We start from the raw sequence: 121,896 nt of genomic DNA, 5'->3' as shown, positions 1-121,896 counted from the left end.
GAACTTGTCCCAAAGTTTTTTAAAGGGCTGGGGACAGCAGCAGAGCAGTTTCGTACACAAGGCTAGACTCACTCCCCAGGACTAAAAAACAAACAAACAAACAGGTACATATATGTACATAGACATGTATGTACACAGACATATACATAAAAACACAGACATGTCCACTGTGCCTGCAGAGATAATCTGTAGAATTGTGGCACACACAGCTATGCACATACGCCCAGATGTATATGCAGCTATGCCGACACATTCATATGCAGTCGGCCCCAGAAAGCCCCACACATGAGCAAGTAGGGTATCCCATGGGACTGGGCTCGGTGCCCTCACCCCAGATGGCATCGCCACGAGGTAATCAATGCTGCTAATCGCCACCAGCTGCCCTGGAGCCTGCTTGCCGCTGCCGGGTGGGGCTACCGCAGCCTCCTGGGCCTAGGGTAATGTGCGCAGATGTTGGTAAAGCTCAAGGGCCTTTCTATTACCCCGGCTTGCTACTGGGGCTCCCCACCTGGCAGGGGCTCCCCACCTGGCAGGGGCAACCCTTGGGGCTAGGGGAGGGTTAAGGGCCAAGATAGAGCTTGCTCCCAGGACGGACGGACCCAGGAGCCCCCAGACATCTAAGCAGAAGTGACCCAGATGTCTTAGGCTCGCTCAGGGGTCCTGACCACACACGCACACCTAGATTTTGGCGTAGACGAGCACAGATGTATGCTCACCCTGAGACACATCACACCTGATGGATTGCTCATCGGAGATCCGCTTCTGCTTCTTCCTCCCAGTAAATGCCACCATAATTCATGTGGAGGCTCAGGCTGCAGTCTACGCTTGGCTCCTGCCTCCCATCCCTATCCCCTCCTCCTCCCCCACGTCCACCTGTCACCTCCACCCCCACAGTACAGGTCACATTCAAGGCTTGCACTGTTACCACCCTTGCCCAAGCCACCAGCACTTTTTACCAGAATCGATGCAAAGGCTCCCGAGTGCTCCAGCCCGCTACTCTCAGCCCACTAACCCCACCCGGGCCCCTAGCCCAGCAAACAGGTAGCCCCCTCTATCAGCTGCTGCTCAGCTCTCATCAGACCTAGAATAAAACCCCAGTCCTGGGGCTGGGAAGAGGACGGCTCAGCAGTTCAGCGCACTGGCCGCCCTCCCAGAGGACCTGGGTTTAATTCCTGGCACCCACGTGGTGGTTTACAACCATCAGTAACTATAGTTCCAGGGGATCAGATGTCCTTTTCTGACCTCCATGGGAACCAGGCAAACAGACACATATGCAGGCAGGACACTCACACACATAAAATAATAATAGTTTTTAGAAAATTAAAGGCCCTTTCCAAATGCTTCATGATCTGGCCTCTACTTCTGGCCTTTCACCTTACCCCACAAGCTGACTCCCACTTTCTTTCCCAACCATGAACCCCTATGTTGGCTTGGCTCAGGGATTTTTTGCACTAGTCCTCTTTCTTTTTTTTTTTTTTTTTTTTTTTTTTTTTTGGTTCTTTTTTTCGGAGCTGGGGACCGAACCCAGGGCCTTGCGCTTCCTAGGCAAGCGCTCTACCACTGAGCTAAATCCCCAACCCCACTAGTCCTCTTTCTTCTTGGAGGGGTCTGCCCTAGACTTTGCAGACTGGCCCTTTGATGCTTAGGTCTCTGCTGAGTGCCCTCCTTGACTTCCCAGTGTGGAAGCGTCCCAGTGGGCCTTTGTCACATGGCCCCTGTGGAGAGCTCTGCAAGGCTTCAGTTTGTGTCTACATATTATCTTTCTGACCGTGTCTGCCATTTCTAGCACACCGTGGCTGAACCTGATGCCTCATAGATACACATGGGCAATTGAGTGGGTTATACTTGTACCGTGTCCACCCTGCGCCTAGGCAGACTGCATTTTCATGAGGTACCACACACACACATACACGGGGCGGGGGCATGTACTGACACATGCATACACATGTGGACACACACACATGCACACGTGGGGAGTGCTCACGTGCTCACACATGCACACATCCGCAGGGATGCCATGTGCTGATACATGCATATGAACACACACATGGTGGGTGGTGCCCATGTGCACACACATGCACATATACACACATGGGAGATGTCATGTGATGAAACGAGCACACACCCACACAGCGGGGAGTGCCATGCAATGACACATGCATACAAACATACATACATACATACAGTGGGGGTACCATGTGCTAACACATGCATACACATGCACACACACACACACAGAGCATACCATTGCAGACACATGCACACATACATGTGGGGTTGCCATGGCTGACACACGCGCACGCACACACGCACGCACACACATACACACACGGTGGGAGGTCCCTATGTGCATACACATGCACACACACATACTCGTGCGTGCACACAGCTTCTGAATCAGGGAGAGGAGACTGTGAACTGACAAGCCTCTTCGTCCTCCCATGTCTCTGGTGTCTCTGCCCTGTCTTACGGTGCCTTTCATCTCTTCCCTCCTTCACAGTGACTTGGTCCCCGTCTCTCTTCACTGTCACCTCTTCTTCAAACTCTCCCATGTGCCTCTGCCTCGAGATCTGACTCTCTAAACCTGCATCTCTCTCTTATGTCTCTGTTTTTCTGTCTTTCTCGTGTTCCTGGTGTTTGTATCCCCGCCTCCTGTCCCTGTTGCTGACACCCATACTAGTGTTTCTCTGCCTCTCTCTCTCTCTCTCTCTCTCTCTCTCTCTCAGTCCTGTCTCTCTTACTTTTCATCTCCCTCTAGCTCTAATATACCTACCTGCAGCGTTCTCCCCGACCCCACCTTCACCAGGGTCTTCCTCTGTAGTCAATCCAATCCTTGAACTCACCATCCTCCTGCCTAAGTCTGCCTACTACCCCACTACCACGTACAGCCATGACTGTTTCTAGGTCTGGCTTTCTATCTTTGACTGTTTCTGTCTTTCATTCTCCATGCTCCTCCCTGTCCTAAGTCAGCAGCAGCACCGTGTCCCCACAGCGGCCTGCATTCCTGTGGCAGGGAGACCTATCTTTCACCACTGGCTGTCAGCTTCATTATGGTCCTGGTGGGAGAGCCAGAGCTCCATGCTGCTGATGCCCACCCGCCCTACAGCACCACAGCAAACTAAGGTCTCCCACCGCCCAGGCCGGGCCAGAGCATTCGGGGCATGACTATCCTTTTGCTCGATCGTCTGGAAAAGAGAGTCCAGATCCCAGGAGGCTAAGCTGTAGACGTGTCTACAGCTCGAGCGAATGAATGATTGAAAAGGGAGACCCTGGCAGTTTCCTGGGCTCCAGCCCTGCCAGCTCTTTGGGTTCTTCCTCCTTCTTCTGAATGAATCATGGAGCACTGGCAGGTGCAAAAATCTCACCTCTATCTTTTCTCCAACACTAGTCCTCGGTTCCCATTGTAACATAAGGTAAACTGTCAGTCACACCTTGGCTGGTGTGAAAGCAGCTACGAGAACTTTACCTGACTGCTCTAAGCCTGTGGGCCTCAGCAGAGGAGCAATTTCACACAGCCCCTCCAGACACACATGGACAACGTATGAGACATCGTCACAGTAGAAGAAAACATGCCACTGGCATCTAGAGTAGAAGCCAGGGTTGTTACTAAACACCCTCTGGTGTCCAGGACATTCCTCCCAATAAAGAAGCGTCTGGCCCCAAGGTCAAGAGTAGAAAACTAAGAAATCCTCCCTGCCTCCCAAGGCCAGTGCGGCTCTGCAGAATCCCATGACCTCCTTTAAACTCTGACCAGGGATGGGAGTCTTTAGTAGACCCAAGACTCTAGAAGAGTTTGACCCTTCTCCTGCCTTTAATAAACTCCGCTAACATTTATTGAGCCCGTATCAAGCACCGGCTGGTACTATCTATGGAAAACTCAATTTAGTCTCACAACACCACGGGAGGTCCCAGCGCTCCGTTCTAAGGGTGAGGAAGCAGGCGGAGAGAGGAGAGTAATCAGCACCAGGTCTCGCAAAGGACACAGATGGAACGTGGATTTGAACTGGTCATTGGGGACAAGTCCAAAGGACAGAGAGCTATCCAAGGAAGAGCCCACATGACAGGAGTCCCAGCAAATCCTTTCTTCCTTTTACTCCTTTGTCAAAAAGGACGTGGTACATCATTGAAAGCTGCAGTAGTTCTAGGCAATATGGCTTTACCACCGTTGCTGCCTAAGGACAGCAGGGATTCAGATTTAACTCTCAGAGTGAGGGCTGATCGCTCAGCTCTGCTCATGACTCCCGTGTGTCAGGCCGTCACAGCCCCTGTGAAGGAGGTGCAGTTGTCCCATGGGAAAGGCGGGGTACACAGAGATAGGCTTCTAACTCCATAAAGTCCTCCAAGTTCCCAGGTGTCATGACCCAGAGAACCACGCTGAGAAGCCGCTGAGAACCCCGGGCGGGCGTGATGTCAGAGTCTGGGCCTGGGCTTCCACTCAGCTCTGCCTCTTACTGACTGTAACTTGGGGCTATCAATGGACTCTTCTCAAAGCACGGCCTCATCTGTCACTCATGGTTACTGTTAGAGGACCTGGACTCCCAGACACTTGGGAGGTGAAGTGGGTCACAAGTTCAAGGTTAGCTTAGGCTACACAGTGAGACTGTGTTTAAAAGGAAAAAAAAGTTTATTTACTTATAAAAATCAAGTAAGACTTGACCCTGGGATAAATGGATTCCACCCCTACCATCTATTTAGCAATGAGTTTTGACAAGCTGCTCCCCCACCCCATGGTGTGGGTATCCCTTTTTTGTTGGCAAAATAGAATCGTCCACACTTCACAAGGAGGGTTGCTAAGAGGGTGCCTGTAAAATACTGAGCATAGTTCCCGGAACCCAATAAACATTAGTCATTCCAGACATACAACGAGTGTTTGCAACCTCAGTACCACAGCACACATGTGCTCCTGGCGGCCCTCCCCCTCCCCCCTTCTGCTTCCCTCTCAGCATTAACTTGAGATTTGTTTTTCTTCCTTCTCACTTGGGGATAGGGAAAGCAATTGGGACTAGTGTCCCAGGTGGGTATATCCGAGCAAATGCTTAGAGGAGAGAGGACAGAGAGGAGGTCCAGGAGAGATGCTTGGTAACCAGTAAGCAGCCATCACTGATTGGCCTAGATACCAGGCCTTGAAGGACCTGGTTTGGATACCATTTCCCCAAAGCCAGTGGCAGAGCCCAAGTGTTTTTTTGTTTGTTTTTGTGTAAAGGAGGCACCCCACCTCTTGCTGAGAACCAGAGCAAACCAGTCAATATCTTGACGAGGCAAGAGAGGGTGGGAGTAGCCAGAGACTTCCCCCACATTCTTCCTTCGCATGCAATGGTCTCAGAGAGTTGGGCTCATAGAGCCACACATTCGTAAGATCCTGGCATTTCTGGGTAGAGAGAAGCTCTGACTGATGTTGGCCTCACTTCCTTCCAATGGTGCCCATGGCGAGGCTGTGGAGGCTTGACAGCTTGGCTCGCAAGAGAAGCCGCAGCAGAGAGGCAGGCAGGCATCCAACTTCTCCATCAAGAAAGAGAATAAAAGATCAGTAAGGCTCTGCCCCTGGTTCTGCTGTTTCCGGGCATTGTTCTGTAGGTCAGGGGTTCTCACCCTTCCTGACGCAGCGACCCTTTCATACAGTGCCTCATGTTGTGGTGATTTCCAACCATAAAGTTATTTCATTGCTGCTTCATAACTGCCATCTCGCTACCGTTCTGAGTCATAATGTAAATATCTGACGAGCAGGATACCTGACAGGTGACCCCCAAGGGCTCATGACCCACAGGTTTAGAACTGCTGTCTTAGGCTAAATCTTTCGGTTCTCTGAGGCACAACCTCCATCTCTGTTGAACGGGATGATCTATTGAGAGGATTAAATGAGACCACTTGTGAGATCGAGCCAAGTCCACAGGAAAACACTCACATAGGTTAATTATCACAGTCATTACTGAGGGCGCTGGGAATGTACCCAGGACTCCGGTCCCAAACCTCACAGTCGGGTTCATCTGACATTTCCCCAAGCTCCTCTCTGTCTTACTTTATTACTTACCTGGCTGCCTTTATTAAGAGGCCGATGATATTTCTGACCAATACGATAGCTTTTTCTGTGAAAAGATCTAAATAACATGTAAAGAAATAAAAACTGACTTAGGGATTTATTGGCCTTGGCCTTCAGTCAAGGAGGCTTGACCCTGGAATTTGGGAACAGAGAGGACAGTGGTTGGAGTGGTAGTATGTGTTTGGGTTCAAGGCCAGGACTTTTGGGTACATTTAGCTTTAGGTGGCTCCGTGACCTTTGGCCCAGAGGGAAGGCTGAACTTGGGGACTCAGAGCCTATCCATCCCCTGAGTCTGGAATCTTTTTTTTATTCCAATCATGTTACTATTCAGATTTACTTATTTACTTTATATGTGTGAGTACACTGTCACTGTCTTCAGACACACCAGAAGAGGGCATCAGATCTCATTACAGATGCTTGCGAGCCACCATGTGGTTGCTGGGACTTGAACTCAGGACCTCTGGAAGAGCAGTCAGTGTTCTTAACCACCAAGCCATCTCTCCAGTCCTCCCACCCTCACCCCCAAGTCTGGAATCTTTTTTTATTATTATTATTATTGGTTATTTTATTTATTCACATTTCAAATACTATCCCTCTCCCCAGTTTCCCCTTCACAAGCCCACTATCACCTTCTCCCCATCCCCAAGTCTGGAATTTTTTTTTGTTGGAATTTTTTTTTAATTGGATATGTTTTATTTACATTTCAAATGTTATTCCCTTTCCTGGTTTCCCATCCATGAACCCCCACCCTCTCCCTTTCCCCTTCTTTTCCCCCTCCCCAATCACCCCCCTTCCCACCTCCCCACCCTGATATTTCCCTACACTGGGGGGGGTCCAGCCTTGGCAGGACCAAGGGCTTCTCCTCCCATTGGTGCCCAACAAGGCCATCCTCTGCTACATATGCAGCTGGAGCCATGGGTCTGTCCATGTGTAGTCTAGAATCTTAAGGGCCCAAATATGCTCTCTACTCAGGACAGAGAACGGGCTGAAGATTCAGACCTGTGTGAGTCCCCGTGTCCCTCTGCTTGCATTTAGACCCAGGACATGCCCCAGTGTAGCAGCTGCTCCATATCCATCCAAGGGCCCCACGCCACTCTAGCCCGTGCCACACAGAGGAGGAAAGAGACACAAATGACAGACAGGGCAGCTAACTGGCTGAGCTGGGATCACACCAAGCTCTGCTCCCAATCTGTCACTGCTACTTAACAATTTTCATTTATTCCTGTGTGTGACAGAGGGGCAGATGCTCATAGCCCAGCACTCATACGAGGTCACAGGACATCGTTGTGGAGATGGTTCTCCCACTTTGACAGGGGCCTGGGATTCGAACTGGGGTCGTCAGTCTTGTGCAGCAAGAGCTTGTCCAGCTGAGCCATCTTGCCAGCCCCTACTACTGCTTTTTAAAAATTACTCTCAGGAGCAGCATATACTGAGGAAGTCTCCTTGTTCTCTTACAGGTGAACAAGCCACCAGACTGTGGTCATCCTAGGTGAGAATGATTTACTGAACAGACCCCACAAGAAGCCGGGCAACTCATCAGCTAAGAGTAGAACAAAGACCAGGCTCTCACTCACTGGTGCTGGCCCCCTCTTGCACTTGTAACTCAGTTTTCTCATCTGTAGAATGGGCAGTGCCTCTACTGCCCCAAATAGGCCATTTGTCTAGACCAGGTCCACACCCAGAATACCAGAACAGCCTAATGAACTTGGGTGGTGAGGGGCAGGTGCAGACGTGACTGTCCAGCCAGGGATGGGCGCAACAGACAGATGCACAAAAACAACCAAATAAATCAGGCCAAGGAACTCCTAATCCTTCCCGGCTGTGGCTGCTACTGCTCACAGGGCCTGGAAGCAGGGCACGGATTGGCCAAGAGCACAGTCTGGCCAAGAGACTCCGAGTGATGCCTAGCCATCAAGACTGACTCTGCTCCCTCAGGGGATGCAAGGAGAGGCCCTCAGGACTGGTGACTCAGACCTCCCTGACCCCCTCCTGGGTGGGCACTTTCCAGTGCCTATGTCTATTTTTAGACCTGGCTCCAGGTCTGAGCATAGAATAGCAGGAAGGTGGGGGAAGCTTGAGACGCCCGCGCCTGAGTAGCTCCTCCTCTGGGGCTCAAGCCTTGAGGCCCTCCAGCTGTCCACCTAGAAATGAATAGAAGCACGAGGGTGCAAGCGTCATCACCTACGTAGGGGGTGCATTGCAGGCACAGGGCCTGGCAGCTCTAGAGAGCTGGGTGTGGCCTCTGTTAAGTGAGGCCAGGAGCCTCCGGTTGCTGAAGTGTTTGTTTATTGGACTGAAGGCCAGGGCTGGAGGGGCCCTGGCTACTGAGCGGGAGAGATTGGGAGCTGAGATTGCTTCCAGGTTCAGGAACCCAGATCCCACCTAGTTCTCTGCCCCGCCCCCAAGACTACTGTAGCCAGGCCCTTACCGACCACGCCCTGAATTGCTTTTGTCCTCCTTTATAGAAGGCGAGTCTTCCTTTCCACAACCCCACGCAAGCTCCCCACCCCACGCCCCACCACACCCCGGCTTCCAACTTGGCCTGTCCACCCCTGAGTAGCTATCCACACTGTCTTAAGGCTTAGAGGGCCTGGGTACCGGGACATGGGGCAGATGTGAGAGAAATGAGCCCCTACCTTTAGCCCCTGCCCCAACCCCTCCTCTCTGGCATTAGATCAGAGAGCAAAGGCGTTGGGGCTGGGGGATAGGAAGTCAGCGGTGGTGAGGTTGGAGCCCCTGCCCCAACCCCTCCTCTCTGGCATTAGATCAGAGAGCAAAGGCGTTGGGGCTGGGGGATAGGAAGTCAGCGGTGGTGAGGTTGGAGCCCCTGCCCCAACCCCTCCTCTCTGGCATTAGATCAGAGAGCAAAGGCGTTGGGGCTGGGGGATAGGAAGTCAGCGGTGGTGAGGCCTTTGGATGCCTAAGGACACATCTGCTTGAGCTAGATAGACAGAGAAGCTAGAAGGGCTGAGATGGCTCTGAGTACCGGAAGAAGCTTGTAGAGACAGAGCCGGGGCTGCACGATGTCTCTTAGGCAGAGAGCGGTCCTTAGGCCAATGCCCCACCACTAAGCCCCAGAGGGATGAAGAAAGCTGAACACATGTGGGACCTGTGTTTTTGGGAGGTCCAAGTCGAGGGCCATCCTCCTGGGGTGAGGGGCGGATGATGGGAGGTGGAGCCCGTTCTCCCGGCACCATCTAGTGGGAAGCTGAGGAATCGCAAAGAACAGAGGGGGTGGGGGAGAACTAAGGCTCCTCCCTCCCTATCCATGTTCCTCCAAGACCTGTACACCACCATTCTGGGGGATATCCACAAGGTTTCCCTCACTGGAAACAGGAGCCGTTCTTATGGCTGTCTTCCAGCTCCAGGCCCTGCCTGTCTCTTGTTACTCAGGATCACTTCCAAGCTGGGTTCTGTCTCAGTCACTGGTCCCTGAAGCACCTGCCAGCTGCTGCCTCCTGTCTTTCTCTTGGCCCATCTATCCCTGATAGACAGGCGACGTCTCTACAACAGATATCCAGCAGTATAACTCTCATGATTAAAATATCCCCATAGCTTCTCAGGGTCCAGAGAAACTTCACACTCGGTCTCTTTCCCGTGAGCCTCCCTTTCTGTGGACTTCATCCCATCTGAACCCTCACTGACAGTGACCAAATGCTTACCATTTGTGTGTGTGTGGTGGGGGAGCTCTCATGGCCCCCAGAACACCTCTACTGCTTACAGACCAGCCTAGGACTCTAGCTGTCGGTCATTCTCCAGGACAGCTTATGGAGTCATTAACCGCTTTCCTCTTCCTGCCTCTCTCCTCCCACTTCCAAGCTGGTAGCCAAGGCCTTTGATTTTCCTAGCCTGGAGGAACTGTACTGGGTAGCACACGAGAGCTGCTTGAAGTCTGATGGCTCCTGTCTACTTTTGAAAAAGGAACCTTCTGGAAGCCGCTGTGCCAGGTGCTCTCAAGGGAGGAGCGGAATAGGACAAAGGGGGAAGAGATTGGCAACTGGTTGTTTGGGGAGCAGCAGTGGGGGGTGCTGAGAGTGGAGATGTCCTTAATAGATGACCGGATCTATGGGGCGTGTGGTAGTGCACCCGGGAAACCGGAACCTGGGTATTGAGGGACCGGCCTCGCTTTCCCCATGCGAGGACAGGAAGAGCTGGGTCAGTGAATCTCAAGAATTCCACAGGGACCAGCAAAGCAGGCCTCTCCATGGGGGTAAGGTGGACCAGGACAGGAGGCAGCTCTTCTATGATCTAAGAAGGCACCTCAGATCCTTGCACCAGTCTATGGAAGAAGGAGGGAGTCCAGGAACGGCTGAGATGTAATTCTCTGCAAACTCACAGGAAAGAGCTTAGAGTGGATCAGGAGGTTTTTAGACACTACGGACACAGGGTAGTGTCTTGGGCCAAGATCCCTACCTGCTACACCTGCCTATGTGCATCTCAGACACAGAGCCGAGAGCTCCCGTTTCCTCAGAATTGCCGCCTCGGGGTCCAGCGTGGGGTCTGACTCAAAATACGCATTCAAAAAAACTGTTTTTTGTTGAATTCACTTTTCCTCAATGGAGTCAAAAAGTCGAGTCTGTTTCAGTGCTGTACACAAGGGCGTCCCTATAACCCTGCAAATAAACTAATACTTAATCCCCTCTCAGAGCCCACAAAGGCTTCTCACCCTCACAGCCTTGTCTCTGCAACCCACCCTCCACGCAGGCTCCTCTCCAGCCAAACGGCACTGTTTGTAATTCTCCAAACCTGCCAGGTTTGTTTCATGCCTCCCCGCCTTTGCTTACTCGGCACCTCCGATTCCGGTGCCCTTTCCCCTCTCTCTGCCCGCTGAGCTTTCAATTAGTATAAGTTCAGCGCAAGTCTTCCCTTCCTGGTCTTCTCTGACGGCTCGCCTCTTCCCTGCAAGGCAGAACACCCCCCCCCCCGCCTCTGGAACTGATTGCTCACATCTGTGTTTGTCCTCCCCCTAGGCTGTACCCCGGAATTCTCTGGTGTAACAAGCCACCTATGCCCAGCAGTGTAAAAATGGCTTTCTGCCCCCCTTGGGTTAGCGGTGCAACCTCGGTAACCCTTCCGGCCTCGGTTTCCCTCTCTCACAAAATGGAGGGAACGGAACTCAATGGTCCCTGGGTTCCCTCCTTCCACCGTTGGAGCTTGTCGGGCAATGGCAGGTAAAACACAATTCACCTGTGTCCCTACCGACCAACAGAAAGCAGTGCTTGCTCAGACACGTAGATGCCCGTAGCAAGGCACACAGCCACCAGGTGCAAGCCCCTGCTAAGCGCTTGCGTGTGACCCACACATAAAAGGATGGAGCCTTCTGGATGCAGATGCTTGGCCCTCCCAACCCCCCATCCCCAGTCAGCCACTGGCCTTGACAGTGAAAAATTCAGAAGCAGTCAGGGCTGCCGGTCCAGCATCGAGTTAATATTCAAGGAACGAACCTTCTGCAATATGCATGCCCCGAGGCTGGTGTCCTGTGGGGCTCCCCCTTTCTCAGGCCTGCACAGGCTTCAGCCTCCTATCCCACCCACCCCAGCTGTAGGCACAGACACAGCCTGCCTGCAGCAGACCAGCAGCCACCAAGCTCAGACCCTCAGTACCGTTTGTTCTCTGGGCACTTCCCTCCCAGTGTCTTCACTCAGGTTTATCTCTGAAGTTCTTATGGTGTGCCTGCCGGGCGGCCAGCATTCATGGCGGTGTCGATGACCCTGTTCTGGACTCAGTGCTCACAGGCCAGAGCGGGAGGCATATTTGATATACCTTCACATAAAAATAAATAGCACTAGGGAAAGATTAATATGATGTGATTTGGGGAAAAAAAATGATTCCGGGCTAGTGAAATGGCTCAGTTGGTGAGGGCATTCATTGCAAAACCCAAATACCTAGTCCAATCCTGGAAACCATATGTGGAAAGAGAGAACTGGTTCCCACGATTGCTCTCTGACCTCCACATACACATAAATGATATGCACATGTCCATAAACGGGTGTATGCTTACACACACATAATATGTTATATATACATACGTGTACATTGTTGTTTAATGATTCAAAGATGATAAGATATAACCATAGCCCTTCTGGGGTTCACTGTAGCAGGCATTAAGAGTCAGTTAGGGGGCTTGAGAAATGGCTTAGTAGTTAAGAAAAAAATTTTGTTTTGTTTTTGTTTTTTTGAGGCAGGGTCTTTCTGTGTAACCCTGGCTGTCCTAGAACTCCCTCTGCAGACCAGGCTGGTCTCAAATTCAGAGATCCACTTGCCTCTGCCTCTGCCTCTGCCTCTGCCTCTGCCTCTGCCTCTGCCTCTGCCTCTGCCTCTGCCTCTGCCTCTGCCTCTGCCTCTGCCTCTGCCTCTCTGCCTCTCTGCCTCTCTGCCTCTCTGCCTCTCTGCCTCTCTGCCTCTCTGCCTCTCTGCCTCTCTGCCTCTTGATTAAAGGCCTGTGCCACTAGCCATGGCAATAACGCTTATTCTTATAGAGGACCCTGGTTTGGTTCCCAGTACCCACATGGTGTTTCACAACCACCTGTAACTCCGGTTCCAGGGTATCCAGAGCCCTCTTCTGACCTCCATGGGCACCAGGCATACACATAACACACACATACACACACACACACACACACACACACACACACACACACACACACACACCCCACATACATAACCAAAAGCAATCACGTTTTTCCTCCCCCAGTTCCTTCCAGATCCTCCCTACCTCTCTACCCACCTGACTTTGTTCTGTTCTCTTTAAAAGCAAACAAAAACAAAACAACAACAAAACAAAAACAGGAAACACAAAAATCCTACAGAAATAAAGATAAACACAAACAAACAAGGGGAAGGGCCCAAAGTAAAATAAAACAAACAAAAAAGTCTGTAAAAATACCACTGAGTTTGTTTTGTGCTTGCCAGCTTCTCTGCGCATGAAGACTGACCTGACGTGTGGTGAATGTACCCAGTGAACCTCCTCTGGGTTTATAGGCATCAATGGAAGAGCCACCCATCACCTCTGGCTTTTACAAGCTTCCCACCTCCTCTTCCACACAGATCCCAGAGCCTTGAGGGAAGGGCTTTAATGACAACATCCCATTTAGGATTGAGTGCTTCAAAGTCTGTCCCTCTCTGCCCAGTGCCCAGTGACAGGTCTCTGTGTTAGTCCCCATCTACCACAGAAGAAGCTTCCCCGATGAGGGCTGAGTGAGGCACTGATTTGTGGGCGCAGCAAAATGTCCCCAGGAATCATTTCATTGTTATGTTCCTTTAGTAGAATAACAGTATTCAGTTTTACCTTAGGCCTATGACTTAACCTAGTTTCAGGTTCTCAGCCACTTTAGCAGTGTTAGGTGTGGTTCCTTCTCAGATCGGGCCCTAAAAACCAATCAAAAAGTGGTTGGTTACTCCAGCCACACGTGTGCCACTACTGCGCCAAGGCGTCTTATAGGCAGGTCAGTTATAGACTAGAGGAATTGAGGAGAGAGATAATGATGATGACATTTCTCCTCTCAGAGTACGCTGAGTACCCCCCCCCAGTACTGTGAATGCTGGTCAGTAGGGGTGATGCTTCTAGTTAGACACCAGATTGACTTCTCTGCGTTCAGTGGCCTATATCCATGTTGTCTTCAGTCGCAGGTCTTTATCATCAGGTTATGGAGAGTAACCAATAGTCTTGGCAATCACCTGTGATGTTCGGGGTTTTCATGGAGCCCCTTTGATCAATGACTCGACAAGAAATAATTCATCCCTGGCATTGGAAGTTTTACTTGATGGTAAAAGATGTCGAGTTGGGACATTTCCCCTCTGTTATATGGTGACTTCATTTAGATTCTTTTCATAGATGCATGTATTCTAGGAACCTTCCACAGTAGTGGGTTTCTCTACTGTTTTTTCAGATGCCCTTTAGTGTTAGCTGCCCCCCACCCCCATACTCTCTCATTTAGCCTTCTCCACCACCCCCTTCCCCGCGTAACTCTCCTACTCTAGTCTGCCCGTTGCCTCTCCATGACAATGTATTCTATCTCCCCCTACTTGGGAGACCCTCTCCTCTCCTACAGTCCCTTACCAGGTAACTAACCTCTGTGGCTATTCAAATTATAGCGCACAAATGGGAGGCTTGAAAGCTAGCATCCACATATGAGAGAAAACACTTAAGATTTCTTTTTTAGGGTCTGGGTTACCTCACTCAGGATGTTTTTTTTTTCCCTAGCTCGATCCACTTACCTGAAATTTTCATAATTTCATTTTTCTTCACAGTTGGATAATATTCCATTGTGTGAGTGTATCACATTTTCATCACCATTCATCAGTTGATGAACAGTTAGGCTGTTTCCAATTTCTGGTTATTATGAATAGAGCAGCAGTGAACAGGATTTGGGCAAGTGTCTCTGTGGTAGAATGTAGAATCCTTTGGGTTTATGCCCAAGAGTGGTATGTCGTGATAATTTCTTACCCCAATAAGCCCATATTAAAAAACACACACAACCCGGTGATTATATTTATAAGCTATATGCCTAGATTGGGCAGATCTATCATTACACTAATTTATTCCCCAGCTACGAGACCCCTTGAGACTTGCAGCTTCTCCAGGCCACGTGGTTCTCCTCCATGTTGGCTGCCACCTCCTCTTCCTCTGTCCTCTCTCTTCCTCCTTCCTCTCCCCTCTGAGACCTCCAGCCCCAACTTTCCCTTCCATTGCCCAATCATAGGCTCTAGTCTATTCAGCCAGTTAGAATGGGGCGAAGGTTCAGTGAGATCAACTGAATCCGTGACCTACTCTTCGGTGGAAGCAGCCCCTCTTGAGGAAGCAGAACTAACATCAAAATACAAACAGCACCAGGGCAACCCACAGCGGTGATAAGGCTGGATCTTGAGTTCCATCAATTCCCAGCTCCTAAAAAACCTGACAGACTGATTCCCATCATGGTTGCACCAGTTTGCACTCCCATCAGCAATAAAAAGTGCCCCGTCTCTGCCTCCTTGCCACCATGAACTGTCATTTATTATAAATATTTTTTATTCGTGGTTTTTACTGGATATTTTATTATAAACATTTTTTTAAAGTGGCTTGAGCATGGTGACACCCACCTATAGTTACAGAATTTGGGAGGCTGAGGCAGGAGACTCGCGATGAGTTCAAGTCCAGCCAGGGCTATATAGTCTGACCTGTCTCTAAAGCAACGAAAACTATCGGGTACCTGGGGAAAGGAGGAAGGGGAAGTCTTTGGAGGAGAGCACAGAGCAAATTCAAAGGCCCTAGCAGGAGACAAACCATGAAACTAGTTCCAGAAGCAGCCAAGGTAGCCACAGCTGAGTCTGAGAGGAGCAATAGCAACAATGGCGACCCGGTGGGGACCATAATGTGCTGTGTCTTAGACTGTGAGAGAAGATTTACATTCACTCAAAGAGCAATCAGAGGCCCCCGGGCAGAATATCTATGGCTCTCCCCAGCTTCCCCACCTTGGTATCTTAGAGACTATATCTTCCTCATTGCCATGGTACCATTGCCCCACTTGCGGCCCAGCACAATGTTTATTGAATGGCCAAATCCTATTCTCCTAGGCCCAGACTTGACGCCAAGGCCCAGAGTAGATCATCTGGGTTATCAAGGAGTCCTTGGATAGCTCAGGATAGGAGTCATCTGGACCAGGTGAGCACATGTAAGTGTCCTTTAGAAGAGTCTGACCTTTCTGTCCAGATCCACAATGGAAGCCACACTAGTCCATGAAGTGTAGCAATTTGCCTGTCTAAAATAAAAATAACGTCTTTTGGATCTTCAAGGTCAACGTTCTGGGCATGTTCATCAAAGCAGAATTTTATGCACAATGTGGCTGCTTGGATGATGTATTTCAAGTTGGACATAGACTGCCTACCAAGTCACTCAGGGCTAGGTGTCAGGGCTTGCCCAACAATGCCATCAGTAATATGGCATCGATCTGAGAGACACAGTGCATTCTCTGATCCACAGAATGGACGAAAACAAAGTAGAGAGGCTCAGAATGTAGCTCAGTAACATCCAAGAAGCTCTGGGTTCGGGGCTGGAGAGATGGCTCAGCGGTTAAGAGCACTGACTGCTCTTCCCGAGGTCCTGAGTTCAATTCCCAGCAGCCACATGGTGGCTCACACCTATAGTCTTGCTATCTAGAGGCAAAGGCAGGAGATCAGAAGTTCAAGATCATCTTCTGCTGCCAAGGAACAGACAGACAGTCATGGGTATGGGGAGTTAGTCCCAAAGCAGGAAGGGCCTCTGTAATAAGATCAAAGCCTGTCTGGACTACATAAAAGCCGGTGTTAGTAGGAGGTGGGGGGGGACTAGCCCAGCCTTGAAGGGAGCCCTGCCCTTGCTCCAGCATACTTTTTTAAAAAAAGATTTATTTATTTATTATACATAAGTACACTGTAGCTGTCTTCAGACACACCGGAAGAGGCCATCAGATCCCATTACAGATGGTTGTGAGCCACCATGTGTTTGCTGGGAATTGAACTCAGGACCTCTGGAAGAGCAGTCAGTGCTCTTAACCACTGAGCCATCTCTCTAGCAGGCTCCAGCATTATTCTTATTTTTTCTTCTTCCTCCTCTTCCTCTTCTTCCTCCTTCCCTTCCTCTTCTTCCTTCTCCTCTTCCCCCCTCCTCCCCTTCCTTCTTCTCCTCTTTCTCCTCCCCCTCCTCCTCTCCTCTCCTCCCCTTTTTCCTTTTTCCTTTTTTCTTTTTTGCTGCTGGGCTGAGTACTGAGCCTCTGCGTTCAATGCTCCCCGCAATCTGCCATCTAGCAGAGAGAGACTCATCACAGGATCCTCAAGTGGGTTCCACAGCATCTTGTACTCTGTACATAGACTCTAAGGGAATTAGACCCAGTCCCCAGCTAGGAGAAAAGTTGACCTACCCACAATCTTCACACACACACCCCCAAACTCATTGTCCTCTCGGGAAACTTAGAGCCGAGCTCTTTCTCAGTGGGGATAAAAGCAGGTTGTCTCTGAATAGCACTCCTATACAGGCCAGCCTCTCAGAGCCACTCCAAGCTAAACTGCCTCCACTGGGTTCGAGCATCCCACCCCAGAGCATGCAGTGAGTAGGAAGAGACAAACAAGCCTGAGGAAGCGGGGGTGGAAGGGGGCCTCCGATCGATGGCATTAACATGGTGCCCAAATTAAATATTGACTTTCCTGGTTGACTCTAGGGACGCCTGGATTGATGGCTGGAGCTGTGCAGTGCCACCATAGCAGAAGGGGACATGCCAGCCTGGAGCAGGCACTAAGAGAATCAGAGACCTGTGGTAGGAGAGGATTTCCCCTGCTCTTGCCTGTTTAGGAGGAGCAGAAACTGGGGCTGCAGGGTGTTGGACCTGTTTCTTCTCCTCATGCCTGAGAGCTTCCACATGGAGCTCAGCATCCTCTTCCCAGAGGCCTTAGACCCAGATGTTATCAACTGTCCACCCCCAGAACTCCCTTCCTCCCCTCTCCAGGGACTGTTGCTGGCCTACAGCCCAACCAATGAGCTTAAATCGATCTCTGTGATGAGCCCCAATTACTGGTCTCAGGACCCTGCCTCAGCATGGTAGGGCTGGTTATTTCTCATTATTTAGGAACTTGGCAGGGAGGAGGGGGGTAACTCTCTCCAGAGAATTCACCTTCAGCGTCTACAGCAGGCCCTGCGTTTTCTTTTCAAAGCTTTGTGTCAGAAACTGTCTAAACCGCTTTCATTTCTTCCCCTCCCACTTGCTCAACAGCCCGCTCCAGCCCAGCTCCCTGCCATGTCACCGACTCTAGCCAGTTCCCTCCCGAGTTCCAGCCCTGTGTCCAACCGCCTACCTTCTCCCAATGTCTTCCCCTTAAATATCTGAAAGTTAACATGCCCAAGGCCAAATTCATAACTGTCTTTCCCGAAGCAGTTCTTCTTGTGCTAAGCCAATGGCATGGTCACCTCTACAGGTGGGCAAGACAGAGGCTCGAGGGCCACTGCTCCTTTCCTCACTCCAGCCGCAAGAAGGGGCAGAGTTCTGCCTGTGCACGCACACAGACCACCGTTCTCCTCAATGGTGGTCCCCACAAAGTCTCCTTCCTGTGGACGGCTTCCTTGTTAGTCTCATCATAGCCACCCTCACTCTTTAGTGTCCCCCAATTTGTTTCTCACCCATCCATTCACCCTGCGAACACCCAGATGTCTCCATGCTGGGCCTCTGCTCAAAACCCCCTTGACTAATGACCCAAACCTCCAGCAGAGTTCCTCTAGCCCTACACACTGTGTATGTATCTTTGGGGATTAAGAGGTTAGTCGTCTTACCGGAGCAGGTGGCCTTAAGTGAGAGAAATGAGGGATACAGAGGCACTGGAGATTGACTTCAGAACGCCCTAACATGGCCCCCATGAAGTAGAGTGTGGGCTTGAGGAAGCCCAGAGAAAAGGGAGTCCTGAGGCAGAAGTCAGCAGCAACTGCCATGGGTCTTCCCTCAGGCCACCTAATTCCCTTTTAATTGGTACCTAATGAAAGAAAATTAGCCCAATTGAGTTTTAATGTGTGCATTCAAAACACCAGCCCCAACCTGATTTCTTTCTTTCAGGGTCTGAGGTTCCAAGAGAAAGAAGATCGGACGAGGGTGACTGGGAGAAAGGGTGTCCTTCCCTGCGCCCAAGGCAACCAGCCCTTCCCCTCCGGTGTCCTCGGGGTTTTTTCCTACTTTCCCACACCATCTCTGTCCCTGTCAGGATCCCCAAGACACCAGATGCCATGAGAAACTTGGGATGTTCTCCACACTGGCCCTGTGTTAGGAACTTATCCCACACCACCTCCAGGGACCCTGCCTGGCCCCAGTGGGACATGTCACAGTGAGGTTCCTCCTTTTCAAAGGATACTGGATGGATTTGCCAAAAGATGCTGTCCCTGACCTGCTTAAGCCATGCTGTGTCACACAAGCAACAGCCATGGGCACTGAGCTGTGTAATGTTTACACACGAGAATTCAAGTATGAAAAATAATACACGAGGCAGAGGATCGTGAGTTCAAGGTCAGTCTGAGCGACTTGCAAGACCCTGCTGTGATTGACAGATTAATTAATCAATTAATTAATTAATTTTAAAAAACTTACTTGATAATTTTTATGTTGATCTTATATTTTAAAAATGATCATGCTTAAGCAAGTTATAGAGGCATGTACTTGTAGGTCTAGCACTTGGAAGGCGAAGACAGAAGGATTAGGAGTTCAAAGCCAGCCTCAGCCTTCCAGCAATTTTAAGACTAGCCTAGATTACCCAAGGCCATGCCTCAAAAAATTATAATTTTACTATATTGTGTTAAACATATAGTTACAGTTAATCTCAACTTTTTAAACTTTGTCTTTTCAGACAGAGTTTCACTTTTTAGCCCAGGCTGGCCTGGAACTATGTAGCCTAGGTTGCCCTCAAACTCATAGTCATCTTGTCTCAGCCTCCCCTGTGAGCCACCATGCCTGATTTAACTTTATACAACATTTTTTTAAAAAAATAGCTATCTGAAAATTGTCAACAGGATGTGTCATATCCAGGCGCTTCCCTCAGTGGAGGGAAGCATGGTGTGTCCATCCTAGGAGCACCACACCTGCAAGGCAAGGGGAGTTTGGGTGAGCTCAATGGGCATGGAGTCCTGCTTGCTGTGTCTTGCCATGGGAAATCCTTTCAGCACCATGGGCAGCACCTGACTTGGGGAGCTTCTTTTGAGGTCCCTGGAGCACTTGCAGCCTACAAGACACTCCCCACCTACCTCCCTTCTTCACTGTCACCTCCCACCACTCAACACTCTACCACTGAGCCCCAGCCCCAGCTGGTTAGAACGCTTGCCTACTATACACAGGTTTGGGGTGTAATCCCTTTCAAAAGCTGTAGGGATTGTTGTTACCTGCCCCACGCTGCTGTCTTAGAACTTGCTCTATAGATGAGGAAGTCGGCTCCCCGCACATGCCTGAACCAGGTGGATGCACACAATAGCCATTCTGTACGATTGACCATGCAACTGTAACAATGTGGACCGTGCAACTGTAACAATGCACTCCAGCCAGCTGTAGAAGCCCAGCTAGCACTGTTTGCTGAACCAGAGGCTCCATCACAGCATCACAAACCTGGCTGCCTAAGTGGGAAGAACGCAATTTGCCAATTCAACAGGCAAGAGCATAGGTGGAAGGAAAAGCATGGAGGCGAGAGAAAGGCATGGAGAGACAGGCAGCAGGCATGTCCCCAGGGCCTTGCCTTCTAGACTGATCCTCAGACCACACGTGGCATGTGACCTGGGCAGTGGACTGCCAGGTCTGTGTTTTAGAAAGATCATAGATGGGCCATGTATGTGAAGAGCTGGGGACCAGAGACAAAGAATATGGGGATAATGAAGGGACATTCAAGCCTAGGAAAGAAATGCAGGGTGTTAGACATCGGTGCGCATAGAGTGGCTACCAGGCCCAGGATGGGAGCCCAAGTCTGGCTGAGCAATTGGTTGGGTGGCACCCTGCTTAAAAGCTCTGGGTTCAATCTCCAAGCTCTCCCTTCAAAACAAATGAAATTCAGGTCAGACCATGTCCAGCAACCTGCCCAAGATCATGAGGCAGGTGAGTGCCTGTGGAAGTAGGGACTGGGGGCCAGGCAGGGGCGCAAACCTACCCTAGCAAAGCCCAGCCCCTGACTGTGGACCTGATAGCTCTCAAAACTGTCAGGAGCCTCTGCTGAAGCAATGGTTGCTGAGGGAGAAGAGTCAGCAAGGTGGACCCAATTTCCAAGAGAAGAAAGTGGGGGTGGAGTGGGGTGGGAAGAACTCCACCTCACAGCTCAGCCCCAGAGAGCTCAAGGGAGGTGACAGCTGGTGCAGCCCAGGGCTGGGAAGGAAGGGACAGGAGTAGAGGGAAAGGTAGTAAATCCATTAGAGATGCGGGGGGCAGCTCTGAGGAAGTCCTGGGAAAGATGTCACTTGGGGCCTGCTGGCCCTGAAGCGGGAATTTGTTTGTGCAACCCTATCACCCCCACCTAGGAATAAGCACCCCCTCCCAGCCACTCTGAGACTGGTTTCCCTCCCTCACTAAAGAGGCTGTCAATCACAGTGCTTGGGACCAATCAGAGTTCTTCCTTCCTTGGACATTTTCTAGTTGGAATTCAAGAGAAAAATGTCTTCTCCTTTGGGGCCAAGGCAGAGTGACGGCAGGGGAGCCTGGTTTGGCCCAGGAGATGAGGAAGGCTGCCTAGCAGAATGCAGCAAGCAGGGAGGGAATGAGACACTTTGGGACTCAGCCCATCACCCACGGACAGCCGCATACACCCACGTCTGTCCTTGCCCTGGGTGTGTATTCCTGAGTGAGCGAAGTTCCCCTGTGCCTCGCCGGCTGGTACCAGGTTCTGCCTCCTCTCCGAACATGGCCCAATTAGTCACTCACAAGCTGTGAGAGATTGGTTTCTTCCTCCTCCTCCTCCTCCTCCTCTTCCCTTCCTCCCTTCCTCCCATGGTGGCCAGGGGTCAGACCCTCTGCCCCTCATACACTGGGGGCGTTGGGAAAAGGCACATCCTTACTCTGAGTCTCAACTTCTTCATCTGTAAAACAAGGAACTTAAATACCTGTCTGGAACGCAGATAAATCAGAGTCCCCGTGAACACTGTCTAACTGAACACTGGGGAGTGAGTGGAGTACATAGGCTGGGAGCACAGTCCTGGGAGGACTCTGATCTACTTTAACCAAGACCCACCTCAGGAAGGATTCCATGGGACTGAGGAGCCAGTGCCAAAGCCTGCAGAATTAAAAAAAAAAAAAAAAAGGCCTGGCCCACACCCTTCCTCCAATCAGTCTTAGGCTGTCATCAGCTGTGACAACCCACCCTAGTGGTCTGTTCCTTCTTTTTGGTTCTTTTTTTTTTTCCTTTCGGAACTGGGGACCGAAGGTCTGTTCCTTCTTATATTCCCATCCTAATTCCCATAGCAGCTCCCTCAAGGGCCTGGATTTATGACTCAAGAGTCCCTACGGACCCAGAGATGGTCGTTACTAAATGGCCAGACTAGCAAGCGATGCCTGTAGCTGCTGCTGAATCCTTAGCTCCTGCCTGCTTGGAAGGACAACAGCGCACACCACGAGGCCTTCCACATGCTGATCCCGTGCCCCCTTGTACTGGTGCCCAGAACTCAGACGTGGGAAGAATACAATCCAGCAAAGGGCCCCGCCCTCCGACACTGAACCAGCTTGGCTTCCCCACCCTCAACCCCACACCACACCAGAGGCTCCACCACAACCCAGCTCCCCATAGCTCCCCTGCAGTGATGAAGGTCAAGTCCCAGAAGGCAGGGCTGAAATGCTACCTCCACCAAGCCTGGGTACGTGAACCGGCGAGACTCTGCCTTTGACCATGGCCCCAGACATCATTTTCAAACTCTTCATGCTGTAACCATAGAGTGTGTGACTTCTCAACATGGATGCTGTGAAGAATCAGAGATATGGGTAGAGTCCCTAACACTCACCTGAGATCCTGGCCCCTGACAGCAACTCAGTGTGAGCAGCTTGGGCCCATGCCCTGGTGAAAGGTAGCCATGACCAGGGGAAGTCAATCAGTTACAGTGTCCTACCTCACACTTCCAGTTTCTCATCCCAGCCCAGATCAGGTAAGGGGTATGTACTAAGGGAGTCAGGGCCAAAGACAGGGTCAGCATGCAGCTAACCCCTTTGAGTCAGGCTTGGCCTGACCCAGTATACAACTAAGGAGTTGGAGGAACAAAGTTCGGATCCCAGGGCTGGGCTCTGCCTAGGGGAAGCAATTCAGCAGGCAAATCCACAGAGTGAAGTTTATTCCCAACAAAGTTTCCCTCCCCCCTCCCCAGCCCAGGACAGGGACAGACAGGCTGGGGCAAAGATGAGGCTCTGGTGAGTGGCTAAGGGACCTCTGAGAACCAGGAGGGGCCCTGGCCCCCAGGCCCTGCCAGTCTGGCTGCCCCCAGCCAGGCTGAGTCCTCTGCACCTCCTGCCCAGCCTCGGGAGGGGGAGGGGCGCTGGCTCCTGGTAGTTCCAAAGTGGAGTGTGAAAATAGATATATATTTCTGTGCAGTGGGCAGTCCGGCGTGGCACTCACACCTCTGTCTGGAAGTCGCCGTCTGGCGGTTCTGTGGGCTCCCAGGCTGCTGTCCGGTGCAGAGCCAGCCGTTCTCGAGGTTTGGGGGGCAGTGAGCCCAGTGTCATAGATTTGAAAGTGCTCCAGCTTTGATGCCTCCTGTGCTGGGACAAGCCAGGGCGTCCCCCAGGGGGGCTGGGTTTCTCCTGTGAAAGGAGCAGGGCGAGCCTGTGGCACCCTGTCATCCATCGTACAGAGCAAACCAAGGATGTCCCAGGAGGGTCAAGACTGCCCAATGTCGCTGAATGATCCAGGTATGAGGCACGGTCAAACACAATTAATTGTCAGCCCCTTACTGACTGCTACTGCAGTGGTGTTTCCCTGAGGTCATGTCTCCTGTCTGCCCACCCTCCTTTCTAGTCGTGGGAGACCCTGTTCCTGTCTGCTCTGCGGTACCTTCCCACCCCCTTGCAACCCTGAAGCTGCTGCTCATGCAGGCAGGCCCTTGGCGAGGCAACCCGAAGTTATCCAGGTAAGCAAGTCAAGCAAGAGGACAGGAGGTCCTCGGAGCCTCACCCAGGAGAACTTGGCCAATGTATGTACCACTCTACCCCAATACACACTCTGTCACATCTCCTACCAACAGGGTCCAAGTGAGAGGGCCACCCCTCAGGGACCATGCACTCTATAGGGTGGGCAGGGGCAGCAACAGAAGAGCCCTCACCTTGGCTGAGGACTGGCTACGGTAGCGGTCGAAAGTGTGGAACTTCTGGTTGAGTTCGTGGTAGAGTTCCGAGTGCCGTTTCCGGGTATGCATCACCTTCTGGGGGCCACTTGGGTGTCAGAGGCGTGCTCCCCACCCTCCACCCTGTGCCTGTTGGCCCCACTGGGGCAAGGCTAGGACTTCCCTTGCTCTCCTGTGCTAGCTTCCCCCTCCCTTCCCTCTCTCTCTCTCTGTCTCTGTCTGTCTACCTCATCCCCTGCCTCTATGTCTGCCTCAGAGTAATGGGTGTGGGCAAGATAGTGGGGGAGATCCCAGGGAATCCAGAGGCCTGGTGGCCCAGGAGTGGGCTCTGTAGTGGGGCTTGGGATGATTTTAGGAATCAACCTTCTAGGACACACTCCCCCTCCCGGCACCAGCACTCACCTCAAAGTCCAAGTCAGAATACCGAAGCTTCTTTCGCTACGGGGCAACAAGCAGGCCATGAGAGAGGAGCTTTTCGCAGGCAACCTTGGGCCCCAGGACTCTATGGTACATCCCCCACCCAGACCCTGGAGTTGAGAATCCTCGTCTTAAGGGCTAGCCTTATCTTGGGGTCACAGCACAGTAGCTGAGGTCTGCAGCACACATGTATACATGTGGTAAGATGTGCTCCTGGGAGCACACATGGACATGGACACAGGTCAGTTGTGAAGAAGCAGGGTTACCACCATAGCCCATGCATATTCCATGCTCTGGGTTCTAGCGTTCTCTCCTGCCCCATGCTTCCCCCATCCCATCTCCCTGGAATCCTGCACTTTGCCCTGCAAAGAGAACTTTGGGCTTTTCACGCCCAGCCTATGTGCCCCCCCACCTTGCCTCTTTGACTCCCTGCTTCCTTGTGCTCCTCTGATCCTTGCCTGGCCAAGGTCGCCTTCAAGGCCCCAACCAGCTCGGTGACATCCAGTGCCACTCAAGAAGACTTCGATCTTAGAATGCTGGCATTGAGAAGACTCACAAGACCAAGCCAACTGTTCCGGTTAGGTGGGGAAACTGAGACCCAGGGAGGGAAGGAAAAGGGACGCGCCATTTGGCCCCGGCCCTCAGAGGTAGGTTTGTAAGACTCAGCCTGACTCCACTGTCTTGGTTTTCCTCCTGTCTTCCAGCCCTACTCTGCCTCCTCCTGCTTCTCCATCACTAAGCTTGGCCCGTGCCTACCTTTATCTCGATTTCTATAGGCAACAGCACTGCTGTCCTTACCCATAGTGCTCCAGGGCCTCCACTGGACCCATACTATTCTAGACATTATCCTTGACCCTTCAGGCTTCCGCCATTTATTACTACCTCCCCCACAAGAAGCCAAGCACTGGCCCCTCCCCAGCGATCCAACCACCGACAGGTGCCACAGAACAAAGCCTACCCTGATGCTAAGCACACTGCCTCCCATCACTGATGTCATCTTCCCTGTCTTTTCTGTCTTCGTGAACGCCTTCCTGTCTTGTTGCCATCTGTGGCAGGAGCAGGCACCAAATGTTCGAGGAACATTTTAGGCACAAGGCTAAACTCTGTGACCTCCCTAGCTGGTAACTTAATTGTCTTTGCGCAGAGGACAGAGAGCAACTTTTCGAGGCTAGACACAGCAGTTAATTGTGTAGAAGCTGGGACTCCAACCTCTTTCCTTATCCACACCCCCCCATCCCTCCAATTAGATTTCTAGAATCCCCTTGAGTTCTACTTAGGGCTTCGACTAATCTCTGTGTCCCCAGGGATGATCTGCCAAGGGCAGGGCAGAGGAAACGGAGGAGCTTCCATTTTCCCATCAGAGGCCATAGGCAGCACCCTGAGCCAGTTTCTGTGATACCAGAATCTTCCAATTTTCTAGTACTTTCTACTGCCTCTACACAGGAACCAAAGGCTTATATCATCCGGTGCTCTAAGCTATCCCCACTTACACACAAGGAAGCTGAGGCTCAGAGAGACGGTGCAGTGGTCAGCATCTCACTGCTGGTCAGCAAGTCCAGACCTGACTCAGACCCCCATGCTGCGGAGGCCAAGGCTCAGCTTCTTCCTTACCAAGTGGGCACCTGAGCCATGGCTGCAGGAATGGAGGACCCACCCTGACCAGTCACCCCAGGGTGGGCACCAGAGCTCTAAGTGAATGGATTCATGAAGCTTCATCCATTCAGACAATCCAGTTTCCTGGGAGCTGAGCTCTGTGAGCCCCGGTAGAAGGAAGAGTACACGGTGGTATGAGCCCCCAGCACTGTTCTGGGGGAGGCTGATAGCTGTCCCTTCCTGACCGCAGCCCACTTAGACATGATCTCAGGCACACGGGAGGTAGATTCCCCTCCCTACTTTCTGTAGCCCCTCACCTCAAGGGAGCCCAGCTTCATGGTGGAACCAGGCACTGTACGGGGCATGGTCCGGCTACGTTCTCCTGGCTCTGGTACTTGGCGGGCGCTGGGTGTTGGTGGTGGTGGTTGGAAGGTCATCCCATATGGGTTCTGGAGAGACCCATAGGCAGGGCCCAGCCCTAGACCCGAGTGCTCCACAGACAAGAAGCTGGGGTAGCCTTCAGTGTGGGCCACTGTCTTGGCAGCCCGCCGGGGGGTCCCCTCAGGCCGGGCCCTTGGTGCCTCCTCACCCCCTGTACCCCCACCGCCAGGCTGCAGGCTCAAAGTCCGCCGGGGCAGCACCATGTAGTCCCCCTCAGAGCCTGGTTCACTTGGCCGTAGCCATGTAAGGTCCAATTGCCGCAGGCCACCCTCCCCACACATGTACACAGGGTTGGTCTCCTGTGGTGGTGGTGGCTCCCCCAGACCTGGCGAGGCTGCCATGGGTACTAGGATGTTCCCAGGCAGTGGTGAGAAGCTGAGGCCACCCTCAGGACCCACGAGACAGGACTTGGGCTCCTCATCCTCATCCAGAGACAGGCGGGACAAAGTGCCGGTGATGGTGGACGGGTTGCAAGTGTTGACCTCCTTGAACAGAACTGGGGACAGAAGCGGGAGGAAGAGGTAAGCCCTAAGGAAGGGAGGCCCTGCGATGAGACCCTCTTGCTCAGGTCTGAGCTTGGGCAGTGAGGGAAACTGAGTTCTGGAGAGGTGGTTGGTACTCTCCCCTATACCAGAGGGACCAGAAAGGAAACTGGCTCATGGTCCCAAGGGATGCAGAGTAGGAAAGCCTCGAGTTCCCATGAGTGCCCTGGTACACGTGCTAACTTCTTCCTGACAGTCCCGAGGCTGTGGAAAAGGTGCTGCTCTGCTCTGTTCCCTAGGGAAGCATACACCTTAGAGAAAAGGTGGCAGGTGACACCAGTGAAAGCCACTGGCCTGACAGAAGAACCCAGCAGCCAACATTTGCCGAGGCCCCTACAGTAAACTCAATGCCCCCTGATTCATGTAGACCCTGGGCCTTCCTCCTGACCCAAGAGATGCCATTTTCTCCTTTAGAGGTGGGTAGATGAGGCTTAGAGAGGGGATTTTTGCCTAGAGGCAAGGGGTAATTGGCCTTCCCATTTGTAAATCTACGCTGTTCCTGTCTAATGTCAAAACGGGACACTAGCAGCAGTCCGGTCCCCATCAGGGTTGCCATGACAGGGTATGGGACGCCTGTCTTGCCCACGCCTATGGCTTCTTAACTCTGTCCAACAGACTCACCTGTCTGACAAGCCAGATCCACGTCCTTTTCAAAGTCTGACTATAGGTCGAGAGGGAGAAAGCAGTTGGCAGAGGGAGGAGAGATGTATCAGGGTGGGAAAGGCTCATGTTCTCCCTCCCCAGCCCCTCAGTCCTCCCACCCAAGGTTCTACCCAACATAACCTCCAACTGTAGGGAGGAGACTGAACGGGGCGAGCCTTTGCCCATCGTCTCCCTGCAGTCAGGAGCTGAGTGTGACTTAAACCTGGTCCCGGATGGGATGGGGAAGGTAAGGGACTTATGACGGGGTGGGGGGAGGGATCTGCTCAGGCCTCCACACTCACCAGGATCTGCAGCTGTCCGTTCTTGCACGAGTCTGGGGAGTCTTCACTCTCATCAGTCCGACACACACCCATCTGGCACTTTACCACATCCTGGACCTGGGGGGCAGGAAGCACCTGGTGGGCCTGAAGCCTCCATGACACCCCACAATAGTGGGCAGGGTTTCCCACCCCAGGTGCCCAGACTAGAGATAGAAGGAGACACAGGGATTGAGGGATGTCAGGGACAAGGAGCTGAAGGCAGCTCAGGTCTTCAGGCTGCCTGAGCTGTAAGTGCCCTTGCCAAGGGCCTGAAGCACCCTGGTCACCCTGTACCACACAGTGGGGAGAAGCCAGAGCCCAGCATTGGGGGTGGGGAGGGCAAGAAGAGGCTAGCCACCTCTCGGCGCAGGAAGCAGTGCACGGCGGTGATGACAAAGCCTTGTGCAGAGTTGAAAACAGCAAAGAGCGCCTGGAAGAGGACGGAGCGGCGATCTGTCATGGCCAGGACAGCGGACATCCAGGTAAGCGCCAGGAGAGGCAGTACCACGCAGGAACTCCAGAGGGAAGCCCTGAGAGGGATGGCAGCAGAAAGTCTGTCAGCGGGATGCTCTACAGGACAGGATGGTGGGAGCCTGGGCCTCCACTCAGCTTGGGGGACTGGCAGGGCCCCAAACTCCAGGACCTCAGGAGTGTTTCCAAACAGAGAGGGGCCAAGGAACTGGAAGAGAAACAGAGGGACGAAGATGGAGCTACAGGGCCAGAGCAGGGACCATGAGAGGTAGGAGGGATGGACACACAGACACAGTGGGACTCGGCAAGCACAGAGTTGATACTGGAAAGCAGATGAGGAAGGCCAAAACAGGAGGGAAGCGAGGGCAGACAGCAAACATGGGGAACGTCAGGCCCAACGTGCACCTTGGAAGCTTTGGAAAGAGACATAGTTCAGAGCCAGATCCCCAGAGATTCCAAGACAGTAGGCTGGGGAGAGAAGGGGCAGAAGACCAAAGAAAGATGGCCGCCACAGTAAGAGGAGTATGAGACAGACAGACACCCCAGACGGGAAGACTGAACAGGCAGAGCATGTGGAGAACACCACAGCACAAATCCTTGCAGAGAAGATGGAGCCAAGCCCAGCCAGGTAGAGGCGCAGAGGAGCCTCTGGCTCCTGGTGTTTGCTCAGAACCCAGGACAAGGGTCATAGCTGGAGTTAGAACCAAGCCCATGTATCCCCTTGCGGATAAAAAAGGCAGACAGGCAGTAGCCAACAGACTGGTCTCCATCCCCAGCAACTACTACAGCCCACAAGGAACAAGAGATAGAAGGAGCTGCCTTGCCCTACCAGGCAAGGAGCCACACCCAGCCCAATCTACCCCACCCACAGCATCCCCAGTGGAAAGTCAGGCACAGCTCCAGACAGGGCAGGGTGGCACCAGTCTGCAGAGACAGCCAGAGGCTGAGGCAGAAAGATGGGCGGGCAGGGGGCCAAGACCTGTCCTGTGAAGAGAGGCTCAGGGCTGTTGAGCCAGGCAAGGTTGGGGTGGAGGAGGCATAGTGTCTGTCAAGCCTAGGAGGCGGAGCCAAGAACCGGAGATGCTCTAATCACAGTAATAAGAGCTGTCATTGATTAACCAGCAATTCTCTGCCAGGCCCTCCACTGAACACTTTACATAGATTAGTTCAAATTGTGATCAAAACAACTCCCACAAACAGGCCTGGGGACCAGTATCCCAATTGATAGATGAGGAGACTGGAGTGTGCCCAGCTGGACCGGGAGAGGAGAGCTGGGACAGAAACCCAGCTTGGCTGCGGACTCTCTGGCCCATCCTTTGATCTGCTGGTTCAGCAGGCTGGGCATAGGGATGTGGTAGCCCAAAGCAGAGGAAGCTCACAGCTCCTTGAGCACCGTGGAGCTGCACAGTGATGGCACCAGACGCCTCCACAGGCCCCGAGGAGTGTGACAAAGCTGTGCCCTCACTGGTAGGGGTGACTCAGGTAGACTCCCAGCCCTGGTAGGAGGGTTGGGCCCAAGGCCTTTGTACTCTTGCATAGCTGAGGTTTTAAGATTCTTAGCTGCTAGGCTGGGGTGACTCGATGAAATGACTGTCTCCCTCCGTGAGTCTGTCTGTAACTGTGAGGTCCAAGGCCTCTGAAACTCAAGTCAGACTCTATGACAGACAAGTATGTTCCAGTCATTCTAACATTCTTAAGTGTCTGATTGTCTCAGTCTAAGATTCTTCCTTTCTAACTCGAAGGTTTCAATAGCTCAAAAATTCTAAGAGCCTACGATTCTCAGGGCCTTGAGGGCTGGTGGTGAGAGGAGGGGTCTGCAGCTGTGCCTGTGTAGAAAATTAAGCCAGAGCAGGGGCAGGGATCAGAGGGCAGGGTGAGCAGGGCACCACAGCGCCCTATGCAGGGGGTCCCATTGTCCTCAGCCACCTCATCCCTGAGCTCCAGGGAGCATATAGCAGTTAGGGGGGCAGGGGCAGGGCAAACTGTCCAAGGCACTGGGCTGATATCCCTCCCAATCCCCACCATGGGCACTGCCCTCCCATTCCTTAGCCCCTGCCCGCCCCCACCGCCCCCCAGGGGGCATAACTAACATGGCATTCCTGGCCGAGGCTGAGCTGAGCAGGGGGCTGGGGACCGCTCCACACGCTGAGCAGGGGAGGAGCAGGCTGGCCCAGGGGCACCGCTCCGACCTCGGGGGGCGGCACAGACACGGGAGAAGGGGGAAACACATGGGAAGCCGGGAGATGGGGCAGAATGAGCCCCGAGAAGGGTAGGAGGGGAGGGCAGACGAGAGAGAGAGAGCTGGGTTAGGGTGGGTGAGGGTCTGCAGCAGAGCACTCCGGGTGCCCTGCCTTGCCTGCACCCTTGATGTCCCAAGGTTGGGGAGCCTGGGATGGCATCAGCAAGCCCTGAGTCTCCGAGGTGTACTCGGCCCCCCTCCCTGCAAGCTGCCCAGGAAGGCTGAGTTGCACAGACCCTCCCCTTACCCGGCCCTCTGCTTCTTAGACTTGTCTGAGACGCCATCTCGAGCCATGAGCTTGTTGAAGACGATGATTCCGATGAGCATGTTCACCTGGGGGCCCAGTGGAGCCGAACGGAAAGACAGGGTCACCAGGTGCCCTCGGGGCAGGGACACCCCCCAGGTGGGAGCTGGAGGTCAGGGAGAAGGCAAAAGGAAATGATGACCTTCTGGGGCCACATCCCTCCCTGGATGCTGCAAAGGGGCACGCACATACCAGGACGATGACTGCTGCTGGACCCACAAAGGCGTAGAGCAGGCCACCCTCTAGGGACAGCCAGCAGCTGGGGTAGGGGAGAAAAGGGGAAATCAGATTCCCAGCAAGCCCTTCCTCCCTGCATCCTCAGACCCCGGGCAGTCATGCCCGCATCACTAGTAGATACTAAGCCTCCAGGTGGGGAGAACCGCAGCCATGTCTTGCTAAGTCTGTTTCCTCTCCCACAGAGACCCGCATCGGCCCCCCATAGAAATACAAGTAGGCTGATCCCTACATGCACTGGTGCTTGGAAATGACCCAACCCTAACATGTTCTTTTACAGCTAGGCAAACTGAGGCTCAAAAAAGATCTGCAAAAGTATTGGTGAAGACCTCAGCCTGAGAAGACCTAATGCCCAGTTCAATTCTCTCAACAGACCCACAAACCTCTCCAGCCCCACCCTCACCAACAGAGGCGCCACGTACTAGCTGGATGTGCCGTATCCTTTGGTGCGAGTAAAGCCAACAGACACAGCCACCACCAGGGCAGGCAGACCTGGAGACAGGGTTACAGGTGAGAAGGCTGCAGATACTCAGGCGACCCTCCCTATCAGCCTCAACCCAACTGACTCCCATCCCCGGAGAGCTGGGCCAGAGTCCAGGCAGCATGTCCGTCCTTCCCTGGCTTTCCCTGCCACTCCAGGCCCAACAGCAGAGTCCAGCACCGGCCTTGCTCACCCCAGCCCAGGCAGAGGAAGCGCTTGCGAACCAGGCGGGTGCGCATCCGCCCGATGACAGCCAGATAGGATTGCCAGGCCTCTGTAAGCACCCAGCAAAAGGAGGACAGAAAGAAGAAGTGTAGGAAGGCAGCTGTCATGGTGCATACGCCCTGCAGGGAGAGGTAACAGGAGGGAGTGACCCTGAGCAGTGACCAGGGTAGGAGCTGCCAGCTTCCCACACTGACTGCTAGGCCTAGGCACTGGCTGCATGGCCGGCTGCCTACCTGAGCCCCCCCTCCCCCACCAGAGCCCTGCCAGGCACCCCCGCCTTCCTGCACCCACACACGGCACGACACAGGCCTGGTGACATGCACACAGCACTAGGCATCCGGGGAGGCGGGCAGGCAGGCCACCCACACACAGACAGGAGGAGCACATCATGGCCGAGCAGAACCCCACACCTGGCTCTCACAGTGCTCGAACTGTGCAGAGAAGGCCAAGTGGGGCAGGGGGGACGGTGAGCAGGGAGCATCCACAGGCAGATGGAGGACTCACAGACAAGAGGTTGGGGTCCAATGCCTCCCACCCAACGCACATGCCCCTGGGCACTCATGCACACATTAACTGGTGTACACGAACACTCACTACTCTGTATGTACACACACGCACACACACACACACACACACACACAAAGCCTTTAAGTACGCCTGCACATGACTTCACGCACTCCTTCTCCACCACAGGGTCTGAGCCAACGTCCAAACAAACATCCACTCTCAGGACTGCTCTTCTAGAGGATCCAGGTTTAATTCCTAGCACCCATGGCGGCTCACAACTGTCGGCAACTCCAGTTCCAGGGGATTGGGGATCTGATTCCCTCACACAGACATGCATGCAGACAAAACACCAGTGCACGTGAAATGAAATCATTGACAATAATAACCGCCTCCCCTCACTTGCGGGCACCCTCCCCTCCCCCTCCCTCCTGCGCCCTCCCCTTCCTCCCTTTATGCCCTTTCCCACACACCCCCAGGAACCTGCACCTGCCTTGCTCAGCACCCGGGACTGGCCCACGAGGATCAGGATGTTGGAAGCCAGGATGGACAGGCAGAAGTTCAGCAAGATGATGGAGCGTTCTGACTTTATAAACCTGACAGGGCACAGTGGGCAGAGGCAGAGGCGTTGGCTGCCTGCCTGCCTAACCCCAGAGAGCTGGCCACCTCCCATCCTGCTCAGCATCCGACTTTACCTCCAGAAGGCTGCATAGATGGCCAGCAACGTGAGCAGGGCCATGCAGGACACCGCACAGCCGATCACCAGGGGGACAGAGGGAGCACCCGCCAGCTCCAGAGTCTGTGGGAGATGGGTTGCTGGGAGAGGGTAAAGGTAGAGCACCCGGTCTCCCCGTCTGACACAAGCAGGCATGCTCCTCACGTGCAGAAGGGCACACGTGCACAGATGTATTTACACCCACTCACCCACACTCTTCCGGACACAACCAGATGCACACGTGTGCACACATGCTCACACTCACCTACTGCCGCCACATACTCCTGAGCAGCTGTCATGACTATGAACAACAGCCCCCTTTCCATGTACGGGCCCACAGGTACGTCTGTTCAGGGCCGCGTTTGGGGTCACCCGGATGCCTTGAGCAGTCCAGGCGCCTCTCTCCCACTCACCAGGTCCTTGGGTGGCTGGGCCAGGACGGCAAAGGTGGACAGGTGCTGGCACTGGCAGCGGGTGTGAGCTGCTTGGGTCTCCAAGGTCTGGCAGCTCTCAGTGTTCCAGTCCCCCAAGCTGGCATCTCTTGGATAAGGGAGAGGTGGCATGAACCCAGGGCCCCCTCTGTAGCCCCAAACCCAGTGCCCACTACTGCCCAGTCAAGTGAAACTCCAGGACAAGGCTACGTCCACAAGATGACAGCAGGAGCTGTGCTCTTGACCCCTCAGGCCAAGGAACCCTTTGACCTTCTAGATGGGAGGTCACTTCTGCTGAGAGGGTCTAAGGGTTGCCCCAACTCACGCTCTCGAGTAGTCCCAGCTGGCACAGTGGGGATCAGTGGTGCCCTGGAGAATAAAAAAGAAGTGTACAGTTTCGGGTGAGTAGCCTATTGTCCCTGCGTGGGCAGATAGCTAGTGTCCCCATCTGGGCCCTCACTCACATTGATGATGTACGAGAGCTCTACTGTAATGAGGGGCTCCGCTGGAGGCTGGGTGGGGGGACGCACAGTCACTGTCATCACCCGGGAGGTGACAGCAAGTGGAGGCCTGGGTGGGGGGAAATTCTGAGGTCAGCTCCTGCCAGCAGGTGCCCAGACTTAGAAACTTTAATCTGTCATGGCCGGGGACCGCTAGGTCCAAGGGTGGACACAGAGTTCTTTGGGGCCCAGCACAGCCTTTGGGAACTGCCTAGGTGTTTTGGCTTTGTGTCTCTGTGTATGCAAGCAAGTGTGTGTACGTGTGTGTTCATGAAGACTACCTCAGCAGTCGTTCCTTACACACTGTTCACATTTCTACAGCAGGCTCTCTTAGACGCCCACAACTTTCAAAGCCGGCTAGGCTGGCTAGCCCGTGAGCCCCAAAAAGTCACTCATTCACTTTCTCAGCAACAAAATGCAAACACATTGCTAACATGCCAGGCTGGTTTGTATGGGTCCATGGTCCTCAACCTGCGGGTCGTGACCCCACCAAGGCCATAGGAAAACACAGATGTTTACATTGCAATTCATAACCATAGCAAGATTACAGTTCCGAAGTAGCAATGAAAATGATTTGGTGGGGGGATTGCTGGGGGAAGGGGGGAGTCAGTGCAACATAAACTATTAAAGGGTCGCAGCATTAGGAAGGTTGAGAACCGCTAACATTGGTCCTGGGGTCCTCATGCTTGTCTTTCACGTTTCTAGGAAGTGACCGTGTCCACAGTCAGACAAAAGGCCTTCAGGGACATGGCTGCAGGAGGAGACACTCTCTGTGGACTCACCTGGGGGGCGGCAGGATGAGGCCAAGGGTGCGGTAGAGCACAGCACCGATCACAAAGTAGGAGGAGGACTCTTCGGGGTCAGCTGGGAGAAGGCGCTGGTGGGCGGGGCCTGGGCCAGGGGGCACCGTTCCTGGGCCCCTCCCCCTGCCCGGGCTGCCCGCTGTGGCTGCCCCAGGTGTGGCTGGCTTCCCTGGGGAGGACAGGCTGAGCACCTCCTTGGGTAGGAAGAGGCGATCCTCTGAATGTCGTACCCAGTCCTTCATGCCCCTGCGGCCCCGCATGGGAAATGTGATGTCACTGGACACCGCTGAGATAGGCTCTCTCTGAATGCTGATCACTGCAGTAGAGGGAGGGTGGGCAGGGCACACCAAAGACAGATGCAGGGGGGTGCGCACCAGGGAAGACACACGGAAGTCGGAACCAACACAGAATGGAGGTGCATGAACACAGACAGTGGAGGAAGACACAGAGAAAGACAGAAGCATGGGGTTAAGGGGAGGGAAGGACAATGCTCGCAAATGAGAGCACAACAGAAGCCTCCCTCAGCACCATCCCTCACCCGGGGAAGTAGGGTGCAAAGGTTCTAACCGCATCCAGCACCCCCTCCCCCGCCTGCATTCTTGTACCCAGGTTGTCCGTGACAATCAGAGAGCTCTGGAAGGCCTTGAGAGCGTCGCCCACGAGGTGAATGAAATCTTCCACAACACGCAGCAAGTGCACAGAGCCAGGCGACACCTTGGAGCAGAGAGGGTTGTGAGGGTCTGAGGGTCTGAGGCAGGGTGGCAGGTCCTGAGAGGAGAGCGCTGGAGACTGAGCCCCTCACCTGCTGAGCGTCGTCCCACTTATCCTTGTTTTCTGAGTCCACCATAAAGCTCACCACCTGGAAGAAACGCTGGGGACAGGGGGATGATGGGTCAGGAGGTGCGAGCCACCACGCTGCCCCAGCAGACCCCGGCACTGTGGAGTAGTACCTGCACGTCATCAGCGGAAGGGACATAGGTGGCCCTCTTGAAGGTGTCAGTGACGTTCCTTAGAATGTCCACAGAGAAGAGCAGGTCCCCGCTGTAGTAAGTACGCCGAGCCAGGAGCTCCTGTAGGCTCCGCACCACCTGCGACATGCCCTCACCTGCCAGCATGCGCTGGCCCTTAGCCAGGTGCTCCCGAAGCTGCGGGTGACACGTGTGCCCTGTCACTGTACTGTCAGAAACTGGGAGCAGCCCTTGGCCTGTCCTCCCTTCTACCCGCCAGGTGCATCCAGGAAGAGAGAGGGCATACAAGCTCAAAGAGAGGCTCCCAGGAGACACAATCCGAGAAGGAGGCAGAAGGGACTCAGATGTCCAAACGCAGAATAATATGCTGTCCCTGTCCCCAGGGGGCCTTAAACATTCTGGAGCACCACACACAGGATCTCCCAAATACAAGCTTTTGGTGCAAACACAACATCAACACCCAATTTGGTCAAAAGCATGTACACACAGGCCACATTTGTTGACGCCATCTTTCCCCCCACGCAAGCCCTGGGCTGGGAACTAGGGACTCAAAGATAACTTCAACGTTGTCCCCTGCCTTCAAAGAGCTCCCAGTGTAGCAAAGCACACTTAAATGCATTCTTTGTTCATGTTTTGGTTTCTTGAGACAGGGTCTCTCTATGTAGCCCTTGACAGCCCCGAAGCTTGCCAGGTAGACCAGGCTGGTCTCGAACTCAGAGGCTGCCTCTGCCTCTCCAGTGCTGGGTTAAAGGTGTGTGCCCATGCCCAGCTTCAATGCATTCTTCACTCTTCGTGTCTGAGAAGCTCAGGGTGGGGGGTTGTGGGTAGGAACACAGAGGTATGCACCAGACATAGAGGAAAATACTCTAAGAGGCCCTGACATAGAGTAGGAGTTTGCCAGAGAAAGAAACACGGCTTACACCAAGGCATGGGGAATGGATGAGTCTAAAGCTCCTGCCAGGGCTTGGGACACATTGTACACGCCCCCCCCCCAGTCCAGCCATGCACACTCACTGACAGGTACAGGTATCGGTATTCATGAGATATACAACGAGCGAAACTGGGCAGTCCCCAGTATGCCACGCCCTGGGCACTGAGGAGACAGCGGCGGCTAGCAGAACCTGCAGAGATAAAAGTGACAGGCATGAGGGCTGAGCTCTAGCCTACTCCCCCTCCACATCTTTTTTTTTTTTTTTTTTTTTTTGGAGCTGGGGACCGAACCCAGGGCCTTGGGCTTGCTAGGCAAACGCTCTACCACTGAGCTAAATCCCCAACCCCCAACCCCCCCGACCCCCCTCTCCACATCTTGAGATGCAGACCCAGGGCTTTGGCCCAGAGGCGGGCAGCAGGGACAGCAGGGCAAGGGTTTTCAGGGACAGCCACCTGCCCTTACCCGAGGCATTAGGGGGACATTTGTTGTAAATGATCTCGCCAGCCGCTGCCCTCTTCCACGTCATGAGCATGACGTACTCGTCTCTGCACATCTCATGGAAGGCTGTGGGGACAGGGCAGGGGGTGGGGCTCAGCTGGGCTCGCACACGGAGCCCCCAGCCCTGGGGTTGTCTAAGCCATACCTGGACACCTCTTCTCACTGCAGGGTTTCACCTCCTCTCCCGTGCCCTCGCAAGGGTAGCCCTGCGTGCCGGAAGCCTGGCACATGCGGAAGCGGCGTTGCCAGCCCGTGTCACACGTCTTGGAGCACAGGCTCCATGCGTTCCATGGCCCCCACTTGCCATCAGTGGCTATGAGAGAAGGAAAGTGTGAGAGGCCACACGTGTCTCCAAAGCCAGGGCTTCCTACCTACCACCTGCTACCCTCACACCAAGCACTCACCTGGACAGTCGAAGTTGCTGCACTCACGGGTATCGGTGAGGGCACCTGCGCACGTGGCCCAGGCTGGACCGGCCACACTGCACTTCCGGCTGCGCTGCTGGGTCCCATTGGCACAAGATGAGGAGCATGGGCCCCAGGGACCCCATTCTAGCCACTGGCCTTCCACTGCATTGGGAGACACAAACAGGGGCGGCCGTTGAGCAGACCGTGGGTGGGCTAGTGGGGGGGAAAGCTCCACAGGGAGATGGCAGAGCTGTTGGCCACTCAGACCTGCACCAGGCCAGACCGTGTGAGCTGGGCATATGAAAGGGTCTGGAGAGAGTGGGTGGTGACTGGGCCTCTTTCTGCCTGCCCCTCACCAGTTCCAGGAATACATGATACCTCTCCACACAGCACCAAGGGCAAGCCCCAGCGGTGAGGGTTTTTGTGTGAGGATGTAGGTTGTAATGGCACCTTTTGATCTGTGCCTACACGTAAGCCCAGCTTTGCGTCCGTGGTGCCATGGACACCAAAGTGCTATTTACAGCAAGGGCAGCTGAGGGCCTGGAGGGATGGACACCGGGAAGCAGGTCCCTTCTGATGGGGTCACAGTGAACCAACTCCAAGTCAGGGCTGGGTTTCACCTCCCATTGGTTGCTGGCAGCTATACTTCTCCAGTCTCCCCATGCGTGGTCAAAGCTATAGGAACCCACCCCTCCAAGGACGGGGCACTGAACCTCACTGCCTCCCCTAGGTCTTCCGATCCCCCCACCCGGCTGGGCAGCGCCTGCCTAGAAGTCCCTTGGCGCTACTGACCCGGGCAGGCGGCCATACTGCAGAGTTTAGTCTGCAGCTCGGGACCCTCGCAGGCCTTGCCGCCGTGCTGGGGGGGCACGCAGGTCCGCATCCGACTCCGGGACCCCCGCCCGCAGCTGCGGGAGCACAGGCTCCAGGACCCCCACTCCTCCCACACGCCGTGCACTGCAAGGAAGCACGTGGCCGGTGGCTGGGCGGCACCTTGGCTCCGCCCACAGCCAGCGCCTACCCATCCGCCCACCAATCAGGAGTTCCGCAGTTTTACGACCACTCCTTATTGGTTCCGCCCTGGGTTCCATTGCCAGAGCAAGAAGATTTAGGGTCCCAGGATAACCACCCTTTGTGGGGAATATGGTCCCAAATCACACAGGACAGGTTCTGTGGACACCCAGATAGGGTGAGCAGGACCAGCCTGAGGAGCCAATGGTCTTCCTTTCCTGAGGGGCACAGGAAAACCCAGGAAAGGATCCAAGATCCAGCCCTCTCTTCCCTTCCCACCCCCAGGCCCAGGGCCTGAATTCAACGGGGCAAGCCTGGGGCAACAGAGGTGCCCCCTCCCAACCCCAATCGCATAAACACGCAGACAGACACAAACCTCTACATAGACGCTGACAAACACAATGAACTCACAAGAGGGAACACAGCTTTCTCCCTGTGCTCCTCCACAAGCTCCTGCTATATCCCCAAGCTCCCAAGCTCCGAGAGCCTCCCCCAGTCGGCCCTACTCTAAATCCACTGCCAGCACTTCACCCCAGGGAAGAAAGAACAGAACAGGTTGACATTGGCCTGTCTCTCAGTCACCAAATGACCCAGGCAGACACATGCATTTCCTCAGTACCTGCGTGCAACACATGCCTGTTCAACTGACTTAAGCATAATGGTCCATCAGAGGCTCCCAAGGGAGTCGAGGGGGAGCCCAGAGCAAAGTGGAAACCATAAGGGAGGGTGCCATTTTAAAATAGAGTGGTATACGTCTTAGGTCTAAGGGCGGGCTGAATACTTTAGCCAGGGTGGGGGAGGGGGAGGGGCAAGAGTAAGCAAATGCAGAGAGCTGGGATGCTGCAAGAGGTGCTGGCGAGGTCAGGACTAAGGGAAAGGGAGGAGATGATGTGCAGAGAATGGCTTTGACTACCAAGATGGAGGAGGCATCAAAGGGTGTGAAGCACCCAAAGTGGGCGGCAGATGTATGTTTGGATTCTAACGTAACCCCAAGTGATTCATGCCAGGTTGGCATAGTGCCTGGGTAAGGTATAATATGGAGGACAGATAAGTTTGTTGATGGCAAGGAATGAGGTAACCAATCATTTGGGGGAGTAGCTGTGTTATGTTCTGTCACAGACAGGACCTGACTCTGCTGGCAGATGGGGCAGGAAGGAGGACGCCTACCTGGGCAGGTGGCTGAATTGTTGCAAGGCCGGGTCTCCCGAAGGGGCCCGCTGCACAGGGTCCCATAGGGGGAGGACACGCAGGAGCGGGTCCGCACCTGCAGACCCTGCCCACACGTCAGGGAACACACGCTCCACGGGGACCACTCCTCAGCTGCTGGGTCGCCTACGAGAGAGGGACAGCGTCGCAGCAAGGGACACCTCCCAGAGAGTTGCATGGGAGCATGGAAGGACCGGAAAGATGGGGGGGTAGGCATCAAAGGGACCCTCCTACCCTGACCCCAAGTGGCAGCAGGCTCTTTCAAAGGCAACCCGTCCCTGCCCACGGGCCTCACGTGGTAACATAACTGAGCTTCAGGACATAGACACAGACAGGCACACGCCAGCACACATGCCACCAGACGCCACAGTCGGGCCCCCGCCACAGAGGAAGAGGCGGGCCCGAGTTACCTGTCTGCGCCATGTATAGCCCAGGCTCATCTGCAGACCTTGGCCACTGGGTTTTCACCTTCGGTTCCTCTTCCGGCTCCTCACCTGGAACACGGAGGTGGTGGCAAGGGGCTTAGCAAAAGCCAGCTCAGTGCTGCCGCAGAGGTACAGAGGGCAGCCTCCGGTCCTCGGCCTAAGGGCCTGGGACCAACAGTAGGTGATGCAGAGAAAGCCTCACATTCTGCCCCCTGCCCCACCACCACCATTTTACAGATAAGGAAACTGAGGCTAGGAAGGCCATCCGGGACTCATAGCCACCTCGTCTGCCTCTTGCCTCAGCCGGATGGGATTGGAGGGCAACGGTCAACATCTTGAGTTCTGGAGAGGTGTCCGTACTATCCCAAACCAAGCCTGACACCTATCACCTTTAACCCCCTCACTGGGACTATGTGGCTGTCATCTCTGTCGAGGCAGGAAGCTAAGGACTAGGGAAATGACTTATCCAGAAGCACACAACCCATTGAGCCTGCAGCTTGGCTGTTTCTCCTCCTAAGCGATACACAAAGAAGCCTGACTACCCCAGACCTGCTCTTGGGTCATGATTTGCACTGGGGTGAACCACGGTCTTGAGGTTCACCGTAAAACAGTAATGGACCGTGATGCAAGGGCTCTAGCTGGTCTCAGCCCCAGAGGAGGAGTGCTCAGACCCAGCTCTACCCAGCAGACCCTCCTCCCACTGGGCCTGGAAGTTTGAACCCACCCTGCAGCAGACAGCACTTCCTACAGCTGCAGTGTCCTCCTGAAGGCCTGTGTGTTTACAGTTTTGTCCTTGGTTTGTCCCTGCTGGGAGGTGGCACTATTGGGTGGAGCTTAAGAAGGTCTTGTGGTTACTGGAGACAGGAAGGGGATGAGCAGACCTTGTCCCTTCTTTGTCTCCTTAGCCTTCCTAGATGAGACAGTTTCCTGACACATATTCCATACTGCTGTGCTCTTCCACAGGATCAACGGGAAAGCAGACTGACACCTCCGAGCTGTGAGCCGAAATAACCTTTCCCACATAGTAAGTGCATAACCTCTTTTCTTCATAAGCTGATCTCTCAGGCCTTTGTTATAGTGCAGGCAAAGCTCAGAGCCTCGAACTGGGTGATCAGGTGAGGGCAAGCAGGAATGCACAAGGGGAGGCCACACCCCTAGTGGAGTCACGGGCAGATGCATGGAAGAGTATTTAGCGGAGGAACTCTTTTTTTCCCCTAGATCTCTCTCCTGTGGTTCAAAAAGCTGGGTCAGCACCAACCTGAGGCCACAGAAGGCTGTGTTCCTTCACCCCCTGCTACTCAGTCAAGCCTCTGCACCTGAGGAAAGCCGCCAACCAGGCCAGTAGCCAACTCCAGGAAACCTACTGCCTGGATTTGAGCTGCCCTCCCCTAACCACCCCCCCCCCAACATGGTATCCAATCAGCCTCAGGGCCTGCGCCACTTCCTGTAATTTCCATACGGTGCCAGGAGTCTGGACACCACAAGGCATCCCTGGGCCTCCCCTAGAACGTGGGCACTGGGGGCCAACACTAGCTGGCTATGTAGTCCTGGCAGCCCCTTCCTATCTCCGATCCCGGCTTCTCTGGAGGACAGCACTCAGAGCATCCCACCTTCAGGACTGTTAACCTTAAGATTCCCAAGGGACAGCAACAGGAGTTATGTGACGTGTGGCCCTGTCTTCTCTCCTACCACCCTTCAGCCACCATGCTTCCTTGAGCTCTCGTACAGTCTCCGTCTCTACTGATTGTTTTTGGTCAACTCAACATACACCTCCCAGATATGAAAGAGGGAATCTTAATTGAGACAATGCCTCCATCAGACGGACCGGTGGGCAAGTCTGCAGTGCATTTTTTATTAATAATTGATGTGGGAGGGCCCTGCCCACTGTAGGTGACCCGGTTGTGTAAGAAAGCAGGCTGAGCTGGGCATGGCGATGCTGGCCTTTAATCCCAGCTCTTGGGAGACAGAGCAGGAGGATCTCTGTGAGTTCTAGGACAGTCTGGTCTACATAGTGAGCTCGAGGACAGCCAGGGATGTGTAGAGAGACCCCGTCTCAAGAAGGAAGGAAGGAAGGAAGGAAGGAAGGAAGGAAGGAAGGAAGGAAGGGAGGGAGGGAGGGAGGGAGGGAGGGAGGGAGGGAGGGAAGGAAGGAAGGAAGAAACAAATGAAGGAAGGAAGCACGATGAGCAAACCATGAGCAGGCGCACACCAGTAAGCAATGCTTCTCCATGGCCTGTGCATCGGTTCCTGCCTTGAGTTTCTGACTTCCATGGTTGATAGACAAACTGTAAGGTGAAATAACCTCTTTCCTCCTCCAGTTGATTTTAGCCATGGGGTTTTACCACAGCAATAGGAACCCTAAGACTCGGTTTCCAGCAGTCTTCAGAGATGTTGGAGCCAGGCCAGCAGCTCTTCAGTCCCCTTTACCCAGCTCTTCTGTCATGCCTGCTCAGTCATCCCAACCTAGAGCCGTGTGACAGCCACTTTCTCCACACCCACTCCCAGGCTGCTGAAGGCCCTAGAGCGAAGCCAGCTGGCCCTGTGACAGGCTTGGGGCTCTGTGTCTGCTCGGCATCCATGTTGCTCAGAGGCCCCCGTGAGCTTCATTGCCCTTCCTTGTCCCTCTGTGGTCCTACTGGCCCTTACCTGCTCCCCTCAAGCCTCTCTCACCGACTCCTTTAGCCTCAGCCTCCTTTCCAGGGAAGGGAGAAGCTAGGGCCTCCTTCTCTCAAGGCCTGACTTGTGGCCACTCCTGGTCCATTTTCCCAGAAGGCCCCATACATCCTGTCACCTTTCTGAGAGCATTCCCTCAGCGGCCTCTCCTTGTAACACGTGACTGAACCAGGTTTCCTCTGTTCTAGGGTGGTCCCCACCTCCCGCACACTTCCACTGTTCAAGGGTGTTCCCTTGCCCCCCCCACTTCCTTGTTCTAAAGTGTTCCTCCTGCCCCCCCACTTCTTCTGTTCTAGGGTGCTGTCCCTATTCCTGCCCCCCCCACTTCCTCTGTTCTAGGCTGCTCCCCCGTCCCCATCCTGAACACTTCTTTTCTAGGGTGCTCTCCCTGTCCTGCCACTGCCCCCCACATCCTTTGTTCTAGGGTGTTCCCCTGTCCCCCCAACATGTCCTCTGTTCTAGGGTGCTACCCCAAGCCCCCTCCTGAACATTTCCTCTGTTCTAGGATGTTCCCCTTCCTCCACACTTCCTCTGTTCTAGGGTGCTCCCCATGTCCCTCCCACACTTCCTCGGTTCAAGGGTGCTCCCCCTGCCCCACACTTCCTCTGCTTAGGTTGCTCCCCCTGCCCCACACTTCCTCTGCTTAGGGTGCTCCCCCTGCCCCACACTTCCTCTGCTTAGGGTGCTCCCCCTGCCCCACACTTCCTCTGCTTAGGGTGCTCTCCCTGCACCCCCCGCACCGCCCTCCCCGCACACTTCCTCCTAGAGCTGCTGCCCTTGGCTTCCATCCAATACCTCTGAGAGGTCCCCAGCTGGCACTCCACTTTCTCACCCGCCACTCACTTCCTGGCTGGAATGTCACCTCCTCCGTTGATCCACTGCAGTCTCACCGCTGCCCACATCGTCCTCCTGAAACTGGTCCTGACAAAGCTGTCAACTCTCTCTCTGCTGCTAAATCCTGGGGACACTTTGCAGGGCTCATCTCGTTGGCCCCATGGACCTTTCCTGACTGCTGCCTCCTTCCTGCCTTTCTAAAGGGGTTCCTCAGGCGCCTCCCCAACAGTCTACCTACCTGTCACTTCTACAGCTTACTTAATAAATCCCTTGAGCCAGCCCTCCCATCATCCTGCCCAGACCCTGCCTGTCCCATGTTTCACAGCTAGGTGACCTCCTGAACAGCTTCACGTCAGACCCTATGTGACACAGCATCTCAAACCCCTCCTCTTAGGGTCCTCCCCTCCATTACCTAGAAAACTCCTACTCAACCTTAAAGGCCCATCTCCAATATCCTCTCATCTCATTGGCCATTCACAGGCAGAAGCTGCCCCCTCTCCTATGTCCTTTTCATTATAGAGGGATCCATTTCCTTCATTTTAATTACTTATTTTATGTATACGGGTATCTTGCTTGTATATATGTCTGTACACTGTGTGCATGCAGTGCCCCTGGAGATCAGACAAGGCTGACAGGTCCCCTGATAGTGGAGTTTGAGACAACTGTGAGTGGCCACCTGGGTGCTGGGAAGCAAACCCGGGTCTTCTGGAAGAGTAGCCAGTGCTCTTAGACACTATGATATGTCTCAAGCCCCTGGTTCTACCTACTAGCTGCAATGCTGGTCTCTCCAATTGAGTGCTTTGAAGCTGTATATAGCGCGCGCGCACGTGCACGCGCACACACACACACACACACACACACACACACACACTCACACACACACACACTGAGCCTCCGGAACACCAGCCCCACCCTTAAGGCCACCATCAATCGGAGCCCACATTCTGGAGACACTGTGAAGATTCTGCTCTGGGTGCTGCTCTAATTAGACTGTGTGCACAACCCTCAGTCTGGAGGGCATCCTCCTCCCAGCCCGGCATAAACCAAAACTCAGAACATGTCAGAGAGCATCTGACCTGTGTGCATATTGTGGGCTTGCCCTGCTCCCTGTAGACCTCACATCCTCTAACCAAGCCATATACGGGGCGGCCCTTTAGTATATAACTAATTAGAAGATTTCCCAAGCCTGGCTTTGGCGGGTCCCCCGTCAGTCCCCTGAGCTGGGCCAGATTGGTAGAGCAACAAGCCTGTAGCTGCACAGCTGGGACCCATTCCATAGCTTCCCCATCTACGCACCATCCCACCTCCCTCAGGAGTAACCAGCAATTCATCTCCCCATTCAGGAAAGCCAGTTGTCCCTGAAGGGGACAAGACAGATAAGACCACCTGGCATTTACTGCCAGGACCATTTATTCAGTGTACATGTACTGCCCCGAACAAGGCAGGCCTATGGTGAGGCTGAGGCAGGCGGCTTGTAAGAGGACAGAGAGGACCCAGGAAGGGAGTGAGTGTCCTGCCTATGTAAATGGCCATATGTATGCGTGTGTGTGTGCATGTTGGCATGTTGTGAGTGCAGGTCTGTGCATGCCACAGTACACGCATCAAGGTCAGAAGACAACCACAAGTGTGAGTCCTCACCTTGTTTGAGACAGGATCTCTCATTGGTCACCGCCGGAAATGCCTGACTAGCTGGCCAGCAAGCTTCCGGAGTCTTCTAGTCCTCATTCCCACTTTGTTGCAAGATCACGGGGATTACAAATGTGTACTTCCGCGTCTGGCGTTTACACAGGTTCTGGGGATCCGGACTCAGGTGGCAAATACTTTACCCACTGGGCCATCTCTCCAGCCCTAAAATGTCATTTATTAAATAGCTCCATGTGTCCTGAATCATGAACTCTCCAGTACCTTAGTCCCCTTGGGATCAGTTCACCCTGCCTGACTCTGATTTCCTCTACAGAACCGCACTGCTCTGACAGGATGCCGCTTAGCCAGAACCTTCTTGGTTGTCTCTTACTAACGCCTATGGGGCCTCGCACAAACCACGGTTCTTACCTGTTACTCGGAACATGCTAATTGTTCCATCGGACCTCTGCTTCCCCTCCCAACACTACCCCTCGCCGCCATTCGGGCCTAGCTCTCCTCTGGGGCCTCCAGTGACCCTTTGGGAGCCCAGCTCTAGCCACACGAGCCCCCTCCCGAGGGGGCCTTCGCAAACCCCCGACTATTATAACTGTACTATAAACCTCTGGCTCCCGTTGTCCACTCCTGCTCTCACCTTCCCATCAGACAGTCAGACATACAGCAAGACTGCCCGGGTGGTTCTAAAGCTGAACCAGTAATGGGTGTGACTTCCAGCTCTGCCGCCGTCTTGCTGTGTGCTCTCACCCAAGGAACCTGAACTGCTCCGAGCTTCAAAGTCTTTAACTGGAAGTTAAGGATATAACGCCTACCGCATGTCTCAATGGTGGGAATTAGAGCTATGGACTGTCTGGAGCACAATCCAAAGGGGGTGCTGTACCCCTCCTCATCGCTCAATCACGCAGATATTTTATTCTCACCATGCTTTCTGTTCCCTCCTCACAGAACGCCCTTCCTCCTGCCTAGGTCTGTCAAGTACACAGTAAATGTGCCCTCTTCCAAGAAGCCCTCCTAGACTGACCGCACAGAAATCTGAGTGTGATGACCACATCTACGTGGCCTCATTCTTAGATCAAATCTTACACTAGCCGTCAGTCTCCTGTTCCCAGAGCTCTTGTGACACCATCAGTCCTCCATGTCCTGTGGCATACAGAAGGTCTAGATTGAGTAGCCAGGCACAAGGAAACCATCCAGTAATGGGGAAATAGGAAATAAGCTAAATCACCCTAGGGTCCCTCAACCCCAGCCTTTTGGGGCTACCCTCGGCTCACCTTGGCTCTAGAATCCACAGGCCCTCTGCGTCTGCTTCACGACTACAGATACCCACCATACTGTGCTCCTCAAACTCCGCATGGTTCAGCACCCAAGACCTCTACGTCATGAATGTGTTGTGGACACCCACAACAACCACCACGTCCTATGACTCCCAAAGCAACTGTCCTCCCCAAGGCCCTCAGAGCCCTTCCTCACACTGGCCCCAGAGCCTGGTGGCACCAGCTAGCCCCCCACTGTGTTCTCCCACACCTTCCTGGCTCCAGCAGTGTGTGCAAATCCCAGGGATTCAGAGAGAGAAGCCACTCTCCCCTGCAGTCCAAGGGAACCGGTCCCTATAAAACCAGGTACCTGTCAGGATGCCGGGTTCCCTTGGGGATCCTCTTCCTATTAACCTACCAACCTGGCCTTCTGCCTGAGTTGAATCCCTGTTGCCTCCCCCATGTGACCTCCTCCTGAAAAGTCAGGACCACAGCTGACTGCCCACCTCCTCCACAGTGTCCCACTTCTTGCTCTCTCCAATTCACCGACTAACAGGATGAAGTCTCCAAGCAAGGCGTGTATCTTGCTTGGGACAGCAGTCAGAGCCCTAGCCCCGTCTCCCTTCACAGCCAGCAGTTCTGCTCCTTTTAGCTCCTTCCTCCACATGATGTTTCACACTTCCCGCCCTTGCGCAGGCTGTTCCCTCGGCTAACAAGACCCTTCCATGGGCTTCCACCAAGTGCCAGCAGATGACTGCGGTGGACGGCTCAGAAAGAGCCTTGGTCCTTTTACAAGTCTCCTCTAGGACTGTTTGTTGGAAGCAATCCTGTTGGTGCCTGATGTCCTGTTGAAACGAGACACAACTTCTCCCAGTACCGTCAAATGCCCTTCCAACCTCGAGAAGGCAAACATCACGTGAGCCCCAGACTTTCCCACAAACCCACCTGGCGCTAGCTTCTCTTTCTAACAAATGGCGAAGCCTGAGAGCAGCAGGCTGAAATGTAATACCACCGCTTTGTTTTCTCAGAGCTTGTTCCCTTTGTTATCTTCTATTTCAGATAAGTGATAACTCTTTCCATTTATGATACAAAGTCTCTTTTTAATATATTAAATTTAAAAGGCAATTCAATTTAAGGAGAAATTTCACAGGCTAGTGAATTCCTATTCATTCCTCAAAACCCACCTCACAGTCACCTCCTTTAACCGCCTTCCCGCTCTTTCACAGTTCAATCCTCCACTCTCCCACCTCGCCCTCTCTGACATGCTGAACACCGCACTGTGATAACACACCAAGTGTTTACTGTCCAGCACTGTGCTATAGGCATGGCTTCAAGGTGGGTCCCAAAGGTTCCTGTATTGGAATTTAATCCCCATGGTGAGCTATGAAGAGAGTGGAAACTTAGGGTCAGGCAGGTCGACACAAGCCTTTAATCCTGGGGAGATAACAGCAGGAGGGTCAGAAGTTCAAAGTCATCCCCAGCTGCATTGTGAATCTGAGGCCAACCTGGGCTACATGAGACCTATTTCAAAAAAAAAAAAGGAAAAAAAGGTGTTTAGGAATGTAACTCAGGGGGCTGAAGAGATGGCTCAGTGGTCAAGAGCACTGACTGCTCTTCCAAAGGTCCTGAGTTCAAATCCCAGCAACCACATGGTAACTCACAACCATCTGTAATGGGATTTGATGCCCTCTTCTGGTATGTCTGGAAAGAGCTACAGTGTGCCCATATAAATAAAATAAACAAATCTTTTGTTTTTTTAAGGGGATGTAACTCAGTTGGTAGAATGCATGCCAACTTTCCCAGCATGCACAAAGCCCTGACTTCAATCCCAAGCAGTGCCTAACACTGGACATGGTAAGCCCAAAGCTGAGGGATAGAGGCAGGAAGACTGGAGGTTCAAGGTCATGATCAGCTACATGGCAAGTCTGAGGCCAGCCTGGGATATTAGAGAGGGGTAAGAGAGAGAAGGAGGAGGAGGAAGAGAAGAGGAAGAAGAGTAGGAGGAACAAGAAGAGTAGGAGGAACAAGAAGAAGAAGAGGAAGAGGAAGAAGAAGAGGAAGAAGAAGAAGAAGAAGAAGAGGAGGAGGAGGAGGAGGAGGAGGAGGAAGAAGAAGAAGAAGAAGAAGAAGAAGAAGAAGAAGAAGAAGAAGAAGAAGAAGAAGAAGAAGAAGAGGAAGAAGAAGAAGAAGAAGAAGAAGAAACAACAACTTAAATATAGTATTAATAGGAAGAAACTGGGTGGGCATGGTCACATGAGTTTAGTCCCAGCAGAGGCACATGGATCTCTGAGTTTGAGGACAGCCTGGTCTACAGAGCAAGTTTTAGGCCAGTCACAGATACATACTGAGAAATGAAGGAAGGAAAGAAAGAAAAGAGAAGACACACATACACATGGTCCCTCTGTTGCCGTGTGATAGAACTATATACCACCTGGGAATTTCGCCAGCAAAAAGGTCATCACCAGACACAGGCCCTTGACTTTGGAACAGAATCATGAGCCAAAGTAAACTTCTTTTCTTCAGAACACACTGAGGATATGGTATTGTGACGTTGGTAACAAGAAAGAAACTTAACGTAGTTAGGTACCACACTGAGCTCTCACGGTACTGCAGGGCCCAGCTCTCCTGGCCTCTCGTCAGGGATGACAGAAATAGTTGTGAAGTCGCTTGTCTGGGGTCACACGGCTCAGGACTGGGCCACTTCAGTGTGTGGCCCTGACTATCACTGTATACCAGTGGCCACTATGTGACTTGAGAGTACATAAAGTTTCCCTCACTCTATCCTGGTCTCACTCAGAGCTTGGTCAAGGTTTGGGAGAAACTCCACAGCTAAAGACACAGTAATGTGGGGCTGGAGAGATGGCTCAGTGGTTAAGGGCACTGACTGCTCTTCCAGAGGTCCTGAGTTCAATTCCCAGCAACCACATGGTGGCTCACAACCATCTGTGATGAGATCCGATGCCCTCTTCTGGTGTGTCTGAAGACAGCTACAGTGTGCTCATATAAATATAATAAATAAATAAATAAATAAATAAATAAATAAATAAATAAATAAATAAATGACACAGTAATATGTCTGACTGGCAGGCCATGCTGAAAGCCCTGAAAATTCTGCACTGACAGGACCCCAGGACACGTTGTGGGCTAGGTCTCTCCCACTTTGCAGAGAGAGAGGAACTGCTTCCTACCACGGGAGCCTCAGAGCAGCAGGTGAGACGCCATTTCCTGCCATCAGAGAGCAGCTGACCCAACACAGAAGACGTTGGCTTGAGTCGGAGGGAGAAAACCTACTCTCAAGCCCCGATGGCACAGTCCTTCCTAGCAACTACAGGGTGGTAACACATGTGTATATAAGGCTTAGCAGGATGGGAGAGTTCTGGTCACCAAGGGTGAAAGGGAAGGAAAAAGCAAGCAGAGGCAGAAAGCAGGGGCTGTAAGGTCAACGAGGGGTTCAGTGGGCGGGCAGGAGGGACATGGAGGGGAGGTTGTAGAGCAGACAGCTGTGTCCAGGAAAGGGCTCCGAGCACAGCAGGCCGGGGTGCTCTGGTAGAGCTATGGACTCAGGCACTGGGTTGGGAGAGTGACACATAGAGATCTTGGGTCCCTGAGGCATTCCAGGAGAGACAGCAACTTGTCCAAATGACACAGTGGCAGAGGCAGGATAGGGATCTGAAGCCTTTCATGCCTCCCAGGAGTCCACAGCCTGCCCTGGTGGCTCTGCCTCAGGAATGGAGTGTGGATGAAGGGGAGAGGAAGCTGAGAACATGCGGCCCAGGAGAAAAAGGGTCCTGAGGGGAAGAGAGTTGTGAAGCAGAGAAGAGAGGAAGTCGTACTGGGAAGGGGTGCTCTCCAGGTTTCACCGGGCACAGCCATCTCTCTGCACAAATGCTCCCTAGTCCAGGGGGATTCGTGGGCAAGAGCTGGACCCATCCTCAGCTCAGCAGTGGGCACCACTCCTGTGACTCACCTCCCAGCTCTGGCCTCAGCCAGCCTCTCTGCCAGTCTTCTGAGAGCTCCTTCCTGCCTGCCTTCTCTTTCTTCCTCTCCCCACACTTAACAGATTGCGGCAGCAAGATGGCACAAATTTATGGCTCAACTCACCAAAAATAACAAGAGATCTATCAAAGGCAGTTTGCGTGAAATTAACAGGCGCCTGTACCCTCTTGTCAAACGCACTCAGCTCCGAGGCGGGCCAAGGCACCCCACTGCCCCTGGCCTCCTTATTGTCTCGTCTGGTGTCACCCTGCGTCCATCCTGCTTTGTCTCCCAAGGATGCCCCAAAGAGGGTGAGCCTCGCTCCCTTCCCTGCCCCAGTTCCTGGCAGAGGATCCCTTCTTGTTCACCACCCCACAAACCTTCCTCTCTGTCTGGCAGCTCCGTGCCAGCCTATTCTTCATTCTAGGGTGTGGCACAGAGAATGGTGTGGAGGAAGTCCAAGGTCTTGGTGAGGATAGCAGTGTGTTCTGGGCTCTGACAATGCCTCTGGCCAAGAGAAACACCTTACCCTGGCACATGAAACGAACTGAGTCAGGTACCCGCTGCCTCTCACATCAGAAAGGCAGGGGAGAGAAAGTGACAGAGCAAAAGAGCCTCCTGCCTGCTTGGGGGAGAAGAAGGGGTTGTGCCAGCAATCTCCGGGTACCAGTATGCTGGGTAAATTCAGCTCGCATATGTCAGCTGATGCCACATCCCCCATACCAGCTCCCCACAGGCACTCTCCCTACAGAGCAACCACCTGAAGAGGTGCCAGACGGAAAGGGGGCAGAGTAAAGGTCATGCCTGAGGATGACCAGGCCCTCCAGCTCAGCAATCTTTGCTCCGAGAGCCTCAAGAACAACCAGCCATCCGACCACCATCTGTCTCACACTCAAGGATCCTCCCGCAGGGTCCGATAATAGAACTCTTCCGGTCACTGGCCCTCTCTGACTCCTGAAGATGCCCTAGCTACCAACCAGATCCTGCTTCCGGCTTCAACCAAACCCAGCTGGCTGCTCCTGGCTCTGTGCTACCCATGGCAACCTGCCCAGCCAGTGCCCATCCAGGAGGGCAAAGCCTTGCTCCGTCCACTCCAAACCACTAGGGCCAGTGGACCTTAGGGAAAGCCAAACAAAAGAACTAGCCCTTAGCTAAGCAGCGTAGGGGAGGTGACAGTAGTAGTGGCCACGCAGGAGGAGCCATAAACCTCCTGATATATGCCGGGTGCTCTCCGCTGATGTTCAACAAAGAAGCAAAATTCAATTTCTTCCTGCAGGCACTAAATCCCAGGCCAGCCTCCAGGGCCTGTAACCTGCCCACGGCCTGGCTGTCACACGGATGGCTTCATCGACCGCTGTTAGAGGCCAAGCTGGTCTGGGAGAGAGGCCACCGCAAGGCCACTGGGTCCTCACTGTGCCCATGTGGGCATGATGCCAGATGTTTCATGGGGGAGGCCCGAAAGGTCCCCGCTGCACTGGGAGAAGCTATTGTCATGACTCCCCTTCTAACTAATTCGGGGATGCCTCCCAGTTTCAGAGAAACCATGCCTTTGTTAGTGATGCAAACCCTTACAGATAGAGCGCAGTTCCTGGGCTCTAGTCTCCAAAACACGGATAGGGACAGGTTCCACCCTCTTCTAGTCCCTCCAGTGCTCTCATGGGAGCCTCCTTGACCCTTTTTAAATACTCAGTGAGATCTAAATGCCTCCTTCCTCCTCTCCAGGGTAGGCAGCATTTAGGGAAACTGAGGCACAGAGAGGCAAAGGGCCTCCCAATATGTGGACCAGCCTCCCAGACCTACTCTTACCCATCTATCTATCTATCTATCTATCTATCTATCTATCTATCTATCTATCTATCTCCGATGGCCCCTAAGTCACTTCTTGGCACAGCACGGTCACCAGGCATGGAGGGTCCAGCTGGTGGGTGGGAGCTGGGACTGGAAGCTACAGGAAGCGGGTCAGTGGAAGGTGGCCGTGACTGTGAAGCTGGGGTGGGTGTGGGAGCAGGCAGGCGCAAGGACTCCAAGAGCTTTTGCCCAGTCAGCAGGAAGTGCCAGCAGCTGGCAGCCTAGGTCCCAGAAGACATGGGCCCAGAGTGGGAGATGGGACCCTGGGAGCTGAGCCAGTCCAGCCCTCAGAGGTATCCTCAGAGCTCTGGCCTCTTCACCCAAGCACTCTTCCTCACCTCCTTCTGCCCTGACCCTGGGGTACTGCCAAAAACCACTGACCTGTGTGGGCAGGAACACATCTCGGCTCCCTGTCTACTCCAGCCTCCAGGCAAATTTGTCAACTCACAGTGCCAGGGTCTGCCACAGCCATGCGCTCCAGCTTTGGGCCTCAGTGCTCCATCTGCCTGAGATGGCCTCACCACTCCTGTGGTCTGTCTCCTCCCCACCTGTTCTGCGGGTCTGTGATCCCACACCCTTCTCTTCTGGAGGCTCCACTGGCCATCTAAAGGTCCCCTGCCCAGGCATCTGCCTCACTCGGAACTCCCTCATCTGCATCTCGCTCAAGTGAGATCTCATTTTGATGACCTTTCCATCCGGACAAGGCTGAGAACAGAGGCGACATCCGTGAATGACTCTGCAAATGGCTGGGACCGGCCAGGATGGACACCAGCAGACACCGTCAGTCATTCCCCTCGATGCCCCGCCCCCATGAGGCTTTACTCAGACTCACCGTATCTCATCTCGGTGGTGAACAGGTCATTGCTGCTCCCCGAGTGCAAGTCGGCCTCAGCAGGAGGGGCTGGGCCCCCAGGCACCAAGGCATTGGACAGGGTGTGGGCAGCTGGAGGCCCCGGAGGTGTGGTGGTGGCAGGGCTGGCCCCAGCCTCCCCAGGGCAGCTACACCCTGGCTGAGCAAAGCCACAAGCCCTGCCTGCAGCCCGACCACACTCCTCACTCCAGCGGCAGAGCACGCCGCAGGTGAACTGGCTGGAGTTGTTGTTGTTGATAAGCAAAACCTCCACAAAGCGGAAGGCCAGGGCAGCAGGCGCTAGCAGACGTGGGGCCTCCGAGGGCTCAGCCGACAGGCACAGCTGCACGAAGTTCTTGTCGAAGTGCAGAAAGGTGAAAGGGCCTGAGCCACCACACAGCTCCAAGCCCGTGGCTGCTGCCTCGGCCTCCGCTTCCTCCTCTGGCCGCCCCACTTCTGATTCCGCCCGGGCTGTGGCTTCCTCCGGACCAGGCCGCAGACACGTAAAGTTGACCAGGTAGTGGTCCAGGGGCAGCAGGCGCGGGGCAAAGTGTGTGCACACCTGCTCCTGTCGGTTGAAGCGCAGGTAGAGCGAGTACTTGGTGGGGTCTGGGTTCTCCAGGGTCCAGGAGCAGCCCGAGGCGATGGTGGGAAAGAGGTCCTGCAGTGAGAAGGCCCCGTAGAGCACGCCCGAGGCCAGGGCAGAGCAGGCACTGGGGGCAGGGTCGAAGGCCGTGGCCAGGCGCAGGGACAGAATCACAGACAGTAAGAGGGGACAGGCTGGGGTCATCCTATGTCCCTTGCCCTGTGGGAAAAAACAGAAGTCAGCAGGGCCCCAGGTCAGTCAGCAAGTGCTGTGGGGCTCCAGTGACCAGTTACAGGTAGTGGACCCGTGGTTCTGACCGTTCTCTTTTAAGTCACTTGGGCCTGTCTGTGACCTTAGACCAGGCAGATGACCTCTCTCTGCCTTGGATTTTCCTCCTGTAAAATGGCTGGACTATCTCCTGGTATCCTATAAATTCTCCTTGCTCATCTCTCCTACAAGGGCAAAATGAGATGACTTGGGGGAAGGTTCCAGAATGAGGCTTGGATGCTGATGGTTTCTAAGAGCTTTAGTCATCAAGATCGCGTGCAGCCCCTCCTATTCAGCATGCCGACCAGAGGTGTCGGCCTGACGTATGCATCCAGTGCCATCCCTACACCCCCTGGATCCTCCAGAGCCACTGCTCTCAGTCACAGCGTGTCGTGATCAGCTGCGAGGAGTGCCGTGTGTAATCCAGCAGCCAAAGTGGTGGGGTTTGACAACCATTTGCTTTTTTATAAATCAGCGAGATTCAAGGTTATTCCCGGAACAATGTTCTCACTCTCTCCCTTCACTGAGCGAGAGAGGAAGGGGCGGAGTCACTGCCAGGTGCCAGGAACTATGCCCAACCCAGCCGTTGCCCAAGGAAGACAAGATATCGCCAGTGTGAATGCCATGGGCACCGCTGCTGTGGGAACGGGGAGGGAAGTGCCAGGCTTCCGCCCAGCTCAGCTAGTCACTTGCTGAGGTGGGTGAGCCTCATGAACCTTGATTTTCTGATCTACAAAATGGGCACAGTAATTCCCACCATAGCCCCTCTTCCTGTCTTCTCCACAGGATTAGCGTCCAAGGCCTGGCAAAGGGCCCACGGCTCTCAGTGTATTCTCTCAGTGTCTGAAGAGTGAAGACCAGTCTCTTGACTTCCTTCCCTCAAAGTACTATGCTCAGCTGGTCAGTCAGCAAGAGCAAATTCACTCCAGGCCAGACACATAAGGCCCAAGACCCACCCTGCAAGGCAGTCAGGCCAGAAGGCTGCAACTACCTTCCCACCCATCAGACCCACAGAGAACCAGTGACCACCCCCGCCCAGCTTCTACCCTGCTGCCTCAAAATAGCCTGGTACAAATCTAGATCTGCCTCAATTCCAGTCCAATTCTAACATGGCCACACAGTCTCTGTCCTCTCTGCCACCACACAGCCCACGGGACTGCACGGACTCATATGATTCAGAGCTTCATGTTAGAGGAAAATACAAGGCCACCTGTTCAAGATCACGTGAATCTGTTAGAACTGGAATTCGGGACCTCAGGCTAGGCCCACAATCTGCCCCACCCCACCCCTTCCCCACCTCCACCCCCTTCCCACCCCCACCCCAGGACTTCTTGCTTGTGCTCTCCCTTAGCTTGTTGCTTGGGATTCAGGCCAAGTGGACAAGTGACACAACCACAGAACAGCCTACAGGTGTGGCTAGGCTTTTCTAAGACACAGCTGTCCCCTAGGGACAAATTTCCCCAGGATTGTTCTAAATAGTTCCAGGAGCAGGAGATAGAAATTAGAGCTCCGGTAATTCAATCCTCCTGCAGCATGCACAGAGTTCCAAAGGCTACTTTCTCACATGGGGCACCTCTGAGCCAGGCCGAGCCCCATAGACATGCACTGTCCTTCCCCAACCATCCGGGAAAGGAAGGAGGCCGTGCAGCACCAGGCTCACTCACTGAAGAGAAGCTACCCCACTCTCCTCCAAAGGCCGGCAGAAGCCAGGACAGGCTGTCTCTGCCCTACTCTCTGCAAGGCTGAAAAAGGGGCTGGAGCCCTGGCCTTCCCTCCCTCCTGCAATCTTGCCCGTCCCAAAGTGTTCAGTCCGCCCAGGCTGCTGCGGCAACCAGAGAAGCTGGCAGAGGGTGATGAGTGACATCCAATCCCCCCTGCTGCCCCCAATTATTTTTAAGCAGGCTGCAAAATTCAGGCCATGGCTGCAGCTCAGCAGAGGGGAGGTGGGGGCTCATTATAACTGGCCTCCCCTCCCCCACCTAGAGCAAGGCAGGCAACCTGGTCCCTGAGGTATATACACCTCAACAGACCTGGGCTTCAACAGACTTGGGGCCAGAGACATACATACTCAAAAGCACGCACACACGGGTTATATATGTGCACTTACAGTGTTCTCCATATGATCAGGCACATATGCATGCAGATCTGTGACAAGCGCCGCATCATTGCCGAATATATGTGGACACGGGAATGCACACACCACACACACAGTGACACCAGACCGCTGCATACATGCAGAGATTCACCTCTTCCCATGTGTGGACACACACAGGTGCTTGGCCCTGCGACCCTGTTTTACGACAGCTAATTGGGTGGGACTGCCTTTGTGTGAGACTGCCCAACGCTCCCTCCTTGTGTTTTTTAGAGCTGGGGCACCACAGAGCCCTGGTCCCATCTCCGCTGCTCCCAGTTCATCAAGAAACACTAAGTCCGAACTGGTCCTTGCCAAGGTCTGGCTTCTCCAGAAGGGAATCACCGGTACACACTGGCCCATTCCCATGCCCACGTAGTCTCCTCCAGACATGTCATACCCAGTCCAGGATCTGACCCCACCCTCAGGGTATGGTCCTCCATAGCCCCTGCTTCATAAAGAGACTGAAGCTGAGGGAAGGTATTTCACCTTCCTACCCTTCACATTAACGTAAACACTCAACTGGAGCTGGGTCACAGCCATGGCCTTATTTGACATCTTCCTGAAGTGTGCGGTGGTGGCCTGTCCTCCTAGAGATATTGACCCAGAGCCCATACCCAGGAAAAAGACTTGGAAGGATCCTCCCAGGTGGCCAAGTGATTATTAGCCATGCATAACTACCTGGGCCTCAGTTTCCCTCTCTGGGGAGTGCAGTGTCATCACTACCTCAGAATGGCACATGCATTCCTTCTCCATCAGTCTCCCTAACATGTAGCCTGACCCACCACAAACGGATGAGCTCTGTTCCTGGTCTCTTAGAACTGTGCTGATACTGATACTCCTCTTGCCTGAGCCCCCCACCCCACCCCCGTTCCTGCACCAGGGAATGCTCTTTGGGTTAATCCAAGAGTACCATTGTCACTTCAAAGTCGAGGAAGACCACAGACGCCTCCCAAGGTACAACTGCTAGAAAGTAGAGAGGTCAAGGTCAGCTCCAAGGCCTGGGTCAAACAAGGTGGTGGAGATGGTCAAAAAGGTTTCAGGACTTCCCTTAACTGAGATAGAAGAGCTGCCTGGAGTAGTCTTTCTCGGGGACCCAGTCCCCGGCTAAGCACCCTCAGAACTCCCAGGAGTTCCTCTCTGTCTAGATTCAGAGAGAATGGGGATCCTGGAAGACCCCTCAGATCTTCCCAGCCTCGGGCTTCCATTTTTCACCAAAGAAGGACCCTAAGGTAGCTGGAGTGGAAGGTGAGGAGCAGAGGGGGTGGGGCACCTCCGGGCCGGCTATCCAGGGTGTCCCCTGGATCAGATCGACTCTTGTCTACAGGGAGAGCATGGACACTGGGCAGGGAGTCCAGAGCCCTGGCCTTGGGCAGAGGAGGGGCACCTAGCGGGGAAGAGGGCGCGGCGACGCGCACATCCGTCGCGTTTATCCACCTGACAGCTCCAATTCACGCGCCCGTCACTCATCCTCAGCAGCATCGGTGCCTGCCAGGGGGCCTCCGGGTCTCCCGCCCTTGCTTCGAGCTGGGGGCAGGGCGCTCGTGGACCCCTCTCCAAGAGCTCTGGCACCCAGAGAGGCGCACACCCTCCATCCAGCCTCTCGAGCTAGGGGGGCGGGACCGAAGGAGCGGGCAACCCGGGTGAGGCCTTTCAGGGCCGATGACAGAGAGGGTCGCTCCGGAGGCCTGCGGCAGACGCGGAGAGAAAGGCTGGCCAAGCTGACTTGGATGAGGGGCGGCCCCCGGGGGCGGGGGCGGGGGCGTGCGGGTGGCAGGGGAGGGGGCGGTGACTCAGCCGCCCTCCGCCCGCCTCCCCGGAACTTTGCAGCAGCTGGAGCGGTTGCTACAGGAACCGAAAGCTTTTGTTCCCCAGTGTCAGGACTGCCCCGGCGGCGGCGGGAGGATAGCTCAGAAGCTACCACTCCCCGCTAGAACCCAGGTCCAGCCCCACTGCCAGAAGACAAAATAACCGACCAGAGAACACTACGGGTTCGTTTCTCTTCCCTCCTGCTACCAGTCCTTCGCTGAAGCAATCACGTCAGTCACTGAATGCTAGGCTTCTCTAAACACCCCAGCTCTCAGACCAGGTTGCCCCTAACTCTGACCTGCAGCGCTAAGAAACCTGGAAAGTTCCTGACGATGTCTAATCACCAAGGGGTGGGAAGAGGGAAAGGGCTGGTTTTCTATGTGGGCCACCTCTAACGGACTGCCTGCCTTTGGGCGCCTAGGCTAGAGTCTCTCTATACTGATTCCACTGCCTCTATACTTTAATCTAGACCTCAAAGCCCTGGGCTTGGCCTTCACTGGTGCCCCTGTGGCCAAGGAGGATCCGGATGTTGCAGAACCAGGGAAGAAGAGGCAGAAACTAACAGTCGCAGGCTTCCTGGGCCCTTTTGGGGTTGGAGGGGTGAAGACACTTTCTGTCTTTATTATTCTGAAGGTTAGAGTGAAGAAAATAGAACTCCTTTTATCTTCCTCCCTGGGATTAGCAGGCGGGAGGGACCTGACCTTGGCTTTGATAGGAAACAGCAGAAAGCATCATCATGAGTATTGACGAATGTCAGACACTTCATAGTACAATCCGATTCCATTTGCCACCAACAATACATGGCAGTGGTCACTGACCCATTTCATAGGAGGTCAACTGAGGCTTGGAAAGGTTAAGTAGTGTGGCCAGCTCACACAGGTTTTGAACCCAGGCCACCAGATCAAAAGCTGAGTCTCAGCTACTTACCTTCAAAAGCTGAGGGGTGGGAGGGAAGAAGGGAGGGAGGAGAACAGAGACTAACTAGAACCTCCCTTTGTGTTAAGAAATCCCCACCACTGACACACACCCTAAATGAGACCTGTCTGTCCCTTTCTGAAGAGAGGGGAGGGGACAGAATGAGGTAGTGAGGAGGGAGGCAGAAGGGAAACCGAGAGGAAGATCACCTCTGTTAGTCTTGGTCCCTGCCCTCCTCAAAACATCACCAGGGTGTCATTGCTGACCCCAACTCTCCAGGTGTCTGCTCTGTCCCTGGGTCAGGTGGGTTTGTTCACAGCCTTCAAAGCTAGATAGAGTGTGCCTTTGCCCCTCTCTTGTGAGGAATGTAATGGAGGGTAGACAGACAGAAGCTCCCTAGGGACACCTACTCAAACCCAAGAAGCAGCCAGCCCATTCTGAAAAGCAGGTTCAGTTGAGCTGCGCCTGGTCCTCAAAGGGTTCCTGACTTGCTGTTGGGATGAGCCTTCCATCGCACACCACCCCTCTCCCCCCCAAAGCACACAGTCTTACAACCAGGAGTGTTTGGGCACCTGGCCTCGCCCACCAACCTCATCTCCCCAGGGACTTCCCAGCGTCAGTCCCGCAGACACCTAACGAACGCTTGGGTTGCGGAAACCCGGGGCTGTCCGCGAGAGAGGGGGCGGTGGGTCTCGGGATGCGGGCAGGGGGCGCCAGAGGACGCCCAGGGGCCGGGCAGGCAGCTGGCAAGGCGGGCAGGCGGGCGGCATCTCTCGGTCTGGGCGCCCCTCCCCCGCGCGGGCAACAGACTGGTCGCCCGTTCTGCACTAGCCGTGGCGCGGAGGATTTCCCGCGGCTGTGCCCTCGGACCAAGCCGACTGCAGGAGTGGCCGCCAACTTCACAGCCTACAGCCCCCCAAATCATGCCAACCCCCAGGGTTGCAGGGGAGTGCGTCTGGTGCCTGGCTCTGAGGCCGGTGGTGGGAGGATAGGGATGGGGGGGCGGGTGTCCGGCCAAAGACGAACGCGGGAGTCGGATGCGGGTCCGATGGAGATCTCGGCCTGGGGAAAGGGGCTTGGAGGAGCAAGGGGGACACGGCCCCAATTCCAGGCTGAGGGGGAGGGGACTTGCAGCAGAGATTGGAAAGGGAAGGCGGGACTCTGGGCAGATATGGGGGAAGGGGCACTCGGGGCAGAAATAGAGGGGAAGCATGGTCGCCGTACAGGCGCGGGGGAGGGCAGTAGCAGACACGGTTGGGGACCGGAACGACTCCGGGCAGAGTCGAGGAGAGGTCCAGAGTCCCGCGGCCAGACTAGGAGGGGAGATGGGGGAGGGGGACAGTCGAGCTGCAGGTTGGAGAGGGGGTTCAAATCAAGACCGGGGGCGCACTGCTGGGATCTTGGCCGAGACAGGGCAAGACTCGCGACAGCAGTGTGGCAGTCTGGGTCAGAATTCTAAAGGTGGGGGACTTCGATATAGACGGCAAGGGGTCGGTCCAGGCTGGGGGAGGGGGTAGCAAAGGGGTTCGCGGGAGACTAAGGGGCTTCGGACCGGGGCTTGGGAGTCCCTCCTAAGCCGGGGGCTGGGTGAGCACTGGACAGACTCTGTTCGGGCCGGAGGAGAATTAAGCAAGACGGGCTAACGGAGCACCCCGAGTGCGGGCACTCGGGACCGCGCGCGGGGGTTCGGTGCGGGGCCGGCTGGGGTCTGGGGCCGAGCACTCACCTGGGCGCCGTCAGCAGCAGGAGCGGGGGCCGGCGCTGGTGGAGGCGGCCGCGGGGCGCAAGTTTGCCATCCCTAAGGCGGGGGCCGGGCCGGGCGCAGGGCAGCTCGCCGCAGCCGCGCCGAGGCCCGAGGCTCCCGCTCCGCCGAGCGGCGGGTGCAGAGCAAGCGCCGCGGAGCTGCACGGGGCGGGCGGGCGGGCGCCGGGCCGGGCGCGGGCTCCTGCCGCCGCCGCCGCCTCCTCGCCGCGCCGCCCCCCGCTCCCCGCCCCGAGCACCGCCCGCGCCGCGCGCCGCCTCCTATTCGCGGGCGGCGGCCGCAGCCCCAGCCTCTAATCGCCGGTGCCGCATCCTCCTCTCTGCCTCCCAGCGCCGCCGCTGCCACCGAACCGGATTCCTCCGGCCGCTCCGGCCGCTGCCCGCAGCGCGCGCCGGGCCGAGTGACGGCCGAGGCGGGACGCGGCGCCTGCGCGGGCCGGGCCCGGGAGGGGGCGCGCGCCGGGCCGGGCGCGAGGAGCCGCGGGAGAAGGGGCGGGGGGGCGGGGGCGACGCGCGCCGCCTCCTGTTAAAGGGGGAGCAGCGCCAGGCGAGCCAAGCGCGCCCTCCCCCCTCCCCACCCTGGGCCCCAGGCGCCGGCGCGGGAGAAACCCGGGGTAAGCCCCCACCCTGCCTGTGACCGCCTGTGACCGCCTGGACTGCAGAGTGAGCCTATCCGTGATACCCCTCCAGCGATACCCCAGGCCAGTGGCGTCTAGCGCAGCCAGGGTCTCCCGAGCTGTGAAGGCTAAAGCGTATCCTCCCCTCCCCAATATGCAGTGCATATTGCGTGTCCCCGTGCATGCAGGTGCCACTCGTGCACTGAACTTTACATATGCATACAGGTGCCCTGCGTGTGCACTGCAATATTGCCTGGCTGGGTGCATGCAAATGCTGCACATATGCATCGACATGCGCTCAGGTCCTGAATGCATGCTGCTTTTTCCGTGTGCCTTAAGAATACTGTATGTGTAGAAGCTCACAGGTGCCACATGTGTGTAGACTGCTATGGGTAACTAGTATGTAGAAGCAACACACATACCCCCGCAGCGTGGCATGTTTACTGCATATTCTGGTGTTAATCGCTGCGATATTGTATGTCCCTAGGCACGGGGATGCTACACGTGTGCAGTATGTTACATGTTTTCCCGAGTCTCTTCTCCCACAAGTGCCTTTCTCTGTGCCAGGGGCGCCCCCATGTTGCATCTGTTTGTGTAGAAGCCACAGAGATGCACAGACCCACCCCATCCTGGCACTGTGCCCAGGAACAGTTGGGTGGGGCCTAAGCCCACATGGCTCAGGCGGTACCCGGAGAGATGTTCATGGCTCAGGACTCTGGTCAGGCTGTTTGTGGCCTGGGCATGTTGCCACCAGGAAGGTGGGCCGACTGGGGACACACCACAGCAGCCAAAACAAGTAGGTTAATCCGATGACTCTGGGCAGAGAAGCCAGCAGGGGGCAGCTTTGCAATGAGGGTGGAATGACTTCTTTGGAGCATACTTGGGAAGGTTCACACATGTGCAGGAGCCGGAGCTGTAACGACAGGGTGGTCCACTGCCCATTCATTGCTAACTCCACCTTCCCTGATAACTCGAATTTTGTCACCTACTGACTAGTAAGATGAGAAAAGCCCACCTCTTCCCAGAAGAGGCAAAGAGAACTCCTGTCCCTTCCCTCTGTCCCTCCCTCTAAAGCAGTCCTGGTGACATTTGTTGTGAGTGATTGGGAGAGATTATCCTTTAATGGAAGGAGGTAATAAGGGGTGAGGAAGGAATTTCGTCTGTCACCTTAGGGGAATTTATGAGGCCTTGTGAAGCAGGAGGGCGGTCTGGGCTTACACCTTCCCTTTTCCTGTGGGAGCCCTGAGAAGGCCAGTGCCTTGGGCCTCGCACTGGCAGGCAGAGCTCCTAGGTTCTTGGTAGGCATCTTCAAATATACCCTGGCATGGTTAGAAGGCTCAGCTACCATTGTGAGCGTTGAGCCAGGCAGGCCTTGCCATCTGCAAGGCATTGGCAGCCACCAGACACAGTGGGAAATCCTGGGCTCCTTCCTCACTTGCCTGCTGTGAGAAGCAACAGAGTTGCTGGAGTTGGGAGCCCTGAGGAGGTAGACAAGACTGGGGAGTGTGATCAGGACATGGACTGCTCACAAGGATGCAGGGACCAATCCTTGGAAGTCCCTACAAGGTTGTCCTTCAGAGCTCTGGCCCCTTCCTCTCCTATAGGGAGCCTGGCTCCCTCTTTAGGAATAGTCAGGATCATTTGCATGCTGGAGACCCAGCACCAAGAGAAACACAGGCAGGTCTCTTACAGATGTGATGCAGCTGGATCTCTAAAGCTACCCTCTTCCTCTGCTCTGAGAGATCCAGCTGGGTAAGGGGTGCCAGGAGGGGCGGCCTCCAGAGAGACAGGGAAGTTATTTATCTGTTTCTCTGTTCCTTGGTAGTCTCCTGACTTCTTGACCTCCTGCCCTATAGAAATGGTGGGATGTGATGAGGGACTCACAGGGGCAGCCTTGGAAAGAGAAGCTAGGTAAACTGGGTAGAGACAGCGGGAGTTGTCAGGGGTGTACAGAAGCTGTCTGGACTAGGGCAGATGTTGGGAAGGCCCTCCCTATATGAGGGCTTCCCCCACCTGCTTTCCCAGGAGCCCCTGCCCTTCCAGACTCACTCTGGTGATAATGCCACCCGCCTGCCTGCCTGCCTGCTTGCTTGCCCGCCCAGGAGGACTTGGAGTAATTACAAATTGTTTCCATATTCAAATCCAGCTGGTTGAAGAGAAATTACTTCTCTGAACAGCCCAGGCAGGGGTGAGAAAAATGCATCTTAGTCCCGGGAGGGACCCCCACACACCCAGGGAGCCTGAGGCTGAGACAACCTGGGAAGAGACACCATCCAGAGCTCAAGCCCAGAAGGCTTGAGCAGAGTGAAGGGCCACCCCCTGCATCCTTACTCTCCAGGCAAAGGACAGTGACCTCGGCTCTTGTGTCCTGTGTGGGTCTGCTCTGGAGCCTGAGATGAAGGAGACCAAATACATACATGGAGGCAGTAAGGGGGCTCCTACCCTGACCTACTGCTATGCTGGGTGACCTTGAGAAAAGCCTTCCTGCTTCCTGGGCCTCTGCTTTCTCATGTACGGAATGGCGAAGAGCATAAACAGTCTCTCTGCCTGGGGTCTAGGAAGGCCTGAGGTATGGATTAGCAAGTGCTAGGCCCTGAGGAGGGGCCTTTTACAATAATGATCTTATTTGCAACTAATTAGTATTTTTGTTAAGAATAACTACCACCAATATCCCGGCTGGGAGGCAGCACACTGTCAAAGACAAGGCCAGAGGGGCAGCTCATGAGAGGATGGGGGTCAAGCAGGGGAACTTCCTGGCCTCACCCGCCTGGCCTCAGCCTCGCCTCCCGCTGGGCCAGAGCTGCTATGCTTGGTTGCCCTTTAAACAGATGAGAAAATGTTCTTCTTCCCTTCCCAATGATTTATTTGGCCCAGAGCCTAGGCAGGTTTCCTTTCAGCTGATGAGACCTAGAGCGACCCTCACTCAGTTCCCTCAGTTCCTGCTCACCAGGGCCATCCAGGGCCACCTGTGACCAGGGTACCAAAGTCTTTCCAACCCCATAACCACCTGGGACACCGAAAGGAGCTCACACCACATTCCCCAAAATATCCAAACCCATTCAACAATCTCCTCCCAGCCGGCCGTCGTCAGTCGTCAGTCGTAGTCGTCTTCCTCAGCGCTCACATGCTCACATTCGTAACACCCCCATGATGGGGGCGGGGGGGAGGGTCATAGGTCCCAGAGGGCTCTGTCGTAAAAGGCACCTGCAGGAAGTCCTGTGTGTCTAACTAAATGGGTTGAGGGGCCTTGGGTAATATGGGTTGGGTGTTTTCTATTTTCTTGGTGTTGACTGGGGAAAGGGGGAGGGGGTAGATATTCCCTCACAAAACCCTCCCAGAGGATCGATTCCTGGTTATATACAGTCCATTTGAGCAGTGTGTACCTTCTCTGGTCCCAAGGGTAGAGAGTCCTTTAGGGTGCTGGGTGGTCACCGTGCATGCATACGAGACAGTGCATGGGAGTAATCGCAAGGCCTCATACCAAGAAGGCTTCCTTTCAAAGTGTTCACCCAGCAAGTATGTTTTGAGCCTCTGCTCTCTTCTAGACACGGGGACCCAGTGTATCCGCAAGTTCATGGCTTCCTCTTCCTCCAAAAGTAGCCCCAGTGTACTCACTCTTCCCAGCATCTCTGCCAGCAACAAGGTCCCAGTGTGCAGACTCTCAGACCTGACCTCTGGCTTCCTACTCCTACCTCTCTGACACCAGGTCATGCTCCTGGGTCAACTGAACCCTTTCTTCCATTTAAACCCAATGCCTTTTCTTATAGTCCCAAGCTATGAATGTCCCCGTCCCTGTCAGCTTCTCCAGACCTGCCCAGTTTCCTTACCCCACAACTCCTAGACCCCAACTGGTCCCATGATCCCCTCATCGTTCATGAAAACCTCCAGACTATTTCCTAGAAGCTCCCATGGTGCACCACTTCTAACCAGCTCCTGTATTACCTCCCTGGCTGCACCTCTAAAGTCACCCCTCCCCCATCGCTCCATGCTGTGCCTCAGTTGCAGGGCCCTGGTAGCGCTCATCACTCTGAAAATGTGCTTTCTTTTTCCTGTGTATGCACATCCCCTATCTCCCTCCATACCAACTGGGAGCTGTGAATTCCACAAAGACAGGACTTTGTCTAGTCGCAGCTGGCCCCCTAGCACCCAGCACTACCTTAGGCACAGGAGGGTCCTCAGTAAATACTCCCTGCGTGGCTGAATGATAAGAGAGCCAAGACAACTGACACCGCTAGAGCTTTTGACCTATGACCCTTGACCCATTATCACCAGCCGTACAACGTCTCCCTTTCTCATAGGATAAAATAGAAGAGTCTGGGGCCATAAGAAGCCTCCATCCATCACTATCTGTGTGGTTTTAGACAGAGTTTAGATCTTAGAGCCTCCTAAGGCTCGTTCTTTTTCCTTTGTAAACTAGAAATAATTACTTGGACTTACCAGACCCATAGAGATGTCAGGGACAAGGTGTGTAGCATGTTGCTGTGCCCAGGCGGGCTCATCTGTGTGACTGAAGACTCCTTTCAGGTTTACTCAAGGCCCAGGGGCTGGCCTGGATTCTGGGGGCATGGAGATGACTCAGAATTCGGGTCCTGAATGTGACCCCTTCCCAGTGTCCTCCACAATGGAAAGACCTATCAACTGGACCTCTATTGGTTGAGACCACGGGAAGAAACCATGGGTCCGTTGAAACCCATGTCATGTGAGAGCTGCCAGTGTGATTGTATTTGGGAACGTGCACATGTGTGCATGTGTGTGCATGTGTGTGTGTGCATGTGTGTGTGCATGCGTGTGTGTGTGTGTGTGTGTGTGTGTGTGTGTGTGTGTATGGTTTCTAAATCTGGATCCTCTTCCCTGCAGAATACCACTCCATCCTTTCCTCCAGATCTGTGCTAACACATATGCCTATGACTACATAGGCAGGGGACCCCCATCCCACACCGCCAGAGTCAGGGATTCACAATTGCATATGTAACTACACATGCAACTCATGATGTAATCCCCCACCCTCATTTTTCTGCTCTAGAGAACACCCATCTATTTATCTATGCCCCCACCCATAGCTCTAGGCTGGGGTCAGGGATCAGACGTGGTTCCTCAAAGGAGACAGCCCAAACATTCTCTTTTTTTTTTTTTTTTTTTTGGTTCTTTTTTTCGGAGCTGGGGACCGAACCCAGGGCCTTGCGCTTCCTAGGTAAGCGCTCTACCACTGAGCTAAATCCCCAGCCCCCCAAACATTCTCTTGATGACTTTCCCCTTACCTCTAGTCCAATCCCACAATTACCTACATCAGGCCTTAAGGATTGGCCCTGGCAACTGTTTCTGGCATGTGCGGAATGCAAGGAAGTACCATGTCCATCTGCACACAGCACCAGTTACACACAAGCCCTGCCTGCCCTGTCCACACAGATTACATTCACCCAGACACTGCATAGATATCCAAACCCTAACATTGTACGTATATGCTTCTATTACCATATTTAATCACAAACAGAACAGGAGTTATGCATGCAAATACTACCCACCGTGCGTGATCTCTTACACACACACACACACACACACACACACACACACACAGAGCAGAGATCTCACAGCAAGTTCCAAGCTCCTGACGTACAAAGCCTAGGCAGACACACACAAAGACGGCACCCAGGCACGCCACACACACACACAGACTCTCCCCCACACACACTGACGCACACAACCACCCACTCGTGTACCCGAAGCCCCACTCCCACTCTGGTATTCGGATTAGCCAGGCACGCTGAGCCCCACCCTCTCTGACCATAACCTTCAGGAACTTCTTTTCCATCCCCATTCCTTCCATAGGCCTTACCCCCAGCCTAGAGCAGACTATACCATGGATGGTGAGGTAGAAGGCCCACTCCTTCACCCAGCAGTGACAGCTATACTCCAAGGGATGGCTGTCCTCCTGGGGGGGTGTGGGTGGGGTGTGTTCTCAGCAGTCCTTGACAGCTCTAATCACCTGCCCTAAACTCTGGTGGCCAGCTTCTTCTTGTAAGATCCAGAACCAGGAGTCAAGCTCTCTAAGTTTGTTATCCTGAGGGAGCAGGTCTTCATGGGAAGATCAACTCTAATCCTGAAATAAATCGTTTTTCCACAGCTGGTGCTTGGTCTGTCCTCTCGGGGAGGTGACAAGGAGGATGAGGACAGGGCAGAGCTGAAGCAAGGTCTTGCAGGAACCCTGGAGGAGGCAGAGACATGGGTCTTGTCTGACTCTGTCAGTCGGTCATCTGTGAAACTGGGTGGCCATAGAGATTCTAGGGAAGGCCTAAGGGCTCTTTTTAACAATAAATGAAAAGCATCTGCCACGGTGTCTGGCCCCAGAGGGGGTCGGCAGCATGAGCTGGTGCTTCTAACTCCCTGGGCGTTACCACACTCTCTGTTCTGCCCATTCTGTCCTGCTTGGCACAAGGCCATTTGGTACAAAGCCCACGGATAAAGACCCAGGGCAGCCAAGATGAATAGATGGACCAATCCTCCAGGCCCGCCTGGAGTTCTCATCCTTCTGGGAGGGGTCTCCATTCCTCCCTGGACCAGAATCTGGGAGCCTCTTCACTGGCATCCCTGTCTCTGATGCTCACAGCCCCTTCCTGTCCCCCCCCCCCTCCTGCTCTCTCTCGCTCGCTCTCTCTGTCTCCCTGTCTCCCCCACCGTGTGTGTGTGTGTGTGTGTGTGTGTGTGTGTGTGTGTGCGCGCGCGCGCGTGCGCACACGCGTTTGTATGCACACATGCACACGTGCTCTCTGGTATGAAAACAGTGTTAGCCGGTATTTGTGTGTTTGGCCTTTGGTGAGGCAGGGTGTGGCAGGGATCTGATGTGTGCAAGGGGCTCCCTATAAGTCTTTCCCTGCCTAGTTGTGTGCGCTTTAAGGTGCCAGCAAGTCTCCAGCTTCCGGTGGGATCCATATATGTCACTATTTGGTATGTGCCTCCAGGTGCCTAGTTTTGGGACGTGAGTAAGTGTGTGTATGTCTGCAGGGAAGACCTGTGAGTCTCACCTTCAGGGACCTGTGGAATAATTCTCTGGGCAGCACCCTCCCCCTGGAGCTGAAACCACCATGCCTGGCACTGCTAACTTTGCACCTGCCCTACCCAGAGGTCCCTTGTCTATGGGAACTCTGAGGCCACTGCCTACCAGATTGGGTCAAGGTCATACCTTGGAGAAGATTGACACCTTCTCCTCTGGTGTCCCAAACCTCTTCCTGCTTACAAAGGGACCCACCCCTGAGGCTGCCAACACACAATGCAGGGCTGGATCTACCCTGGAATAAATTTTAATCTCCACTCACTCAGAGCCGGCAGATACAGTGAGCTCTGAGCTGCTAGTGGCTTGGCAGCAGGGTGCTGGGGCTGCCAGCAAGGCCACAGGGTGGAGACTGGGAGTGGGCATTCGAATTTCAAAGGCAGCTTGGGCTCCAAGCACAGCTGGGTGGGCGTGGCGGTTAGCTTCTCCACTGATGTCCTCACAGACGTGCACCTGCAGATGTGCTATGCGTTTGGATGAAAACCTACTTTGTGGTTATTCCTCTGTGACCCTATGTCAGTGTTTGCATAGGGCGATGTGTCAGTACAGTAAGATTTAGAGCTTGTGGCTGTTGCCAAATTAATGCTCATGAAAGTGTGTCTGGCGTCAGTGGTATTCCTGGGCATTTGGTCTACTTGGGTGTGTCGGCCTTTGTATGTGTCTATTTCAGGTCCTGAGTTCATGTTGGCACATATCTGTAGATATGGGTGTGTTTGCATGTATCCCTATTCCAGTGTGTTTGGTCTCTGTGTCACTGTGTGTGTGTGTGTGTGTGTATCTTCAAGTGTTTGTGCCAGTGATTATGTGACTGTAGTGGAGTCAAAGGCCATGGAATTACTGGAACAAGAGGGAGAAGCAGCCAGTGCCACACTCCCCACTGCCCTCTCTGGATACTGAATGGGACACAGCCCTGGGCCTGCCCCTCCACCAGGGGCTGAGCAATGACCCATGTACTCAATAGGCTTTTGGGAGGCAACAGCCGGAGAGGATGGGCTGTTAGTGGGAGGGGCCCCGGGAGCTAGTTTCTCCACCTTGCTGGCTTGAGGGCATGAGGGTAGCTCATCTGTCTTGGGCAATGGGCCTTTGCTGCTGTGAGATCTTGGCTGACTATGGCTATGCTGGAGACTCTGCATAGAGAACACAGGAAGGACTACATAGACAGAAACAGCAGTGCCCAGACCCCAAGCACTATCTTCACAGAAGTCTAAGATACCCAAGAGTACAAACACATACACGCACGCGCACGCGCACGCACACACACACACAGACACACACCAGAAGACTAAGGACAATCTATACACTCCAACCATTTGACCCTCCCCATCCCAAGTCTGAGTCTCTGAGGAAGAAGAGGGCCAAGGCTCAAAGTCCCAGGGAATAGGGCAGCCTTTAGTGACTTGATGGCCCCTCTCTTCGGTCGTGTTTTGGCTGAACCTTGAGGACCCCAAACAAGAGGACACAAACAAGGGTAGACTCCAAATCTAGCCATTTGTATAAGGTGCAAATCCACAGTTAGTCCTAGGTTAAGGACAGAGGCTGCTTCCTGCCTCTATGTAGGAGCCCCCAAGAGACCTAGCTGAACCCAAAGAAGGGACATCAGTATGACCATGTACAAGAAGAGAGGTCCTAGAGATGGAACCACAGCTTCAAGGCTCCTCCCCTGACAGATAGGCAGCATTCTGAGAAGAGGGAGCCACTGCTCCAGGAGGGTTCAGCTCAGGGCTGGCCCTGAGGCTCTCTGCTCTAGCAACTTTGATTGCCTTAATCAGTGGATCTCAACCTGTGGGTTGTGACTCCTTTGGCAAGCATTTATGTTCAAAAAATATTTACATTACAATTCGTAACAGTAGCAAAATTACAGTTACAAAGTAGCAACAAAAATAATTCTATGGTTGGGGCTCACCACGACAGGAGGAACTGTACTAAAAGGTGGCAGCATTAGGAAGGTTGAGAACCAGCAGGCCTACATGAAGACTTGTAAATGCAGGGCCATGGAAGCGAGGGAGCACTGATCAAAAGGCCCTGTGTGTGTGTGTGTGTGTGTGTGTGTGTGTGTGTGTGTGTGTGTGTGCGCGCGCGCGCGCGCGGGCGCACGCGCGCGTGCGCATGCATTTGGAGGAGTCTAGATGAAGCAAGGTTCAACTGGAAATCCATCAGGGAGAGCCTTGTGAGCAAAACCCAAGGTTGATTTTATTCTGCAACTAAAGGAAAGCTATGAATGGTTTCGGACAGGACAGAATCGCAGTCGATGGCTCAGTAAATGAAACACTTGCAAATGTGAGGGGTAGAATTCAGATCTCCATCCCCAGGTAAATGCCCAGTGGGCAAGAGAGCCTGCCTGTGATTACAGCTCAGGGAAGACAGAGACACGGACTCCCTGGAGTGAGCTGGCTAAACAGTCTAGCCTTCTGTCAGCTCTGGGTTTAGTCGAGAGACCTTGCTTCAGTGACTAAGGGTGGGGGAGGGAGGAATGGTTCAAGAAGACACCGAATGTCAGCCTTGGGCTTCTCCATGCATATGAATATGCATGTATCCACAAGCACATGCCTTCCCACACATATATATGAGCATACATTCGCATACGTCACACAGATAGAGGAATTATAAAAAAGGAAAATAAGGGGTTGGGGATTTAGCTCAATGGTAGAGCGCTTGCCTAGCAAGCGCAAGGTCCTGGGTTCGGTCCCCAGCTCCGAAAAAAAGAAAAGAAAAAGGAAAATAAAAATGTGTTAAGAGACAAGTAGGAACCGGGCGTGGGGTGCCCTCCTTTAACCTCGGCATTCAGAAGGCAGAGGCAGGTGGATCTCTCTGAGTTCCATGCCTGACTGGTCTACACAGAGAGTCGAAGTCAGAGCCACATAGTGAGGCTCTGTCTCAAAACAAAACACAAAAGGGGCTGGAGAGCTGGCTGAGTAGAGTCGACTCATGGAGGAGTATGTGTGACAAGGACAAAGGAAAGGAATACGGTAGGTTGAGTGACAGAGCACAGGGGCCCTGCTTGGGGAAGGTGTCTAAGGGAGCTGTCTCTGAGAAGGTGACATCTAAGCAGACCCCTGAGGGAGGAGAGGGAGGAAGAGCTGTCCAAATAGGGGAGACTGCAGGTGCAAAGGCCCTGGGGAGGTGTGTGTCATTTACTCAAATGGGGAAAGGCTATGGGAAGTCGATCTTTCTATTTTGGACTTGCTGCATTGAGACGCCTTCAGGACATTGAAGAGACAGTGACCAGGAAATGGCCGAGATAGGGAAGATAATAGTTAGAGAGGAAGGCCTCCTGGGCACCGTTGCAGAGGAGAACTTTGGGCACACGAGCGACTAGAGGCAGGAGAGTCAACTGTGAGGACGATGTAGCCAAAACGCTGGGACCAGCCCTGCCTCTGTCTGTCTGCTGCTGTCAGAGAGGAGAGAGAGAGAGAGAGAGAGAGAGAGAGAGAGAGAGAGAGAGAGAGAGAGAGAGGAAGAGTAGGCCAGGCTGTTGACAGCAGGCCCCTTTCTAGATGGCCTTCTAGGGGCCTGCTGCTCCCACCCTGGCCATCAGAGTCCATCTGCCCACCAGCTGAAGCAGGATCCTCTCTCTACAGTCTCTGCTCAGCTGTTAGCAAACCTTAGAGTCCGGGAGTCCAACTGCGAGCTAAGAGGTCTGACCGGATTTCCCAAGTGACCTCTGAACCTGCTTCCCCTGCTGTTGGGATTTGGGGTGATACCTAAGCCTGCCCTTCCGGCCAGGGTGTGGTTGGGATCTCTAGGAAGAGGTCCTCGTGTTCAGACGGGTTCTGTGGGATGCTGGCACCTGTCCAGGGACTGGCACGGACCGAGCTGGGGAGCTCTGCTCTGTAGCATTCGCCAGTTCTCCTGGCATCATTGCTCCCAGGACAGAGAATTTAAACTACCAATGGGAAGTGAGCTAGCTCTCCACACATCTCCAGAAAAGCTGAAAAGCTGAAAAGCAGCAAAGCCAGGCTAAGAGGAGTAAGCTCCAGCACTTTCTCCAAGACCCTTTCCAGAGAGATAGGGAGGGGCAGGGAGCCTAGGGTTTAGGCAGGGAATCCACTGCTTGGCACAGGAGGGAGGAAAGCCAGGCTTCCAGCCCCATCTTCTTAATACCCGTCTCTCACCAACAACCCAGCGAGAAACTCTCTGAGCTTCGTGGGCCCAACTGTCCCTCCAGCTGTGGATGCTAAACATCTTACCGGAGCTCTGTGCCAGCACATTAAAGTGGGTGGGGTCCCCTCCCCCAATCCACTTCCTCTACCTTTGGAAACAGGTGCCAGAAATCCACGGCCCTTACCACCCCGACCCCTCCAGCAATGGTTTCGATAGACCAATAAGCCAGATGTCACATCCAGATCTTCTTCTCGCCCCCAGGAGTTTTTCCCACCCTCAGTTTCCCCATCTGTGAGATGGGTGACACGTGCTCGCCTTGCCAAAGCCCCTTCACCTCTAAGATTCTGACATTTCCACCATTCTTTGTCCCAGCCTCAGTGGCAGCTCCTTTCTCAAACATGTCCCCTGCCTCTCAGACCCTCCGTGCTGTTGAGGCCCCCCACTGCCTCTGGCTCCCCAGGCTCCCCGATAAGGGGCCCAACTAATTACATTAGGATTTCATGCCAATTAGCAAACAATTACACGGGCGAACTGGTGCCTAATTTGGAGCAATAACAAAACTCCATTGGCTGGGGAGAAAGATAGCAGTAGATGAGACTGCTCCCCCCACCCTGGCCCTAGAGGACCCCAGCAGGATGCAGCTTGACGTCCCACCCCAAACCAACCAACGACTCAGCTCTTCTTTTAGGTTCCTTGAGCAACTGCTCATGGTGGCTGCAATGGTTTACCCAGGCCTGCAATAAGAGAGAAAGGAACTGAACAGATGGGGTGGGCTTCATGGAGGAGGTGGGAGGCAGAAGGGAAGATGGCCGAGGTGGGGTGAGGGAGAAGACAATAATTAATACAGGCAAAAGCCTAGATGCTGAAATGAGCCAAGTGTGGAAGACGGTTGGCCAGAGTACAGGGTGGAGTGGAGCAAGACTTGCGGAGTACAAAGAAACAGATGAGGACCATTGTTACGGGACATTTTCTTGGAGGCCTATGGGAGCCACTGAGGGTTCCAAGAGGGAGGAAGAGGCAGTTGAGGCTCATCTTGGACCACCAGCGATCACGTAGCCCATCTTCAGATTCATGGAGCATGGGCTAGTCTCCCTTCCTCCCATCCCTAAGCTTCTCACTCCTCTTCCAGCCCCCAGACCATATATGTGCTTCCCAACTACACGCTGGAGTGAGTGTGTATGCGAGCTCGAGTTTATGCATGGGTGTGTGTATGCATGTGTGTGTGTGCACATGTATGTGTGTGGGTGTGTCTGTGTGCATGTGCACATATGCATGTGTGTGTGCACGTGTGCACATGTGTGCATGTGCCCACATACACATCACAATACACACGTGGCATGTGGAGGTCAAAGGACAACTTCCCACCTCACCCAGGCAGGGTCTCTCTTGTTTCTGTAGCTGTGCCATATACTCCAGGCTAGCTGGCCAGCGAACTCCAGAAAATCTGTCTCCACCCCTCATTTGCCCATTTAGAGTACTGGAATTACAAACGTGGACTATGGCATCAGGCATTGTATGTAGGTTCTGGGAATCCAAACTCAGGTTGTGGCAAGCACATTCGCCATGCCATTTCCCTGCCCCTCCCTCCCACGCCGATTCTTACCCATGTCCCTTCTGAGCCAGCGCTTTGCTTCCAAACTCAACCATATCCTTTGGTTTAAAGGCTCCGTGGTTCCCTAGAACTGTCAGAATACACTTCAAGCTTTTGCCCTCCGCTAGGTGACTTACCCTCCTCCACGGCTGCTCCCTGAGGACTTCCAGACTTCCCTTTATCCTTCCTCCCACCCTCTCTTGTGCTCCAGGAATGCCACATACAAACTGGGCCAGGCTCATGCCCCTCTCTGAGTCCTTGCTGCTCCCTGAGCCCAGGCTGCTTGCCAACAGCCCTTGCTTGTCAGAAAGAGGCTTCCTAGCCCCTCCTCCAGCTCCCCCATATCCTCCCCCAAGCTCCTCTCTTCTCTCCTCTGGGCTCCCTGTAGAAGCCTTCTTCTGGACCCTGGTCACTTGTAGCTGAGCTGTGTGCATTGGGCTCCCCGGGTCCCTGGAGTTGGGGTTGAGCTGTTCAGGGACAAAGCATGGGGAGCTGACATTATCACCCCTGAATGGCCCAGCATTGAGGACAGAGAGTGACTAGAGAGGACAATGAGTGGGTCTCAGGGTGTCCCCCCGAGGACAGTGGGGACACTGAGGCAGAGATCCAGAGAGAATGTCACAAGTCAAGTTTCTCTTAGAAAGCAGAGCCGGGTCACCGGGTCACCGTTCAGCTCTCTGCCCACCCCTGCCCCAAACCCCTTCCAGCTCTGCCCACCCCTGCCCCCGCCCCTGGCCCCTCAGCTTATTCCTGAACATTCTCACAAAGCCTGCAGGAGCGACTTCCCCTCACTCCCACCCAGGCATTTTCACTTCAGCCTTCAATAAATACAGAAGGGAAAAAAAATCCCTACAGGGAGGGCCTGGGGAGATGGCTCAGCAGATAAAGGACTTGCCGTGGAAGTGTGAGGACTCTGAGCACCCAAGTTCAGGTCCCCAGCACACATATGAAGATTGAGTGGGCGCGGCAGACAGACAGGCAGACAGACAGACACAATCCCTACAGTTGAGGATCCCCCAAAAGTAATGGCAGTTCCCCCTGAAGGCAGTGGCAGAATGTGGACTGCAGCGTGAAGGACTGTGGGTAACAGCCGTAAAGAGAAAACTCTCGACTGTCTTAGTGCTTAGTGTTTAGTGATTCTTGGAGGAATGACCAATAACCAAGGATAATAGGGGAGGGGGTCTGCTCAGTCCCTGGGAGCCCAGGAAGAGGTCAGCACGGGAACACAGACCTTCCTTGAGGCAGGGGGATGACCCAGCTGACTTTCCTGAGATCTTCTTTCTCTCACTTGGGGGGGCTACAGCGCCATCTCAGGGCCCATCACTCACGTTAATTACCGAGAAAAAGCCGATTTCTCCTCATTCCCAGACTCCAAACGACAGTATCATTAGGCTGGTAATGTGCAGAGAAATTGTGCGTGTCTGTCTTGGAACATGTCCTGAACCAGAATGGGTGAGGGCACCCCGGCCGAGGTTTGCCTCCAAGATGTTTCCTGTGGCAGAGGGCCAACTCCTGAAGAGATGCTGTGCCACCCAGGGAGAGGTGTGCTCCTTCTCTGTTCCATGGGCACCGAAGACAGTAATTAAATCCTTCCAGCCAAAGGCATAGGCCAAAAACTGCACATCACACAAAGCTTGCTGATTTTAACACTAGCACAAAGACGCAGATCCCTGAGAACCTGCAGGCCTCTGGAAGAGAGGAACTAGCTATTCTTACCCCCTTGGTCCTTCACTGGGGTAGCCTGTGTCCACGAATATTAGCACAAGTGGTCTCCTCACCCTGGGGTGTGAGCTGCTGCTCACACACCTTCCTACACCACACTGGGCCACATTCAAGCCCACTCAACACAAGGAAACCCAGGCCCGAGATCAAGCTCTGGTTAAGTCTCAGAGCTGAGCTAGCCGGAAGACCAGGCTGGTGACAGAGTCCCAGTCACTTCAGTCTACCAGGTAATCCAGGAACTCAGTCCCCCTCCCACTCCAGTCCTCGAGCTGAGGAGGGTGTGGCAGAGGCCGGGAGTACAGATATAATTATAGTTCCTGTGGCGTTGCCAGCTAGGAAGGCATACAAAGGGCTCATCTCACCAGGAGCCAAAGAAATGCAAATTAGAACAACAGCACAATACCTGTTTCCTCCGACTGAAATTAATACAGGTTTTTGTTTTGCTTTGTTTTGTTGTTTAAAGACAGCTGCAGAGCTGATGACAGCTCAAGTTCCGGAAGGAAGCAAGGCTCTGCGGATGAAGGGGTTTAGAACCACTTTCCTGGAAGGCCACTAGGCAGTTGGTGTCAAGAGTGTTTTTTTCACCCCATTGGTTTACTTTTAGGGACTCAATCTAAGAAGTAACCAGAGGTGTTTAAAAAAAAAATAAATAAGAGAGAACCAAGAGAACCACGCACGACAATGTTCAGTGCTATTATTTATAACCATGAAAAATTATAACTGACAAGCTGGCTAGTGGTAGAGGGTTGGTTAAATAAATTATGATCCATCCATATAGAAGAATATTGTGCAAACATTAAAAGTCATGTTCTTGAAGAATTGTTAATCAACCTGAGGGAGGGACTGGTCACCCTATAAGAGAAATGAAGCAAGAAAGAAAAAAACTTCGAGAAGGGGAAGGCACCAGATGCGCCTAGAAAATAGGTAATCAATGAGTAGACCGTCTGAGAGAAATAAACACAGTTGATCTGACAGGATTACTGGTGATTTCTTTGTTCCAACCTAGACTTTCATCTTTCCTTCAAATCTACAGATGTTCAGGAGAAATGTTACTAGAAATACATGCAGGCTGGGGAGACAGTGGTCAGTAAAGTGCTTGGTGTACAAGCTCAAAGATCTGAGTTCGAGACCCAAGCATGCACTGTGAGAAGCTTTGTGCAGCAGTATATGCCTGTATTCCTAAAAGAAAAGAAGCACGGACAGGAGAGTGCCTGGGGCTTGCTGGTCAGGTAGCCTGCCAAGTCAGTAAAAGACTTCGAATCAAAAAAAAAAAAAGTAGAAAAATAAAATAAAATTAGAAGAAAAAAAATAGAGAGAGAGACATTAAAAAGACACCTGAGGGCTAGAGAGATGACTCAGCAGTTACAAGCACTGACTGCTGTTTCAGAGGACCCAGGTTCAAATCCCAGCACCCATGGCAGCTCACAACTGTCTATAACACAACTGTCTGTAGCTCCAAGATCTGACACCCTCACACAGACATGAGGACAAAACACCAATACACATTAAAAAATAAATAAATTGAAAAGTCTATACCTGATGTCACCTCTGACCTACACACACACACACACACACACACACACACACACACACACCTACACACACCCCTGCAATCTACAACCAGGCCTGGAATCTCAGCTACTCAGGAGGCTGAAGTAGGAGGATTCAAAGTGCAGGTCATGCCTAGATTTCAAGACCAGGTTGAGCAACTCAGTAAAACCATGTCTCAAAAGAAAAGGTAAACATAGGCCCAGGAATACAGCTCAGCGGTAGCATGTGCAAGGCCCCAGGTTCAATCCCATAAAGAGAGATAGAGACATTGTGTATGGAGAGAGGGCTGCCAGGATGTCCAGAGATCACAAGCCCACCTTGGGAACAAAAAGCAATGTCTACCTGGGGTCCCAAAGTGAGACTAGACTAGCACAGGAAGAGATTCCATGTTCTAGGTGAGAAAGTCATATGCAAAGGCACAGAGACCAGAGACATCCCGACCACTCCTGGGAGCTCTTAGTAGCTCAAGTTGCAAGAACGTGGGGGAAGGATCTAGTGTGGGGAGGCCCAATGACCTTGCATATGAAGTCAAATGAGGAGGAGTCTTGTGGGGATGCAGAATGGACACGGATGTATGGGTGTGGCGACACAAGATGCCTCTAGAGCAGCAGACTATCCCGTAAGAGTGGGTGGGCTTAGTCTGACCATGCAGCAGAGAGGAAAATGAGAGGGGATTGCTGGAACAGTGATTGTACAGATTTGACAAGACTTGGTGATTGATTGGAGAGAAGAGGTGGGCGGGGGGAGGGGAGCCGCACCAGTGACTGACTGTAGTGCACATTAGCAGACAGACAGACACACATACACACACACACACACACACACACACACACACACACACACACACACACACTCTCCTTAACTCCTAGGCTTGGATATCCCAGTGCTCCCACCTGGACAAGACTTGGAGTTTAGGTGCAATTTGATAGCAGGTCCTAGGAGAAGCTAACCCCCGCCATGTCCTCTGACCTCTTGGCTCACTCCCAGTCACTAGCCTTCTTTATACTGTCCGCCCATAACTCCAGAAGGTAAGGGACAGGGCAGGGACATTCCCAGGAAGCCACAGCCACGTCCCTCCCTCAGCACACAGACACCTCCTGTCACACATGGGTGCAGATTCAGAAACAAAGCACAGTCAAACCCACAGGGACTCTGACAGTCGAGTCACAGGCTTTGACGCACACCCAGGGAACAGCTCAACAGAGGCCATCACACAGTCACACACCCCACTGTCACATAGCCTCCACACAAGCAGACCCAGCCTGGGTCTCACACACAGGCCATTGTGCTCTGTCAGGGTTCCCAAGGTCCTCTGGCTTGCACCGCCCCCGCCCCACACCTGCTCCCCCCACCAAGGAAGACAGGACAGAGGGTTGGTTGGCAGAGGGGCCAGCACAGGGGGACTGGCACAGAGACCTGAAGCCAAACGGGGCAGCCCAGCCAGGAGGGAGGCCTCTGAGAAGGGTTGCCACGGCAACAGGCTCCCACAGAACCAACCAGAGGCTTCTCTCCTCGGCTCTTATTTTTAGAAGTTGGGCCTGGACTGGTTGGGCCTGCCAGGGGCCAGGTTCCCACAAGCACAGACACTAGCCAGAACCTCCAAGGGCTCTGGTAAGCACTGCCCACATTGGGCTCCTTCTCCAGGGTCATGCCCCGGGGAGGGGTCTTTTGCTTACCGGTTGGTCTTCATCATGCCTAATGGCCTTCTATCGGGAGTACCTTTCACCCTGTGGTCCCAGAGAGAGGACACAGGCAGATGACCCACTGCACTGTAGCCTGTGAATGACTGCGGCTTAATTTATAGTGTGTCAGGGGAGGGAAGAGGCAAAGGCTTGGGCTGATTTATACAGTACAGTGGGCAAGGCTGTGTGTAATTGGGTCTGAATGAGTGTATTTGTGTGTGCTTAGCAGGGACTCTTCTACCCTGTGTGAGTGTGTGTGTGTGTGTGTGAGAGAGAGAGAGAGAGAGAGAGAGAGAGAGAGAGAGAGAGAGAGAGAGAGATTCCCTCTTCCACATGAACAAAATTGATTGGGAAACACCACTACTAACTTCCACTCCCGCCACGATGTGGTAAATGTGGGGAGAGAGGGTGGAAGGGTAGAAGCCCTTCCTATGTCTGAGAAGACAGCTTTCAGAGCAGCAGTTCTCAGCCTGTGAGTTGAGACCCCTTTGGGGTCTCCTCTTTCACAGGGGTCGCCTCAAACCAACAGAACGCACAGGTGTTTACATTACAATTCATAACGGCAGCCAATAACTTGTTATGGAGTAGCAATGAAACGACTTTGTGGTTGGGGTCACCACAGCGTGAGGAACTGTATCAGAGGGTCGTGGCCTTGGGAAGGTTGAGGACCACTGGTCTAGAGGATAGAAGGATAGGATGGTGGCCCTCGGGGATCCAGGTGGGTGAAGCCTGACATGGGGTTACAGGGAAGCTGGAGCGAGCTGACTTTTTCGGTGACTCCTCCAGCTGCTGGGGATTTCTCTGTTAATCTGGGACTGCTCTGTTTGCATCTCATTTGCCTACATTTGCATAACAAGGGCCGCGCTGGCACCAGGGATCGAAATTCCTGGCCTGGGTAATTGTGTGAAAAACCCTCTGGAGACTGAGCAGGAATCCTGGGGCCCTGAGAAGCAGAGGCAACGCTTTGCCGGGACACTGAGGGTCTCCAGCTGATCCTCCCTGGGAACCCCCACTTCCTCCCTAACCCCCCAGGGGGCAGGAGCAATAGGAGCGAAGTAGGAAAGGTGACAAGATGTGGAACTAAGTCCTCCTTCAGAGACCCACTGTGGCTTCCAGCATGGAACTGGACCCAAAGTATTTTCCTGGGTGCAAGTAGCTTGAAGTTGGCAAGGTCTGGGCTGAGATGGGGGAGGAAATACTCAGCCACTTCTGCCCCTCTCCATCAATTCCAGCAGCATGACTGACTCTCTGGTTACACTCTGGGACTCTCTGGTCACACTCCCAGATAGTCACTATAAACTACCTCCAGGACTCTGAGATCAAGCAACAGACGTCTCTCCCCTGGGTCCTCTACTTCAGATGCCTCCACTTGGGCTCTTTTCAGCTAGAGTTAAAGGTTACAGGTCCACAGGATCAAAGGGTTGTGTCCCCTGGGACTCCAGCCCTCTTGAATAGCCTGAACCTCAACCTGGGACCCCAGATTTCCACCTCCCCCCCCAGACTGCCAGAAGCCAGCCAATAGAGCTTGTGGGGGGGTCATCTCCCCACCTCAAAGAGGAGCTATTTGGCAGGAACGGGGACCTAGTCATGAACTGAAAGGCAGAGGTGTCCGTGGGCACGCAGAGAAGGCCCCTGGAGTCGCAGGATAGGGGAGGGGCTGGAGGACTGGCGGCCTCCTTTGGAATGTTCTAAACACTTGGGGTGGCTCTGACAAGCTGTTTGACCTTGGCCAAGTTACTTAACCTCCCTGTGACCACAAGTGGGGTTAATAACAGTAGCAGCCTCTGTGGGTTGCTGCACCGATGTACTGAGTTAATTCATGGAAAGCACTTAGAACCCTGCCTCGCACCGCATATGAGCGGAGCGAGAGAGCGTCGTGTCAGCTATTATTATCCATTACCCTGGGATTCGGTGCTTTCCCCTCCAGCTACAGAAGCAGCCCCTCCTCTTTCATCTCAAGAAACTGAGGAAGAAGCTGTCTGGGATAACCCTTCCACTCATCCCTGCTGGTCCCCTCACCCACTCTGTATGTCCAGGCCAGCATCCAGCAAAGCAGGGTCACTAAATGTCATGGTTTCCTTCATGTCTTTATTGGCTGAAGAAGTGAGAAGACGAATGAATGAATGATGAATGAATGAATGAATGAATGAATGAATGAAAACTGAGACTATGGGAGAGTCTGACAGGCAGATGTTTTGTGGTAGATTTGTGGGGTTGCCAGGTCTATGTCACTCTGACTTTCTGTTGACTTTCAAGGGCCCTGGTCAGCAGGGGAGCAGTGAGCTGCCTGTGGTATCTGCAAGCCAGTCCTGGCTTTGGGAGATGGCTCTTCCCTCTGTCCTGTGGGAGTGAGTGTCCATGTAAGCCCGAGGTGCTTTTGTATCCTGTAGCTCCTGCAGGCCTCAGTGTAGGGGTGGCTCTGAGACAACTCACTGTCCATCCTGGTGTAGGGCATGGAGGCTGGCGGAGAGGCTGGCGGGCCACGTCAGTCTTATTTCCACCCCATCCCTGTAGCACAGCCAGGCCTCAGTGCATCTGCCTGTCAGCAAGCAGGGATGGAGAGCCCTCTTGGGAGCCGGTGGCTTCCACCCTCTGGCCAGTGGGGGGGTGAAGGAGGTGGGGGGACCTGCCAATGGACACCCTCTGTGCTCCTAGGTCTAGCCCTAGGCTCACTTCAGACAGTGACAGTGTGTGGGCCTATGTGTGTGATTCCATGTGTGAGAGAGCCAAGGCAGAGTGGTTAGGTCCTGGTGTGCCTGTGAGGAGCATTCCAAACATCTACATTCATGACTTCCTATGTTAACACATTGGCCTGTATCCCTTCACGATAGAATTTGTGTGTAGGATGGTGTATGTCCCAGATTGGAGACTTGGTGTGGATAGTTAGGGGTGGGGATGCAATATTAGTTTGTGTGAGTGTTAGGTGTCCAGTGGTGTGTGTGTGTATGTGTGTGTGTGTGTGTATGTGTGTGTATGTTGTGTGTGTATGTGTATGTATCTGTGTATGTGTGTGTATGTATGTGTGTGTATGTGTATGTATGTGTGTATGTGTATATGTGTGTATATGTATCTGTGTATGTATATGTATGTGTGTATGTGTGTATATGTATGTGTGTATGTATGTGTGTGTATATATGTATGTGTATGTATGTGTGTGTGGGCATGAGTGTGTGTATGTGTGTGTATATGTATGTGTGTGCATGTATGTGTGTGCATGTATGTGTGTGTGCATGTGTGTATGGTGTATGTATGTGTGTGTGCATGTGTGTATGTGTGTATGTATGCATGTGTGTATGTATGTGTATGTATGCATGTGAGTGTATGTATGTGTGTATGTTTGTATGTATGTGTGTGTATGTGTGTATGTGTGTGTATGTATGTGTGTGTATGCATGTGTATGTATGTGTGTATGTGTATGTATGTGTGTGTGTGTGTGTGTGTGTGTCAAGGCCAGAGGTCAAGCTTAGTCCGTGTTTCCCAGGATCTGTTCGTTTTGGTTTTTGCTTTTTGTTTTGTTTTGTTTTTGAAACAGGGCAGGGTGACTCAATGGAACATGGGACTTGCAGATTATGTGAATCTGGCCAGCCCGTGAGGCCAGGGATGCTCCGGCCTCCAGGTTCCCGCTGCCTCTCTTGCACTGTGGGTTCCGAAGGTTGAACTCAGGCTTCCATTGCCTGCACAGCAAGTACCTGACTAGTTCAACTACCTTCCCAGCCTTGGATAGTAGTTTTGTTTGTGCAATTTTGGCCTAGAACTCACTCTGTAGGTTAGGCTGATCTTGAACTTGCCACCTGTGATGGCTAATCGTAGTTCAGTTTGACACAAGCTAGAGTTATCTGAAATGAGAGAACTTCAATTGAGAAAATGCCCCCATAAGGTCTGGCTGTAGGTCATTTTCTCAATTAGTGATCGACGTGGGAGGGTCCATTCCACTGTGGGCGGATCCATCCCTGGGCTGGGGGTCCTGGGTTCTATAAGAAAGCAGGCTGAGCAAACCATGGGGAGCAAGCCAGTCAGCATCCTCCTCCATGGCCTCTGCATCAGCTCCTGCCTCCAGGTTCCAGCCTTGTGTGAGTTCATGTGGAAGTGTAACCCAAAGAAACCTTTCCTTCCCCAACTTGCTTTTGGCCATGATGTTCATTACAGCAATAGTAACACTGACTAAGACATCATCCCCCTGCCTCAACTTCCCAGTCTGAGGGTTTTCCATGGGACTTCTTTCAAATCAATAGAACCTTCAGGTCCATTTCTTTAGAGCATCTGCTCTAAAAGATCCTATAAGGAAGTCCAGGTCAACCAAGGAGCCCCTAAGGAATCCCTAACTCTCCTCAAGCTCCACTTCCAGGGGGTGGACTCCAGCTTCACAGGTTCAAGGATCACCAGAAAGAGTTCCTAGGTTCCTCAAGGCATCCTCCCCACACTCAGCCTATAGACAGACAGGTCCCATGTAAATTCCCTCTTATGTACAATGGTACTTTATGCAGAAATGAGTGTAGGTCATGTGTATGCATGCACACACACACACACACACACACATACACAGAGTCACAGATCTACCAGACCCAAGCACATAAAGAATACACAATCTATGTTTACATCATGATACACCAATATAGGTTAATAATGTAAATAAATGTAAATATACAGGTGCATGCATGCTGACATGTTGGAGCATATCTACAAACTGATAACAAGTTCACACACGTCAGCATGTGTGAACGTTTAGAAACATAAGCATGCACCGCTCTTGCACATATATTCATTCACACTCTGTCTCCTCAGGTCCCTTCCTACCTTCAGTTCACTTCTCCCATGCCTTAGCTCTCACTAAGACGGCCATCAGGAGATGGCAAACACGGCGTGCAAATATGACGCCACGTGCATGAAGCCGTGTGTTCATATGTCTATGTTTCGATTGTTATATGTCACATATACTGTGTATGTCTAGGTCTGTGTGACATGGGAGTGTCTCTCTGTGACACAGGGGCCATTTTCCTGCAAGTCTATGTGTCTCTCTGGAAGGATTTCTATGTGTCTGTGTCCCTCCATCTCCATCTGAGGGAATGTGAGTTTTACCGTCGGGGTATGTCTGTGTAGCTATGTCCTATGGGTCATTTCTCTGTGTGCCTGGGTGTATATACCTGTGTAGATATCTGGGTGTGCCCCGTGTGTCGATGGCTCCAGTCCTCTACAGACTAACTCAAGTGTCTCCACTGCCAGCAGAGGCTACGGCTGGGGTGGGGCCAGGTGAGACTGGACTGAATTCCCCAGTGGTTGACAGTCGTATTTACAGAGCTCCGAGTAGGACATAATTGCTTCTATTAATCTTTCTCCGGTTGTTAATTGCTCACTTATGGGGTTGTGTATTATGCCGACTGTTGCTCTTAATTCGCCTCCGTAGCTGCAGGTGCTTGCTGCCTTATTAGCTGTTAATCGGCACAGCTAGGGATAGAGACTTAATTGGCCCCTAGAGTGGGCCACAGGCAAGCCAGCCGGGCACTGCCAGGTTCTCAGCCTGTCCCTGGAACTCTCACCTGTGGAGCACAGGTGGCTACAGGGAAGGAGCTGGTCTACTGCCAGCAGAGCGCAGTCGTATATACAGCGGTCGGAATGGCAAAGACAAGGTATGGTCCGCATATTGTCCTATCTCCTCCCAGAAGCCAAGTGACCCATCAGAGTCAGGCTCCTTCGCCCTTCTTTATCGCCGACCACACAGTCTACACTAGACGGGAAGCAATCCCATTTATTTCAATTAAGCCTAATAAGAGCTCTCCCCAGTACAGAGTGGAACTGGGTTTTGCCCTTTAATGCCTCTTCTGCCTCCATGTGGCTCTAGCAGTCAGGCCTGTAGCGGTTAGAAGGTCACTGGGAGAATGGAAGGCAAGCAAGAGAGCCTCTACCAGAACAGGAAAGGCAGAAATCAGATTCAGGAAGGATTCTCCACCTTTTGGGGAGGCAGCTCAAAGTTCTGCTCAGTTCCAGCCTCGCCTCTGCTTGCATAGCCCCAAGAATGGGGAACTCACTCCCTGTTTGCTGCAGCAGCAAGACAGCTCTTCACTCCCACTCGACCCCGGGTTGTAGCAGAGACTCCCATGTGGAGGGAAACTGAGGTCCGAGAAGGACAAAGAAGTTGTCCCACAGCTCTGCGGACCTTTCTTAGTGAAAGTGCAGACTGGAACTCTCCCTTGCTCTGACCCCAACTCCATCACAGGCATTTTGGACCAGCCTCAGCCAGCTACAGCAGCAACCACCTTAAACTCCAGTGCTCGGAGGATACAAGGGATCCCGACACCGTGGACGCCTTGAGAGTAGCAGTGGAGTGGAGAAGGTTCATGGTGCACCAACCTGGCCTGGTCAATAGTTCTCATCTCATGCCTGGGATCCAGTCTACCCTGACATCTGGAAGTTCCTCCTGCCATGTCTGGAGCTGCAAAAGAAGTTCATTTGCTCTACATCTGAGTTCTGAGTGGAACTGGGCTCTAAGGAGGGAGGCAGAAAACAAACATCCACTGCCTACTGTGCACCAGGACATCAACGAGTGTGAGCCAAAGTTGCAGTTCACGAATCCTCACATAACTTAGTGAGTTAAAGACTAGTACGTCTATTTACGGAGAAGGAAACTGAGTCACAGAGACGGGCACAGACCTAAGATGACATAGCCAGGGAAGGCAGAACTGGGGTCTAACAAGTCACATTGTTGCTTAAGGAACTGAGTCTTCGGCTCTGTAAGGTGAGTGGACCAGAACTGATGACCACCGTCAAAAGTCTCCCACCCACCTCAAACCGAGAACACGGAGACGCAAATCACTTACGCATGCGCAGTCCAGGTGGCCATCGGACGGGATGAAAGCAGTGCGAGGAGAACTGTCCAGCAGGGATAGTTGCCCAAACAAGTTCCGGCTCCGCCTCTATGTTAATGACATGCAGATATATGTAAATTTGTAACGCAACTGCTTAAACCTTTGGGAGCAGTAGGGTGACACGGGAGCAGTTGCTATGGAAATTCAAAAGAGACATTCTACCCCCACCCCCCTGCACCAGCAGGCGCACAGACACGTGTACAAAGACCCAGGGTTCCTCGCTCTGGAGCCCAGAGGATCACGGAGTGACAGAGGGTGTGAACCGGAAGGAACCCCAGAGACTGCGTCCAGCCTGGGGGTGCCAATGCCGGTCCTGGTGGGGGCGGGCGCAGTTCGCTAGAACCCTTTGGGCAGCGGGCGACTCCTCCTCGGCCTAGCAACCAGGGCCCTGCCCGGCGTTGCATAGCAACATTCCTAGAACCTAGCAACCGCCGATCACACCCCCTAGCAACGTCATGCCAAGCTGCGTTCCTGGTCCCTATCAAGAGATAAGGAAAGGGCTTGAGAACTAGGAGCAGAAAGGGGGGGGGGAGGGTCATATGCCCAACTCATACCCCGAGGCAGGATGCATGGTTTCCGGGTTCATCTATATCCCGCTCCCCGGGGCGAGTTGTCAGAACGCCGCGTTTGCACCCTTGCTTATGGAAGGGCAAACTGAACCTCTAAGGGCAGGCCCCGGCGGTGGGCAGAGGCTAGCTCTTCCCCCGATGCCTCTGCTGTCTTTCCAGGAGAAAGCCGCGGCCTGGGAGAAACGTGTACTGCGGTTTCCCCAACCCCAACAGCGTTAGGAAAGCCACCCAAGTTGTGGGCTCGGAGAGGAGCTGCAGGTTTGCATAGTAATTTGCATCATTTGCATTTAGCGCTGAGGCTGCGGCAATCCCGTGCCCTCTGAGCCAGAGGAGTTCCTTCAAGAGCCCCGTTTCTTTCTCTGGTTCACCGGTCCGGCATACTCTCGTTGCTCCCACTTGCAACCCACCCTCGCCCACCTTCCCCGCTCAAACCTTCCCACTTTCTCATCCGCCCCCAGCTCAGACTCGGTCCTGCCAGCCCGGACCACCATCCCAAGGTAGAGGGCCCCCTCTGCTGTCGGCTGTGGGTAGGGCAGACGCAGAGCTCTTGGGGTAGAAAGAGGGGCTCCAGAATGAGGCATGCTTCTGATACTGCAGCAAAGGGGGAGGGGAGCGAGGGTAGGTTAGGAAAAGTAGCAGGGTGGGGTTGGGGGGTGTCCTGGGTGAATTAGTCTGGGGAAGCTACTCAGTCCCCAGACTCAAAGCTGCTGTGAGAAGCTCACTCCAGACCTAAGGCAAGGCAGCAGTGGTCAAAGTCTATACCACTCACTTAGCAGGCCCGAAGGTCTTCTCAGACCTAAACCCTGGCTGTCTCTAGCCGTTGTCAAGACCTACAGAAAGCATTCAGCTTCAACAGCGACCCCACAGAGAGAGAGGGAGCCGACACGTATACTGAGAAGCCCCTCACAGACGCACATGGGGATGGACTCCTAGGGAACATTACGGTATTTTGTGCCCACCCCTGACCTATCCAAAAGAAAAATTATTGCCTTCCAAAGTTTAGAACAACTCCTGGAGCTGCAGAGAAAACCCAGGGGCTAAGAGCCTGTTAACACCAGCATTAGAGGAACGGGGACAGCAATTAGCCAATACTTTAAGCTTGCTGGCTAGCCAAAACGGTGAGCTTCTGATTCTGGGAGACAGCCTGTCTCAAAACAGTCAAGGGGACGGCGAAAGAGGAAGTATCAATGCTCTTCTCTGACCTCTGAGAGCCACGGGTGCATGTGCACACCACAACTCCATGAATAATAAAATTCCTTTAGCTTTCCTGACACCTCTACCAGCCTGTGTCTTTCTCTCTCCTCCAACCCCAGTCTCTCTTCTCTCCCACCACGGATCCTGCCCCTTAATTCAGGTTTTTTGTTTTAGACAGTGTGTTAGGGTTCTCTAGAGGAACAGAACTTATAGCATAAATATATGAGATTTATTAGAGTGGCTTACAGACTGTAAGGCGCTGGATAGTCAGTCTTGAATTAGCTATGTAGAATAGCCTAGATTCAGATTCAAGAGATCCACCCGCCTCTGCCTCCTTCGAGTTGGGATTAAAGGTGCGCATGCCCACACTTGGCTCAGAGATTTTTTGTCGTTGTTTTAGATTTTTCTAATGTCTCCAGAAGCCACATAGTGACTTTGTCCTGGGACAAAGTGATGGCTCAGGACCCCCACTCAGCATCCTGGGGCAAAGTGATGGTTTGGGACCCCCCCTCTAGTCAGCTACTGGGGAGATCATGCATTTGTGTAGAAAAATTCAAAGATACCTCAAGCCACACCTGGATGGGACTAGAGACTCCTTGTCGGCCATCAGATGCAATCCTTACTTTGCCAAGTTTTTATTGAACCAAAAATCAACATCAAACAGACTGCAGAACAGACACAAACTGGGCAGGTGTGGGAGAGCTCACTTGTCGTTCCTGGGGTTCAGCATTGGGAAAGGATTCAACACTCCTATTCTGGAAGCTCTAAAGGGTCAGGCCCCTCTGGCAGGGGACAGCCAGAGCCACCTCCATCCAAAGGGCCTGAAGAAGACCCAGGGGGATCTGGAACTACAGATACTACGGTAGATGGGAGGCAGGAATCCTGGCCTTGGGGCCTCAGTGAGGCCTGGAACTGGTGACTCATGGTCACTAAGACCTTGAGGTGCTGGTGTAGGTCATGGTGGAAACAGGAGGCCCTGTGGAGGTGCTGTCCACGGCTGATGCCAGGGAACATGGGTCCTGCTGGATTGGGATGCTGGGAGTAGTGCTGGGAGTAGTGCCAGCCTGCTTCTGAGGACCACTGTCCCCACCCAGGCTCACTTCCCCTGCCTCTGGAGAGGCTCTGTGGAGCACACACACTCCTTGGAGCCAGGTTGCCCTGGGCCAAGCTCTGCTTTGGCTCCTCCTCATGGGGAGATGGTCCTCTCGGGGTGGCCTCTGACCTCCTGTCCTCTGATGAGTATCGGATCCTTTCCACCTTTTTGCTGAAAGACACGGTCTTTGGAGCCTTGCTCCACACGGGGCTGGACAGAGCTGTGTCTGGAAGCTCATCCTCTGGGAACAGCACAGCCAGTAACAGGCTCGTGTGAGCAGTTTCAAGACCTGAAAAGAGGAGGAAGAGGGTTCCAAGACCTGGAGGAAGTCAACACACACACACACACACACACACACACACACACACACACACACACACACACACAGCGGCAAAGGTTGCAGTGAATCCAGAGGTTTGGTCGAGAGAACTTCCTGTCACTGAGGTGGGGAAAAGCAACCAGGCGATAGAGCCTGTCTCAGAGTGTTCGGTCTAGGTGATCAGTGGTCATCTGGCAGAGGTAAGGCCATTGATGGTTTGACCTCAAGGCCTAATGGAGACAGTCTGCACCATCCCCAGAGGTGTATCATCTGTCTTGGAGCCTTCCACAAATTGGGGAAATGGCTTATTGTAGAATGAATGAATGAATGAATGAATGAATGAATGAAATGAATGAGAGGTGAATGGAGGACATGCCAACCTGCCTCCAGTACTGGGAACTGCAGCCCAGCGAGATCTTAAGGCTTTTTGCTTCAGAGCAGGCTGACACATCCTGCGTGTGAGTCCCTAAAGTCCTTTTCCACAGTGATTTCCTAGGGCCACGCCTAGGCCGATCCCTGCCCTGAAGCCAGGCCTAGCTGGTGCAGCGGCAGACGCACACCTATTCGTCTTGGCTGCATGTGGTCTGGATCTGCCTCTGGCCTGCTACACTTACTTGGATCAGATGTGGCTGCTCTGTAGTTCTATTGGGCGAGTAGCTGGTTCTCACCTGGGCCCCCCAGAGGGCGCAGCCTGGCTGGCAGAGGCTCAAAGGCAGGCAAGGGCATCAGGACCATTTTCACATGATGCACGGTCGCCAGGCAGTGGCACTGCTTGTCGTTGAGGTAGGAGTAGAGCAAACGGTAGTTCTGGATGTCCCGAGACCCGTGGGGACTCAATCTGACCACACAGATGTCCTGAGGGATACAGAGGGAGTGGCAAAGGGACCGTCATCCTCTGGGCCTGCAGGCACAATTAGACCAGCAGACCTCCGAGAGCCTACTTCCTCCAGAGCAGTGGTTCTCAAACTTCCCGAGGCCGAGACCAGATCCTCGTGCTGTGGGGACCCCCCAACCATAACATCATTTTTGCTGCTATTTCATAACTGTGATTTTGCTATGTTACATTATGTTATGAATCGTAATGTAAATATCTAATATTTATGCAGGATAGCTGATGTGTGACCCCTGTGGAAGAGTCATTCAACCCCCAAAGCCGTCATGATCCACAGGTTGAGAACTACCGCTCTAGGAAGAAGGCAGGAAGGGAGAACCTTGCCCAGGGTCACTGGCGAGTTAGATGGGGAGAGAAGAAGCTGAGAAGGGGGAGCAGAGGAGAGGGTGCCCTAAGAGCAGGCCACTTACCTTTGCCCTGGATGGGCCCATACTGTCTAGAAGATCCCAGATGTGGTTTGGAGGGAGGCGGCCTGCTGAGCGAATGACCTCTGGCAGACCCTGGGGGCAGGAGGTTGGTCAGCACCTAACTTCCCACGCTCTTAGGCAGATTCATTTCCCATTACCTCAGGCCAAGTCAGAGAAGGGGAAGGACAGGCAGTGTATCTGAACCCTCAGGGGCTCCCTAACTAACAGTTACTCAACATCACTCCCAAAACCCTCCTGTGGAGTGAGGAGTCCCAGGACGATCCCCACCCCCGAGGTCTCTCTCTCCTTACATCTTGGGGTAGAGTTATTAGCCTGAGTGTGTGTCAGAATCAGGCTAGGGTATCATCTGCTTAGTCAGCACAGGGCTCACTGGATGAATTACCAACTGGGCTGAGAAGGGCGTGAGGGAGTCCTTGTCAACCTAAGTACCTGGACAAGCTGACAGCTGTGCCCGGAGATCAGCTGCGCCTTGGTCCGGAAGTGCTTGATGGAGAACATGTCCAGTGAACCCTCCCAGGGCGGAGGGCTGGGCGGGACAGGTTTGGGCCCAGCAGGCATCTGGAGCCTAGAAGAAGGGACAGGGCAGGGCCAAGCAGAGTCATTCATTGGGATATCCCCACGGTCCCTTTTGTTTGCAAAGTCAGTAAGGGCTGTGTTCTCACTGTAGAGACCTGAACACTGATCCAAGCATTGGCCTTGAGCAGGAGGGAACCAAGAAGCTTTGTGAGCTCCATTTCAGATAGAAAAAGAGAGGCTCACAGACAAAGGAAGACGCCGTCACAGAGGAATGAAGCTCTTGCAGTGTGTGGATGCTGTTACTCCAGCTGGTGGCCTCTCCCACCCAGGATGCTGGGTTGCTCACCTATTGGCTACCAATCCCATACCTGTCTTGTGGTTCCTTAGGGGGTGTCTTCCCAACTTTGAGCATCTCTGGAGAGGACACAGGAACTGGACTTGGGGCTTTCTGGATGGTGTTTTCCTCCTCGTTCATGGCGGCCGGGGAGAAGGCTGGCAGTTTAGTTGAGGATTTCTGATCTGCAAAGAACAGAGGCAAGAATTGAAATGTGTATACGGAGGGAGAAGCCAGCCCACCGCCTGCCTTGGAACCAAGTCTTGCGCTGTCTTCATTCCAAGGTGACCTGTGGCACAGGCACTCCCGTTCTGCTGCCTTCGAACTCGGCTACTCACCCATGCTGTGGCTGATGCCAGCTTGTAGCTCTGGCTGGCTCCCACTGTCAGCCTTCCTGCCTCCCTTCCCACCCGTGCAGATCTGGCAGCTGGAGTCACAGAGGTGGTGCTGATGCCAATCTGTGGTGTCCTCCAGGGGGGTCGTTAGGGCCTGTAGGCTGCACTCTCTGGGCACCATGGGTTCCTGGAAAGCACGGAGGTTGAAGGGGGGGTTGATGGCAAGGTGGCCGGGAAGTCAGGAGCCCTCTCTACGTAGAGAGCCTCAAGAATCTGGTTTATTTTTCTAGGTATGTTTTTCTATTCCAAACACTGAAAATTCGTAAAGAAACTTGGGAAATAAATAATTGTAAATAAAAAAAACCCCACCATTTTTTTTTTTGAACAACTGTTGGTACACTGGGTGTTCTTTCATAGTTTTTCTATGCAGAGGGTCTGGGGGTCCTATTCTTTGCACCCTGTTTTGTACCCCATTCATTGCAGTAGACACATTTGCCCCTTCTCTAGACACCCCCCCAGGGCCAACTGTGTGGCAGCTGCTAGACATTCAGGTCACCTCCAGTTTTCACAAGCAAGAAGCCCCGAAGGCATCTTTGTGCACAAAGTGTTTTCCTAACTTTTACTTCTTTCCTTGGGTCAAGTCCTCAGAAGCAGGGGACGGAACCCAGGAGAGTAAACATTCTAACCACCTTCGCCCTCTCAATAGAAATCCCTTCCGTTCAGAAGGTTTGAAGAGATTTCGAGACACTGCCAGGGGCACATCCCCAACCCACTCCAGCCCAGGACACTGGTTCCGGTTTCAGCAGGAGCAGGAACTGCATTTAGTAACCGCCATGTTCAAACCAGGTGCTGTTTGTGTAGGGGCCACACGGCAGGGACTCGGTAAGAGTGGAGATTGCTCTTCTCTGTCACCTTCCCCATCCCCCTATCATCTCCTCTCTTTCTTTCTCCTGACACCTCTCTGTGTCTCCAGTCCCTCTCCAATGCTGACACGCAGCCTCTCGAGGGAATGTGCTTGGCCTACGCCGGGGAGCAGCTGCACCCCCGAGGGCTCCTCTCTACACAGGCAGTGATTCTTCCTGGCTCGAATACTTGGGGTGGGAGGTGACAAACCCGCAAGTGTCGTCTTGTCAAACCCTTGTCATTTCCCCCAGGGCCTGGTACCCAGGAAAGGCTCCATAAATCTGTACTGAATGACTGAACATGAGCTAAGAGACTTGCCTGCCCTCCACCCATCTCCTAATCAGAACCAAGTGACAACCGACCCATAAAGACCCCAACCAGGCCAGAGAGGCCTTCTCAGAGTGATGGATATGGGGACAAGGGGGAGGTCCTGCTGACCACAGGACACTGGTTAACCAAGTTGGGACAGATGAGCCACCATACTAAGCAGGCTCCGGACAAGACGGAAGTGCTCTGGTAAAGGATGGTGCTCCACCAGGGGATGCAGCTGGCCCATCAGTTAGTTAGAGGCCTAAGTCCTGGGCCTCCTCCAGTGCAAGGGCAAGGTCGGGAGGGCCCCTGGCGTTATGCCCAGGGTCTCGGGTAGTTCCTTGCCTGTGGCAACTCCAAGCATATAAACCCATTGATAAAACAGATCTCTGTGTCTCTCACATCTGGAAAAAACCTTCGCCTGAAGCCAGAGTGGCTGTGCTTGGGGTGAGCGTAAAGACAAGTGTCCTGGAGTTAAGCTAACAGGAGGGAGAACAGTGCCAGACCTACTTACTGTCTTGAACATGGGGCCATGGAGTAGGCAATGGCCGTGCTCAGGGCCCCATAGTTAGCAGGGCGAGGAGTACCTGTGTCGACCTCAGGTTGCCCCTTACCATCAGGTCTTCCAAGGTCAGCATCTGGTCCGAGTCCCGAGGGATCTCTACCTCGCCCTTGTGAGTCAGTTTGGAGGCGGGAAGCCTGTACGGTTCCTTCTGTTGTTGCTCAATGATATCCAGGCTCTGCAGTAACCAAGCCAAACTCAGCCAGGGGCCTCTGGCCACCCAGGACCCGGTCGCTCCCTCCCTCCTTCGAGGCCCTTCCCTTGGGGGCTCCCCTCATTTTCAAGCCTCTCTCTGTTCACTTAGAAAGCCAGCCCCCCTCAGCCCTACCCTTCCAGGTCCTACTGAAGTTGTGCCTCCTCTAAGAAATGTCGCTGTACTTGGCCTTCACCCAAGTCAACTACGCTTCTGGCTGCCCCACCCATCTGTCCCCAGGGAGGCTGTGGTGTGGGAACAAGTGTTGCAGGCTGAGTCCCAGATGGGTCATTAATAAAGATTTAAGGATTAGAGTGACTTTGGGCCACCCCTTAGTTGCCTCTAAACCTCAGTTTATCTGTTCTCTGGGGATTTAGAGCAAGGTATTAAGCAACACATGAGGAGGGCTCAGCCTAGCTTCACAGGAATGACTGTCATCCCCTTTGTTGAGCAAAGTCACCTGACCTGTAAGCCTGTCTCCCCTTTTCTGTTTGTTTAAAGCAAATTCTTTTTTTAAAAATGTTATTTAGATTGGTGTTCTCCCTCCGTGCTATGTCTGTGTGAGTTACTGACAGTTGTGAGCTGCCATGTGAGTGCTGGGACTTGAAACCTGGGTTCTTTGCGAGAGCAGCCAGCGCTCTTAACCACTGGGCCATCTCTCCAGACCCTCTCCTTTCCTAATGGTGCAGGAAGACAGGGGTCCTGCAGCCTCCACACCCAGGCAGGGAGACTCCGTGATGGCGACACACTCAGCTTTGTACTCAAAACAGCTCACACTAGGTCAGGCCCTGTGTGCATTACCTTCTTGCTTGTGTACCTATGCCCACATGTGGGGGTGTGAGTTAGTGGATGGCTAGATGCATGTGTACAAATGCATGTGGAAGCCACAGGTCCATCTTCAGTGTCCTTCCTCGGGAGCCATTCACCTTACAGTTTGAGGCAAGGTCTTTCACTAGGCTTCCCTGTCTCCGCCTCCCTAGCCAACACTGGGATTGTAAACACATGCCACCATGCTGACTTTTTACATGAATTCTGGGGCTCGAACTCATACTGTAAGGCAAGCTCTCTACTAGCTGAGCTTCCTTCCCAGTTCCCACCCCGGAATTCTTTTCTTTCCTTATTTATTTATCTATCTATTTATTTATTTACCTACCATTTTATATACTGATCACTGTCCCCCTTCTTCTAGTCCCCCTTCACACAGTCCCTCCTCTCATCTTCCCTACCCCTTCTCTTCTGAGAGGGTGAACACCCCTCTCCCCATCCCAGTATCCTCCAACCTTGGCACATCAAATCCCCTCTAGGCGGGGTGCATCCTCTCCCACTGAGGCCAGACAAGGCAGCCCAGTTAGGGGAGCAGGATCCACAGACAGGCGACAGGTTTAGAGACGGCCCCTGCTCCAGTTGTTGGGGGAACCCGTATGAAGACCAAGCTGCACATCTGTTACTTTCCTTTTTTAAGATTTATTTTATTTTATGTATTTGAGTACTCTACCTGCATGTGCATCTGCAGGCCAGATCTCATGACAGATGGCTGTGAGCCACCATGTGGTTGCTGGGAATTGAACTCAGGACCTCCAGAAGAGCAGCCAGTGCTCTTAACCCTGAGCCATCTCTTCACCACCACCCCACCATGGAATTCTTAATAGCTGTGGCACAGAGGCTTCAGTGACACCCAAACTACATAGCTGCTCCCATCTGAGGACACCTGCAGTGCCTGGACAGAAACTTGGCTGATGGATGGGGACACCGGTTGGACTTGGGTTATTACCTCAGCACCTCAGCAGCTCAGCATTGGACTATTGCCTCTGGCCTTCAAACATTGGGCCAGCATTCCTGACAGCAAGCTCAATGCTATGCCTTCCCTACTCCCGAAAGGAGGCCCACAGGCAGGACCCAGGAGGACCTGACTGAAGGGAGTGGAGTTGTGGGGCCCCTTTTCCAAATCTGAAGTTGGGGTGGAAAGAGGAGCAATGGTGATGTCCTCACATACCTCCCTCTCTCTCTCTCTCTCTCTCTCTCACACACACACACACACACACACACACACACACACACACCTTGCATGGTTTCTGTTTTCTCCAGCTCCTTCTCAGTCCCGACTGTCCTTCTGTCCTGCTTCCTCTGTTCCCCTTCCGCTGCCCTCCCCCTTCTTCTGATTTGTCTACAAAGCTCTCACCCTTCTCTTCTCCTGGTCCCGCCAGCGGGACAGCTCCTTCGGGGCCAGCTGGATTGAGCTCATCTGTACCAGGTCCTTAGGGGTGACATCACAGTGAGCCACTTTGAGAAACAGGTCCTGTGGAGGTTGGGGGAAGAGAATGCACCATTCCGTCCTGAGAGCACCCACTCCAACCTGCTGTCTGCTCCTGGTGACCCCAAGCGAGGGTTAGGCAGGTGGAGCCACCCCTGGCTCACATTTCGGGGATCCCGCAGGTTGAAGAGCAGGTTACGGTACTTGCTCTTGTAGCGGAGGTTGGTGTCCTGGGTCAGGTGGAAGAGGGCAGCCTCAATGCCTTCTGCAATGCCCTCCACCTCGTCTTCCCTCAACTCCAGGTTGGGAAGCTCCTGGGTGCTGTGGGGACAAGCAAGCCCTGAGCAGAAATGTTCCCCACTCCCTTAGCCTGAGAGGGAGATGTAGTGATGGGAGACAGGGCCTGGGCCATCTCCTTTCTTTTAGGGCTGTTCCCCTACAGATCTGTTGACTCCCACCCCTGCTCTGTGAGGAAGATGTGGTATTAACCTAGGGAGAACTCAGAGTTCAGGGCTCACCCTAAGGCTACCCAACAGACCTGTGGCAAAGCAAGTGTCAAAGTCAGGCTGCTTGGTCCTGCTAGACAGCTGAGTCTGTGTGGAGAGGATCGAGCCTGGGGTTGGGGGTTAAGGAATCAACCAGAGAAAAGAACCAAGCTGAGGTCGGTACAGTAAAAGATCAACCAAGGAAAGGGAGACATGATCCTGATCTGCTGCTGACTCTGCCTTCTCTGAGTTTGGTCTCAGATCTCTGACTCTCACTGCAACTGAAGCCATGTATTACAGACACCCAGGTTCACATTTCAGCTTGCCATGGGCTGTGTGGGTCCGTAACCACCCCAACATCAAATAGGTTTAGACACACACACACACACACACACACACACACACACACACACACACACTATCTCACACACTGTCTCTGTCTCTGTATCTTTGTACCTCTTTCTCTACCTCTGTCTCTGTGTCTCTGTCTCTCTGTGTCTCTTTGTCTCTGTCTCTCTGTATCTCTCTGTCTCTGTCTCTCTCTATCTCTGTCTCTCTGTATCTCTGTCTCTGTCTCTCTCTGTCTTTATCTCTGTCTCCCCCCTTTCTCCCCCCCACCTGCCCCCCTCTCTCTCATATGGTCTGATCGGAAGCTACACAGGACAGTCTGTCAGCACAGCTAGGAGGTAGGGAACAAAGCCTTACCGAGTCCACAGTACCTCCTGCATGGCACGGACCACAGTGGATCGCACTCCAACATCCAGAGGCATAATCTCCCGCTCACCTGGGGTAGGGAGAATGTATCATGCAATCCCAGGGGACAACAAGAAATATGAGGAGGGGTAAATTTGAGGAGGGGGTTTGAATCTCCCCCACTCGTGGCTCTAGGACCCCGTTCCTTTGGAGAACTTTGGGCTGATAGGGAATGAAGAAAAAGATCCCAGAAGTGAGCAGCAGGGTGAGAGACTCCTCACCCGCTCTGGGGACGTCACCTGGGTCCTCTGCCCTCTGCTGAAGAGGCTGCACATTCTCCGCTTCTGAAGGGTCACTCTGCAGAGAGAGATGAGCATGGCAGAGAAGCCCACTCCAGCCAAGGCTGCTTTGAGGGCGGGGGCTCCATTTATCTATGGATGAATGGGTAACTCAGCCCCTATGAAGAGATCCCCAAGGGGCTTTGGAGCAATGGAATCATGTAAGAGCACCCCACACCCCACTCCAACGGATGGCTGGAGATCTTGATGCAGTAGAACATGTGGGTCAGCAGGATCACCGTAGACAGAGCCTTCCCAAGCACAATGGAGGAAAATCGCTCCCGTACTCCCCTAAATTCCCAAAACTAGTAGAAAGAGCATCCACAGAACCCAGGCCAGCATCCAAATGGGGATAACCCACCTCTTTGGGACCTTGGCCAAGTCACTCCATCCTGGGCCTCAGTGACATTGGGTGGAGTCAAGATTAAGCACTAGCCCCTAGGCAAGGAAGTCAGCTTTGTACCTGACAACAGGCCGGGTGAGCAGTCATGGGCTTTCTCTTCCTCCTGGCTGAGCTGGCCTTCAACTCCTCCATAGGTTCAGTTTGTCCTGGCTGCCTGCTGCTGACGGCTCCCAGAAGCTTGATCCCTGACCCAGAGCAGACCTGCTGGGAGAGAGCATGTCAATGCTCTGTCTGAAATAGTTCCCGCCTTGGCTTCAACTGTTTGCTTTCTCTGGCTTCCAGCAGCCAGTGACTCCAATAAACACAGGATCAGGACTGTACCCCCTTGTATCCACAAAGGCCTGGCACATAGTAGGACTCAGTAAATGTCTGCTGCCTGGCCAGCCTCTGTCCCGGGAACAAAGCCACCTGTCTCTGTGCTCGCCCTCTGGCTTCCCCTCTACCTCCCAGCCCCATTTTCTATCAATAGGCTCTACGTCATCAGGAAGAACACACCAGTCCTCGTTCTATCCACTCCTGCTCAAACATTTCTCATGTCTCTTTTGGGGACTCGGTGAAGCTAAAGCTCCTGTTATCCATGTACTGTCCCTGAGAGAAATCCCTTCATGGCTATTTAGTGAGCAGTTTGAATGCTGCAAACTTATTGCTTCCCCCTTTCACCACTACTGGGGGGGAACCTCGGTTCCTTTGGAGCCTAGAGGATGTGCTGTTTCATGATTGGTAGATGAGGGTTAGGGGCTGTTGCATAAGGGTTTCAATTCCTTCCTCTCCTTGCTTCCTTTGGACTCCTCTCTCTCTTTTCCAAAGGTACATTTCAATTCTTTTAATTCCAAATCACAGGAATTGTGTTAGGCGTGAGTTGGGGGTGGGTTGCAGGGTCTGAGAGATACCGAAAGTCTAAGCTTTAGCATCACTGAGGTGAGGGGAGCGGGCTCAGAGAGCCTCTGCTGAGGAGGGCCCGGCCCACACACATCCCCAGAGCCAAACAGGGTGAAGGACAGCACTGAAGAAGAAACACCTACATAGTACACGGACTTCACCCCGCAGGACACTCGCACCTCCTCCTTGGAGAAAAAATAAAGAGGGTTGAGAGATTAGAATCCAGAGGACCCCACAATCTAGCCCAGCCCAGAGAACTGCGTGCTTACGAGGCTAACATTTGTAAAAAGGCACCGGGCACAATCCAGCATCTACTAACAAGGCATTGTTAATACACGGTAACACATCCAGACTGTAAATTCTATGAGGGCATTAATCGGGGGAAGGAGTCATTAAAAGACGACCTTCTCCTGGGATCTGGAGGCAGGGACACGATCTGCATGAACTCGCTGCCACCCTAGACCATGAGGAAGTGGACGCTATGCTACCACCTCACAGAGGAGGGAACCGAGGCTTCAGTCGGCTGTGAGGAGTCCTAAGCCACCCAGCAGTTAATGCTAGAACTTCATCCCCCATTTCCACAGCCCCAGCCCTATGTGGAGCTACGGAAAGATTCATGGACCGATGTCATGTTGTGTTATTGGGAGGGAAGGGGGGAAAATAGGTTAGAAAACATTGTCTGTTGCATAAGCCCATTTATGTAAATATATATTTATAGATGCAAAATAGATGTTATCTCTAGGGAATGAATTCCGGGGAGACTTTCATTTTCTACATGTGTACACTTGGGAATTGATGTTATTCAAAAATGAGCATGTATTTCTTTCATAACCAGAAACATATTTTTTTATTAAAAGGCGAGTGCAGAACAATATATGTAGCATGCTACGGCTTGCATTACCGGGAGAATGAATTTTTAAATGTGTATTTGCTTGGCTACACATAAAACATATCTGGAAGTCTTTACGGATCCTAATAGTCCTGCCTCCCGGCAGGGAGGCCCTGGGTGCTGGGACGGAGGCTCTGCGTTTGGTTTCTTTTTCAATCCATGAGATGAATCAGCCTTTCAAAAAAAGTAACAAGGGAGAAAGAAGGAAAACGGGACACAGCGCGGGGACGTGGGAGAGGTATTAAGATCAGCCTGTCCTTCGAAGTAGGCTGGCTGTGGATTCAGGGGTCCTTCCACCGGCTTCACGGGGCTCAGTCTTTCAGACATACAAGACGGAACGCAGAGCGGGCAGGATGAGTGTGGGATGTAGTTAAAGGGAGACAGGGGTGGAAAGGAAAAGACAAAAAACAACCGGATTCAGCTGGGAACCAAACACAACTTCTGGAAATAAAAACATAATTAAAATAAAATAAAATAACTCGGTGTATGGTTTAATAGCATGTACTAGACACAGCTGAAGCCAATTAATGAGCTGGGAGATGGATCTCAAGAAATTATCCAGAACAGTCGCAGCCCAGAGACTGTGGAGCAAAGTCAAGAAGATGCAGCCGATGGGAGTGAGCGGGACTAATTAATCTAACTAATTAGGAGAGAAGGAAACGTGGCAGAAGCAGCACTTGAAGGTACACAGCTAAGAATTCCTCCCCGACTGATAAAAGAGGGCAATTCACAGTTTTAAAAAGTTCTGTGGAGTTCAGACAGGAAAATTAAAGGAACCTCACACCTACAGACATCAATCCTCAGGAATAAGAGAATTCAAAAAACGTCAAGAAAAGGACTGGAGAGGTGGCAAAGCTGCCCTTTCAGAGGACCTGAGCTCTGGTCCCAGAACCCACGTGTAATGACTCACAATAACTGCCAGGAACTCCAGCTCTAGGCAGAGTGGGTGTCCTCTTCTAACCTCCACATGTACACGCATGCATACATACACACACAAACACACATAAACATACACACTCACATATACACTCACTCACATACACACATACTCACACACATACACACATACACATATATACATGCATACACACACATACACATACATGCACATACACACACTCCCACATATACACACTCACACACACATATACACACTCATATACTCACACACATACACAAACATACACATACACATATATACATGTATACACACACATACACACACATACACACACTCACACACACATATACACACTCATATACTCACACACATACACAAACATACACATATATACATGCATACACACATACACACATACACACACTCACTCACACATATACACACTCATATACTCACACACATACACAAACATATACATACACACACATATATACATGCATACACACACACTCACACACACATACACACACACACATGCAGACTCACAATTTAAAGAGTGAAAGAGGCTGGTGAGATGGCTCAGGGGTTAGGAGCACTTGATGTTCTTGCAGAGCACTGGATTTCAGTTCCCAGCACCCATGTTAAGCGACTCACCAACCACCTGTAGCTGAGATTCCAGGGGATCTGACACCCTTTCCTGGCTTCACAGGCACCTGCACGCATGGGGTGCACTCGGGTGCACATATAGATACCTACATCCTTTAAAAAAGTAAAAATATAATTTTAAAAATCACAGAGGAAAAATACTGGCTGGCAAGAACATTAAAATTGTCTGCTACAGCGCTCTGAATTCCCTCCACCATGCCCGGGTGGGCAACCAATACCGTCTTTAACACGCATTACACACCAGGAGCCTGAGGCACAGTGACTGGCTAATCAGGTAGCAGAGGAAAGAGCTGACATTTAAACAAGCCAGCCTGATTCTAGCAGGTGCTACCTTTACCCACCATGACACAGCATTCATTAAACGACACCACACCTATGAAGGGGACAGGCCCTTAGCCAAGCAGCTGGCTCCCCGGTGTTGAGAAGGAAAAGCAGAAGGCAGAGGGGGTGTTATTTTTAAGGTGCCCGAATAAAGCAATAACCCCTAGTTCCTGGAGGTCAGGGCAAAATCTTTTTTGAGAATACAATGAAAAGAGACACAACAGAGAAAAACAGAAGTTACCCTTCTTCTTGATAATTGTATGTTACTCAGTAAACAAAATGTACTAAAGGCAAAATGAACCAAAAAGGCTAAAGAAAAAAAAAAGTAAAAATGCTAAAGGGTAAACCCGAGTTGGAAGGAAAAACAAATTCTCGCAGAAGGGAAAGATGAGTTGCAATGAGAAACTTTGAGCTGGGAAAAAGAAAAATACTGCGTTGAACCTAAACATTGTCTAGAATTACGATGACGCTGTGTAATTTGGGGGATTAAGAAACGCAAGAAAGGACCAATTTTCTGGATGACAATAGAACACAAATTGGGAAGGAGCGTGCTCGGAATTAAAACATCCCAAGACTGTCATTTTATCTGGGAGGAGATGTATCCTTGAGTAAGTGAATGATTCGCGTTAAAAGTCCCAGGAGGGCCAGTGAAGAGGTCCAAGCAAGGCACAATGAGGTGAACAGAGGCAGATAAGCCAGCGGTTACAGGAATGCACTCGGGTCTGTGGCACGTGCCTGCAGTCTCAGAAGCTGAGGCAGGAGGATCGTGAGTTAGAGGCCTACTTGGGCTGTATACCAAAGTCATGTCTCAAATGAAAAAAAGCCCAAAAAAACCCCCAAAAAACTAATACATAAACGAATTAGTATTCCAGACAATTACAAGAATGATCAGGTTTTTAGTCATTTATTCACTGATTAGGGAAAAAATGTTTATCCGCTCCACTTCAAAGAGTTGCAGGGGGCAGAGAAAAAAAGAGAAAAAAATCCCATTATGAAAAATAAATGCTATTCCTAAAATATAATGAGGCGAAGAGACAAAAATGGAGTAACGTGATATCGGGGTGTATGCCAAGCACGATGAAACACCGGCGTGATCTAAACAGCAAGGAGTGCGAGGCTTCAGAGACAGAGGAACATCGTTCCAAAGACTTCACAACTCAGCGAGACTCGGGTCTACCACGGAGCTACGGTTCGGAATGTATAAGCATCAAATAACATAATCTCCAAAAACCAGGGAGCAAAAGTTGACAGAGCTACAAGAAAAAGACAAACTCGCTATCACAACAAGCCCGTGTCTCTGAGTCGAGCTGACGAGACAGTCAGTGGGAATAAAAGAGATTTGGCAAAACCACCAGCTGCTTTACCCTACGTGGGCAACACTGCTCCAACCACTGCCGAACACACATTCTCTTCGAGTACACGTGCAGCAGACACGAGTGCACTGCACAGCCTGAGCCATAAACCAATGCTTAGTATTCTTTCCTTAGCGGGTGTTTGCCAGCAGGTATGGAAACGTGTGTATCAGGTGTTTAAGGTAATCAGGAAAGGGTGCAGGATTCCCTGGAACGAAAGTCAAGAGGTAGCTGCACAGCCTCATGCGGGTGTTGAGAACTGAACTTGGAGCCTCTGCAAGAGCAGCACAAGTATGGCGGCTGGAATGATGATGTCCCCATAGGGCCATATGCTTGACCCGTTTGGAAGGATGAGAAGGTGTGGTCTAGTTGGAGGAGGTGTGTCAGTGGCAAGAAGCCATTGTGAAATATTCATGCCAATATTGTCAATGAATCTATAAACGCAGATCACGCGGACACAGATCCAGAAAAATACAACTCAACAAAACGGCTCAAAACATAATAAACTGAGTTGGCGATCAGAAGCGGACACCCCTCCTCCTGAGGCACGCGGCAGGTGCGAGGCACTGTAAGGGGCTATTAAAATCTGTCCGAGGGGTTGGGGATTTAGCTCAGTGGTAGAGCGCTTGCCTAGCAAGCGCAAGGCCCTGGGTTCAGTCCCCAGCTCCGGAAAAAAAAAAAATCTGTCCGAGTCAGCCAGGCACGGTGATACATGGCTTTGAGCCCAGCAGTCAGAAGGCAGAGGCAGATAGACCTTGTGAGTTCGAGGCCAGCCTGGTCTACAGAGTGAGTTCCAGGACGACCAGGGCTGCACAGAGAAACCTTGTCTCAAAAAGCAATCTGTCTGGTTGGGGACTTAGCTCAGTGGTAGAGCGCTTGCCTAGCAAGCACAAGGCCCTGGGTTCGGTCCCCAGCTCCGAAAAAAAGAAAAAAAAAAAAAAAAAAAAGCAATCTGTCCAAGTCATTGTCAGCGTTAGTGATGTGTTGGGGGGGCTGTTTTAATTTTATTAAATCTATTTATCGAGGGGGGAGGACATGTTGTAGTCATGACAGACCTCTGTGCACTCTCTCCTTCCGCCATTTGGATGTCAGAGATCAAACTCAGGTCCCTCAGGTTTGGTAGCAGGCACCCTGACTTCCCTCACTGGCCACGTATTCTGTAAGTCTGTACTGTAAGGACCCCTTGTGAAGTTCCTTTTCTAGTTGACAAGATGCTGGCGATGAGGTAACCTGACCGACTACTGGGACTCTCGCTCACTACCTTGAACAATCAGTCCAACAGGCAGTCTAACAGCCTTACATCAGGACCAGAATATCCCATGAATATCTTTTTTTAAAAAATGCAGGATGGTCTGCGGAAAGCTCAGCAGAAGAGAGCATTGAATGCTCTTCCAGAGGACTTGAGTTTGATTTCAAGCACCCACACGGAGGCTCACAATGGCCTGTTACTTCATTTCCAGGGACCTGATGTTCCCTTCCAGCGTCAGTGGACATCGTGCATGGACGTGGTGCACATAAGAAATAAAAATGAATACATCTTTAAAACAAACAAACTACGGGCTATGCCAGCTCACTGCCTAGACCCTGAAGGCACAGCCCCTATCAGATGCTACCACCACGTATCCCAGTGTGCTGAGCCTTTGACAGCAGCCGGGGTTACAGCCTGCAACTACTTCTGCCTAGGCTTGTCTGGAAGTTGCAAAGCCGTTTGCAAGCAAGGGCTGAGAAAACCCAGCTTTTTAGGCCCATCCATGAATTATCGCCTTAGAGAACAAAGGGGTTCAGTACCTGAGACCCGCAGGAGAACCCAAGACAGTCTGGGGCTCCCACCTGCCTACTGCCTCCTTCAAGGCTACCAGGCACCAGCACTTGGCCCACCATGTCTATCTGTAAGAACAGCCAGCTAGCTGACTCGTAACACACCTACAACCACAGGTTACACCCAATCCACAGGGAGGAAACGTCTCTCCTGAAGAACATTCTAACAGTTGTGGGTTGTTTTTTTTTTTTTTTTTTAAGCAATACTCTATTCCCACAATGTTCAAAAGTCAAATAATTCCAACCTCAAAGAAATTACTCCAGAAGACACTACAACCCACAGATCAGTCATTTCGGGACAGTTAACTCATCAACTGAAGTGCAAAAAAATTACAAGCAAATTATTACTAAGAACTTAGCAAATAGGCAGAATACACAGAAAAAAAAAAAACCCCACCAGGACATTATCAAGTCGGGTTTGTTTCACTGAGGCAAGATTGGCTTAATATTCAAAAACTCATTAACTCTACTACATTAATAAATTAGGGGGTAAAAATCATATGACTATCTCCCCAAATGCACTGTGCATTCGGAATAATTAGCGATCCGGGGACAGAAGGAAGCTTCCTCAGCATGCTAAGAACAGCAATAGGAAAACACTGCAACGTGAGACCCTGAACGATTCCATAACACTCACGTCAATCAAAGTTCCCCACAACCAACTTTATCCAGGGTCATATGCATGCAGCAGGTAAGGACGGTGTGTGTGTGTGTGTGTGTGCACACATGTGCGTGTGTATGTGTGGTGTGTGTGTTATGTGTGGTGTGTGTGTGTGCGTGCGTGTGTGTGTGTGCGTGTGTGTGTGTGTGTGCATGTGGTGTGTGTGTGTGCGTGTGTGTGTGTGTGCACACATGTGCGTGTGTATGTGTGGTGTGTGTGTTATGTGTGGTGTGTGTGCGTGCGTGTGTGTGTGTGCGTGTGTGTGTGTTATGTGTGGTGTGTGTGCGTGTGTGTGCGTGTGTGTGTGTGTGTGTGCATGTGTGGTATGTGTGGTGTGTGTGTGTTATGTGTGGTGTGTGTGTGCGTGTGCGTGTGTGTGTGTGTGTGCGTGCATGTGTGGTATGTGTGGTGTGTGTGTGAGGTGTGTGTGGTGTGTGTGGGGGAAAGGATTGTAAGGAAATAATACAATTACCATTTGTCCGCATGGAACTGTGTCTATAGAACACAGCAACTGCCTAACAGATAAATTATATGAATTAGTAAGAGTTCAGCAAGATTCCTACATACAAAAATCAATGAGCAAAAATCAATCTTTTTTTTTTTTTAATATGCCAGCAACAGCCAGACACTGCGATTTTTAAAGTTACCATGTTAGAAAGGCATGGAAAATATCAAGCAGTATGCGGGATTATTGTGAGCCCTCCAGTAGGAAGGCTCACCCCCTGAGCAGTGACATGAGGCCCAGAACCTCTGATCCAGACACCATCTTGAGGGACTACAGGGAACAGAAAGGGAGTTAGCCCACCTGCAGCCCGACTGTACCGAGGAACACCGGGAGAGTGTTCTGAGTGTTGGAGGCCCATGCTGGGGTCTCCCAAGAAGATGCTCAGCTATGGGAAGAACCTACATGTGAGCAGAACCATCCCATTGGCTGGGAGCCTAGACACACGAAATGAGTAAGAGATCTGTAGCAAGGGAGACCACTTGGCTTCCTGGTCACTGACTCTGCCCCACCCTGACCTCCTTGTAGTGATGGACTAGAACCTCTGAAATCACCTGCCAGAATAAATCCTCCGTGGGGTGGTTCTTCTCCAGGACTTTCACAGCTGTAGAAAAACACACACGAGAGGGTCAGGCACTGGTGGGCCTTTAATCTCAGCACTCAGGAGGCAGAGGCAGCCTGAGTTCGAGGCCAGCCTGGTCTACAGAGCAAGTTCCAGGTCAGCCAGGGGTATAGAGAGGAACCCTGTCTCAAAAAACAAACAAACAAACAAACACCACACAAAGGACCACGTTTAACTATGAACCTAAAATGCAATAAATTATAGAATAAACAACCTCATTTCTTCAGCTTCCTGGGAAAAAGAAACAAAACCCCAAGAAGAGACAGGGGGATCCTGTGGTTTAAAAGAAACATGAAAGACTTATCAACCACTTCGAATGGGCGGAGTTCATTTGGATCCAACATTAAAAGGCAAACTATGCAAATAAATCAGGAGTTGGGTGTGGTGGCACATACCTTTATCCCAGCACGTGGAAGGCAAAGACTTGAGGAGTATGAGTTTGAGGCCAGCCTGGTCTACACAGGGACACCCCGGCTCAAAAAAAATTGCGTGTGTGTGGACACACACACACACACACACACACACACACACGGCTGGACTTGAACTCAGATTTGCTTGCCTCTGCCTCCCGAGTGCTGGGATTAAAGGTGTGTGTCACCACCACCTGGCTTGGATGAGTGTTTACTTGGCTGAGTTAATACTATCAAGGAATTGTTGCCATCTTGAAAGGAAGGTGACACTTGGTGGCTAGCGTGGGTGGGAGAACAGGGACTTCATCCCAGGGATCAGAAATTACTCTCTGTAAGAGGCTACACAGAGAACACGGCTGATAACAAAGAGTGTGTCCCCTTGACTAAACTCTATCCAGGTTTCTGCAAGGGCTCTTCTCCCCCCAGCTCTCAAACTCATGTTTATAAGGACCTAAAAGCTACCACCACCCCACAAGATAACCTTAGACTTTAATCACCTGCTTCAGGAAACCCAGTAGAGACCCTCAAGTTCACTGCTGGTTCTGCCAACATCTGCAGACAGGGCCAGTCTCCCAGACTTGACATTTGTCATCTAGAAGAAAAATTAGTCTGCTGACACTTAAACCAACCAAACCTTTGGGATTTGCACTTCCCTGACCAAGTCCCTGCCTGCCCTGTCCCTGTTCTTTAAAATGCACAATTGTTTCTGTACAGAAAGGAGCTGGAGGAGGCGTCAGTGCACGCCTTTAATCCCAGCACTTTCGAGTCAGGGACAGGCAGATCTCTGAATTTGGAGCCAAACTGGTCTGCAGAGCAAGTTCCAGGACAGCCAGGGCTGCACAGAGAAACCCTGTCTAAAAAAGCCAAAAAAGAGGAGGAGGAGGAAGAGGAGGAAAGAGGGAGGTAGGAAAGACAGACAGACAGACAGACAGACAGACAGACAGACAGACAGACAGACAGACAGATGTGGTTTCTAGGGTCTAGAGGTAAGCAGGAATGAGAACAGGGAATTACTGTCTGATAGGTGGATTCAGTTGCAGGGTGTGTGTGGGGTGTGTGTGTGTGTGTGTGTGTGTGTGTGTGTGTGTACTAAATGCCACTGACCTGTACACATAAAAACTGATTAAGACCCAAATTTTATGTTATGTGTATTTTACACAATAAAAATTTTTGGATTTTCTTTCACCAACAGATACTGTAAGAAAAGCCAAAATTATGGACTGGAGAGACTTTGGTGAAGAATGCTTGCTATTGTCACAGAGAGCCTGAGTTCAGTTCTTAGCATCCACATGGTGGCTCACAATCTCCTGTAACTCTAGCTCCTGCAGAAATGATGCCTTGTTCTGGTCTCCAAGGGCACCCAGTCCCGTGCACAGACTCACACTCAGATCCACAAAAGGACAACAAAACACAACTGGAAAGGAATATTATCCAGAATATGTAAAGAATTCCTATGAGTTCATAAGACATTAAGGCACACACATATGTCTATGATTATGTATATGTATATTGTATGTATGTGTGTATATGTGTATATATACATACTTGATATATACATGTATATACATGGGACAAAGTTTTAACAGGGATGACTAAAATCGATGAAAAGTTTCTTATATTAAGGAATTAACATGAGGACAAAATCAAGCGCACAGAGTCATGTTGTCTATCTCTAATTTGGCAAAAATCAAACACTGACAGCATCAAATGTCAGCAAAGACGTGAAATGACTGGAACACACCTACAGTGCCGGTTGGGTGCACACTGCTTCGGTAACTCTAGGGTCACTCCACCTCGAACACACCTGACCTCTGTCACTGTGGTGGGTACCTACCCCTGCAGATGCACATGCCCTGTAGTCTAGATAACCAACTCCAGATGCTGTGCCCTCTGAAGACATTCTTGCTCAACTATGCCAAAGAACATATGCTAAACTGTTCACAGCATCCCCATGTCTAATAGCAAAAAATAAACAATAAAAAAAAACCACTACAAAGTCCCATATGCTGTAAATATATCTGTGACCTGTGCATGCAGTGGGAACCAACATTTAGGATTGGTGCAATCAGAAGAATGTTACTAAGTCTTTCTGTGCCTCAGTTTCCCTATCAGCAAAATGGGGATAATACGAGGTGAGCAACCTCCTCAGAGTGTTAATTCGAGGACCATGGCATCAAGAGTAAGCATCAGGGCTGGAGAGATGGCTCAGTGGTTAAGAGCACCGATTGCTCTTCCAGAGGTCCTGAGTTCAATTCCCAGCAACCACATGGTGGCTCACAACCATCTGTAATGGGGTCTGATGCCCTCTTCTGGCACCCAGGTGTACATGCAGATAGCACACTCACACATAAAATAATTAAATTAAAAAAAAAAAAAGTTGACTGGACCATGATGTCTCTCTTCACACCAACAGAGCACTGAATGAGGATCTGCCCCCTTAAAAAGAAAAAAGTTATCGGTCCCCAGCTCCGGAAAAAAAAAAAAAAAAAAAAAGTTAAACATCCGCACCTGCATCAGCACCTGCATCAGCACCTGCATCTGCACCTGCATCTGCACCTGAAACATGTCAAGCTCTCTCTCTACCAATGTTGGCTCCGGCCTCAGAAGGTTTCCCTCCTGGCATACACCTCTGACTTCCTCCAGCCAATGCTGTCTCTGCTGATCTTTCTCGGTCTTCCTGGATCCCGCCTACCACTCTACCCCTGTAACACGCCCAGCTGCCCCAGCCTCAATGTTCACTACTCTACCCTTGTAACACACACTGCCCTCTTTCCGGCATATTCCTCCTACCTCCTCTGTCTGCTGAGCACCTATTTCCCTTGTCCAGACCCACCCAGCTCAGCCGGCCGGGTCCTCTGCCCTACTCCACTGTCTGGGAATCCACAGTCTTCTGAACTTCAGCTTTCTGATTACTTTATCTGTGCCCCTCCCAGGCTGGCAGATCCAGGTAGGAACCCTCCCGCCCCCTGCTCTGCTCCAATCATCCCACAAAAAAGTTCCATATGTATCTGAACCTCTTCCCCAGGCCACTGGCAGCCTCTGGACTAGCACAGCTCCGCCTGCTCCAGCCACATGAAATTGACTGAGTCAAAAACCTCTAAAAGCCAATTTTCTTACATCGGTTGGACAGAGGTATTAACATTGACTTCCATGCTCCTGTGGGATTAAATGAGATGATGTGTGTGAAGCACCTGTTAGAGCAAATAAATTCGCTAGTCAAAAAAGAGCTTGGCGCTGAGGTGTGGCTTCACCAGCAGAGTGTTTGCCTCGCTTCTGTGAAGCCTTGGACTCAGTCGCCAGTGCCTCATGGGGCAGACTTGGGAGGGTAGTACATGCTGGCAGGCTCCATAGTGCAGAGTCATCCTTAGCTCCACAATGAGGCTGAGGATGGCCTAGGATACAGTAGACCCTGAATCACAAACACACACACAAAGCTGAATTGAGGAGGGGGGAGAGAGATCCGTTATTTCGTCATTGTTTTCAGTGCAGGGAATAGAACCGAGAACCTTGTGCATGATAGACAAGTATTCTACCCCTGAGCTACACTCCCAGATAAGGCGCCATTCTTAGGTCATCCACTGGGTGACACTCCTCCCTGCCTCCTGACACTTGGCAGCTGTGGGCTAGGTGTCTGGGTCAAAGCCAGAGGAGCTGTGAGGGGCATCCTCAGGGAAGAGGGCAAACTCACAAAGCCACCCTCCTTATCCCTCCTTCTACCCCGATCCCCAGAGCAGCTCCTGACCTCTCTGGAAACTGCAGCACAGAGGGAAGGATGGCATCTTGACCCACCCACCCTCCAAGGGTCTCAGTTTCAAGGCAGAATACAACATGGCTAAGTTCTCCTGTCAGAGCTGGGTGGTGCTCAGGCTGAGTGGACGCTCTCCATTTCACAGAGGAGGCAATTACGACTCAGAGAGGAGAATCTCTGCCTGAAGTCTCTGTGTACCAAGATCCTGACCTTGAACTCTTCGGTCTGGCTCTGCTTCCACTCAGGCAGCCTCCAGCGAAAAGTTGTGGGGTCCCCCCAGGGCCCTGACAGATGATCACTGGGCTCTGTGCCCGTGCTTGTCCATGCTGCCCACACCCCACTCTACTTATCCTCAACCACCCACTGCCCGTCCCTGTCACAACCCAGCCCCAATTCTTTTCCTGCAGCTGGCACCGGTTTCCATGGAAACGGGTTGTTTGGGCAGCTGTGGGATGGTAGGCTGAGCTGCAGTATCCAGAAAGATGCTTGGAGCAACGCGCAGTCGTGGTCTGCATCCAGCCAAGCCAGGCAGGAAACCTGGTTACGACACAGCGCTCCAACAAGCCCTCCCCTCTGAAAATGCTGCAACCCTAGGCACCCGGACCCCAGCGTTCAACCCGAGTTAAGTTGTCTGAAGTGAGGAGAAGCCAGATGTACCAGAAACCTCTCCCCAGCATCCCTTCCTGCATAGCAAAACCGCGTAGTTCTTGTCACAAGCATCGAGTTAAATGGCAAATGTGTCACGACAGTGACTCCTCACCACCACCCCACGAGGTAAGCATTATTAACACCCACGTGACATCCCGTGGGTCATCAGGCAAAGTGAGGCTGAGCGGCAGCTCTCAGTACCTTCCAGTGGCTGGAAACGAGAAAAGGAAGTCCCTGCCCAGTCTCTCATCAATGTGCCCACGGCTGTGACAAATACAGCAAGATACAGCTCTGACGCAGGGTCAGGAAAGGCACAACTTCTGTGGAACCATGCGCACCAACCTGGAAAGACCTTCAAATGGTACAGAGCCTAAACCGCAAAGCAGCCCCGCACCATACTGCGCAGTCTGACAACCTATTCACACACGAAAAGGCCAAGAGCAGACGTTCACGTCTATACAGACACTCAAGAAAAGGAGCCCGAAGGGCACAGCCCTCAAACAGTTGTTACCTCCCAGCGAATGGCAGTCTCAAGGGCATCCAAAGAAGCTTCTTACTCTACTAAAAAAAAATATATGATTTTTTTTTTTGTGTGTGGTATATTCTGTGTGTGTGCACAGGCACCGGCACAGGCATAAGCATCTGTGTGGGTGCAGAGGCCAGAAGAAGGAGCAAAATGTCTCCCTCTGTCACCTCCACCTTGTTTTCTGAGACAAGGTATCTCACTGAACCTGGAGGCAGGCTGACAGGCTGCTGCCAGCGAGCCCCAGTGAGCCCCAGTGAGCCCTAGTGAACCCTAGTGAGCCCCAGTGAGCCCCAGTGAACCTCAATGAACCCCAGTGAGCTCCAGCGAGCCCCAGGGAATCCCAGAGAGCCCCAGTGAGCCCCAGAGAACCCCAGTCAGCCCCCAGTCAGCCCCCAGTCAGTCCCCAGTCAGCCCCCAGTCAGTCCCTAGTGAGCCCCAGTGAGCCCTAGTGAGCCCCAGTGAGCCCCAGTGAGCCCCAATGAGTCTCCTGTCTCCACCCCCCACAGCGCTTGGGAGACACATGCATACTGGTTCACTCAGCTTCTTACTTGGGCCTCATATTATCACAGGACCTCTCTCACCTCTGAGCCATTTCTCCATCTCTGGGTTCTGAAGTGGAAACTTCTAGTTTCTTTGGAAAGTTAGTTATGTCAAATGATGTTTTGCTGGAGCACAGAGGTGAAAGGGCATCTTGTTAAAGCAGACACAAGAAAGAATGTTTTCCTGAAGCAGATGCTGGATGAAGGGGTGTCGTATGACCCCACAGGCAGTGGGAGACAAGCTCTGTGCATTGCTTTGGTTTGCCCTGCCTCATTATTCCCCATTCATCGCTAGGCTGCCATTAAGAGGAGCTCACCCAAGAACTGCTCCTGGGGTTCCTGAAGCTGTTTGCCACTTCTGTGGCCTCACCTCAGGACAGTTGGTAGCCTAACACTTCCTTCAGGATTGAACGACAGCTGCTGGTTCATGCCTGGTGTCAGCCTGCCTAGAGGACTGGTCTGAGGCTGTCAGTTCGTGTGTGCTGTCTGCTGCCCAGAGCATTGGTCTGCAGCTGCTGAGTGGTATTTGGTGTTTGCTACAGGACTGAACTGCTGCCCAAGAAGATGGACCTCCCCCCAAAAAACTACTGCTAAACAGGTCCACTTCCCCCACATCCTAATAGCTTTTCTCTTCCACCACCTCTGCTGGCAGTGGGCTAGAGGAGAGATTGAACCCTTATTAAAAGTAGGTTGCAAAAACATTTTATGCCTACAGGACTCTGTTTTGTTTTTCTTTTGTTGAGACAAGTTCTCCACATCTCCCAGACTGGCTTCCAATTCGCCCTGCAGCCAAAGGTAAGCGTTAAACTCCTGATCTTCCTCCCTCCTTCCACTTCCCAAGTACTGCAATCAGAGGTGTACCCCACTGCACCCTATTTATGCAGTGGTCCCCAGTATTGAACCTAGAGCTTTGTGCACGATAGACAAGCACCGTGCCAACTGAACCAAGTCTCACCCTAACTGGGACATATTTTATATATCAAAAGGAAAAATAAAATATGATATAATTATGCCAGTTTGGGGTAAGACAAGACCCGTGTGTAGGAAAAAAAATTGTGAAAGGCCTGCTCTGAATGCTGCCAGGCGCTCACACTAGATGCCAGGCACTAGATGCCAGGCGCTCGCACTAGGTGCCAGGCAGTCACACTAGATGCCAGGCGCTCACACTAGATGACAGGCGCTCACACTAGATGACAGGCGCTCACACTAGATGACAGGCGCTCGCACTAGATGACAGGCGCTCGCACTAGATGACAGGCGCTCGCACTAGATGCCAGGCGCTCGCACTAGATGCCAGGCGCTCGCACTAGATGCCAGGCGCTCACACTAGATGACAGGCGCTCACACTAGATGACAGGCGCTCACACTAGTTGCTGTGGTCACACTAGATGCCAGGCAGTCACACTAGATGCCAGGCGCTCACACTAGGTGCCAAGAGGTCACACTAGATGCCAGGCACTCACACTAGTTGCTGCGGTCACACTAGATGCCAGGTGGTCACACTAGATGCCGAGGTCACACTAGATGCCAGGCGGTCACACTAGATGCAGAGGTCACACTAGATGCCAGGCGCTCACAGTAGTTGCTGCGGCACACAGAATTTGTGTCTCTTCTCTTCTTTCTCATTGTTATTTTGTCTTGGCTGTTGGTTTTTTTGTTTTTTTGTTTTTTTGTTTGTTTGTTTGTTTGTTTGTATGCTTTGGTTTTTGTTTTTTTTTTTTTTTTTTCTGGAGCTGGGGACGGAACCCAGGGCCTTGCGCTTTCTAGGCAAGCGCTCTACCACTGAGCTAAATCCCCAACCCCGCTTTGTTTTTTGAGACAGGGTTTCTCTGTGTAGCCCTGGATGTCCTGGAACTCACTCTGTAAACCAGGCTGGCCTTGAACTCACCAGAGATCTGCCTGCCTCTGCCTCCAGAGTGCAGGGATTAAAGGTGTGCGCCACCACTGCCTGGCTCCTCTTTATTTTCTAAGACAAATTAAAACAACTTTGGAAATTAAAGATGACTACTTGGGGGACTGGAGAGATTAAGCTTGCTTTTCATTCCTCCAGAGAACCATTCCCGGCACCACTTCAAAGTTCACAACCACCTGGAACTCCAGTTCCAATGCCCTCTCCTGGCCTACTCCGACTCCTGCCCTCACGGACACACACTCCTACACACACAGACACATATGCAAAGTGAGTAATAAAACAAGTCTAAACGACAACCAAGCAGACCAAAGGTTTCTGGTCGGGTGTGTGACACAAGCCTGCAATCCTGCCATTCAGGAGGTGAAGACTCGAGGGTCAGGAATTCAGGACAGACTTGACTACATAGGGAGTTTGAGACTAGCCTAGGCTACCCAAGACCTTGACCCACCACCTCCACAAAAGCCGAAATACAGGTGCTCGCAAGAACAATAGCACAGGGTTGGAATGCACGAGTCCTACAAATAAGAACATAGGGAGCTCATTCCCTCCTGTCCCAGTGTTACTAATGAGCTCTTTGACCCCGACCAGGCATTTTATATGACTCTCGGAGCCTCCGTGGCCAAATCAGTACAATGGGTATATCCGCAGCGTCTACCTCAGAGATTGTTACAAAGATTTCAGATAACATATTCAGCACCCAGCATATTGAACAAGCCAGACGGTGACATCAAACACACGAGCGCACAAGACAAACCACCTAGGTTTGGGACTCGCTGTCATTTCCTTCTCTATGTTTTATATAATTATATCAAAAGCACCTAGTAGATAATACACATTCAATAAATATAAAAACAATCAATATGTGTGAAAAATAAATGCCCTCTTCCACCCCTTGGCTTGAAGACATTAGATATGATTATTAACAAAATTAGTATCATGATTAAACAGACAATGAATGTAAAGAGAGACAGTGACTAGAGGGAATGTGGCTGAGCCCTGACTCCATTCCTGTATGAACCTGGAGATGTCTGTTAATTCCCCCGAGCCTCAGTTTCCCCATCTGGTAAAGTGGGCTGATTTCTGTCTTGTGGTACTCTCACTAACACTATGAATAAAGCAAACACAACAGGAATGGAGTGACTTACCTCCCATCTTATGCTGGACACGTTATTTCATGTCCTGTCTCATTGTCCCATTAAAGAGGGATGTGTATATCCTTAGTTCAGACAGGGTCTCACTAGGTAATCCTGGCTGGCCCAGAACTCACTCTGTAGACCAAGCTGACCTCAAATTCACAGAGATCTACCTTTTGGCCTGCCTCTGCTTCCAGAGTGCTGGAATTGAAGGCACACACCATCTCACCCAACTTACTAAATTCCTGTTTTTAAATGAGAGAAAACTTATTAAAGAATAGTGGGAGGCGAGTCTCTAGGAAGCAGACTGGAGCAAGATTTGAACCCAGGACTTGCTGCCTCTAGCAGATAATGGGCCTTCACAGGAACTCAGTAATGGAGTTTGTTTTTCCTTTCCTGACGCCAGAATTTCAATTTACAGAATCTGGGAAGCTACACACATCTGTAATCCTAGAGACTGAGAACCTGAAACATCAGAGCTACGGTAGGCTACAGTGAGTTCAAAGCCAGCCTCGGCAATTTAGGGTTTGGTGGATATAGTTCAGTCATAGAATGTTTGCTTTGTGTACATGAGGCCCTGGGTTCAGTCCCCAGCAAACCAAACAGAACAAGCATGAGAGAGAACGCTCACTAAGAGACACTGAAGTTTACTTCTGTTCAGTGCCACCCCCCCCCGAGGGGAGAAGTGGGAGCCATCCTATCCTAAACTATCAGCTTCGACTTACCGGTCTAGAGCAATCATTTTTCCTGGCTTCCTCTGGGTGATCCTGGCTTGAGTTGTCTGGACTTCCCCAAGGCCGTTTATTCACATGCTTGGGTCTTCTCTGCTCCTGGGATGCACCATCGAGCCCACCCAAGGGCTCCAGGGAGCTGGCACAGAAATCAGCTGGAGTAGCAAGTCCTTGCCCCAACTCCATTCTGGACCCTGGCTGGGCCTTGTCCTCTGGCCTCTCCGGGTGAGGTGGAGTGCCGGGGCTGCCAACCACAAACCCGGACTGTGCTTTCTGCTGCTTTGTAGAATCCCCGGTCAGCACCTCTGGGTACAGTGCTGGACTCTGGGGGGGATCCTGTGTGACCAGACTAAGGGGCTCACCTGCAAAGAGCCCTGGGAATTCAAAAAGGTGGTCGAGGCTGTCTGGCGGAAGCACGTCCTTGGCAAAGAACATGTTTTCAACCTCAGATTCTAGAGCACATTCTGCCCAACTTCCAGCGGGCTCTTCAAGCCCAGTGTTCTTGGAAGAAAGAAGACTTTGGGGACCAGCAAAGGCCTCTGGAGGAGCTCTTTCCGGAGGGCCTTGCACAGGCTGGCAGTCGCCAGACGGTCTCTGACCAAGCTTCAAGGAAAAGTATGACTCCTCCTCATCCTGGGGACAGATGCTACACTTCCTGCATTTTCTTCGGCTCCTCCGAGGGGGCAGGACTGGAGAGGGGGGCAGGTCCTTTTCACTGAGCCCCTCTTTGCTGTGTGTAGGGACTCTTCCATCACCCTTTGGGGAAACCATCCCTTCAACCGTGATGGCTTGTCTAAGGCTGGGGCTACTGGCCCCTTCCATCCCTGATGGCCCCTCTGTACAGGCAGTATTCTACTTGAGAAGCCCAGTGATGTATCACAAAGATTTCTGGAGCTTCTCGTAGCCAGAAAGTCACACAGAGAGTCCTGGAACCTAGACAAGGTCCTCTGTCCACCAGCCCTGGCCAAAAGCTGGTCAATAGGCTTCTGTGGAAAAGAGGAAGGTCTCAAGGAAAGCCTGACTGGATAGTCCTCCCGGACTGGCAACCTCACCTCCTAGAAGTGCTCCCCCACTCCCGCGCCCTGCCCCGCAGAAGGAAAGCTATCCAGATACGGCCAGTGCCTCTGAGCTTTCCCAGAGCTTTTTTACCCTTTAAGCTTTCTGCTTAAATGGAATAGGGTAAAAGTCAGTACTTATCAGTGACACTGTGAAATGAGGTATCTCGCCTTATCCTAGCTGATTCAGAGACTGCCCAAGAGCACACAGAGAGCCGAAAGGAGGAGATTCTCCCAGAAATGCAAAGGCCAGCTCGAAACTCTACACGGAGCAGAAACCATCAGCCCTATACTCCACTCCTATAGACCCCACTCTGAGTCAAGCCAGTCCCTGACTGCCGAAGGGTCTCAGGCCTAAAACTCCAAACCGCTTACTCCTGAGATGCTACAGCTCCTTCCCTTTCTACTCCCGAGGGGCAGGGGTGGGGGTGGGGTGGGGGCAGGGGGTGAGGGAAGAAGCACGAGATGCGGGGGAGATAGTCCTTGATCATGGACGGTATGGGGGTGGGAGGCGGGGCCTGGTGGTGCGCGCAACGGCTCCCTAGGGGTACTGTCGTTCTTGTCCAGCAGGAGGCGCTCGCTCCCTGCCGAGGGCTTCAGGGAGGAGGTGCCAATCATTCTGCCTCCACGCGACCGGGGCGGGGGCGGAGGGGGGGCAGGGAAGGAGGGGATGGTGCGTGGGCGAAGGAGTCCCAGGCCCCCTGGAGGCTAAAAGCTGATTGAGAACGTAAACAGAGTGGAGGAGGTGTCTGAAACCCCAGGGGATTATTAAACTCAAATCTGATACTTTTCCTATTGGATATTTTAATATTGTCTGGAATACAATTTATCTAGTCACATGTGGGCTTTCTAGTCCAATAGAACGTCTAGAAATAGAAAAGTTTAAACTTCCTCTCATTTCTCAACCCTCCATTCTGGGGAACTTTAGGGTTTTTCTTTGTGGTCGATTTAGTTTGCCTGATTTGGTAACTGTAGGTAACAGTCCCATGCCCGTATCACTTGGTTCTTAAACTTTAATTTAAAAACCAAGTGAGGGGTTGGGGATTTAGCTCAGTGGTAAAGCTCTTGTCTAGCAAGCGCAAGGGCCTGGGTTCAGTCCCCAGCTCCGAAAAAAAGAAAAAAAAAAAAAGAAAGAAAAAAAAACAAGTGAAATGGTACTTAAATTCGTTAGTTTATTAATAATTATTATTGTTTATATGTATTATTAGTAGTATAATTAGTTGTTGATTGTACGTGCTACAATTTATGATTAATTAGTTATTGACCCCACATGTAGTGACTTTAATTTACTATTCTTTCCCCTCCACCCAGTTTTTAGTTTTTGCATTTTTTTTTAAAATTTTTAAAGATTGCATTTATTGGGCGTGGTGGCCCACACCTTTAATCCCAGCACTCAGGAGGCAGAGGCAGGTGGATGAATCTGAGAGCTCGAGGTCAGCCCGGCTATACAGTAGGTTCCAGGACAACCGGGCTTCAAAAAAGAAGAAAGAAAAAAAAGAAAAGAAAACTGTGAAGGCCACGTAGGATCATCCTCTGCCTTCGAGCTCAGAGGCCAGTCTGGATGTATAAGGCCCTGCCCTGAATAAAATAGATACGAACAATAAAATACCAGTTGCAAGGGATTCTGGGAAGCCACTTCCACCTCCCCTCCTCTGAAGAGAGCAGGAAGTCACACTGGAACGGGAGAATGGAAGCAATATTTGAAAATATTTTTCATCTAATTGATATATCAATTTCTTTCTCTTATGGGTTTTGGTTTGATTTGCTTTGGTTCGTTGAGACAGGGCCTCATGAATCTCCTCAGGCAGGCCTAGAAATCAGTAAGTAGCCAATAGTAACCTTAATCTAATTTCTAGGGCTCTGGGACCACAGGTGTGGATCGCCACACCGAGGTTTATGCAGTGCGAGAGATGGAGCGCATGGGGGGGGGGGGGTGTGTGTTCAGGCACGTTGGGCAAGCACTCTAACCACTGAGCCACATCTCCAGGCCCTCGGCGGGTATTTTTAAATATCAGTCATGGGTTAAAAATACCCCGCGTCAGTGGGGTATTTTTAAATCTCACATTACTATTGTGGATTTATGTGTCTGAATTCCTGCCTTCGATTATTTCAAAACCATTTTTTAGAAGCATACCAAAAAAAAAATACTTTTTAAAAAGAAATGTGGAACCCAAGGATAATGTTTGTCCTCAAAGCTTATTTATTTCAGTGTAATTCCCAGCTTGGGGGCGGGGGTGCAAATGTATATATTTCTAGAAGCTCGCTCCCTGCACTTCCTGCTGCCCTGCTTGCTCGCCCTGTGTGTTATGAGGTAACAGTCCCTTCAGCTCAGCAACCACAGGGCTGTCTGCTAAGCTCTGAATCCCCTGTGACCTTTGGGTCTCAGGCTCGGGCTTGGGCACTGGAGGCTCTGTCATCCCCTGTTTACGGTGTCCTCATCACTCCTTGCTTCTCGTGACCTTGACAGTTTTTGAGGGGCACCCATTCTCCTGTACAGTGTTTATCAGCTGGGGTTTCTCTAATGGCTTCCTCCTGCAGTCAGCATTTTTCAGAGTGCCATGAGGGGGAAGTGTCTTCTGTCACGTCCTACTGGGGCAGGTGACAGCTACCAGTGATAGTAACCTTCACCACGGGTAGAGTGTTTTCCAGACTTGGCCTCGGCCAAGTTGCTATTTTAAGAGTCTTAAGATGGAGAGAGGTAGTATTTTCAAAGACTATTTCAAAGTGGCATTCTATGACGTCAAACAGGAAAACAATAGAGGCCCCGGATGGAAGGCTGCTGGCTCCTCCTAACATTCTGCCTTTGATTTCTGCATTTTCCTTATCCCAAAATTAATACATATGATGTAAAATTGATTGATTGGTTGATTGACTGACTGACTGACTGATTGAGAAAAGAGTATCTTCCTGTAGTTCTCATTGTCCTAAACTCACCGTGTAGACCAGGCTGTTCTTGAACTCACAAACCCACCTACTTCTACTTCCTCTGTGCTGGGATTGAATTTCTTTTGCTTTTGTTAAGATTTACTTTATTTCTGCTGGGCAGTGTTGGCCCACACCTTCGACCCCAACCCTCGGGAGGCAGAGTCAGGCAGAGTTCTCTGAGTTCGAGGCCGACCTGTTCTACAGAGTGAGTTCTAAGACAGAGAAACCTTGTCTAAAAAAAAAAAAAAAAGGTCGTCTCTGTGTGTGTATCTGTGTCTGTGTGTGTATCTGTGTCTATGTGTGTACTTATGCATGTGTATGTGCATGTCAGCGTTTGTGCGTGCCTCCAGAAACTGTAAGAATACCCAGGGCAGGGGGCTGGAGAGATGGCTCAGTGGTTAAGAGCACTGACTGCTCTTTCAGAGGTCCTGAGTTCAATTCCCAGCAACCACATAGTGGCTCACAACCATCTGCAATGGGATCTGATGCCCTTTTCTGGTGTGGTCTGAAAACAGCAACAGTGTACTCACATACATAAAAGAAAGAAAGAAAGAAAGAAAAGAAAGAAAGAAAGGAAAGAAAGAAAGAAAGAAAGAAAGAAAGAAAGAAAGAAAGAAAGAAAGAAAGAGAGAAAGAGAGAAAGAGAGAAAGAGAGAACGAAAGAAAGAAAAAGAATGCCCATGGCATCTTGGAGCTGAACTATAGGCAGGTGGGAACTGACAGACATGTGTCCTGGGAATTGGACTCAGGTCTCAGGTATTCTGAAAGAACAGTGCGAGCTCCTAACTGCTTAAACTAGGGAAGCTGAGGGAGGGTGACCCTGGTACCAGAGGCAACTGCCACGTGGAAATGACCAACGCTCCACTCTCTTGAAACCTAATTCTGCTCCCAAGTGGAAGTAAGCGCCTATCTCTGCAACAGCCAAGATCCTTGGGCTTACACCATACCTGGCATACATGGTGTGTCTTCTCCCTCTCCCTCTCCCTCTCCCTCTCCCTCTCCCTCTCCCTCTCCCTCTCCCTCTCCCTCTCCCTCTCCCTCTCCCTCTCCCTCTCCCTCTCCCTCTCCCTCTCCCTCTCCCTCTCCCTCTCCCTTCTCCCCTTTCCCCATTTCCCTTCTCCCTCTCTCCCCTCTCTCTCCTCCCTCTCCCCCTCCCCCCTCCCCGTCCCCCTCTCCCCCTTCCCCTCTCTGTCCTCCCCCGCCACAACTCCCTCTTTCTCTTTCTACTTCCCTCTCTCCTGACATAAACACATCTCACTTTTTTTTCTATATTTCTTCTAAATTTAAAAGTAGAACTCATAGAGATCTGCCTGCCTTTGCCTCCCAAGTGCTGGGATTTAAGGCACCATCCCTGCCCAGCTTACAGAAGAAGAAATAAATTTTATGTTTCCAAATATTTTCTACTAAATAACAATTGTGGCATTAGGGCCGGGGCTTGTGAGGCCCTGGGGTCGGAGGTTGTAGGCGGAGTAGTTGAGCAGGGCTGGAAGGCTAAACTGTCAGAGGAACTGAGGGAGGGTGTGCAAAAAGGGGTGCAACAGAAGAGAGCAAGCTAAAGACTTGGTAGAGAAAGGGATGAGGAGGACACAAACAGATGACCTCCAGGAAACAGGACAGAATTCACACACAAAGGAGAGGTGTCTTAGCACACATTCTATTGCTGTGAAGAGACGTCATGACCAAGGCAACTCAACTGACGGCTTGCTTATGGTTTCAGAGATCTAGTCCATTATCACTGTCATGGCAGGGAGCATGGCGGCACACGGCACTGGAGCAGTAGCCGAGAGCTGCACCACCACGATACAGACTGAGCCTGGGTCTGGACCAGGGCCTGAATGTGAACTTTCGAACCCTCAAAGCTATACTTCCTCCAACAGGACCATGCATCTATGAGCTATGGGGGCCATTCTTATTCCGGCCACCACAGGAAGCAACCCGAGATGCGGGTGAGATGGACATGTTCCGGGCTCCTGCACTTGCTGATAGATATGTTCATAGAGGCCAAACT

General features: G+C 52.4%; 2 protein-coding genes across 13 annotated transcripts; both read right to left on the bottom strand.

Annotated features, from left to right (window-relative positions):
- Positions 1-22,785: 22,785 nt before the first annotated feature.
- On the bottom strand, positions 22,786-87,939 carry Adgrb2 (adhesion G protein-coupled receptor B2). Of its 12 annotated transcripts, none has more exons than XM_006238935.5 (30): positions 85,786-87,939; positions 53,178-54,000; positions 40,110-40,193; positions 39,661-39,825; positions 38,275-38,439; positions 37,480-37,644; positions 37,221-37,388; positions 37,040-37,141; positions 36,661-36,767; positions 35,629-35,823; positions 35,481-35,549; positions 35,284-35,392; positions 34,658-34,994; positions 33,840-33,945; positions 33,701-33,744; positions 33,358-33,484; positions 32,925-33,028; positions 32,723-32,825; positions 31,694-31,844; positions 31,442-31,511; positions 30,978-31,044; positions 30,729-30,814; positions 30,333-30,431; positions 28,130-28,301; positions 27,754-27,849; positions 27,431-27,470; positions 26,144-26,763; positions 24,219-24,254; positions 23,796-23,894; positions 22,795-23,277 (listed from the first exon to the last, which is right to left on the bottom strand). In XM_006238935.5, the coding sequence occupies exons 2-30, from the start codon at positions 53,983-53,985 to the stop codon at positions 23,089-23,091; spliced, it is 4,683 nt and encodes a 1,560-aa protein (XP_006238997.1). In that variant the 5' UTR covers positions 53,986-54,000; positions 85,786-87,939; the 3' UTR covers positions 22,795-23,088. The 12 variants fall into 12 exon arrangements, with proteins under 12 accessions (NP_001101384.1, XP_006238997.1, XP_006238996.1 ...); XM_006238934.3 differs by lacking the exon at positions 85,786-87,939 and adding an exon at positions 60,630-60,768; NM_001107914.1 differs by lacking the exon at positions 85,786-87,939 and having other exon boundaries at positions 22,786-23,277.
- A 407-nt stretch (positions 87,940-88,346) lies between these two features.
- Spocd1 (SPOC domain containing 1) lies at positions 88,347-96,052 on the bottom strand. Its single transcript, XM_063261356.1, has 9 exons — positions 95,896-96,052; positions 95,660-95,776; positions 93,340-93,465; positions 91,517-91,700; positions 91,202-91,363; positions 90,758-91,056; positions 90,311-90,400; positions 89,677-89,863; positions 88,347-88,978 (listed from the first exon to the last, which is right to left on the bottom strand). Exons 2-9 carry the CDS (start codon positions 95,720-95,722, stop codon positions 88,347-88,349), a joined length of 1,743 nt encoding a protein of 580 aa, XP_063117426.1. The 5' UTR covers positions 95,723-95,776; positions 95,896-96,052.
- Positions 96,053-121,896: the final 25,844 nt, after the last annotated feature.

The sequence above is a fragment of the Rattus norvegicus genome, chromosome 5 (assembly GCF_036323735.1).
Source record: "Rattus norvegicus strain BN/NHsdMcwi chromosome 5, GRCr8, whole genome shotgun sequence".
NCBI classification, from domain to species: domain Eukaryota; kingdom Metazoa; phylum Chordata; class Mammalia; order Rodentia; family Muridae; genus Rattus; species Rattus norvegicus.
This window is presented reverse-complemented; position numbering and strand designations above follow the sequence as displayed.

Coding starts and splice junctions, on each gene's coding strand:
- Adgrb2 (XM_006238935.5), bottom strand. CDS start 53,985: ATGACCCCAGCCTGTCCCCTCTTACTGTCTGTGATTCTGTCCCTGCGC. Junction 33,485..33,700: donor AGCTGGGACTACTCGAGAGC/GTGAGTTGGGGC, acceptor CCCTTATCCAAG/AGATGCCAGCTTGGGGGACT. Junction 27,850..28,129: donor ACTGCTTCCTGCGCCGAGAG/GTGGCTAGCCTC, acceptor CCTGCCCCCCAG/GTCCAGGATGTGGTAAAGTG.
- Spocd1 (XM_063261356.1), bottom strand. CDS start 95,722: ATGAGCTCAATCCAGCTGGCCCCGAAGGAGCTGTCCCGCTGGCGGGAC. Junction 91,701..93,339: donor TGACCTTGGAAGACCTGATG/GTAAGGGGCAAC, acceptor CGTGCTTTCCAG/GAACCCATGGTGCCCAGAGA. Junction 90,401..90,757: donor ACAGCTGTCAGCTTGTCCAG/GTACTTAGGTTG, acceptor TCCTGCCCCCAG/GGTCTGCCAGAGGTCATTCG.